This window comes from Trichosurus vulpecula, chromosome 5, assembly GCF_011100635.1.
Source record: "Trichosurus vulpecula isolate mTriVul1 chromosome 5, mTriVul1.pri, whole genome shotgun sequence".
NCBI lineage: Eukaryota > Metazoa > Chordata > Mammalia > Diprotodontia > Phalangeridae > Trichosurus > Trichosurus vulpecula.
Window position 1 is genome coordinate 26,647,672 of NC_050577.1, and position 144,179 is coordinate 26,791,850.

General features: G+C 40.4%; 1 protein-coding gene across 1 annotated transcript; it reads right to left on the minus strand.

Moving 5' to 3' along the window:
• Positions 1-16,886: 16,886 nt before the first annotated feature.
• On the minus strand, positions 16,887-110,674 carry LOC118849977 (protein enabled homolog). The gene is made up of 3 exons (XM_036759114.1): positions 110,612-110,674; positions 109,608-109,825; positions 16,887-16,944 (listed from the first exon to the last, which is right to left on the minus strand). The coding sequence occupies exons 2-3, from the start codon at positions 109,812-109,814 to the stop codon at positions 16,903-16,905; spliced, it is 249 nt and encodes an 82-aa protein (XP_036615009.1). The 5' UTR covers positions 109,815-109,825; positions 110,612-110,674; the 3' UTR covers positions 16,887-16,902.
• Between the last annotated feature and the right edge of the window lie 33,505 nt (positions 110,675-144,179).

The following is a 144,179-nucleotide window of genomic DNA, read 5'->3' on the forward strand; positions in this document are numbered from 1 at the left end:
CACAGTACTATGAAAAGAAATGATAGGCACAGACAGGGGATGTGGAAGGGGAACACTCTACTCTACACCTCATTTTGTCAACCGCAGGTTTGGCTGTGGAGAACCACCTGGAATGGACCCACCAAGGGTCCTTATGGCCCTCCTAGTCATCAAACACGAATGTATACCCTACTTCATTCTTACAGTGTTTGATGTATTTTGCCAAACAGACATATTTGGGAAGCAGCTAAGTGGAGTAGTGGGATGGAGCCTGGGACTTGGAATCAAGAAGACCCAAGTTCAAATCCTGCCTCAGACACTTACTAGCTGTGTGACCACAGGCAAATCTCTTAACCTCTCTCAGTCTCAGTTTCCTCATCTGTAAAATGTGCCCCTATCTCCCCAGGTTGTTCTGAGAATCAAATGAGATAACATGTGAAGAACTTTCCAGTCATCTTTTCACATCCAACTCTTCATGACCCCATTTGGAGTTTTCTTAGCAAAGATACCAGAATAGGTTGCCATTTCCTTCTCCAGCTCATTTTCTAGATGAGGAAACTGAGTCAAACACGGCTAAGTGACTTGCCCAGGGTCACACAGCTAGTAAGTGTCTGAGGCTGGATTTGAACTCAGGTCCTCTTGACTCCAGGCCCAGTGTTCTATCCACTGAGCCACCTACTGTATTATTATATATTTGTGTATCAAATAGCCAGCATCACTAAGTGATTCTATTAAGTTAATTTTTGTAGAAAACCATGACATATCTCTTTAAAACCAATAGAACGTTTTTATTCTAATCACTTTTCACAAAAAGATTTTAAGATTATTATATTTTCTATTAAAACACTAATGTCTCATCACTGTATCCTAAGAGCATAGTTTTAGAGCTGGAAAGGATCTCAGAGGTTTTAGCCTAATCCTGTCATTTTACAGATAAAGAAACTGAGACCCAGGGAAACTAAATAACTTGCCCACATTCATACAGGAAGTGGGCATCAGAGGCAGGATTTTAATCCAGGGCCTCTGTCCCCAGAGTCATCAATCATTCCAGGATACAGAGGAAACCCTGGGTTCTCAAACCTAGGCCAACACAGCCCAGGCTCTGGAAGGTTCAACTAAGTGGGGGAAGTTTAGAGACGAGGCCCCTTTGAGCCAGTGACCAGCTGGTGGCCCAGGGATGATTTCCGTGTATCCTTTGATTATATCCATTCATCTCCTCGCAGTATCAAAGTCTTGTAACTCAAAAGTAGATGGAATACAAGTTAACATTTTCTTAATTACTCAAGGTCTTCAAAGGCGCACAGCCTTGACTTTGCCCTAAAGGCTAATTAAGGTGCCGAGGGTTCCTGCCTCCTTCACTATAATTTGTGTGTGTGCACATGTGTGTGTGTGTGTATGCTTTAATAGTTTCTCAGTCTTCTCTTTCACTATTTATCAATAGTTACCTCTTGCTGTATCCGTGTAACCTCCTTCTGGCATTAATGTTCTAGATATGGTAGAATGTAAACTTCTCAAGGACAAAAGCTCTTTTATTTTTGTCTTGGTACAAATGACTATGGAATGGAATGGAATTCCTACCACCCTTGTCTCAGACCCTTGTAAGTTACCACTTTTCATCTCTTGTGGCCTGCAAAACTAGATGACCAAACACATTGGAAACTGGTCTGGATAAAAGAAAGAAACTATATAAGACCTTTTGTAATCTCCCATGAGTGAAACACATGCATCTTTGTTGTACCATTCAACTCTATGTGCATTTATTAGACGCCTACTATGTGCCAGAGTTAGGTGTTAGGGACACAAAAATAAAAACTTAAAAACTGTCCCTGGCCTCAAGGAGTTTGTTTTCTACTAGGAAGTTAGAGATCAGCAAATTCAAGACAATTTGAGGAGGAAAAGGGCTCTAACCACTCAGGAACCAGGGATAGTTTCCCTAGGATGCATAACTTAATTTGAAGCTTGAAAGGGGACAACATTTTTGGGGGCTGTTGGAGGGCTTGTTTTTGATTCCTTCCTAGTTTTCTGCTGTACTCTAGATGATTGAGATTAAATAAATTAACCCCTGATAAACAAGGTGCCTGGGTACCATAAACTCATTCATTAATCTTAAAAAACTATGATTGGTATTATTTATTCTTAGCCCCTGTATGCAATAAGTTAATTGGTCCCCATCCCTGTGAATGCAAAGGGTTTAGGACATAAAAGGACAGGAACAGATGTCTAGAAAGACAAGGAGAGATAGAGAACATACAGGGAGACAATCAACAGGAAGAGCATAAATAAATATTTCTGTGTGGATGCATGGTCAAGTCTTCATGAGGTTTTACGTTGGATAAATGTCTTGCTTGCTACAATTTGGACAGAAGAAAATGCCACAAAAATCTGTCTGAAAAAAAAATTAATGTGTGACCTTACATAACAGGTACCTCCCAGGAGGTGTCTGATTTAATGCACTTAAAATTTTTTCCTTAATATAAACATGTGAATGTCATTGAACTTTATGAATACCTAATAAAATGGGTTAGGAGAAGTACTGTATTATTATAGGCTCAACTGCCCCCTCTGAATTCTTATCTTTCTTCAAGGCTTACCTCACATGTCACTTTTTCCATGAAGCCTTTCCCAAATTTCTTCACTTGTTAACTCTCTCTCTCTCTCTCTCTCTCTCTCTCTCCTCTCTCTCTGTCTCTGTCTCTCTCCTACCCTCCCTTCCCCTGTCTCTCCCCCCTTTTCTCCCCTCAAGTTTCACCCCCTCCAATTTCTTTGTGTGATTATTATAAACCTCCCCTTTTCATCCCCCTGACTGAATTTCCAAGAGTATGGGATATTTCACTTTTTGGTCTTTATATTCTCTGGCACCTAACACTAAGCCTTGCAAATGGTACTTAATAAATCAAGTAGGAGCTTAATTAATGTTTATGGAGTTGAATTAGATATTGTGGAAAGGGTCATTTCTAGTTCTTCAATATATCCTGTGCTCAAGACCTCAGGCAGCTCACAGTACAGTCTGATGCATGAGACTCCTCCCCAAGGATGTACACAACAGATAGAAATACAAATGCAGATTCACAGGTAATCACATTCCCTCTAGCCACACTGCTTCACAGCAAAGAAGTCTGACTGGTCCTCTTACTCTCCTTCTTGGTAATGAGGGCCAGCTCAGGAAACAGCCTCATGTGGTGAAAGAGGCTAATGCTCTTGTTAGAGAGAGTGGCCATAATTGCTACCTTGTTGCACTTTCTTCCTTGTTCTGGAGTTTGAAGTTAAATAATTAAAACTCACCTTTATGTATCACATTACTGTCTACACAGTTTTTTATACAGAGCCCTGGGAAGAAAGAAGGCAAACACGAATGTGCCCACTTCATGGATGAGAAAATTGAGGTTCAAATACTTGAAGTGACTTGCACTTACCCAAGGCGACACAACTATTTTGGCTTGAACTCACGACTTTTGATTCCAAGTCTAGTGGTCCTTCCAGGAATCCCTGCTGAATAGCAGAGTCCTAAATATTTGTTTCTTCTAAAGAACTCAGAACACAATCATATGATAAAGGGAAAGAAAGTATTCTAAGTGCTCTAGAAACATACCTGATTTACAGAAACATTTAAATCATCAATTTAGATGATTTAGGAAAGAACCTCAGACATTATTTAGTCTAATATTCATTTTATAGAGTGGAAGAAACTGAAGCCCACAAACTTGCCCAAAAAAGGATTCGAATCCAGTCCCCCTGACTCCATATTCAGACTTCTCTCCACTGAGCCAAGCTCTCTACTCATAACCCTGCTCTGACCATCATTTGCTCCAGATAATTCAAAAAGAAAGCACAATGAAGCATTTTTAAATGCACAGCACAAGCAGACAGCACGCTGGGTCCCAGCACTATTAAGAGATCATAAAAACTAGGCGAGACAACAACTCTTACGTACTGCATATTCTCTTGACCAAAATGCAAAGCGTCAGGGACTGCTGCTTCCTTCCCAGCTGGATCAAGACAAAAACTATTAAAGATCTTAAAATGGGGAGACAAAAGCACGCTTAACCACCCTAATAAACCTGCCTCCTTGCTGAGAAAAGATGAAGAGTTCAACAGAAAATGTTGGCCCTTCAGATGCCTCAGTGCTCCCTGTCTGTTAGGGATGCTCAACAACACACAGCCACAGGCAGAGCCTGGGGGCAAACCTCTTGTGTTCGTCATTGAAGCAGGTCATCGAGATCAAGCCCCTTTGCTGAGGAGGTTGGGGGACAGGGAGGGGAGGGACACGTCCATGGAGACAGCCAGAGTGACTGATACGTATCTAGGCATGCAGCCTCTGACTCCAAAAGACTTTTACCAATCCCTGCGTTTGTACGTAGCCACCCCTGCTCATGATTATTGTATTCCAAAGTATTTGGCCTCTGCTAACCTTAGACTGGAACATCCAGCCTTCTTGGTCTAAAACTACTGAGCGCCTAACACATGTAGGCAGTACCACAGGGAAGGTATGACCTGGAGAGAGATGATTTCCTGGAAGGAGTAATAGACAAAGCTTTATTTTCCCAGGTTAGATGAAGAGAGAAGCCCAGAACTTGAAAGTGAATCAGATGATTATACAGCTTCTTGTATGGGTGAGTATGTCAACATGCTTTGCATGCTATTCATTATATCCTAAAGTTAGATTCTCGCAGCAAAAAAATTTGTCTCTCTACTCCTCAAAATCCCAAACTACCATAAACATCTTTCTTATACGTGGCCAAATTCCATGACAAGGGACACTGGATTTTCCCCAGTGGAATTATAAAATGTTAAGAGCTGGAAGGGACCTTGGAGACTGTCTAATCCAAACTTCTTTGTTTGATATTAAAAAATAAATAAATAAGAATGTCCAGGGAAACTAAATGACATCTGCCAGGTCACACAGCTAGAGGTTGGTAGAGTCAAGAGCAGGACCCTATCCTTTGGCTTCTAGTCCAGAGTACATGATGGAAGCTTTCTCTATTGTCTCCCTGCAGGATCCTCAGAAAACTTCCAAATTACTCACTTTTTTATGCTCTACAGGGACTTATCGCACTATCTTTAGAATCATAGCATTTCATCATGACATCATAGCTTTAGAGCTGCAAGGGCCCTTAGATGGGACTAAGCATAACCCCTTCAATTTACAGATGAGAAAACTGAAACCTAAAGAAGTCACGCAGCTTATGGAAAATCACAGAGCTCATAAGAGAGTCCAGATTTGGACCGGGCTTTTTCTAATCATAAGGCTGCATTGTGAGTGTCTTCTGTTGGGAAGGGCAGGAATAACTCATAATTAAGACTTGGGGGGAAAGAGGGAGAGGGAATCAAGGGGTATTACTTTCAAGGGTATCCCCCCAGCCAGTTGGATGCTTGCCCCACCTATATAAAAACCAATCGATTGCTGGATACTTCCCTTCATCCTTCAAGGATCAACTGACCAATCGTCCCTCTCTCTTCCCACCCATCTACTACCACATCCTACCATCCTTTTAGCTCTCTCATTGTTCATCTTATGATAGAGTGGTTTTGCCTTTGGCCTGATTGCAAAGTAAATAATTGTGACTTCCAAGCCTTTCCATTAGTCTTTAGTCAGGAAACATCTGGTTTGGGAAGAGGAGGGAGGAAAGAGAATGAACTTTGGGACATTTTTTCCTCTTTCTAAGTGATCTAAGCTGTGATCTTGCAGGTCCCTGATGGGACTGATGCCCTGGGATTCTACTCTGACTCCGAGTCAGAACTTCTTTTCCAGAAACCTGCAAATAAAAGAAATGTGTTCATTGTCCTACCTTTCTCTTGCTTTTCATCCAACAGGATGAGGACTTCTATTGAAAGTGATCTCTTTTGGAGAAGAGATCAGACATTTCTTTTGAAAGTTTCTATTCTTCCAATTATATTGTTTAAAACTGCATTGTTTCTAAAAAGCCTTTGTTTCCCTTGTGATCTCCATACTTTTCAGCTAACTTCTTTCAACCTTCCTGGGATGAAAGGAGTGTAGGAGAATATGGATTTTTTCCACTGCAAATTTATGAAGAATAAGAAGCAAAGCTCAACAGAAAGTTTGATCCTACAACTAAAACTTAACTCTCGGGTGATGATCCCTCCAGAAATCAAACAAGCCATTTCGATGGCTCTTCTTTTGCCTCAATAGGATTGATTTCCCCTGCCCAGAACCAGTCATAACCACACTGCAACATCAGTAGAATACTGCCCCATTTGAGAGTATCTAGGCACCTATCCCACACACATGGGTACACATGCATATACACATGTGCACGCACACACAGGCATATGCTAGATACCACCAGAGTCATGATCAAGGTCAGAAGGTCAAAGCAGCCTTCTGAATGTATAGCAGGGTTTGCAGCTGGTGCCACCCTGCCCTAGGTCCCTCTATATCCTACCCTTTTCCCTGCTGCCTGGGATAGACTGGGGACAGTGAGAGGAGATAAACACCAGAGGGTTGGCTGGGTTTCCAAGCAGGATCCAGGCATCCAATAACAATGAGCAATTGAAGCAGATACAAATAGATCAATGGTAACTCATTGTCAGACAGTTAAGAATGTCAGCGTACCCCACAAATACTTCTGGGGCTCCATTAATAAAAAGTCTACATATGCTTCTGCCCAGGATCGCTTAGAAATACATATTTGATAAGAGGAACCCAAGTTCTTACTAAAATGAGACTTTCATAATATTTTACACATATATGTAAATACATATATGGAGGGAGACAGAGCGGGAAGGAGGGAAAGAAGAAGAAGGAAGGGAGGAAGGGAGGGAGAGGGAGAGGAGAGAAAGAGAGAGAAATGAAACCTACAAATTTCCAGTTCCCAATGAGAAAACTACCTTAATGCAGAATTGAAAATATTCTGTAAGTTAGAGCCTTAAAAATTTGCCTGGGGCAGCTGAACTGACTGAGTTGCTCTTTATTTCTTTTATATACGTACGTGTGTGTGCGTGTGTGTGTGTGTGTGTGTGTGTGTATTCTTATAGTTTCACTATATATAACAGACCAAAGAACAAAATCTATTTTAAAGTGGACATAATCTTCTGCTTGATTTTGCCTGGGTCACTGTGCCAGTATGTGTTAGGGGCTGACTGGAGCCCATGTTATCACAATCAATCACCACCATCATCATCATCACATTTATATGGAACTTAAAGGTTTGCAAAATGCTTTACAAATATTCATTTGATCCTCACATCAATCCTTGGGGGTAGTTGCGATTATTATCCCCATTTTACAGTTGAGAAAACTGAGGCAAACATTCAGAGGGGTGACTGCTCAAGGTCACACTGTCAGTAAATGTCTGCGGCTGGATTTGAACTCAGGTCTTTCTGACTCCAGGTCCTATCCTCTAGCCATAGCCCACTGTGGGACTATAAATCTTCTCTCTATCCACTACTAATCCAAGAAACATATCTGATATATTGCATGTTTACGTAAGGGCTTTCCAGTTGGCCAAGCAGTTTATCAACATTATCTTTTTTTAATCTTCTCAACAACTCTCTAAAAATGCTCTTTGCCTGAGGCAAAATGTGGTCAGCTCTCTGTGATTCCCAGTCCGGTCCTACCGCCCTAAATATTAAGGTGAGATACATCCCCTCCATATTTTCTTTTCCCTTTGTGTCTCTTGATATTCCCAATTCCTAGATTTCCTCCCCCTGTCCCACCCAGGAAAATTCTCACAAATATTTCAGGAAGCACAGAGGTAGGCCTAGTTGCCAATAGTTCTTGATCTTCTCCTTCTCTCTGTCCACTACTCCTATAATCCTTTGCTATGAGCATTATTCACTGCTTCTTCACCTCCTACGGGGTGTCTGCTCCCCTGAGTAGCAGGTGTTGGGGCCAATTAAAATTCCCAAAGGGAAAGAACCCTGGCAGTGGTGGGGATGAGTGGGGAGGGGGACAGGGAAGGCAGGAGGGAGGATGTGCTTCAAGTCATGGAAAAGAGTAATAAGCAAAATGGCACATTGGGTCAAGACAAAAGATTCATAAGGGAAAACTAATTCAGAGGGGTGACAATAAATCAATCAACAAGCATTTATTAAGTACCTACTGTGTACCAGATGCTGTGCTGGGTAATGAGAATTTAAAGATTAAAAATAAGACAATACCTGCCCTTAAGGAGTTTAGGTTCTATTGGAGGAGATGACAAACACTTATGTAGGTATACATAAAAACATAATAATACGTAGGGATATTTTGTCGGTAAGTCATTATCATGGAGGGGGCTGGGATGGAGTAAGGAAAGGCTCCATGTAAAACATATTGCTTGAGCTAAGGAATGAGGGATTTCAGGTACAAAGGTGAAGAGGGAGTACATTCAAGGTATGGGGGCAGACAGTTGGAAAGGTACCAAGGTGGGAGATAAAGTGTCATGCTGGTAGGAGTTCAATCAATCCACAAGCATTTATTAAGTGCCTACTATGTTCCAGGCATTGCACTAGGCACAGAGGATACATGCACCAAGAATGAAATGTTTCCTTTTCTCTAAACCTTCCATTCTAATAAGGGTTGTGAAGATCGGCCAAGAGCGGGTCAGGAAACACTACGGAAGACAAAGGACAAGACATCAGATACCATATTGTGATTCCCAAAGTCCAAAGGAAAAAGTGTATTTTTATGTAATGGCAGCAGGCTAGCCACGGTCTCATGAAGCCCTTCTGTCAGTCATCTAGCATTTATTGAGTGCCTACTGTGTGCCAGGCACTGTGCTAAGCTCTAGAGAGTCAAAGAAAGATAAAAATAAGCAGTCCCTATTCTCAAGGAGCTCACAGTCCAATGGATTGCTACTACTTTGTTTGCTATGGAGTCAGGCACCTTGAAATCATTCCTTGAAAGTGAAAAAGGATACTTGGTAATAAAACCCTCTACTGATTAAATCTTATTAGGAAAGCTGGATCAGGGAGATAATTATTGGGGAGGGCTGTGTGACAGATGCCTCACCTTAAAGAAAGTCAGAAATGGATTCTTGTTTTGCTTCTCACCTCAAGTGACCCAAACTGCCCTTAGTTCTTGCCCCACATCATTCAACCTCATAGAAAATAATGAATAAATTCAGCAGTTTCTGACTTGCAAAGGCTTGACCCTTTCCAGCCTGGAGAGCTACCCACAACCTCCAGGAGGGAAGTGTTACCACTGTCTACAAAGCTAGAATCTGCATATTGTAATCTTGGGCTGAGTCCCCAGAGCTTCCCAGCCTTTAGAAGTCCCACATACTCTGTGCCTCAACACCACAAAATTAACTGCTTTTCTTGCTCCATGGGTCTTACATAGCAGGGCGAAGGCACCTTGAGTTTTTCCTTATTCGCCACTCTCAGATCAGCTTCACATGGGATTGGGTCAGGAAGTGGACTTGTCTATGTTCACCAGAACTAGGGCAAGGAAAGTAGGACAATTGTCCCGGGAACCAAACCTGGTGAGCTTGCCTTGCCCCAGGAGCAGCCATGTCTGCCAGCATTGCAGAGTTGACTCCCCTCCCTCCCAAGCAGCTAGCCATCTAATCTCCTTGGCTAACTCAGAGATGCTCAGAATGCCAGAATCTTGGAGGCAGAAGGGATCTCAGGGAATATCTACTATAGCCCCTGTCAAGAATCCCCTTCTACAATGAAGTGATGTAGTGAGGAGAGCAATGGCCATGGAATCATGAAAACCTGGGTTCAAAACCTGCCTTTGCTCTTCACTGATCTGGGCAAAACTCTTCAAGTCATGTCACCTATAAAAAAAATGGACATGATGACCAGCTCTAAATCTACTAGTAGTTATGCAGTCTCCTTGAAGATTCCCCCTGAAGGGGAAGCCACTACGGCCCAAAGCAGCCTTTCCTACTTTGAGACAGTTCTAACTTTCGGATGTTTTTCCTCTCCTTATCCAGTCTCCCTCCAGACTCCTTGGGGTTTCTAACCATTGCTCCTAATCCATCTTCCATAACAGAGCCTTTCAGGTACTTTAAGACATCTAGCATCCACACCTTCCACCTCCACCCAAATCTTGTCCTGAGCACCCTCACTGTTCCACCAAGCCTCTTTGAAACACTACACCATTCCAGACTCATCCATTTAATTGGCATCTGGACCTTGAACAAGTCAGATCATTTCTGTGTGACTTATTGTCCTTATCTATCCAAACAAGTGGGCTGAACTTTCAGCTCTGAGACTACAATCCTCAGAGAGGTAACGGGCAACTAGGTAGCACAGTAGATAAAGTGCTAGACTTGGCATCGGGAAGATGAGTTCAAATCTAGCCTCACTTACTGAGCAAGTCACTTAAATCTGACTACCTCCATTGCTTCATCGATAAAATGGGAATAATATTGTCATCTCCCAAAGTTGTTTTGAAGATAAAATTAATCCATATTTATAAAGCACTTTGCGGACCTATATAAATGCTAGCTATTATTATCTAGACATTATCCCGTTCAAACCTCTCATTGGAGATGTGAGGAAAAAGTGGCCAAGAAAGAAGGGAAATGACTTGGCCCATGTCACAGAGCCAGTGAATGCAGCAGGACCTGAGCCCACACCGGGTGCACTACCTACTGTACCACACAGCCTCTCTCTGGCCCCCATGATGCTTCAGAAAAGGATGACGTCTTCAAAGCAAAGACAGCTTTGGGGTTCTCTCCAATGTTACTTTTCCTTTCTTTCCCTCCCTGCACCCCAAGATGAACCATGGGCCCCGAAGTTACCACTGAGACTACATTTGTGTGACAGTGAACTGCACAGTCTCCAAGTACACACATTCAGCAGGTTCCTTGGATTTTCACATTCCCATGAGATGTGGTAGGTTTCGCTTTCCACAGAAGGAAATTCTGCCTCTACCAAGGACATGAGACCCCAAAACAGAAGATAAATAAACAGTTCTTATGTTGTGTTTGGTTTGGTTTGGTTTGGATCTAAGAAGAGTAAATACATGCTAAGTAGAGGCTTATCTGACCTTTCTTCTTTCAATCACCATTAAGACCCCTGATAAAACTGATGCTTTTGTACTCTTTGCAAGCATTTTCATGTCTCGTCTCGTGAAGAAATACTTGTTGAAGGAATGCAGTGAGCTAGATACTCCCAGCAATACTGGGAACTAGGTGGAGCAGGTATGATTAGGACCATTTTACAGATGACCATATAGAGCCTCAGAGAGGCTTAGCTATTACCTCAGGACATCACGACACCATGAGTAGAAGAACCAGGGCTCTGACTTTACCCCACCTCTATAATGGGGAGATTTCAAAAATCAGCTCTATCACTGTTCTAGAACCTTCTTGCTCTTTGTTACAGCTGGTCACTCCCTTTACTGCCTCCATGCTTTTGTCCTAGCTGTAACCTCTTCCTGAGATGCTCTCCCACCTTATCGTTACTTCTTAGAAGCCCCTGTTTCCTTTGAAAATCTGCTTCTAAAGCATTACCTCCTACATGGAGACTTCCTTGATCACTCATATTGGTGCTCTTTCTGCCTAAAGTTTTTTTTCTTAGATTTATTTTGAAGACATTTTGCATATAATGAATTTAAGTTTACAATCTCTCCTTAGAGAGAATGTAATCTCCTTGAGAGCAGGGATAGATTCACTTTTATCTTTGGATTCCCATCACTGAGCACAGAACTTGGTACACAGCAGGCATTTAATAAATGCATACTGGCTTATTTATTGGTGCAAGATAAACTGTTGTAGTGATCACAGCATCCCAGGATCACTGTTTTGTAATGGATAGACCTGAAACAGCTTGCTGAAGAAAACATGGGAGGAGGGAGGTAGAAATCACCCAGACTCCTTCTTGCTCTCCATGGCTCAGTTCTACCATGAATCATAACCATGGCTGGGGCCAGAGAAAACCAAGAACCAGTAAGTATTTTTAGCCTCCCCCTGGTGGGTAATTTACATTCTGAACATGGACCCTTTTGCCTCTATATACCCATAGAAAGAAGAGAAATAACATGGATGAATAAGCCTCATTTACTATAAATAAATGGAGGAACCAGGGTATGAAATGGTCTGCTTGAAGAAAGACAGGGCATAGACTCACAGCCCATGAGCTTCCAATCTGTCCCTTAAATCTCTTCTGCCTGTATCTCACACTGCATATGGAGATGTGCCAAGGATGTTGGCTTGTCTCACTGGACCCCATGGACCAATGATAGAGAGGAGTACGGGGAGGCAGCAGAAGCAGGGAAAGAAAGACAATAAAATCTTAAGGGAAATAAAGGGACATCAGGGACAGATCCAGTCTCTAGGACTCAGTCCTAGAAGCAGTGAGGGCATCAGGAAATAAATCCTTCATATGATGAGAGTACCTGGAGATCAAACCTAACAATAATAATAATAATAACAATAATAATAATAACATTATTACTATAACAATAACTCTTTAAAATTTGCAAAGTGATTGGCAATATTCTTATCAGATCTACACCCTATGAGGTAGGTACTATTTTTATCCTCCTTTCAGAAACGAGGAAACTGAGACAGACAGAAGTTAAGGGACTAGCCCAGGGTCATACAGCTAGTAATTGTCTCAGGCAGGACTTGAACTCAGGTCTTCCTAACTCCAGGCCCAGTACTCTGTGTATTATGGTGCCCCCTGGCAGTGTTAAAAGAACTGGATATGTTTAACCTGAAGAATAGAAGACTTGGGAAGAGATATAAGTGTCTCCAATTATATGATATACCACAGGACCTTGCCTTGTTCCATTTGGCCGAACTAGGAGCAATGGATGAGGGTTGCAGAGAGGCAGATTCTGCATAATTGGAACAAGAAATTCCTAAGAACTAGAATTGCCCAAAAGTGCAATGGGCTGCCTCAGGAGGTAATGAACGGGTTCACCTACACATGAAATCTTCAAGTGAAAAATGGGTGGCAATTAGTTAGGAATGCTCTAGAGGCACTTTTCACTAAAAATAATGGGCCGGATTAGATGATCACTGAAAGCCTGTATAAATCTCAGATTTTGTGATTCTCTGGTAAGCTTATTCTGTTATGACCTGTGGCTGATAAAGTCATGCTCACTTTTAGTGATCACTGCTTCCTTTTCTAAATGTTTGCTGTTTGTCCCTTTAATAATGCATTCTAGAATTTTGCCAGAAATTGACCTATATCTTGGAGGCTCCATCTCTTCTTTTGTCTTGCAAAATTTGGCCTTTTACTCTTTTCCAATCTTACAGTAGCTTTTCTCTCTCAAATAATCTGTTAAAGATAACCAAGACCTTATTTTGGTACAGTGTAAGATATTGGTCTATGCCCAGTCAAAAATGGGTTGATGATTTAGGAATAAAGGCTGATACTATAAGCAATTTGGGAGAGCAAGGAATAGTTTACCCGTCAGATTTATGGGAAAGGGGAGAATCCATCACCCAACAAGAGATAGAGCATTACAAAATGGAAAATGGATAATTTTGATTATGTTAAATTGAGAAGGTTTTGTATAAACAAGACCAACGCAACAAAGATTAGGAGGAAAGCAGAGAATTGGGAGAAAATCTTTACAACCAGTATCTCTGATAAAGTCCTCATATCTAAAATATACAGGGAACTGAGCCAAATTTATAGGAATACAAGTCATTCCCCAATTGAGAAATGGTCAAAGGACATGAATAGGCAGTTTTCAGAGGAAGAAATCAAAGATATCTATAGGCATATGAAAAATGCTCTAAATCACTACTGATTAGAGAAATGCAAATCAAAACCACTGTTAGGTACCACATCTCCCCTTTCAGACTGGCCAACATGACAAAACAGGAAAATGATAAATGCTGGAGAGGACGTGGGAAAATTGAAACATTGTTACATTGTTAGTGGAGTTGTTAACGGACCCAGCCATTGTAGAGAGCAATTTGGAGCTATGCCCAAAGGGCTATAAAAATGCGCATACCTGGCAATACCACTTCTAGGGCTATATGCCAAAGACATCATACAAGTGGGAAAGGGATCCATGCGAATAAAAATATTTATAGCCGCTCTTTTTGTCACGACAAAGAACTGGAAATCAAGGGGATGTCCATCAATTAGAAAATGGCTAAACAAATTGTCATATATGGATATAATGGAATACTATTGTGCTTTAAGAAATAAGGAGCAGATGGACTTCATTACAACCTGGAATGACTTATATGAACTGAGGCTGAGTGAGGGGAGCAGAACCAGGAGATCATTATACACGATTACAGACACACAGTATCTGTAAGGACTAACTTTGATAGACTTGACTCCTATCATCAATGCAAGGTTCAAAGACAGCTCCAAAAGACTCGTAAGGGAAAAAGCTATGAACATCCAGAGAAAAAAACTATGGAGTCTGAATGCAGATTGAGGGAAACTTTTTGTTCTCTCTCTCTCTTTTTTTTTCTTTTTCCTTTTTTGGTTTCGTTTCTCCTTTCTTATGAGTCATTCCATTGGGTAAAATTCTTCCTTACAACTGGTCTATTATGTAAATCAGTTCAGTGTAGAACCTAGATTGTATTATATGCCATCTTGGGGGGAAAGGGGAGGAGAGGGAGGGAGAGAAAATTTAGAACCCCAAAACTTGTGGAACTTAGTGTTAGAAAGTAAAAATAAAAAATAAACGTATTACTGAAAAAAAAAAGATAACCAAGACTGTCCTAGCAATGACATGAGCCACTACTTTTGTGCCCTTGGGTTTAGTTAATGTGATGATAATGACTAAAACACACCAAGAGAAGGTAGGTGATCTCTTACCATCTCTTTCCTTATCTGGGGACTTAACTCCTATTTTTGCTTTGCCCTTTCCAATACAAAGATCAGCCTCCTGGGTGGGAAAAAAGACTCAAAATAACAGTTAAGCATGTCTACTGTTTTCTGTCATCTGGAATCATTAGCCATCCACTCAAAACAGCATTTCAATTCTTGTTTTGATCCTTCTCTTTTCCTCAACATAGATAACAGAGGCCCTTTTTGTTAGCCTTAGATTTCCTCATCCACCTCAGCTCATTCAGAGCTTTAGCTCTCATTCTCTACTCTTAAAGACCATACTATATTTTTTTTCATTCTGTTACATGCCCTTGCTTCCACTTTTCATCTAAGATGACACATGAGCTCCTTGTGTATTTATTTACTTTGGTCTCTCAGCCTTAAGGAGGAAGAGTACAGATCTCTCCCTGGTGGGTTATGACTTTCCCAAGGAAAAGATGCTCTTTGAAAGTCTGAACTTGTTTATACAAGAAGAATATAGGATCACAAGTCTAAAGCGGATTTTAAACTCCATTTAATCCAAACAGTTCATTTTACAGATGAGGAAATCAAGTTCCAGAACAGCTAAATGATTTGTCCAAGGTCACATATGAAGTAAGCATCAGAGCCAGGATTTGAACCCAAGTCTTTTCTCTTGACTCTAAAGTCAGAGTTCTTTCTACTGTACCATGAAGAACTAAGATTACTTAACTTCAAAAGCAGGATGAATGGGAAAGATATTTTCAGAAAACATTCTATTGGAATTGGTCTGATCCAGCAGAGTAAGGATGTATTTTCTGGCTGGTCTAAGGACATATGCCTTGAAATTCTAGGCCCCCCATGCAAAAACTTGAGAAATAGGGATCATTGTGCTATCCTAATAGAAACATCAAGGGATCTTGAACCTGCATCCTGCGTGGGACTATTTGACCATTATTCATATCTTCAGGGAGAAGGAGAGAACATCTAAACTGATCTCCTTGGGCCCTCCTGCCCCTTTCACTTAGTTCATGCAGATTAGCCTCACATGAATACTTAAACCACAGGACAAACCAGATGAGTAAGCTTCAATAAACAGAACGTTTGATGAAAGGCGCATAGGCAGTCTTAATGTGAGTACTTAGTCCAAAAGGGAGCCCATTTGTGCCTTCTCATCCTGTGTAAGGCCTGTCCATATCCTTCTGTAGATCATCAATGGAGGATGCATTCAGCTTCCAAGGAACCTTTCTTTAGGTCGTATAAGATTTGATGGGTACCAGTGCAGTACCCAATAGCAATACCGGATACATTCACTTTCCATAGCTCTCACTGCAGGACCAACTGCCTCCTATTCCAAATACACATTTCCTTGATAACATTTTAGACCATTTCTTACATGCAAGTCAACACTATGCTACCATTTGCTTCCACCCATGAGGTATCTCTGTATTGACTTCTGGATAACCCATATTTTTTATTCATTAGAGATTATAACAAGTTATTTTGAAGAAGGATTTTGGCAGATCACTGAGAGCATTACAAAATTTGGCAAATGCAATCTGATCTTCTGCCTGACTCCCTATTCACTGCTTGATTACTTGCAGTGCAAAACCTGAACAAGATATATGCATACTGGTCACCTAGCATTCTGGGCTAGCTGTTATCAGCACAGACCACTTACAAACAGATCCACTGGGAGAATCAGTTACATGGAATCCCTCTTCTATTTGGCGTCTAAGTGGGTCACCCTCCAAAGAGTGATGCAACATATCCCCCTCTTCTATTCCTTGTTTAATATCGATAATGAGAGAAACATTATCTTTTTTTCATTGCATCTATAAAGAAATTTTGAATGCTTCTAACCTCATTGAAGGAGAACCTGTGAAGTGGTTTCTAACTTTGCTGATACAAGTATGGTTGTTTTGTTGTTGGTGATGGTTTGGGTTTGGTTTGTTTGGCTTGGGAGTTTTTGTTTTTATTTTTTGCAACTAACAAGTGACTGGCCCAGAAAGACGTTGATTCTGTATACCTCTCATTTGGAAGATATTATGAAGGGAAGCAGCATGAACAACATGGCCCTCACAAGACAGTGAAAGGAGATAGAAGGAAGATCAGGCTATGAGAAGCTTCACTGGTGCTCAAGGGACCCAGGACTAAGTAAGGAAGAATACTTGCTAAATAAAGTCAGAAGAACAACAAAAAGATGGGAAATGGGAGACTTGCCAACATTTTTATTCTGGCCTCTACTTATCAGTAACAATGGAGTCACCACATCTGGATGGAAGCACTTTGGGATCTGATGAGGACCTAGAAGAGACATTAAAAAAGATGAAGAATAGAAGAGTGAATGGATCTGGCCAAACAGTCAACAGGAGAACTCTGTGCTGGAGATGATAATTTTTAAAATACTGGAGGTGGGGGATTGATTTTCAATATCTTCAAAGAGATTAAGTGTTTAAAACAACAACAACAATCATCATCATCATCATCATCGTCACCATTATCATCATCATCATCACTACCATTTGTAAAGCCCATCAAGGTTTGCAAAGCTATGCTATCTCATTTGATCCTCACAATAACACTGTGTTGTTATTATTTGGTTGTTCTAAGTTGTATCCAACTCTTTGTGACCCCATTTGGGGTTTCCTTAGCAAAGATCCTGAAGTGGTTTGACATTTCTTTCTCCGGCTCATTTTACAGACAAGGAGACTGAGTCAAAAAGGTTTAAGTGACTTGCCCAGGGTCACACAGCGAGTAAGTGTCTGAGGCTGGAATTGAACTCAGGTTTTCCTGGACTCCAGTCCCAACCCTCTATTCATTGTGCCACCCAGCTGCCCACAATAACCCTGAGAGGTAGGTGCTAAAAGAAGGAAAGCTCCCAGATAGCATTATCATCCCCAAAACGCAACAAAGAAGACATCAGTATATGCTATATTACGGATTCTCCTTTATATAAATTTTACCTTGCCATAAAATAAAAGGGTTGAACCATCAAATTATCTTGAAGGTCTCTCCCAGCCCCAAAGTATCTGATCTTTAGAAAAGCTTCCCACTTGATAAAAAATATCAAAGGAGAAGGTTGGCTTTCGCAGCTGACTTTCGAATACAGACCACATTTTCAGTTACTCACCTCACTGAGAGACAGACAAAGTAGAGGTCTTGCATGTAAATGTATTCCTTCAAGGAGCTTTTGATCCCTGATAGCTTCTGTGAGCAAGCGTTAGTTAACTCAGCAGACAGAAATAGACATCGTGGCTACGGTCCTCTTAAACCTGAGTTCAAATCCTGCCTCTTTGGTCTCTTTGGCCATATAAAAAAATAACTCATGTTTATATGGCACTTTAAACTTTCTGGGATTCAGTTTTCCTACCAGGAAAGTGAGAGATGTTCTAGATAAACTTGGGTATCCTTTCTAGCTCTTTGAGGAAGCTAGAAGCTGTACTTAGAATTGGAACAAACTGGGTTCAAATCCTATTTCATCATGCTTACAAGGTAACATTACCTTTGATAAGTCACTTACCCTCTAAATGTCAGTTTCTTCACCAATAAAATGGGGGTAATAATAGCACCTATATCCCAGAGTTGTGGTGAAGATCAAATAAAAGCTGTCAAGCCCTTGCAAACCTTAACGCATCATGAACATGCTAGCTATTATAATTATATCCTACACTCTTCTCTGAGGCTGTAATTAAAAAAAAAAAAAAACACTGTGTCTACAGCACCAGTCCTCTGACTTTCCATTTGGTTCCTTGGCTAAAGTGACTTGGCCAAAGTCACCAAGACAGTTGTTGACCAGCCTCAGACTAGAACCCAGGGCTTCTCATTTCAAGACCAGGCTACTGCTACACCTGTTCTATGGAGACGGTGCCAGACAGTCATCACTAACGCCCACACTCACACCTTTGAAGCACTATGAAAAATGTAATTGTGTTCTGCATGTTGTATTAGAAAACTAGTGAGTCACGCTGGATAAAGAGCTAGCCTCTGAGTCAAGGAGATTGGGTCTGCTCTTCCTCTGACACATCCTGGCTCTGTGACACTAGCCAAGGCACAGGATCTCTCTGCTGCCCCCTGGGAACTCTCCAAGACTCTGAGTTACAGAATGGTTGTTCATTTGCAACCATGGAGGGACTATCCTCACCAGGAGTTACCAATACCACAGAATCAAAAATTTGGGACACCCTCTCCCCAGCAAAATATTTTTTTTAAAATGCACATATTTGTGTAGATAGATATTTGTCTATATAATATAAATACACATATACTATGTACATATATGTGTATACATATATATTTACTATGACATGGGAGTAGACTAAGACATCATGAACAAAATTTAGCTATACCTGATTAATTAATGTTTTGCTGCAGGTCCTTAACAATATGTTATCTACCTCATAGAAGATTTCCATACAGTTCAGGAATAGGAATGGTAGAGGAAGAAAGGGTCAACTTGAAATAAGCAACGGTCAGCCTCTAACAGAGCCGGGGCCTTCTCCTTGGCAACACCAATTAGCAGCGGACAAAGCTGCCACGCATCCTTTCAAACTGACCTAAGCTGAAAAATGTAACGAAGAGCCAGGAAAACAAAAGCTATGATAATACCACCCCTGCCACCTGGATAAAAAAAAAAGAACATTACCAAGTCTGCCAGTGTTCCTTTCCTCCCTGTGCTTCACAAAAACTGATTTTGCTAGAGAAAAATGGTCTCAGTGAGTCATTCCCAGAAAGCTTCTTTGTTCTAATCATTTTTTCATTTGCTCTTAATGCATCAGTCTCTTCCTTCATATCCTCCCAAGCAACTGACCAATGAGAAAAGGAATGAGTGTTTACAGGATGAATCTACCGCATTCACTATCATGGAAAATACATAACTAAATCAAGCCTGAAGAGCCAATAAATACTGATAGAGACTTCTCTTAAGTTACTATGACAGGTACTTAAATCATGGCCTGGCATTCTCTGTTTATACAGGTAAATATCTAGTGATGTTTTTTCAGGCTGAATAATTTTTTGTTCATGTTTTCCCATAAATTGTTTGTAAAAGATTTCTCTTATGCACCTAAGAATTTCTTCCTTTTTTAACCAAACACAACTAATATGTTATTTCAATAATTAATAACCCTTCTATAATCCTAGCAAGGTTACCCAAAGCCTAGAGAGGTTAGCTGGTCCCACACTTAGTGCGATCTCATCAGAAAGGAGATGTGAAGCCAGGTCCTCTTGACTCCAACTCTAGCCCTCTGTCTACTGCATGAATAGATTTATAATATGGCAGTGAGGCACGGGAGAGAAATTGAATGCTGATCTCAGAATCAGGATTCAAATGCTGTCGCTTCCTCTTAGTGGCTAGATGACCCTGAGTCAGTCACTCAGGTTCTCAGAACTGTTTCATCCAGATAGTCAAAGGCTCTCCTTCTTACTACAAAACTAGCCTGCCTCCCTTTCTGATCATGTATACTCACTAACATCCTTTTTGAATGAAAACCATCATCAGTAACACATTACAGCCTGAATACATATGTGTCTCTACATTTCCCTTTGGATTGCCAATTCATTCTCCTGGTGTATATTACACATTATGTGTCCACATGAGCACATGGTATAATGGATAGAGAGCCAGCATTAGAATCAGGAGGCTCCAAGTTCAGTCCTGCCTTTCACTACTAGTGGTTATGTGACCCTGGGCAAGGCACAACCTCTCAAAGCACCAGGCAATTATCTAAGACCATCAGTTACAGAAAGAATGCTGTCATGTGCATTTCCTCCCTGGGAGTTCCCTATGCTAATGAAATCACAGGATCATAACAACAACAAAGTCACAATACAAAGCCTGCTCCTCCTATGCCTAATCATGATGTGAAGGGACCTGGATTCTTGAAAAACAGTGAAGAGAGATTTGAATGAACCTCAGGATTGTAAGAGATTGAGCTGAATCTTGTCTGAAACCCACTGAACGAGGTTTAGGAAGTAGTTTTTGGATGATAAATGTTTTGTCTGGAACTCCTCTCGAAGACCATCATGGAAAGCCAAGAAGGGTCATGACTTTTATCAGTGGACAGAGCGCTCATGCTGATGAACCCATAAGCCCTCAAGAAGCATATTCATATCCATATTATACAGGAAACACAGGCAACAGTTTTCAATAAGCTGGCAAAGGAAAATGTACTTGGGGGCAAAGTAGATAGGAGTTTATATAAATTTAGTTCTTTTCATAGAAGAAATAAAATAGCACCATAAGCCTACACAAAACATGTAACCGGCTAACAGACTCATTGATCCTTGGCTCCTGTTAAGATATCTCATAATTCTATTGCCAAACATGAAGAAAATAGTGATGGCTGATGCAGTTACTTGGATCAACATACTCTATGAAACTAAAGTGCTAACCTTAAAAACTTTGCAGCTGGGGACAGGGGATGAGGGGGGATAGAAAAGGATAGGAGAAGCCCAAGAAGAAAACAAATGCCTAAATGCTTATCTTTAGCAATCCACGACCTTCCCAGCATATACAACCCTGGGATTACAAATGAATCTTTAGACCATAAACAAATTAGTCTAGTGACTAGAAGTCTTCTCATAAAAGGAGAGATTTTCTCCTTCAGTAATTCTTCAAACATTACTGTCTGAACTCAGGCTGACCTAATACATACCCAGTCCCTAATTACCACAAACTTGGCCAGTGAAAATGGATAACTATGTCACGCACATAGTTTCCTGTCAACATGGTTACAGCATCTTCTATCTGTTTACAAGGAATGATGAGGCTGTCTTAAGAGGTCTCCCACCTTCCGAAAACAGAAATTCACCACTTACTACTATGATTCTGTTTTCCTTCCTCCAGTTTGTTCACAGACCCATTCTAGCTGGATATCATCTTAAACAGAAAAGGAAGATAAATAATCAGTAGTTTCACTATGTCACCCACACCAGATGGGCTCATGTAGGAACACAAGGAAAGAACCTTTGCTTTTGACCAGAACCATCAACAGCTATGCTCTCTCCAATCAATCCCATTCCCAACCCTCAGTAAGCAATGGCCCTTTTCTGGGCTGAAAGGTGTCCATCATGGCTACTATGCCAACAATCAATCAGCAAGCAAATTTTTTGTAGAGAGATAAACCAAGGCTTATGCTGCCAGCTATGGGATCTTGGGTAAGTCACCTGCTTGGGCCTAAGGAAAATAAAGACAAACTAGAAGCTCTCTTGGGCCCTTCTCAAGCACTTATTCATTTCTACCAACATTTATTATGTGCCAAATCTGTGCAAGGCTTTGCACTAGGCCCAGGGGAGACAAAGCCTTGATAAGATACAGTCGCTGCCCTCTTGAGTCTACGCTAGGCAGGATAAGAAACAAGGACAATTATAATATATCATTTTACGTGGTAAGTAAATTAGTGAGACACCAAATTCTGTGACTGATCCATCTCCTAAGTATGGGCTGAATATAGCTTACAGGTACACGACATTTCTGAGTTTTCTCACCCAATTAAGTGGCACAGGTCAGTTTACATACTAAGAACCTGAAGGCAATGAGTTCCCCACTCTAGCACATGTTTTCTCCCCCTATTGAATGAGACAGCCTTGAAGCAGGGACTACTTCCTTTGGGGTCCTTGTATTCCCCGTGCCTGGCACATACAAAGTGTGGAATAAATGCCTGCAGGTTGATGTCTTTAGTGGCTTCCATCCCCCAACCCAGGTGAACAATTCAACAAACAGGGATGTGCAGAGACAAACAATAAAGTCCATCCACCAATGCCCCATTCCCAGTCCCTCACTAGCCCATATCATAAGCTGCAAATGGATAGCTGGGAATCATCATGTCTTGAAGCATCATGAAAGAAAATGTCGATAGGGCAAGATGCAAAAGGAAGGGACAGGATAAATGTTGAATTACATTTCATTCATTCTCACTATTTTTTAGCTTTCTTCGGGATCTAGTTGAAGAAAATTCTCTAAGCTATGCATACTGGACACTTTGTACATCAGCATAAAAAAAGAAGACAAAATAAAGAGCTGGACAGCAAATTGGCCAAGAGTAACTCCTCTCCCCAGCCAGCCTGCAACAAAGCAAACATAATGCATTAACAAGTCTCTCCAATTCATTCATCTTCTCTGACTGCACTTGCTTCCCAGACTGTAAAGATGCCCAGTAATGAACATCCATCTTTTAAATGTCATTGAAACAACAACAAGGCTGCTACTTGAGTGACTAAACAAGTTATTTTTTTTTCCACACTTAACCAAAAAAATAAATCCTCCAAAAGGCTACATACCACTCCTAGAAAATGAAATTAAGATTAATCCAACTAGAAAAACAGGCACATGCCCACATGGTAAGGGGGTATGAAGAAATCAGGCAGCCCCACTAAAATCAGACCTAACACAATCCAAGTGGTCTTAAGAAGCTGGCATTCAAATAACACTTTAAATATATTGTCTCATCTGATTCTCAAAACCACCCTGGGAAGTAGGTTCTCTTCATAGGCCCCTTTTACAGAGAAGGATATTGAGACTGAATGAGGCTATGTGACTTACCCAGGGTTACAGAGGAGTCTGAGGAAGGATTTGAACTCAGGTCTTCCTGACACCAGGCCAGAGAGAGTCACAAAAGGAGTAGAATATGCTCAGATTTATTTTCTGTTTTCTTCTTTTTAGACTTTGATGGTAATCTGGATCAGTGGAGGAGCTCAGGCTGGTTTTTCCTTCTGATTGAGGGATATGAGGGTGGTGGAAAGTGGCACTCCGTATGCGGAGTTGGAGTGCCTGGATTAAAATCCTGGATCTTCTACTTATTACCCATGTGACTTTGGACACTATTTATTTTTCTGATCTTCAGTTTATAGTAGACCTCTCTGTCAAGGGTTAAATCCAAGGATCACAAAGGATAAGCAGTGAGGGAATACAAGGAGGCATGGGTGTACCCAAGACCAATTAAAAATTAAAAAGAATTAGGTTTCCGAGTTTTTTAATCCCATTTATTAGATTTGATGACCAATAAGTGCTAGTAGCAGAGGGACAAGAAGGTGGTGGAATAGATGCTGTCTCTAGCTCTTACTAACTCTCAAAATCTCACAAGATGTAGAATGATCACAGTTGAATCCCAAAAACAAAACCAAAAAAAAAGTGAGAGTTCAAACAGAGTAAAATGCATATGAATGGCCACACCTGACAATGTTAATCTTTAAAGTACTCAGGCTATTCATCATCTATCCCCCACCAATCTCCCTCACCCAGCAAACACATAAATTTAGCCCCTGGCTTGTGTCTACAATCCATATTGGAATCAATCTCCTCTTGTTGTAAATACTTTAACTGAACATCTCATTCTCTGCCTGCCCCCACTAACAGTAATACAGCAGACATTGACTGTGCCCAACCACATATAAAAAGTAAGGTAGGATGGAATTATGTTTGCCTTCTGCCCGGGATAAAATGGGATCCAATTCTGCCTCCCTATTCTCCCCACTCCCACCCCACTTCCACCTGCTACTCAAGGGAGGGACTCGGTCAAATACTAAATCCAACATAAAAGGAGGCTGAGGCAGCTCAGCAGCCCTACTCCGGAGGCGTCCCTATGAGCAAAGAATGGAGGGAAAGAAAGTAAGTGACTGGGAATATTAGAGGAAAGAATGAAACAACAAAGATTTTCTTAAAGAAATAAAGACCAGCTTAAATAGCTAAAGGGATATTCAGTGCTCATGGCTGGGCCGTGCCAAGATAATAGGAATGATAATACTATCAAAGTTAATTTTCGAATTTAGCACGACATCAATCAAACTAGCGAAGGAATGCTTTACAGAGCTAGACAAAATAATAAAAATCATTACAAGAAGACAAGATCTAGAACGTCAAGGGAAATAATGAAAAAAGGGAGGTTAGCAGGATTTGAACGGCATTTTCAGATCTCCAACTATAGCTTAGAACAGCACGCATCAAAACCATTTGTCACTGGTTAAAAAACAGAAAAGTAGATCAATGGAACAGACTAGACAAGAAAGAACCAGAAATAATTGAATTCAAAAACTCAGGGCTCAATTAACCTGAAAACCTAAATTACCTAGGAAACAACTCCCTACATGACAATTGCTGGAAGAGCTGGAAAGCGGTCAAAGAGAAATTAGGATCTGACCAACATTATGCACTATAGTCCACAATAAATTCAAATAGATACACGAGCTGAATGTTAAAGCTCATACCATTAAAAATTAGAAGCAAAACAGATAATGTACCTTTGCTTGATAGGAAATGGATGGATTCCAAACCAAACAAGGGAGAGAGGTCACTTACAAAAGATAAAAGAGATCATTTCGATTATAGAAAATTGAAAAATTCTCTCACGAACAAAATGAATAAATTTCTCCATCATCGCTATAAGATGCCGCCTGGACCCTGGCCACCATCCTCATCTATTTTTTGCTAGAAGTCTCAGCTCTTTATCACCTGGGGGATGACTAAATGAATTGTGGTACATCGATGGGATGTTCTATAAGGAATGAATATGATGAATACCAAGAAACACAGAAAGACCTTATGTGGACTGATATTAAATAAAATAAGCAAAACCAAGGAAACAATATATGTAACTCCAACAAAGTAAATAGAATGTTCAGCAACAAGGGAAATCATCTTATTAGATTATAATGAACAAGGCCCAAAGTAAAGTTAGGAATAGACCCCTTCTCTTGCTTCTTTGCAGAGCTGGGTGACCATGGCTTTGGAATACTGACCTCAAACTTTTTCATTCCGATAATTAGTTTTGCTGATTTTTTTTTCCTTTTTTAACAAAATCTTTATTGAAAGGGCTGATCATTTGGAATGGGGTGAAAAAGGGATACAGTAAGAAATGAAGTGATGTAAAAATAAAATACATCAATGAAATTTATTTTAAAAATAATAGTAATACTAACGCTTTCAAATGCCACATTTTCAATATTTTTTAAGATGGCAAAATGTGGTTTGCATGAGTAGTCTGAATAGAAAAAATCACTTACTAAGTCACCTTCTGGTGATGAGGCTTGCATTAAGGATTGTCTCACAGGTCAAAGATTTTTAGCTGAAAGAGCATTAGGGAAATCAGTCCCATCTTTGCTGTTACAGATGAGGAGGCTGAGGCCCAGAGAGCTAAAAAATGACTTGCCCAAAGTCACAGCTAATAAGTGGCAGTGCCGAGACAGGAAATCTATCAGGTCCTCTGACTCAACAGGCAGAAAGAGCTCTTTTCACACTGCTTCTCTCCATGTGGCTAGGCTGGTCCTTGGCAACTGGCCCAAGCTTGCCCCCTGCTGGTACAACCTCCAAAGCCCCAGGATTGCCTCCATGCCACAATGATTCCATTATAACACAGACAAATACATGATAAACCTCTTTCAAAATTCCAGGACACCACTGGACTCAGTTATGTTTATGACTGTTATTATAAAAACTTTCATCCGTCAGTTAATAGCTAATAACTTGAAGTCCTTCTCCACAAGGAAATGATACAGAGAACAATCCATGATGATCCAAATCACAATACAAGGAAGGAGAGAAAATCCTGTATTGCTCTCATTGACCCCTTGGGACTCCACCTAGCCTCAGGTGGCAATTATGCTGGCTGGCTCCCAGAGGCTCCTCCAAAGATCCCCTGGCTCTGCAGCCACAAGATTAGCAGTCCTCTCTCTCTGGCCTGCAAGGGGGAAAAGGGCAGGCTAACTGCTATATTAGGCAAGAAGTGGGTGAGAAAGTGTCAGGTGGCCAGCTTATCACAGACAGCCTGGGCTTCTCCATTATGTGACAGTGACATCAAACAAGGAAGAAAAGTTAAAGGTCCACTCCCCCCAAACACACACAGACACACTGCCAACACATCATATGAAGGAAACTACCAGCACCATCTCTTCAGACCCTAGACCAAAAGGAAAAGCAGCAGGCAAGCTTTGCCCAGCACAGCAGCTATGACCAGAATAGCTTTCCATATGCTCTGACTACACCCCATGAGATGGAGCCAATGTTCAATGGCCAAACTGAGGGACCCTGGTCTTGGTATTGGATTTTAGAGGATGATGGAGTAGAAAGAACGCTAGTTACAAACCAGAAAACCTAGGTCAGATCCTATCTCTTCTTACTACCTGTGCGGCCTCTGGCAATTCACTTTAGGCCTCAGTTTCCACATTTGTATTTTGAGGGGTTGGACTAAAGGAAGGGAACCTAGGTGGCACAGTGGATAGAGTACCAAGCCTGGAGTCAGGAAGACCTGAGTGCAAATCAGGCTTCAGATACTAGCTATATGACCCATAGCAAGTCACTTAACCCTCTATGCCTCAGTTTCCTTATCTGTAAAATGAGCCAGAGAGGGAAATGACAAACTACTCCAATATCTTTGCCAAGAAAATCTCAAATGGGATTAGGAAGAGTTAGACATGACTGAAATGATCAAAAAACAACAGAGACCAAATGATCTCTAAAATCCCTTCTAGCTTCAGCGCCAATGACTGCCCTTTCTGGGAAAGAAAAGACAAGTCATTCATGATCTACCTGGACCCAAATCACAAGAGGAAGTCCTGTCAATTGCATTATTGATCATGAAGGACTCTGGATAGCCTCCAGATGCAATTATGTTGGCTGGTTCCCAAAGGATCTAGCAGGCATAAGCAAGCACGCACACACACACACACACACACACACACACACACACACACACACAATACATTACTTTTTACACTTTCAAGGATGAAACAACTTTCATAACTCCAGTAGAAAGAAAAGCCTAACCCTAATAGGGAAGAACACAACCTTTAAGAGAATGAGACAAGTCTACTTTATCTCTCTGTACTTTCCCCTTCTTTCTTCCATATACACAAAGAACCAAGAGGCTAATAGCTCCCATTTCTAAAGCACTTGAAGGTGGACAAAGCACCATGCATATATTAATTCATTGGATCCTCACAACAAGCCTGTGAGGCAGTTGCTGAAGTTATCACTATCCTCATATGACAGGTGAGGACACTGAGGCTGACGAATGATAAATGATCTGTTCAGGTCACACAGGGAGCGAAGCAGCAGAAGTTGGATTTGAACCCATCTTTATGAAGCCTGGTCCAGCACTCCAGCACATAATCCACACTGTCTCTCAGCTATTATTAATTAATGCTGACTACAGCCTCACAATTCCCCACCACAGGGCTGACTTCCCCTTCTGGTTTCCCCCTGCTAGCTCAGACCACCATACAGCCAGAAGAACATAGAGGCATAAAGAACCCAACATACTGAAATATTACCAGGATGCTTAACACCTACATATGTGAAAAAACTGTAAGCCTACTATTGAAAATAAATTTGTAGCTGTTTAAAAGGTCCGTCCTTCTCAGGGCTGGGCAGGGGGGCATTTTGAACCCTCTCCTTTTTTCTGAACACGTTTCTTTTTGCTTGGTGTCAGTTTTTCTGATTTAGCACAAACACATTAACTGGCTGGGTTATTACTATTACTACCGTAACATGCCCAATATTTTTGCAAGCATGATAAAGGGTAATAGAAAACCCTTTCTTGTTTATTTTAACAGTGGAGTGTTACTTGTGCTTAAATGAAGCCTGAAATTAGTGCTCAGCAATGGATTTTTTTTTCCCTCAACAGCAGACGATTACACTGGCTCTAACTCTGAGCAGAGTTAAGCTAGCCACATGCCCAAGACCCTGTCAAGAAGTTGTCATGGTCTGGTGGTCAGCATGTAATCATGTTTTCTCAGCACGGTGGCTTGCTATCACACACTACCAAGACATATAATAATAACCAGAGCTGACAGTTATTGGCCGCTCTAAGGTTTGAAAAGCCCTTTAAATACATTATCTCATTTGATTCTCACAACTGGGCAAGGTGGATGCTATTATTACTTCCATTTACATGAGAAAGCCGAGGCTTGGCAAGGTTTAGAGACTATAGGGTCACAGATGTAGGGCTTGGAGAGACAAGAGAGGTGATCAAACCCACCCGCCTCACTTTGCAGATGAGGAATCTGAGAACCAGAGAAGAGCTAAGTGAATTGTCAGGCCCAGACTTCCTGACTTTTGGTAGACACGCTTTTCTACCACATTCCACTGATTCCCACAAACCATATAATTCTCTGGAGTTCAAATACAAGAATAAACACGGAAAAGCAGAACGTCACAAAGATTTTCATGGCACTACTTGAGACACTGGGAGCTAACGACTAGAAGCCCAAATCTCTTCCCTGTTGCCATAAGAAGATACTTGAAAGCAAAGTTGCCAACAGCCAGAGTTTAAACTGGAGGAGTCACAGTTTGCTTTGCTAAGGGCTGGTTTGCTCCATGCTCTCGAGACACATGTCTGGCTCCATCCCCCTAAAGCACAGTCCTGAGCACATGGGAGATCACAGGTATAACCGGGGCCACATGGAGTGAGGGCACATGGTCTAAGAGCAGGGGGAGAGGCATTCTGTCATTTTCATTCTAAGTCTTCATTTCAAGGGTTTATGGGACTTAGAAAGAATTAAAAAGTCTGATGGAAATCCTAGCTTTTCAATGATCGCATTACTTTATTCTAAACATCTGAATAAACAAATGTGCTTGAATGTTTATAGCTTGAGAGAGCCAAATTTGGAGACTGAGCACCTGGGTTCAAACCCTGGCTTGGTCACTTATTACAAAGCTGCATGGTAGAGCCAAAAGAGCACTGGTTCTAGAGACAGAGGGCATCTGGGTTCAATCCCCAACACCCTTCCCCTTCCATGTACAAGTCACTAAGCCTTTTGGGTCTCAGTTGTTTCATCTATAAAATGAGGGGGTTGGACTTCTCAGGCTCCATCTAGTGCCAAGTGTGTGACCCTCTTTTAGCTCCAGATTGATGAGTTTATGAACCTGTATGGCTCTGGATAATATCAACAATAATAATGAGGTAGCATTTATATATAGTACTTTAAGGTTTGCAAAGTGTTTTACAAATATCATCTCACTTTATCCTCATGACAACTCTAGAAGGTAGGTGTTATATAGATGAGAAAACTGAGGCAGACAGAAATTATGTGACTTGCCCACGGTCACATAACCAGTGTCTGACACCATATTTGAACTTGTCTTCCTGAGTCCAGGTCAAGTGCTCTAACCATTGTGCCACCTAACTGCTTCAGTAGGCACTTGACCACTCCAGGCCTCAGTTTCCACATCTGCCAAACCAGGTGGTTACTCCAGATGACCTCTAAAGTTCCTTCCAGCTCTAAATTCATGATCCTGTGAAGGCTCTTAGAAGATGTCCATCAAAAGCATACTTTCTTACAGATATACTGCTTAAAAATTTTAAAAATCTCTACCTCTAACATCTGTAGTGTTCCTAATACTTCTCATAGGAAAAATATAGTTTCTAGTGAATGGTGGTTTGTCCTGAGGCAGTGAAGTGCAGTGGAGAAAGCGACAGCTTTGGTGTCAGGGACTTTGGAATCAAATCCTGACTCTGCCACTCACTACCTGGGTGACCCTGGACAAGCCACCTCAATTCTCTTGGCCTCATTCCCCTCATCTGTATGGTGAGTGCATCAGACAGTGATATCAGAGCTAGGTCCCCTCCAGCTCCAAAGCTATGATCAAACTAGATCACGGATGTAAAAGCCCTTGGCCAATCTTAAAGCACTGTACGGACGCGAGGGTGGAGGATGACTTAATCCACCAGCAGGAATCTATCATGCTCCTTCTATGTCCCAGGCACTGTGCTTGGACCTGGAGAAACAAGGGTAGGAATGAAACAGCATCTGCCTTCCTGCAGCTGGGATTCTATGATGATGCTGGTCACAGGTGAGGGCTGCGTGTTCAGACAATAAAATGTCCACTGACTTTGTGCATTTCAAAAGATTCTAAGACATCAGCATGCACATAGCCCCATCTCTTTCATTTCCCACATGAGTTTTCTTGAGGTTTGTTGTTAACAGTACAAAATAGAGGAAACCAGGCTCCTGGAGAAAAAAAAAATCTCTCCTTCCCAGAATTGGTGGGCCTCAAAGGCAAGTTTACTCATTCCTATGATTTCAATGCACAGGAATGCAGAGGAAGAAAAAGATTCAGATGACGCTGGAAATGCTAGACTGGGTGTGTAGATGTGATCCACTGCCCCCATAACAACACTGAGGCCTCTCCATCCTGCTTGGCCTGTGAGTTCATTTCTTGGACTGTTCTGATACCAATTTGCCAGCTCCTTGACTTTCTCCCATTCTCAATATCTTCTTAACCAGGCAGATCCTCTCGCCTGCCGTGTAAATTACTCCTCCCAAGACACTTTGGGAGATGAATAAACTCTGTTCAACATTAGGCTATCAGTGAGCTCACACACAGCAGCAGGGCCTTCAGACAGAGTTTCACATATTCATAAATAACTCACATCTATTCAGCCCCTTTGGGGTTTACAGAGAAGCTTTCTTGACAACAACCCTGTACAGGAGGTAGTCCAAGAATACTAGCACCTTTTGACAGGAAGGGAAGGAACTCTCAGAGATGTTAAATGACTTGCTGGTGGTCACACAGTCAGAAAGTATCATGGCCAGCGATTCAAGAATCCTATGCCTCTGGTCTCCAGATCCAATGTTCTTTCCACTATTCAAAGATTTTGATGATATATACAAATTTGGGTGAGGGCAGAATGCAAGGTGTCATTGTTGTTTAAGGATGATAGAAAGGAGATGATAAGCAAGCTTGGAATAAATTCCAATCATAAGTTACAACACCCTTCTGAGTCTGTTTCCCTTTATGTAAAACGGGTATAAGAATAGCACCTACCTATTGATATGTGGATCAGAAGAGATAGCATATGTAAAGTGCTAGATAAATGTTAGCTGCGGTTATTATTGTAAGAACTCACTTCTTTAAGGTCTACAGAATGCGTCATTTATGGAAACCCTGGGAGGGAGGGAGGGAAAAGTGATGATTTTATCCTCATTTACCATATGAGGAAGCTGAGCACCAGCAAGGTTAAGATGCCGTGTCCCAGCTCGGGCTGGACCACAAATCCAGGGCTTTCTCCACTACATAAAATCTGTGACAATACACACAAATTGGTTTGGGAGGAAAACAGTTGAACTGAACCAAAAAAGGCACCTGAGGACACTCACCATTCTCTAGATCCTAGACCTTTTTGTGTTCATACTCATTTAACCAGTCACAGCCTCCTGCTGTGTCAATTACTCACTGGACCTATGAGGCCCATTTGGACGTGGAGGAGGAAGACAAAGAGGAAGAAGGGAGAACGAGTGGGAAGAGAAAGAAGAGGAAGAACAGAAAGGAAAGAAAGAGGAGGGAAGAAATGAGGTCAGGAAGAAGGACAGGAAATAGGAAAAGGAAGGAAAAGGAATAAGAGGAACAAAATTGAAGGAATGATAGAGAGGAGATGTGGAGAAGGTAAAAGGATCAGGGACATAGGAAGAATGGAAAGAAGAGGAAGAGGAAGAAGAGAGAAAGGAAGGTGAAGAGAATAAGCCTTTACAGAGCACTTATTATGTGCCAGAGACTATGTTTAGTGCTTTACAAATATCTCATTTGATCATTAAACAACCCTGGGAGGCAGAGGCTACTATTATCCCCATTTTTACAATTGAGGAAACTGAGGCAAATAGATGTTAAGTGATTTACCAGGGGTCACATAGCTAGTAAGTGTCTGAGGGCAGATCTGAACAAATGTGAAGAATCTTGACTCCAGACCCAGTACTCTTTATACAGTGCTACCTAACTGTCTCTAGAGGAAAAAAAGAAAAAGAGAGGAAGAAAAATATGAGGAAGAGTTTGGGGAAGAGGCCAAAGAGAATTAAAAAACAAAATCATCACTTTGGAAGAGGGTGCACCAAGAAATAAAGTTGGACTAGTCCAAGGGTGGGGAACCTGCAGCCTTGAGGCCACATGTGGCCCTCTAAGTCTAGGTGTAGCCCTTTGACTGAATCCAAACTTCACAGAACAAATCCCCTTAATAAAAGAATTTGTTCTGTAAAACTTGGACTTAGTCAAAAGGCCATATCCAAGGCCCCAAGACCACAGGTTCCCCACCCCTGGGCTAGTTCTTCAAAGGACAAGGCACTGTCTTATTGACTGGGAGGGGTAGCACACTTTCAAACCACTGACCACTGATGATCCCTGGAAACTACCCAATTAACTGATCTTATGCATCTCAAGGCTCAGTCCACACTGTGAAGGAAATCTGACTGACCCTTCTTTTCTTGAACATAAAGGAGGGATTCTGGTAAGTAGCTTTCCTGAAGGCAATAGTGCCTAAAAATTCAATACACTAAGTGGTCACCCTAAAGACCTGGGAGACTCAATGTATCTATGAATTGATCTAATTTACACATTCATTAATTCAGAAAATATTGACTGAACTCATACTGTGCTTAAAGCACTGTGCTAGGCACTAAAAAGACAAACTTAAAAGAGCCTTTCCAACAAGGAGGTTATATTCTTCTACAGGAAAAAAGACAACATTGAAGCAGATATTATATATATATATATATATATATATGTATATGTATATATATATATATGTATATATATATGTATATATATATGTATATACACATACATATATTCATATGTATACACACAAATATATTCTTATGTTTTTAAGTTTGTGTACATATATGTATACACAGATACATATTGTATGCATGTGTGTATATGTATATGTGTGTATATAATTTATATAGGTATATATGTGTGTGTATATTAACCTGAAGAAGAACAGGATTCAAATTCCAGCTCTGCACTCTAACTATCTGTATGGCCTTAGACAAATAATGTATCTTCTCCACACCTCAGTTTCTTTTCTGTGAAATGAAGGCACTGGGTCACATGATCTCTAAAATCCTATGATTTTATGGCATCAGTAGCTCAATGGGAGTGTGATTTCACTGATGTGAGTACTCTCTCCAGTGAGTAGATCATAACCTCTCTGTGCCTTCTTATCCTTTTCAATTCTTGTCCGTATCTTCCCATAAAACCTCACAGAGGGGGTCAACCACTATGCTGGGTCTCTTCTTGAAGATCTCTTAAACCAAGCATGGGGGCACATACCTACAATCCCTTCTTCTAGGGAAGCTGAGGCTAGTAGAGATCTTGGGCTCAAGGCTTCTGAGGTACAATTAGACTAGGGTCAATTGGGTATCTGCACTAAATTCAGGTGTCAATGTGGGGAGCACATTGGAGTGGGAGGCCACTGGGATAAGAAGAGACAAACTGACTCAAGTTAGAAACAGAGATGGTCAAAGCTCCCATGCCAGTTAGCAGTGAGATCAGATCTGTGAGAAGCTGGCACACTTCCAGTCTAGGCAAGGTGAGGAGACATAGTCTTAAAAAAAGATCTTTTGATATTTCAGAATTACAAATGGAGCTCATGAGCTGTCTGTCAGTTATCTCTTGCTCTATGTGGCCAGCCCATCTCACCTGTCGGATGTGCACATCCTCAAAGATATTCTTTACCCTACTTTTGGTGCATAATATTAGGTTAGTAAGAGTCCTTTCCCTACCTACTGTGAATCTCTCAACTATCTTTCACGTAAACAAAACTTTAATTATTCTAAGACTGTATTTTATGACTTATGTCCATCTGGCATCATCGAATGAATATCAGTGTTTCCATGAAAAACTCTGAGTCAGTAACAGCATTAAGAAATTTCCCAAATGCCATTCAACTGACTCTTCTTCCTTTCCAAGTATAGATCCAGTTCACTGTCCATTTTCAAGGACTGACCGAGATATGTGTAGTTATGAACTAACTCAAAGGGTTTTCCATCCAACTTCATGTCATCTTCTGGACAGTAGGCATCCTTCACCCACTTGTCTTTTCCTGTGGGGATATTTAAGACGAATTCTTAATAGTACTATAGCTTTCACTTAGGAGCCTCTGTGATGTTTTGGAGTTTGATATATATATATTGTCATCCACAAATAGGCATATCTAGATAACATCATCACCATCTATTTAGAGAGAATACTTCTTCTTTTGGATTCTCTCTTGGACATTTTCTAAGACAATGGCAAGCATGTCAGGCAAACAGAGATCCCCTTGTATTGTGTCCCCTCTTGGTGATAATCAGAAGTTTGAACAAATTTTATCTCTGTTGCTGCATTCTTCAAGGAATCTTATATAATTTTAACATATTCATGGCAGACATCTTGTTGAGAAAGCACATTTAAGGTATCATTTTGCTCTACCAAATCCATTTGTTTAATCAATGAACAATATACAAAATGCAACTTGGTATTCTCTGCATCATTCAGTCAATTGTGTAACTATCAGGATATGGTCTGATCTAGAATAGCATTTGTAACAGCCTGCCTTTTCCATTCTCATTCCTCCATCAAGAGCATCCCCAATATGTGTATATGTACAAAAATCACCAAGATTGTTATAGAGGCAGGAAAGTAAGTGAATGGATAAGTAGTTACTGCTACTTTTCCCATCATCTTTTTATTTGGTGGCAATAACAACAGAGATTGTTTTTCCCAGATATTTATTTGGCATTCTCCTCTGCATCAGATATTTTGCAAAAAAATCCCCCAGTACCAGCAAAATCATGGTATCACCAACCTGAACTGCTTCTCTTACACTTGGACTGGTGTAGCTGTTCTTCCTGTCTTTTGCATCATTTCTATTTCTCAAAGAACACTCGATGTGAAAACCCTAATGTGGTGGCCAACACCATAACTAACTGATTTTGCTCCTGAAACAAGAATAGAAATCTGTGCCTCCCTATCCTGATGCCATGGTTTGCTTGAGCTAGGAGATGAATATTTTATATGTTTTCTTCACACCTCAGGCAAGATTCTCACTTGCCTTATGATGGCTCTGGCGGTGGCTCCCCTCCCTTCAATAAACAAAATAGTTGTCATAAAAGCCTCAGCAGATATTTTTCATTTTTCATCTTTCTTTTGTCTTCCATACAGCTTCATCTTAAAATACTCTGGTTTAACTGGATCTCTTGCCCACCTTTCTATAAATGTGTTTATCTCTCCTACCTGCTATTTTATAAGGTGATACTTCTAATACTATGTCATCTTCCTCTGTTAGATTTTACAAGCAAGTTTATATTCTAAACCAGTATTGCCCTTAGCTGTGATCTCTCTTTTTGACAAAGGAATGAAGCATTTGCTGGGTAATGCAGTTTCTAGAATCGTTTGGCCTCCTCATTGTGGTAACTGAGTCACATCAGTTCAGTTTCCCTAGAAAACATAATAGTCTATTTCCAGTTCCTATCATTTAGCATCAATGATTTGTTTAAATAGGTCAGGTTGTACCTGTTTTTTTATTGCATGAAATATCTTCTTTATTCTTTTTTCTCTTTGGCACTGATTTTAATACTTGTTCTAATAAGCCCATGATTTGATTATACAGTGAAAAATGATTCAGAAATTATTTTCACAATGTTGGCCTTTTTTTCTATATACTAAAATATAGTCAATTTCAATTTCTGTGTCATTATTCTATAGTCCCATATCAAGTACCCCTCAACTCTCTTCTTTAAAAAGTATGCAAAATACATGCATATTATTTCTTAGTATTAAGCTATATTTTCCAATATATTTTTTATCATACTCCTCTATGCTCACTGTTCCATTGAAGTCACTGAGTATTCATGGGTTTCCATGGACAGAGAATTCATCATGCAATGACCAGCTTACTAAATCTTCCTAGCTATGTCACCCTGAGTAAATCACTTTACCTCTGTTTGCCTCAATTTCCTCATCTTTAAAAATGAGGAAAATAATAGCACCTAACTCACAGGGTTGTCGTGAGGAACAAATGAGAGAAAATATATAAAGAGCTTTGCAAATCTTACTATATATATGCATATATATACACTAATTATTATTCTTGTGGTTAGTAGGATTAGCAGTAGTAGTAGTAGAAGGAGGAGGAGGACGAGTACATGATGAGTTACCAAAAAAAACAGTGAAGACTGAGAATTGGAAATTGAGGGGATGCCCATCAGTTGGGGAATGACTGAACAAGCTGTGGTATATGATTTTAATGGAATATTATTGTGCTGTAAGAAATGACAAGCAGAAAAACCTGGAAAGACTTACATTACCTGATACAGAGTGAAGAAAGAAGAATCAGAAAAACATTGTACACAGTAACAGCAATATTGTACAATGGACAACTGTGAATGGCTTATCTATTTTCAGCAATACAATAATCCAAGACAAGCCCAGAAGACTCATGATAAAAGATGTTTTCTGCCTCCAGAGAAAGAACTAATGACATCTGAACACAGACCAAAGCATACTATTTTTCACTTTTTTCTTTCTTTTTTGATTCAAGTTTTCTTCCACAAAATGGTTAATATAAAAATGTTTTACATGATTGCACATATATAACTTTATCAGATTGCTTACCATCTCAAGGAGGGGGGAGGGGAGGGAAAGAGAGATAGAATTTGGAACTCAAAACTTTAAAAAATGAATGTTAAAATTGTTTTACATGTAATTGGAAAAAATAAAATATTATTGAAAAATATATGAATATAGATTCACCCAAGTTGAGGAATGTTATCACAAAATTGAGAATCTGCCAAACGTGTTCATGCTAATATCAGTAGCAAACTGGAAATCGATGAAATCTCCATCTATTGAAAAATCTAAGAAAGGAAATAATTTTCACTCAAGTCCTCAGCACTGTTATGTGGCAACTGTCAGAAATTGGCATAATCCTATTTGTGTAAATAGCATTAAAGAAGGGACCTGACCGTCTGCTTTGTAGCTGCACCCTAAGGTTCATGGAATCTTCCTCTCTGACCTACACTGAAACCTTCCCTATGGGTTGTCTCCCCTATTAGAATGGAAGCTACTAGAGAACAGAGACTAACTTTTCATTTTGTATCCTCAGCACTTGGCACAGGGCTTTACACATGGTAAGTGTTTAATAAATGCTTAATTCATTCATGCACCATATCCCATGCCTATCATTAGTAACCAGTCATCCAACTACGTCTTTTACCAATACAATTAAAGAATGATTTTTTTAGTGGCAGCTATGTAGTGCAGTGGCCCTGGAGTCAGGAGTCAGTTCATATCTGGGCTCTGACACTTGACACTTACTAGCTGTGTGACCCTGTGCAAATCATTTAACCCCAATTGCCTCGCCTCCCCCCCCAAAACAATGATTATTTCTAAGTTCATTTGGATTTTTAGTCTACTATAATAATTTGAAAAGTTCTCTAAAAGAACACGATAAAACTACATCTTCCCCCAAATGGGGGTGGAAAACTACATCACCCCCCAAATGGGGGTGGCCTCTCCATGACAGATGTTAGAAGATCCCAAACCAAAGTAAGAACAGTGGCAAATATTTCCGGTGTGACAATAGTTCCCATTGTCACACAAGATTTGGGTGGGTGGAAGATGATCGTTATCAGGTTAAATATAAGCCTTTAATGTGTGGGTGCACAAAGGTATGGGTCAGAGGCACTTAGCAGAAACTCCCCAGAGAATCATATGGCTTGACAATACCTTGATGCCACATCAATGTTCCCAAGCAAGATAATACAAAGTGAATGGTGAAGAAGCAAATTATGCTGTGCATCTCCTTCAAAAGAACATTCAGTGTGAAGTACTACTACTAGAAAATACCATGAAGTGGAAAGACTAAGACCATAATATCTTGGAGCTAGAGGCTGAAGGGCCCATGGAGGTCATCGAATCCAGGGCTTCTTAAACTTTGCCATTCATGATACTTTTTCATGTTTTGACATTGGCATTGTGTGGCCTGGGGGCATGAGCAGTGCAGAGTGCACATGCTTTGTGTTCAGAACCAAGGCTGCAGTGAAGTTGCATGATACAACATGGGCAAACACTGCCAGAAACACCTTGGATTCATCACACGTTTGATTGTTAATTAATGTTTGATCACTGCACATTCAGAAACCTTTTACTGTTGCCAATTTTTTTGCAACCCCACATGGGGTAGCAACCCACGGTTTAAGAAGCACTGATCCTAGTCCAACCACTTATTTTGTAGGTAAGGGAGCTAAGGCCAAGAAGAATTAAGTCACTTGCCCAACATTACACAGGAAGTGACAGAAGAAAGGGTTGAATTTATATCACACAAATCCAAATCCAACCCTCTGAGCTCGCCACTGAAGGCAGTCATAAGAAATTTGAGTGAGATGAGGAAGAAAGGTTGACAATAACACTTAATAAAGTAAGAGAAGAACTAGTACAGCCTTCTACATTTCTTGAAAGGCAACACCTGTAGGAATACTTACTTAGGGCCAACATTATTACTTCTGGAGAACAAACCAGAGGCAGGCTTTTACACTAGTCAGTCAATTGGCTAATGCCATTTTATTAAAATGGAATATTTGAGCCAGTTTGAATGGAGAGGAACCTTAGGCAAAGGAAAGAATCCAACTGCAGGAAGGCTGTCAAGAAGAGATATAGAGCACTGTTCAATGGATATGTACTAATAGAGATTAGGTGGGCTGTAAAGAAAGCTGATTCAGGGGATAGCCACTGTGAGTTATCTAAGAGGGTCATCTTGTTTGTGAGAAAAAATAGTTTCAAATGAAAACATCAACCACAAAATCACAATATTTTAGCTCAAAACCCACTGGTCAAAGAGAGACAATATATCATTCTTCTTTTTTTAAGTGCAATTTTACCAGAAAGATAAATTATCCATTTCACCAAAGCTACAGCTTTATTTATTAGTAAGCCAACAAATCTCCATATAGTTAAATCAGACTCTGACCATGTGGTCTGTGTTAAGAGTAGCTGAATGACCTAATAGAGCAAGAAGAACTTTGCTGAAATAACAAATGATTTCTTAAACTTTGCCCCTAATCAGCAGCGTGGAAGGACCCACATCAAGGAATTGACTTCTCTACTTGACCCATAGTTGTACACAATTATAACTTCCCTTGTCTCCCACCTCCCTTCCATGAAACCTATTCCCTGTATGACGAAGGCCAAACACCAAGAGGAAGAGATTTTGTACCATTCCTCAACTCCAATCCTTATTGTGGAACATTAGTTGAATGTCTGAGAAGAAAGAAAATGGCATCATGAAAACAGAGGACCATGATCACATGCCTGCAGAATACTATTTACAATAAAAATAGAATTTTCATTTATCGACCACCAAACCCAACACAGAGCAGACTGACAAAGGTGCCATCGCAAGCACCCAAAAAAGAACCTTACATGTTGTCACTCTGAAACACTGACACCTGATACATTCCATTGTCCCCTTCATTTTTCATCCATGTGTAATATCCACTTAATTCTTGAGAAAGTGAAACTAGACAAGCTGGTAGTAACCCTAAAATGCTTTCAGCTGGCAGAACAAAATTAACACAGTGGACCCCATAGCAAAGATGCTCCCAACTATAATTTCACCCCCAAAGCTTAGCCTTAAAAACGGCCTGTCTTATTACCTGAGTGACCAAAGGAAGAGAAGATTAGGGAAAGCAGTGTTGCACCTAAGGCATTTTCTTTCCTTTCTAGCCCAGGAACCTCCCAATCAATCACTCTGGTTCTGATTGTTTCCCCTCCAATTCATCTGAAGTAGCACTTCAAGAAACTTCAAGGGCCAGACATGCCATTTCTCTGCCCAAAAACCTTTATGTTTTCGGACTGCCTACTGCATAAACTCTAAACTCTTTAGCCTGGCATTCAAGGTTTTCTACATTCTGGGTCCTTTCCAGCCCTAAAACTTCCTTCACCTCAGGAAAATGAGACTAACTCAGCATTCCCTAAAATTATTTTACTCTTTTTCATCTTGGTGCCTTTGGTTTCACTATATCTTATGTTGGGTATTCCCAGTAACCATTTTTTCCCCTGATTATTGATCCAAAGTGAAATTAGTAGAACCAGAAGAACCAATATAGACAACTATCAGAATGTAAACGCAAAGTCCAGGAAAAGTCCATTGAACTCTGATTAATTGAAATGGCCAACCTTGGCTCCAGAGAATTAATGATGAAACACCTCATATTCCTCTCATTAGAGAGCTGGGGAACTACCAATGCAAAATATGATTAGTATGTCTACTAGTTCTATTTAAATATTATTCTTGACCTCCAGAGAGAGTTAAATCATATAGGGGGTGAAAAAAAGTTACAACTGGACCATAAAAATTAAACAACAAAATTAAAAAGAAAAAGCCCTACCTGTCCTTCCAACCCCAGCTCAGCTACTAACTCTTCCATGAAGTCTTCACTGATCTCCCCTCTTCCTTAACTTTAAATGAAAATAATTTTCACTGCCACAAATTCTCAGAACCTCCTCAAATATTATTACTTTTCCCATGTGGTTATCATATTCTAGGTTGCATTATCATTATTTATGTAGCTAGCTGTCATCTCCCCAATTAGATGGCAAATGACAAGTTCCTTGAAGGCAGAAACAATACAACCCCTCCATACTTTCTCTGCTTTGATTTATTCCCTCCATCTCCACTCTTGACCTAAGAGTTAGTGAACTGCACATTACACTGTCATCTTACATCCCTTTCTCTCTCATTCTAGAGCTGTTCATCCCTTGGCAAACCTCAGCTCCTGATTATTTCCACCATCCACCTCTTCTACTCCTATTAATGTGCTTCTGAATGGGCTGGAGGAAATGGGATGAAAGCAGAGGAAACCCAACCACACTAATTTGGTACATTATAAATTTATGTTATCCTGTTTTAAATAGGCTCTCACTACAACAAGGCAATCATTTTATTCTTCCATAACTGGTTTCCTATTTCACTTCCCACAAAGACTTTTCCATGTCTTATCTTCTCAAGCCTCTCACACCTCCCTGTTCTCAACCCTACCACAACTAAGGACCTTACCTCTTATTTTAGTAGTAAGACTGAGGCCATTTGCTGTGATCTCCCTCTTCTCTCTCTTCATCTCCAAAACCCTTGAAGGTATCTTCATTTCTCCAAATCTCTGACAAATAGGGCAATTTTCCATGCAAAGGCCAACTCCTGGGCTACATGAGCAATTGAACACATTGCCTGCTGTTTACTCTGACTGCAACTTCAATCATCCAGACCACTTTCTAATTTTCAGTATTTTCCTATCTATTCCTGACTCCTTCCCTATTGCCTTCAAACATGCCCAATCACTCCTATCTTTAAAAAAAATACCCTTCACTAGACACTACCATCCCCTCAAGATATCATCTTCTCTCTCCTGCTCTTCTTAGCTAAATTTGGGGGGGGGGGGTTATCTATTCTCACTACTTCCATTTCTTTTCCTTTCACTCCTTGATTCTTTGCAATGTCTTCCAACTCCAACACTCAATGGAAATTCCTCCCTTCTACATTATTAATGATCTCTTAATTGTCCAATTTGGTCTTCTTTTTCAGCCTTCTCAACTTATCTGCTGCATTTGAGACTACTGAAAACATTCTCCTCATGGATACTCTCTGTTCTCTGGGCTTTCATGACACTATATAACACTTGGATGTTATTCAGTCTGTTGAATGACTTTTCAGTCTCCTTTGCTGGTTTTTCATCCAAATCACATGCTCTAATGTGCATGTTTCTCCAAGACTCAGTACTAGGCCCCCTACTCTTCTCTTTCTATACTCTCTCTCTCTCATGACTCTCTCTATACTCTGACCTCATCAGCTCCCATTGATTTAATTACCACCTCTGAAGGTAAAGCACAGACCTATACACCCTATATACCCAGCACCACCTCTACCCTAGGCTTCAATTCTACATTAAAATTATTGGGCATTTCAATCTGGATTCCTGAAGGGATCTTAAACTTAACATGTCCAAAACAAAATTCATTATCTTTACCCCCCTCCACAAATTGTCTCCTCTTCCAACCTTCCTGATATCTTTAGAAGGCACCACCATTCTTCCAGACTCCCAGATACATAACCGTACTGTTACCTTTAACTCCCACTCTCATCCCATATAAGCCAATCAATTGCCAAATTGTGCTACTTCCACCACCCTAACACCTCTCCCATACATCCCCTTCTCTTTACTCATAAAGCTACCATCATCTCTCATCATCTCTCACTTAAATTATTGCAATAGCCTCCTAACCAATCCTCCTGTCCAAAGTCTCTTCCCATTTCAGTACATCCTCCACTCTGCTACTAAAATAATTTTCCTTAATCATAGATCTGACCACATCACTCCCCTTCTTATTCCAGTGGCTTCTTTTTGTTTCTAGGATAAAAAATGTCTCTGTTTAGCTTTTAGTGCCCTTCATAACCTCCACCTGACTAGTCTTATCAGACTCACTGTACATTCCCACCCATGGCACCCCCTACTCTTTGTTCCATCCAAAATGCTGCCTCTCTTCCCCACATATGTTCCACACACCCCAAACTCCAACTCCCATTTCCATGCCTACCTATTGGGCATTTGATATGCCTTGAATATACTCCCTCACCGCCTGCACCTTAGAGGATAGCTCTCTTCTTTCAAGATACAGTTCAAACACTAACCTTCTACATGAAGCCTTTCTCCCCGTGATTCTCCCCAACTGCTAGTGCAGTTTCCCAAACTGTCTTGTACGCAGCTACTTTGTATTGATTTGTATTTGTGTTCTTTATATTTATTCTGTATATTTAACTTTTTCATGAGTGAGTTTTGCTTTGTTCATTCGATTTGTATCCTCAGCACCCAGTGGAGTACCTGGCAAATAGTAGGCGCAGAATACTTGTGAATTTTAATTATTAGTCTTGAAGTTTTCTATAATACCTTGCACATGGTATGTATGGCATGTAGCATATGGTCAATAAATGTCCACGGAATTGAACTGTAGAGTTCAAGGAGACATCTATCTCTTTAAAAATAAAGGATTTCATTCTTCATGGCTTCATTTCAAAATAATAAATATCTGTTAGCCATCTACTAAGGCCCTGGGCTAGATGAACTACTCTAGGAATTTAGAGTATGACATGGGGAACGGAAAAGTAAACAAATAGTGACAATGTGACGATAATAACAGCATTTACATAATGTTTAAGGTATGCAAAGAACTTTACAAATGTTATCTCATTTGATTCTCACGACCCTGGAAGTAGGCACCATTATCATCCCAACTTTACAGATGGGGAAACTGAAGAAGAGCTTAATAGTCTTGCCCAAGGTCACAAAGCTAGTAATTGTCCAAGATTGGATTGGAGCTCAGGCCTTCCTGGTTCCAGGCCCAGTGCTTAATCCACTGCAAGGTGGATCCAAGGTGGAGGTGCTACTTTTCACAGGTTCCTCTGCTTACTTATCCTTAGTTGACAGTTAGTAATCATTGGAAAGTAGTAATACCTCAGATAGCAGACCCCTTATCCACAGAGATTGCTATTCTAAGTGACTCATGCTGGTGCCTAGGAACAAAGGTGAAAGAGGTGGAAACAGAGGAGGTCTGCTCTTTCAAGGGCTTTCTCCACCAGATACTCCATAGAGGTGGTCGTGGTGATGGTGGTGGTTTGATCCCTCCAGCAGATGCCAATACATGTCTGCCCCTCAGGATACCTAGTTGATTCAACAGGGTGACAGTATGCTGACAGTTAGTGAATGAAGAAGCAAAGAATTCAAGGCAATCTGCTGCACTCACAATCTTGTGGATGCATGTTTGTTTTTGTGCCTGGGTATGTGGGACTGGACCCATTTTCTAGCTTTACCTAATTGAGCTTAAGCTGGACAGCTCCCTGTCATATTACCTTGGAGGAACAGCTGCCTCTTAGCATCAGCAAGTATAAATGTAGCCTATAACTTATTAAAGTTGATTTTTAAAAACTCTTTTGACCCTTTCTTTCATACATTACAGGTCAATACCCAGATATGTGAATCTAAAAGCAGAGTTTTTTTCTCTATCTAATTATATAGCACTGGTATGGTCCTTAGCTTCAAGAGTGTGCTGAGCTGTCCAGACAAATACTGTCATTTGAGAAGCAGCCAATCTTAGTGACTCAGTGAAAACAAAAGAAAAGAAATACATATAAAATGCATGTTTCCATCTTTTGTTTTTAGTTGATTTTGAGGGGGAAAAATTAAAATTTAGCAGAAGTTGAATCTATTGATAATAGAAATAAGAACATTCATGAATTTGATATAATTTAGCAGCCAATCCTTTTAGTGTCTGTGATGAGCAAGGAAGTAGGAAAATGTTGCAAGCTATCAGGGCACAGCACTGATGTCAACATAGGAATACCCATTACTCAAAGGCTTCATCATCCATCACAGTAACTTGGTAACAAACAAATATCATCTTCAGTTTAATATCACATACATGTTGATCTGTTCTACATTTAGGAAATAGCACTCATAGTTACTATATTGCAAATAAACAGGAATCCAGCAGCAATAGCTGAAGCTTGAAGATAAGCTATAGAAATAGCTATGTTTAGGTCTCTCTTCTTATCGCTGAAGAGTAAGTTACTAGCCTGAATGGAGCTCATAAAATCATAGAAACTCAGAATTGAGAGAGACCGTCAGAGGTCTTCTACTTGAACCCATAATGTGCTATGTTTTTAAGGACAGATATTATCTGACAAATGCTCGTCCATCCTCTGTTTCAAGACCTCCAGTAATGAGAAATTCACTATCTCTCAAAGCACCCCATTCTATTTATGCTGTTGTTCAGTCATTTCAGTCATGTATCTATGACCCCTTTGGGGGTTTTCTTGGCTAAGATCCTGGACTAGTTTGCCATTTCCTTCTCCAGCTCATTTTACAGATGAGGAACTGATACAAACAGGGTTAAGTGACCTGGCCAGGATCAGATTTGAACTCACAAAGATGAGTCTTCTTGACTTCACGCTTGGCACTATATATACTGCACAGCTGAGCTACCTTCTCCATTCTACTTTGGAAAAATGTGAAAAGCTGAGAATTTTTTCTTATATTGAGTCAAACCAAGTAATAATAACAGCATTAATAATCATGATGAAGATAATAATAATAATTGACATTTACATGGGCTTTAAAGTTTGCAAAGTTATCTATCTTTTACTTTTATTTAATTTGAACCTCACCAGAATGTTATAAGGGATGCAATATAATAGTTATTAACCCCATTTTCCAGATGAGGACATTGAGGTTCAAATGAGTGAATTGGTTTGGCTGTGATCACATAGCTAAGAAGAATGAGGCAGAATTTAAACCCAGATCTTTCTGCCTCATTGTTGACCATTTTTATATGGCATTGCCTCCAAAATCTGTATCTCTCTGACTTCCACTAATTGTTCTTAGTTCTGCTCTTGAGGACTAGTGGAAAAGATTTTATCCTTCTTCCCTATAACAGTACTTCAAATACTTGTAAACCACTAACACAGGCCCCCTAAATCTCTTCTCCAAAAGGGCATGCCCAACTTCCTTCACCATTCTTTGGGAACTCTCTGTCTTTCTTAAAATGAAGTGCCCAGAATAGAATACAATACTCTAGATGTAGTTTACTGAAGGCAGAGTACAGCCAGATTATAACTTCCTTCATTCTAGATACTAAGCTCTTCTGGACTACTCAAATCATGACTGGAGTACCTTTGTTTCTGGAAAGGGTACATCAATGTTCCTATGGTTCCCCCACCATCTCTGTGACTTTGTCCTTCCCCAGATAACACACTCTAATATGTGTTGCTTCCCTGTGAGAATATAAGCTCCTTACTCTTATCAACACAATGGCCAACCACGGTGCTAGAGAACTCATCATGAATCATGCTAGCTACTTCCAAATATAGAGGTCATGCACTTGTACAGATTGAAGTATTTTTTTTGGCACGACCAATATAGGAATGTGTTTTACTGAACTATACATGTTTATAATGGCTTTGGTTTTTCTTCTTTCTTAATGGGGAAAGAAAGGAGCAGGAGAGAAGGAATATGGAAAGTAAAATAAAATATAATAAAAATAATCTTTTTTAAAAAAAACGTAAGCACTTTGAGGTCAGGGACTGGCCCTTTTTGATCTTTGTGTCCCAAGTGCCTCAAAACATAGTACTTAATAAATGCATTTTCATTCATTACTCTCCACAACTTTATACCAACCTCTCATTACCTTGATGGAGGAAGAGAAGAAGGAGGAGGAAGAGGAGGAGGAAGGACAAGGAGAAGAAGGAGAAGGAGAAAAGGAAGAAGAGGAAGAAGAAGGAGCAGGAGACAGAGAAGGAGAAGAAGGAGGAGAAGGAGAAGAGAAGAAGGAGGAGAAGGAGGAGAAGAAGGAGAAGAATCATTAAGCGAATAGTCTATCCTGGAACTAAAGCATCATATTCACTGGCAAAGACATCCCTTGAGGGCATGGAATTGGGCCTAATATGTAGCATATAGTAGGTGCTTAATGAACACTTAGTGACTGAGTGATGTGCCTGGTCTTCCCAACTAGATTCCAAACTAAACATCTCTGAGAAGGCCTAGAATTGTGCTGATTACAAAGTTGACACTCAATAGGAAACTGATTCTACTGGCCTGTGCCTTTGGGTGGTTCACTAGTCATAGAAACCTAGTTTTAGAGCTGGAAGGGACCATCTTCTTCTGTTACAGATGAGGAAACTGAGGCCCAGAGAATAAGTGGCAGAGCTGGGACTCAAACTCAGGCCTTCAGACTATTTCCAGTATTCTTTCCACAGAACTATCTTGCTGGCACTAGCAGAGCCAAGAAGACATAAGCAGAGAAAGGAAGGGAAAGAGAAATCTCAAATGTTTTCCTAACTTAGGAGTTCTGATAAAAGATTCTTTAAAATAGAAAGTCAGCTGAAATAGTATTTGGGGATTATCTGTGAATTTAAATGATACCAACTTCCCAATAGCAAAGAAAATCTACTGGGCAAAATCAGCTCTGTCTGAAGATGATGCCTCTGATCCACCCTTGGGAGGGAATACTTTTGGAGATGTTATTTTTTTTCTCCAATAGTGGTTATTAGGTGGTATCAACACACCCAAACTCTCTCATTAGATTGTGAAACAATGGGAAACCACATCCGATCACTAGACAATGTAGGTTTAATTAAGGAGGCAGCTGGTAGAATTTGCATTTTCAAGTGTCTCCATTTTGCTTCTTTTAAAAGTAATGCACTTAATGAAAAACGGTACAACTTCTTCCTCCGTTCTGCTTACTTTTCATGGAAATGTACAGTAGAACCTAGAGTTCCTGCTATTGGGAAAACTTTTTCTTCTTTTATACCTAATAATATGGGCAGGGGCAATAGGCAGGTCCAATGAATAAATGAAAATAAAGGGATGGGGGCAGGGGAGGGGGGTGCATGGTACTTACATGATTGAGAAGTCAAAAAAGAATCTTTTACACTGAATGACCTCAGGAAAATGTTTGTAAAGCCATGTTATTAGAAAAGTTTGGGGACTAGGTTCTTAGGAGTTTTCATTTCCTTTGTGCTTACATTGGTCCAATCAGGTTCTCTTTAATGCTACTTGGAAAACATGAATTAAATTTGTGCTAGAGAATAGTGGGGACAGGCATCAACACATCCAATATCACAGTCAATGGCAGTGATAGTGATGATCATGGGGGGAAATGCCAAATTTTGTCAACATATAAAATCGATGAGCTTTTGCACAAGCAAAATCATTGCAATTAGAGTCAAAAGGGGAACAGTTAGCAAATTTTTCTGACATAGGTTTTGGTAGCTAATAGCATTCACATAGCAATTTAAGTTTTAGAAAGCACTTCGCATCCATTAACTCATATCTTCCCAACAATCCTATGAGGCAGGTGCTAGTATGATCTCCATTTTACAGATAAGGCACATGGAGGTTAAGTGTCTTGAACAGATTCACACAAGTTGTCAGTACCTGAGGCAAGATTTGGACTCAGGTTTTTCTGACTCCATGCCCAACACACTTCTCTATAATGTGCCACAATTTCCAATTGAAAAAAAATGGTCAAAGGATATGAACAGGCAGTTCTCAAAGGAAGATATTCAGCTATCAATATGGAAAAATGCTCCAAATCACCAATAGAGTTATTCAACTTAAAATAACTCTGAGGTCCCATTTCATACCAATGAGATTGGTAAAGATGACAAAAAATAAAAATGGCAGTTGTCAGAGATGATGCAGGATGTCAAGCACACTTATGTAACTCTGATGGAGCAATAATTTGTTCTATCCATTTTAGAAAGCAATTGGAAACTATACCCAAAGTCAATAAACTGTATATTTTAAACACTAAACAGTGCAATTGTCACTAAACTGTTATCTACCAATACTACTACCAGGCTTATACCCCCAAGGAAGTCTGTGATAGAGAAAAAAGATTGACAGGCACAAAGCTATTCAAAACAACACTTTCTTTGTTGTAGCAAAGAACCAGAAATAAAGTAAATGTCCATCAGTTGGGAAATGGTTGAACAAATTATAGTATGTGAACATAATAGAAACAACCATGTTGTTCCAAAAGAAATGATAAACAGGAAAGAGTGAGAAAAAACATGGGAAGAGCTCTTTGAACTGAAAACTGACTCAAGGTGAACTGAACAGAAGCAGGACAATTTGCAGTGACCTCCAAATTGCAAAGGAAAGCCCATGGGGTTAAGAGTTAAATACAATGACAAGTCAGCATTTGAGTCTAGGTTATATGGACTTTTGTTACAGTTGGTTTAAAAGGTATTCTTAGTAAGCAGAAATAAGCTACTTCTTTTTCTTATACAAAAGTCATCCAGGGAAAAGCTATATTTTAATTCTAAGGCATGAACATGAAGATAGATTTTAAATAGGTTTTAGGGTTTTGTTCCTTCTGTGCAATTGCCCCCAACCTGGAGACTAGAGACACTGAAGGGGCCATGAGGTTACTGCAACAGATCTGAAAATCCAGATTTAACATCACACAAGGAAATTTTGTACCTTGAATAATATATCTCATGCATTACTATTTGTAGTAGCAATTTAGATTTGAAGATCTTTCCCACCCATTAATAGGCCATGTGACCTGCTTAGTCACAGGAAGTCTAAGTCACATGTGGTAGAAGGAGCTTCCTGACAGGAAAAGGAAGTTATATCACAGAAAATGCAGAGAGAAAGAGAGAGAGACAGAGACAGGGGGTGGGGAGGTATGGCTGCTAATGGCTGCTAATGGCTGCTAATGGCCACCTCATGGGTGACTTAGCTGTACTGTGAGTTTACCTTTGGGAAGACCCCAGCAGGGGGTCAGAGAGGTTTTAGGACGATGAAGCTCTAGGCTGTGATATGCTGTTTTAAGTTCCTTGCTGTTATGATAAAATGGGCTGACTGGCTGTGGGAGCTGAACATTTGGTTATGGCATATGATTCTCTGGTGTCTGAATAAATGTTATACTTCTACCTTCTTTATGGAGAGTCTCTCATACTTTGCAATACAGAACTACATAGGCATATTCATGATTGTCGTGTTTATTGCCTTACTGTTACAAACATCACACAAGAAAATTTTGTACCTTGAATAATATATTTCATGCATTACTATTTTTCAAATATGTTTTAATTAATATAATACAAGTACATATAAAATGTTTGTGAATTCATAGTAGCTTTCTGCCATTAGGTATGTTCTTAATTAACAAATATTAATTGCAGCTATTAGCATGAGGCACGGAGGTCTGAAAATTTTTCAGATGTTAAAAAACTTCATACTTAAAAATAATGGGAACCAGAGCTTCAGTGCATGCATAACTCCCTGTTTTGGAAATTTAAACACCAAAATTCTGCTCCCAATGGCACTGGGAAAAGACAGGGCAAAAGAAATGCCCAAAGGAAGCACCCTGAGGGCAGAGACAGGTTTATTCTGCTCATTATACCTACAGTATCTAATCTTTAGTAGGCATTTAATATATGCTTTTTGAGACTAATTGAATTGATATGGGAAGAAATGATACTGACCCTGAAATATTTTCATCAAGGGTCTTCACTATTTGGCTGATTGTGACTAGTAAGGGTTCTGGTATTCTGAATTAAGCCAACCAAGGTTAAATGCTTCCACAGTAAGCAGGGGTCTATCAAGAAATGAGAAGAAAGGAGAAAAGTTGCAAAGATTACTAAACAAGGCCATAAATCCAACAGTATGACTCTCATAGCTACCTAGAGGGAGGAACTGCATGTAAATCAACACAGGCCAATAGCCCTGCTTCTGATCCTGGAGGGGTTGAAACTAATGGAACAATTCCTGTGCCCTGTTAAATATGGATTTGCATCTGCTTCTCTTCTCGCTTGAGGCACTCACCAATTATGTGTATATGTGTGTGTCTTTGCACACACAGACATGTATACATTCATGTACACACATATATTTTATATATGTGTATACATGTGTCTGTGTGTATATGTGTATATATGTGTATATGTATATGTATGTGTATATATATATATATATATATATATATATATGCATGTATGTATGTATATAATGTCAACTGACCTCCGCATTTGAGAGGACCATGAGAACTTTTTTTTCTCTGTATTCTGGATTTTTGGAGAAAATGAGTCCTTACTATCTGTATGATCATGGGCAAGTCATTTAACTTCTCAGATCTTCAATCTCCTCATCTGTAAAAGGGATATAATAGTACATATATTTAGCAACTTCACAGGGCTATTTGTGAGCAAGGTGGTTTGCTTGTAATTATAAGGCATAGCAATGGTGGGATCAGGAAAGTGGTTTGAACACATGACAGTACTATATGGATGTGAGTTCTTATGATTATCGGCATCCTCATTATCAGATAGGATGGAAGACTTAATATATATGAACCTAGCACAATGAAAAGAGCCTTCAATTTGGCATCATAGGGCCTGTGGGCCCTGGACAAGTTAGTCAACATTTCTTGGCCTCACGTCATCATCTGTAAAATGAGATGGTTGGATGAGATCACCTCTGTTTCATTCCAGCCCTTGAGGTTTAATCCAGAAATTAAGCCAGAATGAAAAAGATTCAAGGAAATGGAGGGAAATTGAAGTCAGTGTCAAGAGACTGGTAACTGGAAGGATATAATAGAAAAGAAAGGAAAGGAGGAGAAACTCTGACCCCATTTTGCTCGGCTAGAGGTCCCATCCTTTCAAAGCTCAATCTCCAGGAAATGGCAAGAGGCACAGCTTGGGGGAGGAGGGTAAGGGGTGGGACCATGTAGGAGGGAGGAAGGTTCACAAGCATCAGCAGATGTGAAGATGCCTGTTATTAGTCCCAGGAGAAAAATATGCATCATTGTATTTAGTAAATACATCCCTGCTAAAGGGTAACCAGGTGGCCCTAACACAGCTAACAGGAATAGGATCCAAAAAGGTCTCACCAGGCAGAAATGAGAGGCTGAGATGAGCCAGATGAAACCTAATGGGGTTAAAGTCCTGTACTGAAGTTGAAAAAAATAATAATCTGGCCCAGAGCAGGAGAGTGGAAACCTGGCTTCACAACAATTCATGTGAAAAGCATTTAAGGGTTTGAGTTTATTGCGAGCTTTATATCATGGCTTCCAAAAAAGCTATTAGAAACGTCAGCTGCATTAACAGAAAAAAAAAGTGTCCAAAATAAAGGAGGCCATTGTCTTGTACCATACATTGGTTGGGATTCATCTGGAAAACTGTGGTCACTGCAGGGCACCAAATTTTAAAAGGGACATTGATAAAGTGGGACAACCAGGGCAGTGAGGAAACTCAGAATCACATCATGCAAGTAACAGCTGAAGGAAACATGACTTCCAGAGAATTTATGCTAGAGAAGAGAAACTTAGGGCGGCTATGACAAATGTCTTCAAATATTTGAAGGGCTGTCATCTGGAAGAAAGATTAAACTTATTAGAGGCACTGCCAGAAGACGGAACTGGAATTAATGAGGGAAAGTTGTAGGGAGACAGATTTTGGCTGAATAGAAGGAAAATCTTTTAACAATTAGAGTAGTTTTGAACGGGAATGCTACTGTGCAAAGGAGTGATTTCCCCATCACATCAAGTGCTCAAGCAACAGGATAGGTGAACACTTGTCAGGATTTCTGCACAAGGGACACCAGTAGGTGGTAGGAGGTTAAAGCAGAGGATTTGTCATGTTCCTAACAACACTAAGATTTTCTGAATTTATATGGCCTTGAAAAATCTTGAAGGCAACAAAAATCCTTACAGTAATTCATATCTGATGACAGTTTAGGGAATTCATTCAAGTGATCATGTGGGCCAGTATAATGAGAACCAGATTTTGGAGTAAATAGACCTGAGCTTGAATCAGGGCTCTGCCACTTCATTACCTGTGAGAGGTAGGGCAAGTCATTTTATTTGTTTGGTCCTTGGTATCTGTAAAATGAGAGGGCAAGAGAAGACAACTCTGAGGTCCTTTCCAAGCCTGAATTAATGATCCTAGGATCCAAAAAACACAAAAGGTGGAGAATTGGTGATTCCATTTGGAAAGAAGCAGGGGCTTTAGAGAAGCACTAATGATCCCCAGGGATGCAGGGGAGTGAGCCCTGGGATGTATACTCCCCTACCTCCCACAGCAGGCTGAAGCTAGAAGCAGCAGGTGACCCTTCACAATAGTGGGCTCCATTTGCAAAAATATGCTGGAACAGTATGGGGAAAAACACAAGGGACCCTAATAACATAATGGTTAACATGTAAATAGAATTTTAAGTCTTACAAAATGCTAGACATACAATATTTCCTTTCACATTTTATAGATGGGAAAAATGAAGCTCAGTTACATGGTTTGCTTCTGGTCACATAACTAATAAGTGTGCTGGAGGTGAGATAGGATCACAGGTCTCTCCTGATTCCAAGTGTACCACTCTCTCTTAAGTGTGGGTACCTGGCAGGGGCCCATTTAGGACAACACCCTCTCTGCCCACACCACACTGCCACCCAGACTACAGGAGTTCCCTGTGCCCCAGCCATTCAAAACAAGTATAGGATCCAACCCGGCAGCTGGCTGGAGGAATGGAATTTTTAAAAGAAGGGGTTTCCACGCCAGCTCTTAGGGTGTGGGATGGAAATGAAAGGCTCACCCTAATCACACGCTGAAAATAGAAAGCCAAAGGTTAACCATGGCATCCCGACCAAGCAGTGTGCAAGAATGAAGCAGAAAGGTAAAGGCCCAGTTAGCACAATCAAAACCAGTTAGTGCAATCAAAACATAATCAGAACCTGCTTATGCTAATGCCAGTGTGTGTGTGTGTGTGTGTATGTACACGTGTACATGCATGCACACACATGGGCTCATGCAAATCACAGCCCATAGCAACAGGTCTCCTGCCTTTTGCCTTTGCAGCTTGTGGAAGTTTTCAAAAACCAAGTGCTTTTTTGAGCAAAGAAGGTAACTTTAATAAAAGATAAAAAATGGATACCAGGAAACTCATCCTTGAACCAAGGGTGTATAGAATAGGAGGAAGGGGAGAGGTGGATGGAATTGCTGCTTCAGGCTTGGTTTTTATTGTTAGTTCTCATTCTTATCGTTATTTCCAAGTACAACCAGGAGTTTGTCATATGCTGGGTAAATAATTGATGAGAATAAATTACAATTCTTTTTTTTTCTGCTGACACCTATTCCTCAGCCAGAACATGAGTGTTACAGATTCACCAAATGACAAAGAAGGGAGGGGCAAAGGTGGAACAGAAAAGAAGCAGAACACAAAAGACAGGCTATTCAATCAGAGGCAAAGAATGTCCTCAATGTCCCACTATGTTCTTCCCAGACTTCACTGCCCATGTCTGGCCTGCCCAGAGAGTTATGAAGGAAAATCAATGCTCCCCAAATAGCAACTGACACTTCAAGTTGACTTTGGAAATTCAAGACAACAGCCTCAAAAACTCTTGCATTCTTTATGGTTCCTGCACGCTTCTGAAAAAAAGACAAATGTGGAGTGGGTAATTCCTTAATGGTCCCTTCAGAGTCCCTCTTTTCCACCATTGCCATAAATCTTCAGTTTCTATCCACTGGTCAAACAACTTAGAATTATATGGAGATCTTGAATCTTTAGGAAATTACGTTCTCTGAAAACATTTTCTGTTTCAGCTTTTGCTGCATAACCAAAGCACCATCTTCTTGGAATCTCCAACACCATTAGCAGAATCTGTCAGTCATTCAAACTAGCATTTATTAAGTGCCTACTATGTGCCTGGCAATGTGCTAAACACTCGATCTGTACATAATTTTCATACTGCCCATCACCAAAGCCTGTAAACAAAAAAATGTGATTTCAACAAGGAATGTAACAAAGGAAGAGGATGAACGTTTTCCTTTGCCTATAGTCTCTCCTGGGATCAAGCCTGTGGGCATCTGTCTGCCCTGCTATCGATTAGCCTGCTAATCAAAATGGATACATACATCCACTTAGGCTGCTGCCAGTAAAAGGATGATGGATGCATAAAGCGCTTTCCTGTACAAAGGTGGGTCTTTCTATCCTCAGCTCCAGAGTAGTCATCAGCCAGGCTCCACATCCCTGGGACAATATGGATGGGATCTTGTGGAGGAGAGAAGTCTACGGCTTTTCGGTGGCACCTCTGAACCACGCAACGGCCAAGCCCAGAAGCATGAGTCTGCTTCCATCTCCCACAGCCCTTGTGTTACCTATACAGGAAACACCACTTAGGGAAATGAATAAAGAAATGCTACGTGAATAAAAAGGGGGATGAGAAAAAATGCTCACCCTGCACTAATGTGACACTAACTGCTTTACATTTTCATAAATCCACTAAGGGGCTATCCATAAATCAGCTGCATGGAGCTCTTGCCATACAGACACTTCAGCTCATGCAGTTTCTATTTTCAATGAGTTGGTGGTTAAGGTCCAGCAACACTGAACAGACAGACAACCACTGCCACAAAATACCCCAAGGGACGCCTACAGAGTTAGCTGCATGAAGAATGTGGTATGGCTCACTTCTGTTCAACAAACATTTATCAAACATCTATTATGTGAGTTACAAAACTAGTATGTGACATAATGCCTGCCCTCCATGACCTCGTGAGAGAGATATCATTCACATAGGTGGGTCAGAATATGGCAGCCCATCAAGAAAGATCGGTAAGATTTTAATGGGATGGGAAGGCACTCCACCAAAGCAAACACAGCCCAGCTAAAACTTAGCTAAATCACAGGAAGCGGCCTGAGGCTCAGGGAGGATTTTATACACACACATAGAAGATCATAAATCAAGAGCTGGAATGGACCATGCAGGCTATCCAGTCCAATCTCCTCAACTGTAAGATGAGGAAACTGAGGCCCATGGAGCAGGAGGTACATGCAAAATGCCCAAGGCTTGGTTATAAGCTTGGGTATATAAGGAAAAATGAAGATTTTATAGTAGAGGTAGAAACAGATGGATAGAGCACTGGTCCTAGACTCAGAAAGACTCATCTTCCTGAGTTCAAATCTGGCTTCAGATACTTCCTAGCTGTGTGACCCTAAGTAAGTCACTTAACCCTGTTTACCTCAGTTTCCTCAGATGTAAAATGAGCTGGAGAAGGAAATAGCAAACCACTCCAATGTCTCTGCCAAGAAATCCCCAAATGGGGTCATGAAGAGTCAGATATAACTGAGAACAACTGAACAACAGAAACAGATGAGGCTAAAGGTTTAAAACAAACATCACTTGAATCAGAGATAGAAACAACCACATCACACAAAGTCAGGAAGGAAAGGGAAGGACTTTCAATGGACCATAAAGAGGTATGGACTTCAAGGCAGCAGACTGTGTAGGAACTAAAGCCAGAATTCCGGTTAATGCACATAAAAAGGAATTGATTATTTCTTAATCATCCATCACCAATCATCAGACTAAGGAAAAAGGGAAACTGTGAAACTGTGAAATGTCATCCCATGAAAATACTAAGTAAGGATGGGATCTCAGCTACAACTCAATTCAATTTAATTTAACAAATATTTATCCACTTTTTGTTTCTCACTCGTGTCTGATTCTTCATGACCCTGTGGCCCACAGCATGCCAATATTTTCCATAGGGTTTTCTTGGCAAATACACTAGAGCCATCTCCTTCTCCAGCTCATTGTACAGGTGAGTAAACTCAGGCAAACAGAGGTTAAGTGACTTGCCCAGGATCACACAGCTAGTGAGTGTCTGAGGTCAGATTTGAGATCAGGTCTACCTGGTGCTCTATCCACTCAGCCACCTAGCTGCCTCATTTATTAAGTACTCATCACATACAGACTGCATTAGGTGTCCCTTGAAGATGCAAAGACAAAGAAATACTGCCCCTTCCTTCAAGAAGTTTACTTTCTGCTCAATAATACTACATGTAAATTAAAATTAATTTGAAGAAGGAGAGAGCACAACAAACTAAGGAGATAAAGAAGGGCTTTATGCAGGAGGTGGCCTCTGAACTGAGCCTTGACAGAAGCTTTGGAATCTTAAGAGGGGGCAGTGAGGAGAAAGTGTGTTCCAGGGATTGGGCATAGCTAGTGTATAGGTGTGAAGGTTGAATAAAGAATATTAAATTTGGGGAATAGCTATCACACCTCTAGAATATAGTACAGGAAGAGGATAACATAGAATAAATATGGAAGGATAGTCTAGAAGCAGATGGAAAAGGCCTTTGCATGCCAAGCTGAGAAGAGGTTTCTGTTTTATATGGGATCCAGTGAATATTCTTGAGCATAGAAGTGACATATTCAGACCTGACATATGACATCTGTAATTCACACACATTGGTAAAATGTAAGTATATCATCTTTTATTGACAGGAAAGTTTACTGTAACAGATTGTAAAAACTTCAGTTTAAATAGACACCTTTCTCTTCCAGCTATAACAAGGACCCTCAGATGAAAAAACATCTGAGTGCTGTATTTCAGACAATGTTCCAAGTCCTGGGGGTACAAATACAGAAGAGACATTCTGTGTATTCAAGGAAGTTATATTCAAATTGGGGGAGTCAACCCATGTAGGAGAATTAATAATAATAAGCCTCTGATAATATGAGCCTTGCTCCATAGTCATCCAGATTTCATGCATTGACCACTTTGAATGTGGATCTTAATTTTGGTTCTCTTACACTAACAGGATCATATGACTATACAGTATGAATTTAGAGTTGGAAGTAACCACAGAGGTTATCTAGGGCTATAGAGGTTATGCTGTCCTGACTGGTTAGAGCCCACAATACCTAGCCAGTCCCAAAACCCAAACTATCTTCTGTTATGCCACTGCCTACCCATTTCTCCCCACTATCTTTCCAACTCTTACAGCAGGAACCATAAGTAATATTATAATTGCTTCTGGAAAGGATGAGTTGGCTGCCCCATGGTTCCATTCACTATATACATATATATATACATATATATATACATATATATATACACACACATACACACACATACATATATATACACATACATGTATGTATATATATGTATAGATACATGTATGTGTATATATATATATATACATGAAATGATTTCATATAATAGTGCAATGCTTCCTATTTTTAATGGTGCCTTTCCTAAAAGGATTACCAACACGTTATAGACCCTGTGGTTCAGCTTTTATAAATGTCTACAACACTTAGAATGCTTCGCCAAGCTAAAATTGATAACAAGGGCCCCTCAGCCTAAAATAGTCCAAATTCTTTTTCCCTAAATGTGCAACCTTTCGCATGGCCAAATTCAGATGCCACTCTTCTACACAGCCTCAAAACCTTCCCTCAGTTTTTCCCTAAGACACTTGGAATGTCACAGGATAAGAATATTTGGGAGCTGAAGAAGACCTTGCAGATTAACCTACCCAGGGCCCTCATCATATGCATTCAGTTCAATTCAGTGAACATTAATTAAGTATCTACTATGTGTGGATTAAGAGTACTGTGCTAAGCCTGAGACACAAGGACAAAATGAGAGTCTCTGTCTCCTCTGAGTTAAACAGTGGCTCATCACTATTTGGAGCATGAATATTTGAGTTCAGAAGCTCAGCCTTGTGTCTTCCTTCCACCGGCTGAACTAGCCTTTCTCCCAACTATCTCAGATGACTGATTAGCTGTTAAAGTGATGTTTAAAGTACTTTTCAGCCCCAAGGAAAGGAGTAGAGCCAGATGGTTCTTGAGATCATAGGGAAGTCCCTATGATTAAGCTCTCCCCTAACCCAGGGAGAGTTCGGCATGCCTCCTAACCTGGAGATTGTAAATACACTTACTTGGTCATTGCCTCGATTATTAGCAAGCCAATTAACAAAGAAGAGGTCCAATGTAAGAGAGCCATGAAAGGAGGGGAAGAAATGAAGAGGGTATTGAATACAGCAAAGCTATACTAGAATCAAGTCATAATTATGACATTCTGTTTCTAGGTTGCTATGTACTAAGGACTAAATAATGAGTCATTAATAAAGTTTAATGATAAAACATTCACCTGATTTCCTGAATCTCAAACCCAAAAATAGAATTTTTAATGTCAGTATTCACCCAGTGATTCTGCATGACTGGGGGTCCTGAACCACCATAATCTCCAAGCAATCAGTCACTAGGGGGCCTCAGGCACAACAAAGAAGCTCCTGGTATGGTGTAAAAGCCATCCTCCAGGAAATTTTGTTCAGAAATGGAGGGGAGCTAGTCATGTGACACAAGTGAGGGATGTCAGATGAATGGTCCAAGTGCAACACAGGTGACCCAAAAATGCTCACAGAAATAGAAGAAAACTTATAGTATGTTGGGCAACCAGACCCTAGAGAATCAGTGGGAGGACATGCACAAAAACTGCACAAAAAGAGAAGGCAGGAATTGGCCACAATCGTCATCAATGGAGGGAGTGCCCATATCAGTGAGTTTACAAACCCATCCAACCAAACAGAAAGCAGAAATCAGAGATGTCTTAATTATCCACACCAACCATGTAGGAAGGGAAGAGGTGGGGAGTCTAGAGCACAGAGATAGACCTGAGGAAGTAGTGATGGAAACAACACAGAAAATGGATAGAACATGGATTTGTCTATGAAGTCACCTGCACAAGGATAACACTCTCAATTAATGGACGACCCCACACATGGACACCCCCATGGCTCCTTCCCCAAAGAGGGCTACTAGCTTAGCTTTGCTGTGGGTCTAGAAGTATGGGAACCCTAATGGAAGTATACAACAAAGGCCTAAAACCACATACAGCAACTCACTTGCAATGTGGAATTTATCTTCTGAAAAATATATATTGAGACAGAGTCCCAAAAGTAGTTTAGAAATGTTACTAATTAGAAGGCCTGAAACATTAGTGTGACAAATAATGTTTATGAACAAGGAAGTCAACTTTTCTGATCACTGGGACTCCATCCTGATTGTCAATTAAACACAGTTCTAAAAACATTGAAAACAGTCACTAACCACATCTACACAGATCGTATCATCCAGTCAACAGAAGTCTCCAGAGGGGAAAACTTGTGTCCATTCGTGGAAATGTCATTGGAGAGATAATGACAGAAAAGTGCCATATCGAATTGGGTTTTTGAGAAGAGAAAGACAAAGTAATCACTATGCCTAACTGATCAAACTATCAGAAGGTGTAATTTAGGCAGAGCAGGGTGGGATGATGGTATAATATCTTTATTAAAGGATAACTGTTTAAATGAATATTGGCCAGAGAATTTCACTGACTCAAATAGAACAAAGTTCACCCACACTCTACTTGGTTTCTGCAGGGAAGGACCAGCTAATGCATCATATTAAATGATGGCAACCTTTCCCCAGACAGATTCTGGCTGACCTCTGTGAATGTTCTAAAAGTAAAAGAAAGGCAAAAACATTTCCATGTAAGATTCGTACTCTAAGCATATGTGCTATTTAAAAATCTTTAAGCTTTTCCAAATTCTCCTTGATTCTATTCCTAACAGAATATTCATTGAAAAGGTATTTTTTAGTATTTGCAGAAGAGTTAGGTTGGCTGAATTCCTTTCTGGACTTTCACAAGGTTTCATCGTTGTACTGCAATAAAATCTCCATCTTTCTCTCCAAGACCACACACAAAAGCATCTGGGAGTCCAGTCAACTTGTCCCAATCAAAATCCCAAGCTGAGTGGGTTGTGCTTCCAAATAGACTCTTTGTTGTTTGAGTGAAACACAGGCTCTTTTCAAAGAAAAGAGCAATTAAAACATCCTCTTACCAATAAAGTTTTTACTACTAGGTTTAGGCTCAGAAACATAACAAGAAGGAGACTAGCCTGGACAGTAAGAAGCACTGTTCTCAGAGTGTTTGCCACCTGGGACAGGATATGAATTAACCACACCACCCCCACCCCAATTTTTTTAGCTATTTCAGTAATACTTACAAACTGTTAATACTCAGAATCTCAGGGGAAAGAAGGCAGCTGTGCAGGCAAGAGCCAGAATTCACACAGCTGTCCACAATAGTTAATTACCACTTGGATTGTAAAACACTTGGTCTTAATGTCCTCTTCACTGGTTATGGTGGTACTGAGCTCCAGTGAACTCTAGCCTATGGACTACATGGCGATTGTGATGGATGGAATGGAAGCTTTAGGGGAACAGAAAGTCTTTCTTTCTTTCTCTTTGTATCCCCTAGTGCTTAACCATGGTGCTTGTCACATAGCAGAGGCTTAATGTCTGACAATTGATTAATTGATCCAAAAGCAGTGGTTGCACAAATAGATCAGAGTATAGAAGAATGAACCTAATAGATTAAAGTAAGGGTGTGCAGGTTGAGTTCTGAATATTGAAGGTTGAGGAAGGAAGGACTTCTGAATGCATACAGACCATTGGAGCCAATGCTTTCTTTGAAATATGGGAATGACGGTTGTAAAGGCTGTCCCCCAAAACCGGAATGCAATGCTTCTTCACCTCTAAGCCTTACACTCCTAGTGTCTTTCAAAACTCAGATCAAGAGCACCATTTCAATTCAATAAACATTTATTACATGCCTACTATGCATCAGGCACTGTGCTATCACCTCCAAGATGAGTCCTTCCCTGCCAACTGCTACTAAAAGTTACTTTACAAATACTGTATGAGTACGTGTTGTCTCCACCTATAGAATGTTAGTCCCTTGAGGACAGGGGCTCTTTTACTTTTTTCTTTGTCTCTCCAGAACTTAGCACAGTACCTGACATCTAGTTGGTGCTTAAGAAATATGTTGCTTGATTGACTGATTGGAATGAATCCAATCCAGTTCAGTGCTAATCCAATCCAGTTGGGTGGAAAATCAGTTTTTGATAAAGCAAATAATTCCTGCTTATGAAGTTGACAGGGAAGTTGTGGACCCTGAGTCCTCCATCAATCCCCATAGAGATGTCAATATTTGGGAATGGTAAGGATAAAGTCCTAACAGATATTAAATATCTAGACTTCCATAGATTGCTAATGGGGTTCATGACACAAAAAGAACAAAAACCCCTGCCATATAGGGATCCCCTTCTCCCACTTGCTCTCCAAAACTGAGATCCTAAACTTTTTTGTGTGTCTTGGATCCCTTGGGCAGTCAGTCTGGTGAAGCCTCTGGACCCCTTCTCAGAATTATGCTTGTAAATGCATAAAACAAAATATACAGGATTACAAAGGAAACCAGTTAAACTGAAATAAAATTTTATATAATATATATGCATATATACATATATGTATGTATACATATATACACATATATATATGTGTGTGTATTTTAAACAGTTCATACACCCAGGGTCAGAAACCCTGTCCTAGCATCTTCCTGACTCTCCAACCTGGACCATCTTACTATTTCTTCAGTCTTGGGTTGACAAGTTCAGCAACAGTACAGTTTATTTTTATGTAAGTTTACCTGTTTGTTTCAACCTAAAGCTATATTTTATTTGAGACAATCGGGGTGGGGCGGATATTGAACTTTTGGTGAGGAGGGGGGGTCATTGAATCATGAAAAGGTGATCGTTTCTATTTCTTTCCTACATTTAATGATTCAAAAGTGCCCTCACTCTTAAGATACATCATTGTCTATAGCTAGAAGTCCATAAAATTCTTGATGTTGATTTGGTATTAAAGTTAACATGGGCGAAAATTCCATTTGGAAGAAACAGAAGAAAATTCAGTAGGCTCATTGGCAAAGTGTGCACACTGTATGATTACAACCCTTAAGCTGGCTTATAAATGTACAAATCTCTTTTCTTTAGATGCATTCAAAAGAGTCATATGCAGTATTTTTATATCCTTCCAGTCATGCAGACTTTGTTGGAATACAACAATTTTCCAGACTCCCTATTGAAAGTATGCACGCTTATGCTTCCTTTTCCACTTCTTTAAATTTCTTAAAAGGAAACATGCTTTGAGACCTACTTTAAACCCTACATGTAAATGACTAAAGTAATCAAACTAGGAAGGAAAATTAATCTTGCCATGGTTAAATGGCTAGGTTAAAAGATTGGTGGAGAAAATGTACACAATCATAAATCAGGCAGAGAAAAATGCAAAGGTACAGCCAACTTTATCTATAGCAGGGGACCAAAATAATGTGGCTATATTGAATCTACAGGGGAAAAAAAGCATTTTATTTTAGCCAATAGTTTTATCCTCCTACCCCAGAAAGCTTACTACATAGACTATGTTATCCTTCAGTATTTAAGATTCTGCAATTGGTGGCATTTTTAAGAAGCAATGGGGATGTGATAAAAAAGAAGGAAGAACAGGTTATAGTGCTTTCCACAGTGCCCACATGAAGGCTACGCCCTGGGTATATAGTGAAACCTGACCTTTGTATCACTTGATGGTACACTGATACCTAAATGAATCTGTGACCTGACATGGCTATTTGCTTCAACAGTAAAGATTTCTACCCACCCAAACATCTTTTCATCCTGAAGAAATCTTGTCTATAGCCTCTCAAGAATATTGAAAAGGGGTATACCCAATGTTTTTAAATGGATAGAATAAAATACATAGGTTTACAAAGGAAATGCTCTCTTGGCATTTCATGGGTGGCAACAGTATATAATCAGGCAATGCTGGCAGCTATCTTAGACTTTAAAAGTCATTTATGAGGAACGAAACAGACACTGAAGGGTTAGCCCTGCAAATCTGTAAACCTCTGAAGAAATGGCTTCCTGGGGATTTTCACAAAGATATTGAGAGTAGCGCTATTCGTGTCAGAGTTGATGACCTCCAGGCTAATTGATTCCTCATTACCTGCCTCATGAAGAAGTTTTCAAAAGAGAAGAAATAGATTGAATAAAATTGTCTGAAGCTATGCCAGAGAGTGGAGTCAGAAACATAGAAGCTGGGATGAAGCTGAGTATACCTCTGGTCCTTCTGAAAGCTGCTCTGACTCTTGAGAAGATAAGTTTCATTGAAGTTTCAATGGGCCTTCTTTAAGCTGATTTCAGAGGTTCTTCCATGTTGCTGACTTTGAAACTTCAATGGATCTAACTGGTATGCATACTTCCTCCCTTCATACCATCTTATTCTGAGTAATTCATGCCCAAATCTTCCACAAGACCTTCATAAATGATCTGTTCAATGTGCTAAAGGCCTTTCTCTGGTTCTCTCAATATTCTCTGGGGCCCAATACAACACTCAGGAGAACATACTTTGTTGCTGACTCTTGGCACATGACTGACCCAGTCCCCTTTTCTTTTCTTTTTGTTTTTTTTTGGGGGGGGGGGTGGGCAGGGCTAGTACATGTGTCAAGTGTCTGAGGCCTGATTTGAACTCAGCTCCTCCTGACCCCAGGGCCGGTGCTCTACTCACTGCACCACCTAGCTGCCCCCACCAGTCCCCTTTTCTAATCCCTCACATTCTTGTTGATACCTTTTATGCTCGTTCTCATGCATGAATCATCTCCAATCACATGGCACAGCCAATTTAACCTACCAACTAGTCATCTTTTCATTGTGCTTTGCAACTTTTATTCTTCTGATATCACAACAAATATAGAGCTGCAAGAAATATCAGAGGCTTTCTAGTACACCACTCTCATTTTATAATTGAGGAAACTATAGTTGAGGCCTACATAGGTAAAATCCTTTTGCTCACAGTGATCCAGGTCATAGAAACAGAGCCAGGATTGGAACGTAGATTGACTCCAAACCCAGCATACGTTCTACCGTATCACATTGCTTAGCCCATGTAGCATCTCTAAAAGATTTTTGTTAAAATGTTGGTTTTTTGTGGCAGTGAAGCAGCTTGGAAATCACTGAAAACATTGGGCAGCTGCCCAAATGTGACATAACCAAAGTCCTTTCCTGTTCAACTATAGTCCCAGATCACTCTCCACCAATTCACTCCATGCGCTGCCAATACAATTAATCTTTGTAATAACCTAGGCAATACACAATTTATATACACTTTGTTTTTCCAATACATCCCCAAACTCTTTAAATAGCTACATATTTCAAACTCTTAAAATAATTATATATTTCATTAAGGAGATGTTGTTGAGTTTCATAGCTTAATTCGATTACATATTATCATATGCAAGTAAGAACATTTGGAAAATGTTGGCATTAATAGGCAATTTTTCTTCAATTTGTCCGTAAAAGGCACTCTCTGTTACATTAGTGAATACCTGAGACAAGCACAACTTCCAATTTTGTTGTATCTTGCTTGATAATGAAACTCAATGGAGAGCTACATACTCTTTCATAGTTGATCATCTCTCTCATAGAATTTTATAACATATTAGCATGGGTATGTTAACAGATACCTTGTTAGAAAAGAGCCTTTGAGGCTATATTTTGTTCTAAATAAAAAGGCTTTTCATTCAATAAATAATAGACACACTCATTGAAGATACTCTTAACTATATAGACAATTCTCACAAAATTTCATAGAGATTAAGAAATAGACCCTTAGTTTATAGTTGCAAATGCTTTCTCAGTCCTTTTTCAGGACAAAAATACCATCTCTGAACTTTTCCTTCTTTTTTTAATTATCTTCCTGTCTTTGAAATGCCTTTGAATGCCTTTAAAATTGTGCCACCTACAGCATGAGCTGCTTTTGTGTGGACTTGGTAATCCCGGTGATCTTTCTGACTTCATCCTCTTAAGTATTATTACAACTTCCTGTCATATGCAAGGCATTCAGGTGGTAAAGTGCAAAAATGGTGGTACTTCTGTCAGCATTGGTTACATTAGATCATTAAAGAAACACTAGTTAACCTGTTCTTTTGTCACATCTGTTTATTGCATTCCTTCTAACTCCATACGTAACTGCTCTCAGGATGATCTATCTGGCTTAGTTATCTCATGCCAAGTTCTCTATAGGCTCAGTTATCACTTAATCAATTTTCACTATTTTGCCAGATAACATTGTCCATGACATTCCATCATTTTACCCTGCAATGTTTTACAAATTAGCACACATTGCCATTGGCTGCTATGATGCTACTTGGTGAAGAAAGTAAGTGTTTGCTGGATGAGGCTATTTCTGAGTTCTTTTGAACTCATTTTGGGAGTTGTAAATCAGTTAAACTTATTTAAGAAGAAGGTACTGTAAGAGTCAAGTGATTTTACTTTTATCTTTTTTTGGCATAAACAACTTGCTTAAACAGGTTGTGTTAGAGCTGCCATAATCAAACACAGTGTCTTCTTATCATTAGCCTTTCTTCTTTCTTCTCATTTGATATTGATTTTGATCTTTGTTCTGATCAATCTCACTATGCAAACAGCTGATCCTGAAATGACAAGTGGATTTTATTTGCTTTATTGGAAAATAACCACTTTAGTAAACAGTTGTTTCCTGTCTGTTACACTATAGTCAATTTCATTTTTTTTAATGTTGCTCAATGCTCAATGCTCCCCTCACCTACTATCTTCCAATTCTCTTCTTAAAGTATTTATGACACACAGGTGTGAAGCTTCTAAGCCATCAACAAGCCTTTGATCTCCTTCCTTTATTGAGCCATACCATTTCCCAACACATTTTTCTCTATCCTCCAATGTTCCCACTTTTTCATTGAAGTCAGAAAGTATCAAGGAGTATGCCTACCATAGACTAGTGATTGTTTTCAGTAGCAAAAATGTTCACTATACCATGAATGCCCACTCCTACAATGAGACACCTGAGATTTCTGGAAAGTTCAGTGACATCACCAAGGTGGCCAGACACCTTGAATGACATTTTCTAAGAGGAGAAGGAAGGTAGACCGGCTTAATCTGGAAGCACTAAGGAAAGAATAAGAATGAAGCAGCCTATTCCCCCTCCCCTCCCAAAAAAGACTACAAGGTCCTTGAGAGTAGGAACTGCTTCCCTTCTGTATGTGTCTCTAGTGCCTAGGACAGTGCCTACTACACAGTAGGAGCCTAACAAATGTCTTTTCATTGATACTAAATATGGATCTATATATTGTTTTAGGTATTGTGACTAATAACTAACCAATTAACTGACATTTATTAAGCTCCTACTATGTACCAGACACTGTGCTGAGAACTGGACACAAAGAAAGGAAAAGAAACAAAACAGTCCCTGTTCTCAAGGAGCTCATAGTCTAATGAAAGAAACAAGATGCAAACAACTACACGCAAACAAGATGTCTACAAGATAAATTGGAGGCAGTCTCAGAAGAAAAGCACTAAGATTTTTTTGTCACGTTCAGTTTTATTGGTGTGCTTTGTTTTTACATACATACATTTACAGATCGCTCCCACTTCCTGAGAGGTCTTTTGTAAGAAAAGGAAACAAGTAAACCTAATAATACAGTGATCTCATTTGAAAATGCACGCAACATTTCAAATCTGCATCATTCCCTACCTACTTTTTAGTGAACAGGAATCTATTTTCTCTCCCACCCCTATCTCATTTTAAAAAAAGGAAAGAAAAAATAATTTCTTATAACAAACATGCATAGCCAAGTAAAACAAATTCCCTCAATGATTGTACACAAAATACATATGTGTACATATCATCTGCACCATACGTATCATCCGTCACCTCCCTGCGCTCTGGAGAGCATGTTTCCATCATAAAATCCTTTGGAATCATAAATGGTCATTGTCTTGATCATGAGTTGTCAAAGTCGTCGTTACAGTTTTGTTATTATTATAAAAATGTTCTCCTAAATCTGATGATTTTATTCTCTATACAGACTTACAAAAGTCCTCAAAAATTGTTCATTTTGTAATATTGACATTACAGTATAAATTATTTCCCTAGTTCTGCTTGCTTCTACATCAGTTCATATTAGTCTTTTCATATTTTTTGAATTATTTTGGAATTACTAATTTCCTAATTTTTATAGCACAATGGAACTCCATCACATTCATATACTATAAGCTATTCAGCCATTCCTCCAATTTTAGACATCTTCTTAGTTTACCATTTTTTGCTACTAGAAAAAGAGCTGCTACAAATATCTTTGTACCTAAAGAATCTTTTTTTTCTTTAATCTCTTTTATATATAGGCCTAGAAGTGGTATAGCTAGTTTAAAGGATATAAACTGCTTAGTAACTTTTTGAGTATAATTGCAGATTCCTTTCCAGAGTGTTTGTACCCATTCACAGGCCCCACTAATAAATAGTGCATCAATCTGCCTGTTTTCTGCCAACCTCTCCAGTAGTTATCGTTCTCTTTTTTGTTACCTTCATTCTAATCGGTGTGAAGTGGAACCCTACTATTGTTTTAATCTGCATTTTGCTATTTAGTAATGATTTGATTATATACTATGATCAGATTGAATTTTTAACAAGAATGCAGGCTTAATATTGGGAAAAGTATAAACTTGATTAACCAGATTAATAACAAAATCAATGAAAACCAATTTGATTATATTAATAAATGCAAAAAAAATTTTGACAAAATACAACACTCATTTCTGTTCAAAAGAAAAACCTGCTGGAAAACAAGGGGAGGCACTAAAATTAAGGAAGACTGAGAAAGGCTTCTTACAGAAGATGAAACTGTAGTTGAGACATGAAGGAAGCCAAGAAAGTCATGATGTTCAGATGAAGAGGAAGAAAGATCTAGGTATGGGGTACAGCCAGTGAAAATGCTTAGAATTAGGAAATGGAATATCTGTCACGTGGGAGGAACAAGGCGACCATTGTCACGGGTTCAGTAGGAGTAAGGTGTAAGAAGACTAGAAAGGTAAGGAAGAGCCAGGTTATGAAGGACTTTAAAAGCTAAATGGAGGATTTTATATTTGATCCTATAGGTGACTGGGAGCCACTAGCAGATAATAATAGGTACTTAATAAAAATGTTGAAGATAAATAAGAAAAATAAGTTTGCACAAAAGAAAGCTCTTAAAAAATAAGGAAAATATCTAAGAGGAAAATCAACATATTACTGATCGTGTTCTTCCCCCAAACTAAGCACAAGTTAAGTCTAAAACATTTGCTTAAGATGGTACGTAAAAATTAGATGACCTTTAAAATAATGAGTTTAGTTGAAGAGACTATTAATCATCATTACAGTGTATGTCAACCATTACCTAAATGCGTGAAGGGCTTATATTGGGCACATGATTTCTAAGGAGGTAATATTTCAATTAAAAGTACAGGATAACAAAGGTCAAGCTAAATGAAGTCATGCGACCAAGATTCCAATGGCGACTCTTTTCACCGAAGTCCATTTGACCATCATTTGGAAATGAGTCTCAATATACAGACTTCATTAAGTTCTGAGCCCTATTATAGTCACATGGCATGAAACCTTCTGAAACCAGCTTAGTTCAGAAGTGAGAGGAGCCAAGCATTCCCCACAGAGGAACACTCATTTAGACAAGGTTTATAAATGGTTTTCATTGACTATCATTTACAATTAGAACAAATCAAAGCACTCAATGCCCACTTTGTGGGAGAGGGTGACCTTTCACCTGAATTCCTGATCTAACAGATGAGGGCTAAATTTATTGTGACAGCATCTAATCACATTTAGAGATGCCTGTGATTGGATGAGACTGGCCTCCCATCAAGCTCAGACAGTCCTGGCAAGTCCATTAGATGCAGCATTGACATTAGAGGTACCCCTCTCAGTATTTAGGGGGCCAAGAAATACATGCCTTTTTTCTAGTTATTGATAGTATTTTCCAATTGCTTTAAAAAAGAAAAGAACCACTCAATGTATACCACCACCGGCTTACAATGAGAACATATTTCTTATCTACTTTTCCACGTTTATGTGCTTAAAATGCACTAATGCTATCGTGCTGGAGATAAAAACCCACTCATCATCAGTCATAAAGTCAGAGCCAATCTTCTCCCAAATGCATACATGATATTTTGCAGTCCAGCTTTGGCTCATAAAAAGTTCATATAGTGGGATGATATTTAATACAGAGGCATTTGTGGCTGGTTTTGTTCTAATCCTAACACATTTCACAGAAATGTTAAAGGGGAAACTACCAGGAAGTCAAGTCTCATAACATGAAAATGATTTACTTTTAAACCCTAAATTCTCAATTTACATGAAAAGAAGGAAATGGATGCAGATAGGCTTCGACCTAATATAGCAAACATGAGACCGGAATAAAATTCTGGCACGGATACAAGAGCTTTTTTTCCTCCTCTGAAAGGGTTGATATAGGCCCAGAGGCCCATCATCCAATTCTGACCAGGCTATGTGGATACCTAACTCAAGTAAGCTGGTGGGACAGTCTATCAAGGGGTAAAACAGCATGGTTACACCAAGACTGTTTCTTAATTAAAGCCCAAAGACAAAAGGTAGCACACTCAAATGCTACACAGAGCAATAATTCTATAGCAATGCTTGATTACAGTACACTATGGTTTGGTGTTATAACCATGACTTTTCACTAGCCCATCTTTAAGTATATTATCTGAACTCAGAGTCAGAGGTCCTCAAATCCCACTTCAGCCACTTGCTAGTTGGGTGATCTCAAAGCCTTAGTAACCTCATCTGTAAAATGGGGCTAATTAATAAAACTTTCAGAGGGTTGTTGTGAAGAATATATTCCGCAAAGCTTAACATGCAATAGAAATGTGTTATTAATTTAAAAAGGAAATTAAAACAAATTAATGCTTTCTCTGCTCCTTGGCAAACAAACATTTGCAAAAAATAACTCTGGGAAATTTTACCTTGACAGTGAATTGTTGCCCCCAAACAAACAGAAAAGAAACCCATAAGCAAAAACAAAACAAAATAAAAGCCACTCTAGTGGCTAAAAAATTTAAGACTATGTTCACATAGAAACCGTAATTTTCTATAGAGTTTTACTAGAATATTGAGCTTCCTTAGAATAGAAAACATGTAAGCACCTTACAAAATTTTCTATGTAAAGATGTTATACTTCCCAGGTGAGCAAAATTACTAAGGTTTCTACGGTAAAATTCCATTAGAACTCTTATTAGCACCACTAATACACAAAAGCAACATGGCATCTAGTTGATAGTTAGGCTTCCTTCAGTTAGGAGTCAGGAAGAATCAGGTTCAAATACCATTCATAGACTGATTGTTGTCTGCAATGAACAAAGTCATAGAATCTTCAATTATTATATTGATTTAGACATGCTCTAATCTCAATACATGAAAACTTCTCTGAATAAAAACCAATTCTGAAGTGCTTCATTGACAATACAGGTGCCCACCCCAACCCAAACCCTAGACTTAGGATCAGATCTCATTGAAGAGGAACAATTTTACAAACTTTGCTGTGATGTTAAGGTAGTTTCATAGGCAAGAATCTAGATGACAGGCTATGGTTCCTTTAGTTAAAAAGAAAATTTCTCCTTCCTGACCTAAATTTGCACAATTAAGAATGATGTTTCAATGTCTTCTTAGAATTACCTAAATTGTAAATCAAGATTTCCTATTTGATAAGACCATTACAAACAAACAAATATGCTAAATAACCTCCCTTGGGATATGGGCTTTTAAGTTTTTTAAGTTAAGGCAATCCAGATATTAGGAAGGAATATTCAAGTGGCCTTTTTCAAATAGGTCACTGATCTAACCACCTTGGCAGTGTAGAGCAAATCATTCCTCTTTACTTACTAATTTATTTCCTTTACCTCAGCACAGGAGCAGTCAAATTTTTGTCTTGGCATGCCCAATACCTTGAATGTAGTGGATACATCATTAATGTTTGTGCAACAAGAGGGGATACAATTTCTAGTACCTAGGAGAGCGCCTACCACGGATATAGACTAGAAATTGAACAGGGCTTTCATTTGTATGAGCAACATCCAAATAAGGAAATTTCCTCTTCCCTGCAATTCATAGTCTTAGAGATTTGTCCAGAGCACTGACAATTTAAGCGATTTCTCCTGGGTCTGGAACTTGAAGTGAGCTCTTTCAGGCTTAAGGCTGACTCTGGATACTTCATGCCATACTACCTCTGTGTGGCACATAGCTGATCCTTGAGAAATACTTGTTGATTTATTGATTGGTTAATTGATGAGGTGGAGAAGAATGGAATGGACTTCCTAATATTTGGGAAGTGTAACAAGTTGCTAAGAGATCCTTGATGCTTTATGCTGGCTCTTAAGGAAGGAAAGAGCACACAACAATATTCGTCATAAAATGAAACTGTGATGTTGAGCGCTATAGAAGTCTAGATGCTGAGATGGGAGTGCAGGAGATGATTCAGGCAACTACTAGTCATTCACTCTGCTTCTTATTGAGCTCCTAGGGCTCTTGCTCACTCCTTACATGGGTAAAACTCCTGATAAAGAAAGTGAGCGCTTTATTTATGCAAGGAACAAAGGACTGGGACCTAATCAGACTCTTATGGACACCTGGCAAGCATCCATCAGAGAAAATACATACAGTCATAAGTGAGTTCAGAAACCTTGGAGAAAAATCCTATTTCTTTCCATAAAGTATTTTACTGGTGCAGTGGAAAATGTGGAAGACTGGAAAGTCAGAAGATCTGGTTCAAATTCTACCTCATATTCTTATTGGCTTTATGACCAAGAGTAAATCACTTACTTACCAGTTCAGAGCCTTTATTTCTCCATCTGCAAAATGGGAATAACATTTGTTCTACTTCCCTCATAGGACTATTACTGGGAAGGTACTTTGTAACTCCTAAAGCATTATATAAATGTGGGTCTATTATAATTTGTAGTACTTAAAAGTTCTTCCAGCTGTCTATTGGACACCTTGAACTGGATGTCCCATTGACATCTCATACTTGACATGTCCAAAACCAACTTATTATCTTTTCCTCCAAACCTTGCCTTCTTTCAGACTTCCCTATTACTCTTAATGGTAAACCTTTCTCCCATTCACCCAGGTTCACATCCTAAGTGATATCCTAGATTCTTTCCTTTCAATCACCCCATATATCCACTCTATTGCCAAGTTCTGCCATTTCTACCTTCACAACATCTTTTTATATATCCCTTTTTCTCCTCTGTCACAGCCATCACCCTGATGATACTGTCCCTCATCAACTTAGGCCTATACTATTTTAATAACCTTCTGACTGCATGTCCTACCTTAAGTCTCTCCCTCTTCCAGTATATCCTTCACTCAGCTGAATGTCTAATCATGTCTCTTCCCTACTCAAAAAACTCTAGTGGTTTCCTATTACCTGCAGGATTATCCTTCCTACCTTTCCTTTTACATTTACTTCCCTCCACATATTCTATGACCCAGTGACCATGGCAGTCTTGTTGATCCTAAAACATGACACACTCTTCCAACTCTGTGCCTTTCCAGAGGCTGTCCCCCATACCTGGAGTTCTCCCCCTCTATCTCTTTCGCCTGGCTTTCCTGGCTTCCTTCAAGGCTTAACTTAAATCTTACCTTGTGTAAAACTGCGATGTGACCTCAGGCAAGTTCCCTAATCTCCTGATCCTCCGTGATGGTAATACATTCCCTCTTAAATTATTTCTAATTCACATGTCCACATATTTGTTTACATTTTGCACCACCGTTAGAATTGGAGTTCTTGGAACACAGTGACCAGTTTGGTTTTTCCTCTTGCTGTATCTCCAGTTCCTGGCATAGGGTGGGAACTTAATAAATACTTGTTGACATGACTCTTCTGCAGTAAAATATGAGAAAGAGGTTCCTAAAAAATGTTTAGAGTAATACAATCTATGAAAACCCATTCTTACATCTCCACAGTACTGCCTTGTGAACATCTTGTCTTAATTCTGCCATATTCCCTTCTATACATCATAGTTTTGTAGCTGCAAACAAGTACAGCAAAAACAACCCCAAAACAACATCAACAAAAGACTATCCTCCTGTCTTCTCCACTTGCTTTGTTCCTGTGTTCCTTCCAGCTCCCTCTCAGTAAAGATTTTGCTCTTTCCCTAATGATCTCAATTCTAATGTGAGACCTCTTTGATCATTCTTTTATTACAGGTCTATTTCTAAAATATTCATGACTCAGCTGCCCTAGACCACTTTAACTCACAACACCTCCATTATACACATCCACTTTCACTCCTGGAAAAAGCAGATTATCTTCCCTTGAGTACAAGCCTTGAAGGTCTCTCCAACTCTTCCCAGAAGGCTTTCACTATTGTGTTAGCTCCTGAGATTATTTCCAATTTATCATATGTATATATACATGTATATATGATAAATTGGAGAGTTTATATATAAAATATGTAATATAAATAATATAATAAAATATAAAATAATCCAATATAAAATACATACACACACATATAATATATGCATAAATACACACATAGAGAGAGAATATATAATAGAAAAAAGAACATCCAAACATGCTATACATAGTATGTATACATGCTATATACATAGTATATTTGGATGTTCCTTCTTCCATTAGACTGTGAGCTCCCTGAGAACAGGGGCTGTTTGTTTTGGTTTGGTTTTGTCTCTTGCCTTTCTTTGTATACCTGGTTCTTGACATAGTACCTAGAACACAGTAGGTACTTAAGAAATGTTCATTGGCTTGACTTGTGTTCCTTTGTCCCTTCTTTTCTATACCCAGTTCTAGAATAAAATTTGGCCTCCATGAATCCCACTTGAAAATTCAGGTTTCCTTTAACTTGAAGTTCTATTCCATTATAATGTGAGTTTCTTGAGGGCATGGACTATTTTTTTTCTTTTTCTTTGTATTCACAGATGTCCCAGGGAACAAAAACCCATTTTTTAAAATGACAATATTCTAAAGCTATGTGGTTTTAATTATGGAACATTGGGATCTACAAAGAATCAGGACAAAAGAAAGAATCAGGTAGGTATATATAAACTGCAGCATGTTAACAACAAAGACTTGTTCACAAGAAGCTGTGAAAAAGGTCTCATTTAGGATCAAAAGGCATACAGAGTTTAGTAGCAGCAGGCATGGATACAAATGGCTTTTCAGAATGGCTGTACTAAATCACAGCTCCACCAACAGCGCATCAATATTCTTGTTTTCCAGCAGCCCCTCCAAAATTTGTCCTTATTTCATCTTTTTTGCCAGCTTTGCCAAATTGACACCTTGGAGAACCTTGGAGTTGCCTTAATTGGCATTTCTCCAGTTATTAGTGATTTGAATTATTTCTTCACATGGCTATATCCGGTTTCTTTCCTGGAGAATTATCTGTTCATATCCTTCAACCATTTATCAATTGGGGAATGGTTCTTATTCTTATAAATTTGTATCAGCTCCTTACATATCAGGAAATGTATTATCAGGATAGGAAAGGGAGAAAGGAATAAGATTCTACATACTCCCTACTGTGTGTCAGGCATTGTGCTAAGTATTTTACAAATACTTCATTTGACCCTCACAATAACCCTGAGAGGTAGGTGGTGTTTTGGGGTTGTTTTTGGTGTACTTGTTTACAGTTGAGCAAACTGAGGCAAAGAAATGTTAAAACAAAGACAACCAAGAAATGGAAAAGTAGTAAAAAAAAAAAAAAGAAAAAAAGGAAATACCCCCAAAGAAGAAATCTCAAAAAGGTTTAATTCCTTCATTCTGTAATGAAAGGTTGGAGAGGGCAGGGAGTGAAAAGGAGATACTATTTGGCTAGATAAACAGTTTATGCATCATTTGGATCCTTCTTAATAAAAAGCAGAAATAGTATTTTTAATCAAGAAAGAAGTAACTAGAGCAAAAATAAACAAGAAGTATCTCTTTTCCACTAGAAACAGAGTTCATGGACAAAGGGATTGCAGTACAGAATACAGCATCACACAGCCAGGAAGTGTCTGAGGCCAATTTGAACTCAGATCTTCCTGAATCTATCCACTATGACACCTAGTTACCTAAGAATAGGAAGTAGAGCGGTCATGCATTATGAGTGAGGAATTCAGGACTTAATCTAAACAACAAACATTTATTAACTGAACGTTAACTAAATGTCTCACTAGCACACAAAACATGTTTGAACAGGACAAATACCTAAAGGAAGAGTCACAGGTAGTTGAGTGGCAAGCCTTTAGTCTTTGTACTTGTATCCCTGGGGCCTGGCACAATTCCTGGGCAATACAGTATGTGCTTAATAAATGCATGGTGTTTGATTGATTGAGCCTCTGGGATAGTTTTATGGAATGACAAGGACAAGGGTGGAACAGGGTAAGAAATTGTCAGTAGCAATTTATACTCTTGAAGACAGGACCCACACAATGAAATCATGGACCTACAGGAGTATAAATGTTAATAAAATGAGAAAAATTATACATTTGCAGATTAGAATCTGGTTTGTATAATTCTGTTACCTCTCACTGAACTTTCACAGCCTAGCTCTGTATTTTTTTGGAGTGTGTGTCCCATATCATCCAACCTCCTAGGATATAAATGTCTGATTGTTAGCTAGCTAGCCTTTATCTAGAGTCAGGAGATTCTATCCTAGTTTGGTATCTAAATCACTTTGCAGGATGCTACAATGGCCCATAGCAAGCACCCTATAACTACCTGCAGAATGAATAAGTGAATAAGTGATAGCACAGAGAGTTTCGGTGCTCAAAATCACCTGCCATTAGAGAGATGTGCTCATTCAATTTCTCTGCCCTTTGACCTCCACCTACATTTATTGATTACATTATACTCCTGCCACAGTGATGGCACTAGTAACTAAATTTTTTCCTCACTGACAAAATACTTAGAGGAAGTAAAGAAGAGTGATACCGACAGATGCTGAAATTAAAAAACAAAAGTCCCCAAAGACTGAATTAAAATGTTCATTTTAGTTTTCCTGAGGTCTAAGCTTCCCTTGGAACCTTGGCTTGATCTTTTATTTAGAAGGGAAAAAAATAATGCAGCTGTCCTCCTTTACTTTATTCTATAGGCATTTAGCCCTAAAGGTAACCAAGAAAGAGAGAAATGTTTTTAAGAAGAAAAAGAAATTCCCAAAAGAAGAAATATCAAAAGGTTTGAATTTCCTCGATCTTCAATGAAAGGTTGGAGTAGAGAGTGAAATGGAAAGACTAACAATTTATGTATCATTTGGATCCTTCATTTAAAAAGTAGAATTAATTTTGTAATGCATACAGAAGTAACAAAAAGTATTTCTTTCCCATCAGAATCACAGTTCATGGACAAACAGACTACAGTAGAAAATGCATCCAAACTGCAGCCAATTTGACAAGGCATCTCACAAAAGTCTACTTAGAAAACTCATTTAAATGAGCTCAGCTGGATCCCAATAAAAACAGGGTAATGTGATAGCATATGAAACCTTAGAACCATTGATTTAGGAGGATCTAGGAGAGGTCACAGAGTAGACCAGCCCCTTAAAGGACAATGCCCCCAGGAGGAAGTCCAGTGGAGTTACATGCCACCATCCGATTGCATGAAGCCTATCCAATTTTTAAAAGTGCTCAATAGTTCTTGCTAACTGAAACTCAAAATTTAACAGCCTCTACACATTACCAGACAGAACCTCCATGTTTCTAAAAAGTGACTCAAGATACCACTTTAACCTGTTTCCTATTATTATGTTATCAGAAGAGATAGAGAGATAAGCTAATCATCACCTTCAACTTGAGAGTTCTCCAAATACTATCATTAAATTATCAAAAAAAATTACATTATCTTGGATCTATCTTGTATATACCTGTATATGTACATGTCGTCTTCCTCAGAGAGACTGTAAGTTCCTTGAAGGCAGAGACTCTTTTGATTTTCTCTTTGTACAGTGTGGTACAGTGAGAAAAAAGATCAATTACTCCGGAGTTGGGGGTCTTGTGTTCAAATCCCATATCTAACGTTTACTATCTATGTGACCTCTGGCAAGTCACTGAACATCCTAGTCTGTGAAATGTCCCTTCTATATCCAGAGCTAGTTTATAGACTCTATGAGCCTACCCAGGGTCAGGGACCTTGATTTCATTGCATGGAGAAGTTCCAAATGAAGAAACTCCCACTACCAATGCAGGTCAGAAACTTCTTTGCAACTTAAGGTCTTAAAGAACTGCCTGTAGCCCTGAAGGGTTAAGTGACTTGCCCAGGATCACATAGTCAGTATGTTTCAGAGGTAAGACTTGAGCCCAAGTCTACCTGGTTTTAAGGATAACCCTCTATGCGTTAAACAATGTTGCTTCTCTATGAGCCTACATAGCAGATGCATATATAATGGGGGGCTGGCCAATGAGCCCAATCCTTAGAAAGACTACATCATCTGAGCACCCTGAACATGCTTGGAAGGACTGCGCTCATTGGCTAATTCCCCATTATACTTAATATATGCTTGTTGCTCAATTGATGGCTCTTGACCCAAATTTCCTCATCTATAAAGTGAGGGGGTTTGACCACATGACCTCTAAGATTCCCTTCACTTCTACATCCATGATCTTATATGACTGGCTTATGGATTGAAATCCTTTTTTAAGTTAAATAATTCCAAGTCTTTTGAGCTTTCCTTGTATAACTTTTTATAACTTTGCCACCTTTTTGATGACTCACCAATGAACCTACCCTCCTTGCTTGGCTCCAGATGTGGCACTCAACCTTTGTGAGTATGAAAAGTTCAAGAATACCCATGAACCAATCCAAGAGCCATTTTCTAAGTGCCCACTGTGTGCCAGGTGCTTATCTGTACAGTTGTCTGCTTATTGATTCCCCCATTGGACTGTGAGCTCCTCAGGAGCAGGGACTGTCTTTTACCTTTCTTTGCATCTTCTGCATTTAGCACAGTGCCTGGCACATAGTAAGGGCTTAATAAATGTTTGCTAACTGACTGTCATAGAAGCTGGGGATACATAGACAACAAGAACAAAAAAGCAATCAATCTCTGTCCTCAAAAGGCTTACGTTCTTCTGGAGAGGGGAGGGGAGATAACCTTTAAAAAGATAAGTATATCCATAATGATTTGAGGAGGGAAAGGAAAGGAACAGTAACAACTTAAGGGAATCAGGAAATATTCACTGTTCCTCTGGGAAACTCCCACATAATAGTAATTGTACCATTAATATCTGCTCACTGAAAAGATGAGAAGACACATGATGCCAAAAAGGTACTACTAATTGAGTAAGCCTTTTAAGTGAACTTGTATTTTATTACAAAGTTAAGCACATACTATGAAATTAAGTGCAAGACACATGGCAGGTGCTTAATAAAAGGTTGCTGAATTGAATTATTCATCAGAACAACATCTACACATATTTGAAAAACAGTAACATGTATACGTGCAAAAAAACAATATTTATCCAGCCTACAGATGGTAGGCTTGCTTATTTATTACTAAGTCACACTACAGATTTTGTTGGCGGTATATAAAGATCAAAATGACAGTGTGTTCTTTGCATATGAACACTCAGTCCCTGTGCCATAATTCTGTGTCCTCACCCCCTGAAGCCACAGGCCAAAGGTTGAGTCACTGAACTAGCTGGAGCAGTCCACAGCAGAAGAAAACCATGGAGCTGTGATGAATGAACTACACGGATTGAGGCTACAGATAATCTGGATTCCTTTGAGAGAAAATGGCAAATCCTTGGTGACATGGTCAGTTATATCTGGGGACAAGGATACTCTCCATTCTTTGAAAAGCCAATGGGAAGGCTAGAGATATCAAGCTAGGACACCAATGAAATAATCCAAGGGCCAAGATTAGACTCAGATTGATAGTGGGCAGAAAAAGGACAAATCTGAAGGACACCACTAACCGAATTTTTCTGACAACTGCAAGCCTGGGAAAACCCAAGAAATTGTGTTGCTTGTGTCAAAGTCTACTTTGCTGGTGAGTGTGTGAGTGTGTGTGTGTATACATATTTACATATCTATGTATATATATATTACCATTTTCAACTTTTTTAAGATCATACATTTCTATCTAGAAGGCATTTCAGAGGCCAACTGACTCAACTCCCTCACATTGAGGCCCAGGGAAGTGACTCCCCCAAAGTCACAGAAGTAGGAAACTTGAGAGGTGGGATTTGAATTCACGTCCTCTCACTCTGGAGTCGAAGCTCTTCCCATTGAACTGCGGTGCCCCCAATGTGCTGGGACAAGATTCAAGGGCATTGTCAAGGCACAAGATATATGATAGCTTTGGCTTCCCCTTGATATATCAGTCCCATCATTCTGTCATCGAGGACAATAGATTAGGTTTTACAAAGCCAAGCTAGTAATTACTCAGTGCCCTATTTTCTTTAAGATGTTTATAAGTTAATTTATAAATGAGACCTATTGCAAAGGGGGAAGGAGGGAAGTTGCTACATATTTAATGAACATACAGAGACCTCATACCATAGCCTTGGAAAAGGAGACTCCTCCACTCAGGAGGGGCAAGGCTAGGACCAGGAACAGGGACAGCTTGAAATGAACTGAAGGAAGCAAACACCTCCATAAAGCAAGACAGGATGAAATATAGAAGCAAGTGAATTCAGAGCTCATGGTGGAGACTTGGAATTCAAGAGGAGAAAGCCAATCCTATTTCACTACCTAAAAGCTAGGATAAAAATGCATGAGGAATGGGGAGGGGGAGGTTCATCAAACACTGGTGCTAAGAGAAATGAGGGGTGTGTGAGCCAAGGGATTACTAGAAAATGGAGTGTGGAAGCAGGCCAAAAAACCTTGTGAATACCTGGAAAAGTTTTCCTGGAGAGATCTTTGGGACTCTATAGTGAACTGTTAAAAATATCATCCTTTTTGTCTTTAAGATTAGTTGGGAAAATGAGACCAATGATAATTTCCTAGAGAAAAATATAAAAGAAGGAATAGGGACAGCAGGAGAAGAATTTGCATTTATAGAAAGCTTTAAGGTTTTCAAAGCACTTTACATATATATTATCTCATCTGCTCTTCACAAAAGCTCTGAGAAATAAGTTCTGTTATCATCCCCAATTTACAGATGAGGACAGTAAAGCCAAGAGTTGAGTTCCTTTCCCAGCTACACTTATCCTCTGAGGCAGAATTCTAAGGTCCTCCTGATTGCATATTCTATCACCACCTAGTTGCCTGCTGCTAGATCTTTTAATAAGCCTTTTTGAAATTACAAGTCCCAACACCCACTCTGTCCTCTGTATCCCACCCTACTGTGCTCATGGGCCATTCTCATTAGGAAAGAAAAAATTTCTGAATTTATCAAGTACAGTGAATCCATGAAGGCATAAAGGCAGGGGCACAACTGGAATTTCTTTCTACCTGGAACAAGCACCACAAAATAAACCTGGGGCAAGAATCACAGGAAGTGCCCTTTAATTAACTGTAAAAGCAAATTCAGTGATGGTAAACAGGGGCAAGGAGACAGAGACCTTGGGTCACTCCCTCACAGAGAATGATGATGATAAGGAAGAGAATGTTTGCAAAATGTTCCACATATTTTATCTAAATAGATCCTCCCAACAATGCTATGAGTACCATTATACTCTGTGCTGTACAATTAAGAAAACTGAGACTAAGAAAGGATACATGACTTGCTCAGGGTCACACAGCCAATTAAATGTCTGAGGCAGGATTCAAACTCAGGTCTTCTGGACTCCAGGTCCAACTTTCTAGCCCCCATGCCACCTAGCAGCCACAGAATGGAAGGACAAATAAGCACCTGGAATGCAGGAGCAGAGGAAAATGGGGAGGAGGGCTTGGAGAAATTCTGGGCCATCTGGAAGCCTATTTTGGCTTCTTCTTCTTGCTAAGTTATTCTTTTTTTCTAGAATGCAGAAATCACGGGCTGCATTAAGCAAGGCCTTGCTTCCAGGAATAAAGTAGAACTAGTACTCTTCCTTTGACCAAATCTCATCTGAAGTAGACTATTCTGCTGTAATTTGACATACATATTCCCCAAAAGCACCTCAATATGCAAAAATGCACAACAAAAACCACAGGGCTAATGAGGAAAATGGGGTTAGAGGCACAACCTTCAAAAACTTCATCAGGGACACAGAAAAAATTTAAAAGCTAGGAATCTAATAAAAATAGTAGCACAGTTTTACACATATTAAATGGTTGAGAAATACATAAATACTGCAATTAACATTGGTTGAGGATTCAGCAAAACCTGGTCCAAAGCACACCCTGGTTCCATGGTCTCGAGCCTGAGGCCAGAAGTTATACCTTGCTCAATTTGCTCCTGCAGTCTAGGGCTGGACCTGATGGCCACCAAAGCGTCTCCTAACCCTAAAATGTTGTGATTTTGAGTAAAAGAGCTGCCAGCACCCTCTAATGTGGTATCCTGCTTTTGTGCCCTAGTCACTCTACCCAAGCAACAGTTCAGTGTAAAGCTAAAGTCAATCATGCCCTTTGAGGAAATGCATGAGAAGGGAGGTGGTCCTGTTAAAGTCTTTGCCTTCATGCTCACTGGAGTCCCAAACAAATGACTCTTCAAAGGAGAGTCCCAAAATTGTATTCGATTCTTCAAAAATAAAATGGTCTGAAAAGACTTTGTCTATTTCTAATTCTTCCAACTATCAGAGAAGGGAAAGAAAATGTACTACAAACCACCCTTAGGTAACTGTATTTTCCCCCCCATAAGTCACATGGTAGGAGCTGCTCTTCATGGATAAGGGTCTCTTTTCGACCAATGAATTGGCTTTGCTCACTGAGCCCATTACTGCATCATGCAAAAAGTAAATCTAAAGACATTTTCACTGAAGTATGGTTGAAATGAGAAAATATGTTTAATTGAACACAGCACAAACTTCATTCAAAAAATCAGAGGGCTTCTCAGGAACATCATATTTAAAATAGAAACTCCCAGACAATTTTGTGCTTATCTTGGTACAGAGCACAGCAGGCCTCCCTTAAGGCATGATGGACAGAACTTTCACAGACCTCACTTCCATTTTATCTTCTTGACTAAGGGTGATGAAGAAGTAGAAGAAAAAAAATGCCCATCATACCTTCTCTACTGAGTCTTACTTGCTTGCGGAAAGTGGTGTGGTGTTTCATCACACTGGCATGATGAGTCAGGCAAAGCAGGTGAAGAATGCCTTGGCTTCCATTTCTCTCTTTTCTTATTTCCAAAATCCATCGCTGGATCTTACATCATGTTAACCAACATATTGACAAGGCCTAATCATACCACTCCATATCAGAAAACTATATGATGAAGACACGGAATAGAGCCGGTGGGAAAACAAAAGGCATGCCAAAGTTCGTCACACACTGCCAAGGATGTATTCGAGAAATTCACAATGAATCATCTCAATTACCATCCACAGTTCTGACAGGCAGATCTTCCAGCACCCTCCCTGACTGCCTGACACTGATAAAGAACAGCTGTTGGAATATCTGGTGCTTACTTCCCTTCCAACTAGATCTAGAATTGAGGGCACGTCACAGATTGATGGCGAGGACGATGAGAGGAGCTTATTCTCACTGACTAAACGCTTTATTTTTAACTGTTCATTAACGCTGCCTTTTACTCATTAATTCATCCACAAATGAATGCCACATCAATCAGTATTAGGCCCTTCCCTTTTGTGACAGGTTCAGGACTGGATTACCCAGTAGGTATATTTGACGTGTACTTAGGTATTTCAGATATGAGCACATGTCTAGGGGCCCCGAGGTTAGGGGAATAACAACAACCACCATCACCACCACCACTGTCCCTACTATTACTACTACTACTACTGCTGCTGCTGCTACTACTACTACTACTACTACTACTATTACTACTGCTGCTGCTACTACTACTACCACTACTACTACTACTGCTGTTGCTGCTGCTGCTACTACTACTATTACTACTACTATTACTATGACTACTACTACTATTACTACTACTACTACTATTACTATTACTACTACTACCACTATTACTATTACTACTACTACTACTGCTGCTGCTGCTGCTGCTATTACTACTACTACCACTACTGCCACTACTACTACTACTACTACTACTACTACTACTACTACTATATTACTATTGATATTTGGTTATATTGTAGTTTAAAGTTTTCAGGCTGCTTTGACTATATGTCTTCATTTGAGCCTCAGACCTCATTTACTCATTCACTCAACAAAAATTTATACAGTACTCCCCTGTTTGTAAGTCATGGTGCTAAAAATGAAACAAATGTCCTATGAGATATGCACCAGAAATATTTTTACCTACATTTCACAGATGAGGGAAACTGAGGCTCAGAGATGTTAAGTGACTTGTCCATGGTCATTCAGCTAATAAGTGTAAGAGGCAATATTTGATCTTCAGTCTTACTGCCTTCACATTTAACACTATGTCATCCACTATGCCAGAAGAATATTACACATATCCTTTTTACTGATCACAATGTAATAAAAGTATATTAAACTAAAGGCCACTGGAAAAGAAGTACTAAAAATCAACTGGAAACTAAATAACTTAATCCTAAAGAATTGTGGGGTCAAAGAATGAATCAAAGAAGTGATGGATAATTTCATTAGCAATAATAACAACAATGAGACAACATTCCAAAATTTTTGTGATGCAGACAGGGCAGTCCTTAGGGGAAATTTTACATCTCTAAGTACTTTTATTAACAAGGAAGGGGAAGAATAGATCAACAAACTAGGAATGCAACTAAAAATACTGGAAAACTAACAAATTTAAAAACCCCAATTAAGCACCAAAAATAAAAGATGAAATTAAAATTAAAAATGATATTAAAATTGAAAACAAAAAATATCAACCCAGTTAATTAAATAAAACTAGGAGATGTTTTCTTAATGCAGTTAAATAAACCATTATTTAATTTGATTTAAAAGGAGAAAAAAGAAAACCAAATTACCAATATTAAAAGTAAAAAAGGAAAATTCACAACAAATGAAGAAAAATTACAGGTTAAACAATTTGTTTACCGTCTGGTCCTGCCCCAGTCCCTACCTTCTCCATTTGTCATTCTTCTTGTAGGACGCTGGAGTTTTTATCTATGAGTCCAACCCTATGCAGAAACTCTGGGCAAAGAAGATATAATGAGGTGATCCTTGGCGCCATTCACCAGTTATCTTCAAGGTCACCAACATGACTAAAATCAATGCTACTCTCCATGGGTTCCAGGTGCCAATGTAACACTGATTTATTTGCAAACAATTCTATTTTGGCATCCCATCCATTTGGAATTTTGATAATTAATGCATAAAACTATCACTATTATGTAATTTGATAGCTTGATATTTTATCAAGATAGTTTTGTTTCATTTTTAGATGTCACTTTTTCTAAAATTTACTTTTCTCTGGTTTCATATTTATCAGTTTATTCAATTTACAAACCACATAAATCTTATACCTTCTGAAACTAGCACTTTTCCTGCTTTATAACAAATTCTTGTTACTACGTTCTAAAAACAGAGCAAGCTTTGGTTCTAAAATAGGAAGGAAAATCTTTAAAAATCCTTTCAATTACAATAAAAGAAGCAACCAAATTTCCATTTTATAATATTTTAAACTTTTTTCTAAAACACTCTATAGTTTTGTTTTCAAACTAGAATAACTTTCTACTCCTCCCAGAAAAGAAAGGGGCTTGATGTCTCAGGGCTCTGGAGAGTTTTAATTGGACACTAGTTACTTGATAGCCCATAAATGAAAACTTCGATACACTTGAACAGGACATCTTAAACTAGTGTTCATGTTATTTTAAAAAAAAAACTGTTCTGGTAACTATTTCAATAGAATTGGTTTCCTTTGTAAACCTGTGTCTTCTATTTTAGACATTTAAAAACATTATTTTTAATGATCATATAACAATAGTTATTATTATGCTATAACAACAATCATTATTATAACAGTACCAGAGCTAGCTCAGGGTTTGGGAGGCTCTGAAGGAGAGTGTGGGAGAGAATAGGTATTAGACTGAATACCAAACCAAAGGTCTACAGAGCCTACTGACCTCATTGTTGTATGCCTATGAAACCTGGACAATCTACCAGTGCCATGCCAGGGAACTGAATCACTTCCATTTGAATTGTCTTAGGAAGATTCTAGGGATCACCTGACAAGATAAGATACGAGACACTGAGGTTGAACTAAACTCTCAAGCATTCAAACTCTACTGCAGAGAGCACAACTACATTGGCTGGCCACATTGTTTGAATGTCAAACATATGCTTGCCTAAAAGACTATTTTATGGAGAACTCACACAGGGCAAGCGCTCATGTGGTGGTAAGAAGAGCAATACAAGGACCCTCTCAAGGTCTCTCTGAAGAACTCTGGGATTGATTGTGTGATATGGGAGACACCAGCACAGGACCACCCAGCATGGCATGCCCTCATTAGAGAAAGTGTTGTATTCTACGAGCAAAGCAGAATTGAAGCAGCTCAAACGCAACACGAGATGTGCGAATTTAGAGAATCCACCCCAAATGTTCACATGGACTATTTGGGCCCGACTTGAGGTAGAGCATTCTGAGCTCATATTGATCTGGTCAGCCATAGCCGGATGCATTGTAACTTGACTCTAATATGGTAATGCCATTTTGGTCCTCTTCGAGAGCAAAGGACAACAACCAACCAACCAGCAAATTGTTCTTAAAATATTATCTTTTTTTATTCTAATGACAAACCAAGGGGTAGATGCTACTACTATCCCCATTTTGTAGATGAGGAAACTGAGGCAAACAGGTTAAAAGATTTGCCCATGGCCACACACCTAATAAGTATCTAAGGCCAGACTCCAACTCAAGTCTTCCTGATACAGATCCAGTGCTCCATCCACTACATCATAATGGAATGGGAGTAGGCAGTGGATTTAGAATCAGGAAGCCCCAAATCTAAATCCTGCTCCATACACCTACCAGCTGTATGACCCCCAACAAGTCATTCAACCTCTATGCACCTCACAGCTTTCTTGCCTATAAAATGAGGTTGGAGGCATTGACACTCAAGGTCCCTCACATCTCCAAATTTGTGATCCTAAAATCTAAATGAGCCCCTTGCGAAGTATATAAGGAGAGTCAAACAAATGTCCTGTATTGGTAAAAATATTAATTTAAAAAGGGTTCCACAGGTTTTACCAGGTCACCAAGGGGGTCTAAGCCACAGAGAAAGTTAAAATCAGAGGAGTTACACACATTTGAAACAATTTTTTTGCAAGATAAAGAATTCTTAGAGAATAATAACTTCCCTCCTCCACCACTTCAGCTTCACCCTCTGATGTTATCTATTTTAGAAGTGTAGGTTTTTCCCAATAAGATTTTCTTAATGTGGAGCAGGAATGACTATATTTCTCTATCACTTTAAATGTTCAGTTTTATTAGGATCATAGATTTAGAGTTGGATAGGATCTTAGAGGCCATTGAGTCCAAGCCCTTCATTTCACAGACGAGGAAGAGAGACCCAGTAGATGACTTGTTCAAGGTCACATAGGGAACAGGAACCCAGTCATTGATTCTAAATCCCTTTACTCTGTTCCACACAGCTTACTAACTTTATCTGTTCAACCATTTTTAATGCATTATTCCTCACAATTATATATTCTCCTTCCCTTTTTACAGATGAGGAAACAAAGGCAATAATAAATGAGCCAATCTAACTCATAAACTATTGACAAAGTTAAAGAGTTGGTTATGTTTCCTTAAGTTGGGAAAAGACCTTATAAAGAAAAAAGTTGTACAAAATATGAATCCTCTAAGTGATATTTATCTTTGGAAATGGTTACTAGCCAAATGATTAACTTGAGTGGAACTCTGTGGAGCCAACATGGCTTACCTTGTCAACTCAGCAGCTCCTTGAATAGGGTTAGCCAAGAGAGAAATTGACATCAATGGATATTCATTTGTCCTTTTTATACTTAGAGTATAAAAAACCCCAACAAATCAGTGCAAACTACACTTTGTGCCAAACATCCTAATTCCAATTGTTTCTAAGGAAACATGTAAACAATATGAGATTTGAGCTCCTTACTGAAGAAAATTTAAGCAAGCTAACAAGATGCCTCCTCTCCCTTCGTTCACCACTTGATCTATGATCTCGTTGATGTGGCTATTTATTCATTACAGTGATGTAGATTGCAATCCATCCATGACTCTCTATCCTGGAAAATTCTCATTCTTAGGCTATGCAGCATATTGGGGGCCTTCCTTGGGTTCTCTTGACAATATAGGTATATCAATAGAGCATTTGAGCTGTCTATTGATTATCCCTCAGACCAGTCTATATTTTTTAAACATACATACCTTTGATGGCCTGACCAAATACTTATTTTTTACAAGGTGCATCCTGCTAACACCCACCATGATTCCTTTCCATTGTCATTTGAGCAATCCATATCTTGAATGCTTTGAGCTAGGGGAGTCACATTCCCCAGCTGGGAGAGGAGAGAAAATATTCCTAACCTGTCACCTCAACTATCTTGGGGCTAAAGGGAAAACTATCATGTTTTAGGCTCTTGGCTATGGGCGTAAGTACCAGATAGATGTCTCCTGCTACCTCCGCCCTGCATCATCACCACCACTGTTTATACTAAGTACATGGCAGGACACTTCTATATAGGACTACAAACATCCACAGAGCATTCTCAAGAAAAGTTCTGGATTCTGCCATGAAAATGACTTCTTTACTTGGAGTATTGAATTAAATATTCATAGAACTGCTAGTGAGAACTACTAAACCCCCACCCCCTATAGGTTACACAAAATGCCTTCTCAGAATCAAGCCAATCTAGGAACCTAGGAAGAACCACAAAACTGAGGTCAGAGAAGTAATGCAAAGCTGGGAGGAAGACCAGCATGCAGTAAAGTAGATAGCACTGTGGGGGAAGCAGCACCAGGCAATGGCAAATGACAGTTCAGCTTTTCCGAGCTCTCCAGTTTTAACAGAATTCTTTCATGACGGAGCTATCCATGTCTTCTCCTCACTGAACAATATATGTGCCCTGTGGACCCAGATAACAGAGTCAGGTTCCAATAGAATCTTGACAGGCTAGAAGATTGGGCTAAAAATAATAAGTGAGATTTAATGGGGATAAATGTCAAGTCTTACACGTAGGTTAAAAAAAATCATTATCTCAAGTAGAATATAAGAAAAGTCTAAATAGACAGCAGTTCATTTGAAAAAGATCTGGGAGTTTCAGTGAACTACAAGCTCAGCATACACCTGCCATATGATGGAGCAACCTTGTCATCCATCCTGCTGCTGCATCCTAAAGGCTGCCGGCCTTTCTATCCACCCTGGAATGAAACTCCCATAGGTGCTCCTCCCATCCTCCCCCATTGAATGTGAGCTCCTTGAGAGCAGGGACTGTCTTTACTGTTCTATTTGTATCCCCATGGCACAGAGTGTTCAGGACCAGAGAGGCAAGTTTCACCGTACTCTGCCCTTGGTCAGATCCTATCTGAACTACTGTGTTGAATTCTGGGCACCAGAGTTGAGGAAGACGATGGATAAGCTGCAAGGAATCCAGAGGTGGGTAAAAAGGCTGGTGACAGACCTCAGATCCATGCCAATGGAGGGCTGACAGAAGGAGCTAGGGATGTTAGCCTGGAGAAGATAAGAATGAAGAGGACAGTTATCTGAAGGACTTTCACACAGAAGAGAGGATAGACGTTTCTAGAACCAAGAGTAATGGATGAAGTAGAAGAGAGTTGAATGCAGGCCTGACAGAAGTACAATTTTTACAAACTATCAGTTATCCAAAAGTACAATGGGCTGCCTTCTGAGGTAAAGACCTCCCTCACTGGAGGTCTTCAAGCAGACTGAACAATCACTTGTCAGGTATATTATAGGGGGATTCTTGTCAGGCACTGGTTTGGACTAGCTGGCCTCTGAGGTCCCTTCAAACTCGGAAATCCAGGGATAAGATCGATTTACTTCTAAGACAGAGCCGCCACCTGAGAGCACCACCACTGTGTCTAAGTCATGAATCTCATCATTCCACTAGAGGAAAAAGAAGGCCACCTTCTCTCTGAAAATGCTGATCCTTGGAGCCACGTAGGCACTCGTATTAGCATGGTGGCAGGACAGGCTTTCCACACAGAGTTCTGCTTCTTAATGCAGAAAACATCATTCTCTGCCTGGGGGTCTTTCAGCACTTGGTAGGACACCACAGGCAAGCACAAGTAGGACACCACAGACAAGCACAGGAAGATCAAGCCCATAGCTCCAGTGTCAAAGCCTACATCCTATTAAGAGGAATGCTAGGCCCTTACACTAGAGCAAAAAGAAAAGGTCCCGAATTGAAAGAGGTTTCTTTTATGAATGGCTTCCTTAGTCATCCAACACTATCAGAAGTACCTAGGGCAGTCCCAGCCATCAGAGTGTTTGTTTTCCTTGAGCGATTCCTTCCAGTTCCTTGATTAGGTCATTAGGTTGATCTGTCCTACATCATCACCAGGTATGGGAGGGGGGAGGAGGAGTGAGTTTAGAGAGGTCTCTGGTCCTCCCCTAGACCACAATTTGTGGCCAAAACTCCACTTCACCTTTCTCCAAGAAGAATGCTCAGTGTCACCCAAGATGATGGACTGTATCAGTTTCTCCCAATGAATGTCGAGGTACTCAAAGTAGGTGAGTAACAGTCAGATTTTTTTTACACAAAATGAATTTAAAGGAGAGAAATGTCACCTTATTATTGTTTTCCCTAGATTTTATAATGGCATCTCAGAGACACAGTTTCTAGCTCTGAGGACCAGTGGACTTAGTTCAGTCCAACAAACATTGGCTAAGCACCTGGGTAACAGTGAAAACAAAACAAAACAAAAAACAGACCCTGCTCCTTAAGGGGATGAGAAGGGCTACAACATTTATTTACATAGATGAGTACCAAAGTAATTTGAGGAAGAAGCTGTTAACCTCCAGGAGGATCATGTAAGGTTTCTCCTAGGAAGTGGTGCCTGAATTGAGACTTCAAGTCAAAGATCTTCAAAGCTGAGTCAAGGAAGAACTTCACGTATATGGTCCAGCCTGTCCAAAGGCACGGAGGTAGAAATGGAATGTCAAGTCCTGGGAACACCAAGTATGCAAGTTTGCGGAATTAAGGGTGGGTGAAAGGCAGTAATGTCATACAAGCCTGGAAAGGTATGCTGGAGTTAGACTATGAATGCTAAGGGCCATAGGATATCATCAAAATTACAATTCTTTGCAACCCTCTGCAGACTTTTTCAGTATCATCTGCAGCAAAGAAAGTAAAAACCTATTATTATCCCCATTTTGCAAATGGGGAAACTGAAACATACAAAAGAAAATGACTTGCCCAAAGTCACATAGATAACAAACATCTAGGGCTGGATTTGAACTTCTTGACACTAGGTCCACTGTTCTATCCACTAAGCCATCTAGCTATCTCTAATTCTTGTGACTCCTAGGTCAGTTAGCATGTCTCTCCCAGAGAAAAAATGTGTTCGTCTTTCAGGTCCAGACTACATAAACACTGTGTTTAAATCATGGAGGCTGTGAGTAAAAAAAAAAATAGAAGCATCTCTCGTGTGCCTGTCCCTCTCTTCTCTCAAGGACTGCCTTTGATTTACCTATCCCACCACATTCCAGACTTCTTTAGAGAAAACAATGTAGGGTGCTGCTTTCCCCCATGACATCCCTGAAGAGTAAACCAGGGATGAGCTCCACCTTCTCCTCCTTTGCTTAGTCAGGAGGAGAATGGCTGATGATGGGGTTGGTTGTCCTCTCTGATGCCCTGCCCTGCTCAGGAGCTCGGACTGAATCTTCCTCTCTCTTCTCCACCACTTTTTCTACTATGAAACTAATAACACGATCTGAATTCACTTTAAACAGTGGCATTTGGTTATTGTCAACAGCTCCGACATGGACTTGTCTTTCTTTCTGTTATATTTTACCACCAAATTTATTTTTCTTCCACTGGCTATGTGTCACTGGTGTAGGGAATTCTAAATAAGGAAACTTCCTCTATAGATAAGCCTTGGTCACTTGGGTACCCAACTTCTACACTGAGGAAAGAGCCAAGAAAGATGCCTTGAGTTTTTCTCCATCTCTCCTTTATGGTCCTTTCTGCAAAACAGGCTCCCAGGGGCTTCATATCAAGAATTTTGTGAGGGGAGAGGAGTTTATTTAGATCACTTCAAGACAACAATGGAATTCCCACCATATTTATAGGCATTTCAGGAAAGAGGCGACTACCCCAAAAGCCACCCCAAACCTTATGTTGACTGGCCATTCTAACATATCCTAGGCTGCTGAGCTAGCTGCGGCTATCAGAATTAACCCCCTTACCTCCCACCAGGGAAAGGAAAAGGAAAGAGAAGAGGAACAGTATGATGAATTAAACAGCAGCGTGTCAACTATAAACTGGAACAAACAAGGCTAAACTATGAAAATAGCCCCTGTGGCCCATGGAAAAGAGAATGATACCTCAATGGATCTGTGACCTTATAGATGAAGGTAACTCTTCTAATATGCCATATGCAACCTGTCTACCCAAAGAGAGAGTTAGATGGTCAGGTGAGACCTGGGTACAACCCCTGCCTCTGACACTTACAAATATCTTTCAGCCTCAGTTTCCTCATTTCTAAAATGAGATAATAATAGCACAAACTTCACTGGAATATTGTGAGAATGAAATGAGAATATACGAAAAGCACCTCGCAAATGTTAAAGTACTGAGTGCCTAAGGAAGGGACCTGTTCTGAGCTCTCCCTGGGGTGCCCAACCACTGCTGCTCTCCCAAATACCTGGTTCTGGGTGAGAACACAGGAAAAGTGGCCAGCCCTCTTTCCTCCACATCAGAACCTAGAAGACTCCCCATGCCTTTAGACAGTCTTATATATCATTTTTCTCTTCTCATTCAAGGGGGAAAGAAAAATAAATAAAACAGATTGAAGAAACCGCTTCCCTCTATTCACAGAATTTTCTCCAAGGCTCTCTTTTGTCCCTAACACCCACTGGGTACTCACTAATTTATTTTAATGCATGTAATGGGTAGGGGAAGGGGTAAGCTCGGGAAGTGACTTAGTTCTTTATCCATTTGATAATTTCAAAATGATTTCCCAGCGACATTGTGGCAGCAGTCAGGGACTCTGTAATTACATTAGATTTGGGCTCTTAGAAATATTTTTTCTGCCTGTGTGCTCTGACAATAAGCACCATCATAGTAATCCCTACAGTGGGAAGACAATCATTAGTAAACGGTGATGAGGACACATCAATGATGCTTCAGACAGTGGTTTAACCAGATTCTACTAAAGGCTGTGAACCTCCAGAGGAGAAGAGCCAGCTCTTTGGAATTATCTAGAAGGGGCAGGGACCATTTTCTATAATGGCTAAGAACAAACTCCAAGTGACTGCAAAATACCTGGGACAAAGTGGCTCCCTCAGCCACCACTGGTGGCCATGGCCTTGCTCTGAGCAGTCTCTATCAACAGCAATGTGGGCAATTCAAAACCAATCCACAGACGATTGACAAGCAACCCAAGACCTATGCAGAGAAGTATGGGAAGCTCCATCCCTCGAAAGTTCAAAAGCAAAGGAGCTAGCCATGTGAAGGAACCTAGTTGTGGGCCTGGAAAGGAAGCAACAACCTGATTTGGGTCCCTCTGATTCCTGGTTTGGGCTAATAAATCAATAAACCAAGGATCCTTCTTTCTATCCACAAGCATGTATTAAACATCTACTATATGCCTAGCACTGAGGATATACAACGAGAAACAAAAATAGCCTCTTCCCTTAGAGGAGGAGGCAAGGCTTCCTGTAGAAGGGCTGCTTTAGCTGAACCCTGAGCCTGAACAGAGGAGGGCATGCATTTCAGGCCCTTGGGATGGTCAGGGCAAGGACACGAAGGCGGGGCAAGGGATCATAAGCAAGAATGATGACACCTTGTTTTACTCAAGCCTTTTCTAAACTACCAATTATTATTCTGTATCTGTGCCACTGTTCTCCAAGAAGCTGGTTATATGTTCATAAAAAATCATTTGCAGCTTCTTAGCTGTATCCAGAATCCCCTAGGCACCAGCCTACACAGCATGCATAGTGAACACGGATTCAGGAACACCTAGGTTCAAATCCTTCCTCTGACACTTACTAGTTATGTTGCCAAGGGTCAGTCACTTGGGCCTCAACTTCCTCTTCTGTAAAATGGCCACAGTAATCCCTGTAACACCAGCCTTACAGTGTTGCTGGGAGGCACTAAAGGGGCTCTTTGAAAACTTGAAATCACTATTTTATTGTCAACTCTGATGTCTGTCTTTTAATTTTTATGGAGAGGTTTTGTTTTTACCTTGCCTTCATTTCCAAATGTCTGTGTCTCCCCAGATAGTCATCACTTACAACAACAAGTACAAAGGAGAAGAAAATCGATTTCAGCAGACCCCCTAAACAGAACCACAACACAGGTGGGCGGTACAGGCAGTTTTCCATACCTGATGTCAGTCTACTGAGGCACAGAACTGCTTTAGCTCTGTCAGTTATTATTATTGTCCTAGCACAGTGTGGTATAGTAAAGGCAGCACAGGGTTTGGAATTGTGGGATCTGAATTTAAATCCTGGCTTAGCCATGCTTGTTACATGGATGACCTTAGGTCAGTCACTGACCTTGGCTGCCACATCTGTAAGCATCCGCGCTGGACTAGATCATCTTAAAGGTCCCTAAGCCGATGCCCTTTTGCACAAGGTTTCACTGAATCACTTTTACGCTGGCCCAAAGATGTCCTAAAAAGAACATGTGAAATCATACTCCAACATAACATTTCAAAACGACTGGAATAATTTTCATCTGAATCATTTCTTACTGGTTGATTTCCTTTGCCAGGATATTCCCAATGGAGACGGCACCCTGGAAATAGTACCAGAGTCCTCGGGACCAAGCTAGCCTTTCTTAGAACACTCTACTCCCACAGTGACACCTAAAATTCAACTCAAGCTCCATTTTCTTTTTAATTGATTAGACACCAACTATGTGCTATGTGCTAAGGATACAGAGACAATGAAAACAGCCTCTGCCTTCAAGGAGTTTACAGTCTAGTGGAGGAACCGGTGAGGGCTGTTTTACTCATCGACGTTCACGCTCATTTTGCTGTCTAGATAATTGGGACAAGCATACAACTTCTAAGAACCCACAGTCTGGTAGGAATCTGGCATGTGGGAAAGAGAGGGTTGTGATTTTTCTGATTAGAATCAGACTATTCTAACTCATGACTCAGTCACTCCAGTTTCAACAATCCTCTTGTGTAGGAAAGTACTTGGAAAATACCTTCTATTTTAAAAATGGACCAAACGTGGGCTGCTGACTGCTACAGCACTGATTCAGTCCCAAGTATAATTGTCCCTCACTCACGTCAGGTTGTTGATCCACATTTTTTCTTCTGTCCCCTGAAGGTCAAGACAAAGGAAATATAGCCCTGCATTCCCCAGAAACCAGAACACAGTGTCCCAAGCTTCAGAGCCCCTGCTACAGACCCTCTTGTGGCAGATGCTTGGGAGAGCACCATATCTGAAAATAACACGTTTGGCCCAGCTACAGAAGCTAGAACAGAGGCAGGGGGGAGGTTTGGAAAGATGAGTTGAATTCAGAAGTCTGGAAACACCTTGAATATCTACTAGCTGCATGGACGTAGCCAAGGCACGTCAATGCTCTGTGCCTCAGTTTCCCTCATTTGCAAAACAATCCCGTGCCTCACAGAGTTGCCAAGAAAAGTCACATGAGATGATAGACACAAAATGCTTTAAAAGCCTCAAAGTAATGTATGTGTGTCAGCTCCCATTACTCCTAGCTCCACTGTGACATTTAACAGCTGTGTCTCAAGGTGGGACACAGAAAATCATGTGTCTCAGGAAGAAAGGGAGAGGAAAGGAAACAATCAGAGTCTTCTGCCACATAATACAAAACCCAGACATCATAAATAAACATAAAGATTAAACATATGCCAACACAGAGGCTTCCAGTCCATTACCTAATAAAGAAGCCTTGAAGAGTTGCCAGAAGTGAAGCCTCTTTCTTAAAGAGCTAATGAGTGTCCAAGGCAGTGTTTGAACCCTCATCTCCTGAATCCAAATCTGGCACTATCTTTCAATTGTGTATTTATTTTCTATTACATTGCCAGTCGTGTGCTGAGAGAGAAGGATGAGAGCACCTCATTGCTCCAATGGAACCCCTGAAATATCACCAGACTTCCAGTATATTGGGGGAAGTTACTACGGAGGGAAATGGGCAGGATGGGAAGATAAGGAGAAGTCATGGCCTGCAGTGATGAAAGCGATACCCACAGGAATAAATCCACAAGATTGTACTGAAGCCAGATGTCAATCTATTGGAGCACAGAGTCCAGCGCCCAAACATTTGCTTCTCCCAAGTCTCTTCTCTGGATTCACTGGTGTTGTCGCTACTGTTCTCATCTCTGACATCATTGGCATAAGGAACTCCCAGTGTGAAGCCTCCTTTTTCCAATGCAGATCTCTACCTGCTCTGCAGCTCATGGTCCCAGACAGTTGTCCAATGCTCTAAGAGTGCAGAGGCCCATCTCCTACCCAGGTCCCCCTGGATGTACCACACTGTGCTGACTCTTCTCTCTGGATTTGTTAAAAGGCAATTCACCATCTTGGGGGTACAGAGCTGATGGAACCTTTGTGCCTTTACCCAAAAGTAAGCTCAATGGCCTAGTGGACAGAAATACCAAGTTAGACTCACAGGAGACAAGAGCTCTGATCCTGACTCAGACACTTACTAGCTGCATGACCCCAGGCAAACACTCGGTGCTTCAGTTTCCTTATCTATAAAATTGAAGTACTAATAGCACCTACCTCATGGAGTTATTGTGAGGATTAAATGAAATAATATACATAAGGTGCTCTATAAAGCCTTAAAATGCTCTATAAATGTTAGTTATTATTAATTTATGTAAAGCGAATCAATGTTACTTATTAAATTCTTGAGCCTTGACTAGAAGTACGCCTTTCCAAAAAAATTAAAAGTCAGCATGAAGGATCTGGAACCTTTCAAAGGAGCCATCTTTTCTAAAGCTCTATGTGTGCCTTTCAATCCCAGGTACGTGGTACCCACTAGAATCTGCCCTTAAGCCACAAACTCAGAAGGCCCAGATCTTAGCTAGGAGGGGCACAGCCCTCTGGGGACTGATGTTCAGATGAATATTTGCTGAGTTCTACTCTGCTCAAGCAGCCTTACCTGCAGGTCACAGTTCTGTTCAGTCTTCTCTGGTGGGGAGGGTTTACTCAGGACCTAAATACAACTGTGAACAGCTTTTTTTGCCTTAAGCAGAGTGTCCTGATTTGTATGTCAATTCCCAGAATTCTTTTTCTACCTCAGGGCTGTTTTTAAAAACACCCCAAGCCTGTTAGCCTAGGAAGCAGACCAAAGGATTGTAGTCACAAAGTTTGTTTCTGTACATTTTGCAAAATAGAAGTATGGAAGACTCCCTCCCACCAACCCCTGGGATCTTCCAAATCTTCTGCATGTTTGTTCAAAAACATTTTAAAGTGGACCTAAGACAAGAGGACAGAGAACACAGCAGAGGCCAAGAACTATGTCCCTACCTCCCTCCCCTTCCCCCTCAATCAAGTGCTTTAACAAATAAGACACAACTGACAAGACATAAGTTCTAATCACCAGTGACTGTCTACACTGTCAAGTCCAGAAGGAATAAATGCTCTTCTTGTAATGAGTATGACACAGTGGTTAGAGCTGGTCTCAAAGCTGGGAAGGCCTACACTCAAGGCCCAACTCTGCCATGTACCTACTATGTGACCCTGCACAAATCACTTAATCTCTCAATGATCTGGGCAACTCTTGAAGATTCTGAAGATGCAGAGAAGGCACCAACCAGCATTGGTAGAGGGAGCTTCCTCAGCTGGGAGCCACCCTCTCTTCCAATGAAATCACAGGACTAAGCTCTATCCCGTCCCCTAGCAAATGAGTAAAAATATGGCCCAGCCACGGGGTAGGTTAGGAGTGATGGGAGAAGCAAATTCTACCCAATGTGCCAGCTAAACTGTGATACTCATGTTTTGGTGTAGATCCTTCCCTCAGCCCACCCTGCTCCCAGATGAGCTGTCACAGAATGAACCCCAAAAGAACTTAGCTTGTGACCTTCAGAAATGAAAGAAAGGGGGTTTAGGGATTTGAAAGGGGAATCAATTTAAATGTCCTTTCCTAAATTAGGGACTATGGTGACTTGGGGTACAGGAGGCCTCCTGAATCTCATGACATCACCATTTCCCAGTCTCCCATCAACAAACCCTCCCCTTGATTTTCTGGTGAATATTTCAGACTTCTGGTTGCTGCTGCTACCCCTCTATAGAAAAAGAATTCTGTAAGGTGGGGATTAGGAGGAATCCCAAAGAGTTTTTTACCTCTCCATTTCATGTTTCCCAATAATAACATGCCAGCTTCTTAAGGGATTTACCATAAAATATTCAATGGTGGAGATGGAGAAAGGCAAATACACCTACAGATAAAAAGGTCAACTGTTTCAAGTTACAATGGCTCTTACGCCTAATTCTGCTCCTCACTAACCGCTACAAAGACATCTGGTCCAGTCTTCAGAGATCATGGATTTAGAGATGGAAGGACATTCGAGGCCACCTAGTTCAAGCCTATCATTTTACAGATGACTAAAGTGAGGCCCAGACAGTGGCACAAAGAAGTGACAAATAAGAGATTTGAACCCAGGACTCTTTCTGTATGCCCTGTGGCTTCTCTGTAGCTTTATCTTTTGACTAATTCAACTAGACCCAGTCCCACAGTCAGTCTTGGCACCAGCATTCCCTGCTCCCTTGGACCTCTAAGAACCCCCTCACTATCTTCAAGATTCAATGCAAGCTTCACCTCTACAAGATGTCCTTCCTGATCTCTGTCCCCAAATACTAGTAGTCTCCATGTGGTATTTACTTTGTATTTATTCTGATACATACATTCTGTCTCCCTTAACAGAATGTAAGCTCTTTGAAGGCAAGAACTGTTTCATTATTGTCGTGATATTTAACACATATTTGTTGGTTCACTGACTTATTACCCTGCCTGTCTCTGTCTTTTTTCTTGATACTCCCTAATGTCTACATATTCCAACCACTTCTTCACCTCATCCCACTTTCAATTAGTTGTCTTTTTCACCCATATTATGTAGGTGTCAAAAGTTCACTATTGAATCTGGGCACCACAATCTAATATTTTATATTTCAACTGGATAAACTAATTCTTTTCCCTCACATTTCAACAGACTGATGAAGCAGTTTCTCCCAACTACTCTATGAGATATGTAGTTGAGATGTTAGTTCCATTTTACAGATGTGGAAAATGAAGGTCAAAGAGGTCAAAGGACTTGCTTGATCTTCTTTCCTCTCTAGGTTTTGGGGACATTGCTCTTCCTTGTTCTGCTCCTTCCTCTCTGACTGCTCCTTCTCTGTCTCCTTTGCTGGATCCTCCTTCATGCCATGCCTCCTACACATGGGCACACCCTACAGTTTGGTCTTTAGCACCCTCCTCTTTTTATCTTTTATCAGCTCCCATGGGAGCTCTCTATATAGAGAGGTGACAATACTCTATGCAGATGATTCCAAGGTCAGTTATCCTGCCCTAAACTCCCCGGAGCTCAGTCTGGCATCATCCTCATCTTCATCACAACAGCTGGCATTTAAACAGCACCTATGGCTTGGCAAAGTGCTTTACAGGGTGACCTCATTTGACCCTCATAACAACCCTGGGGTGAGGAATGGGGGGGTAGATGTATTATTATTCCCATATTACAGATAAGGAAACTGATCACCAAAGAGAGTTGAAGTGATTTGCCCAGGATCACACATTTAGGAAGTTCAAACTCAGGTCTTACTGCCTTATAAATCTTGTGCTCTTAACACACTGAGCTGCCTGATTATTGCCAATTAACTGCTTCTTGGATATCTAAAGCACAGTGTGCCTAGAGCAGAACTCATCATGTTTCCCCCAAACACTCCCCTCTACCACATTTTCCTATTATTGTCAAGGACATCACCATCCTCCCAGTCACCCAGGTTCTCAACCTCAATGTCATCCTTGGCCCTTCAGTTGCACTCACTCCATGTATCCAATCCATTGCCAAATCCTATCATTTCTCTCATTTCAACATCCCTCATATCTCATACCTCCACTCCCACCTCATTTGTACTGGCTGCCCCCCTTACTTGAAATGCCCCTTTTCCTCATCTCCACCTCCTGGCTTCCCCAAGACTCAGCTCAAATCTCTTTTTCTTCAGGAGGCCTTTCCCACAAGCCCTCAGCAGGGCTTTCCCCTCTGAGGTTACCTTTCATGACTCTCTATATATCGTGTATGTATCTAATTAGTTACACGTTGTCTCCACCATGTATATGTTAATTCCTTGGAGGCAGAGTATGTGTTTTTCACCTTCCCCTGAATTTTTAGCACTCAGTACATGCCTGGCACATACTAAGCACTTAAGACATGATTGTTGGCTTACTGCATATGATTCAACACTGGCCCGAAGTCTTCCTACCTAGAGTTCAGTGCTCTGCCAAGGGCTTTTCCAGCTCTGAATTCAACCCTCTAATGAACCTACAGCCTCATTCCACTGAGGAGATCGTAGGACCACAGGACTGAGAGCTAGAAAAGACCTTAGAAGTCATCCAGGAACTCTGAAGGTTAATATGTCCTAATGGTACAAATGGAGGAACTAATGATTTTGTATCTCAGACCTTCTTCTGCTCCTCCATATGGGAACTGGTGCCTTGGCAGATTAACATAATCACTTTTGTTTGTTTCCTCTTAAAAGTTTAGTGAAAGTCATACCACTAAGAAAGACCTACTTCACAGAACTGGGGACAGAAGTGTGCCAATTTCTTGTGAGAGGAAAGATCCCAATGCCTTCTCCTCTGGCCTTTTTCATGTTTAATTACTATACCCTCAAAAAACAAATGGGGTAAGTGAACAGCATGGGCTTCCCCTTAATCTGCCAGTTTCATCTCAAAACACTGAGGCTACGGTAGGAAAACTGAAATATATTATAGCATATGTGGATCCCCGGACAATTCTACCTCAGGTTCAATGTACTACGTGGGTCAGCGTTCACTCAAACTCATAGCCCTAGAACCCCTGCTGATGTGTTTATTTTTCCTGGTCAACCATAGAACATAATTAGTTCAGAGCAAAGGCATTTAATGAAAAGGTAAAATCAGAAAAATAACAATAAAATATTTACCCCACAACTCTAGGGCACACTCTCCCACAAGTACATATGGGCTCAGTGGGAAGAGGGAAAACACATAGGAAACATGTGGAGAGAAATAAACATAAGAAGCACCTGGTGAGGGCACATGCATAGAGAACATATGTAACCAAAGTTCATATAGAAAAGCAACTTACCCCTCTGACAGAGAAGGCCCACTGTAGTTTTCTGATGATGTAATCCCACTGAACTTGTTCTCTTCTGCACTTGCATCCCAAATAACCTCTGGTAGGCATGTAATTTCTTCTGGGCACTGATTCCTGCTGATCTTATTGGCTACTACTAGACAGTGTACACTAGTCCTGTGGTTGCTGTTGCTCACTGTCCAAAGCAGCTCCACTGGACAAAAGGTTTTCGACCTTTTCTCTTCTGTCAGCTTCTTGCTACAAATGTATTCTCAGCTGAGGTTCCCCCTCTTCTCTCCTGAAACCCACAACAATCTCAACCAGTTGGCACCTGCAAGCTTAAATCAATTTTGTAACTTCCAATTCCTACTCACTAGGGACAAGGTCTCTATTAGAAACCGTTCTCTGATTTAGGATTAGAAATCTCTTGCTGCTCCCTACTCAGGTTCCATTGTTAAACTGTATCAACTATATCAATAAACTGTATCAACCTTGGTTTACAGTCTGCCCTTCCAACAAATTATCTAGGGCTTTCTAGATCCGAGGCCAATCAACTTTTCAACTTCAAAATTCTCACATGCAAATCAGTGGTGGGAGAAAGGCACAAGAATAAATGCTAAGTCCAGAGGCAAGATCATTGTTTTGTTCCTACTTATCTTCAGAATATGTGGCCAAAAGCAAGATGCACAGCAACGTTATATATAATTACGACACTAGAATGGTCTTAGAGATCATCTGATCCAATGCTCCTCCTTCCATGTTACAGAAGAACTAACTGAGGCCTAAGGAGGAAGGGCAGCTTGGCCAAAATGACACAGTGAGTGGAAAGATCCAGGACTGTAAACCAAGCCTAGAAGCTAGGTGCACAGTAGAGCACAGGACTTGGAGTCAGGAAGACCTGAGTTCAGATCCTGATTCATGTACTTACTAGCTGTGTGACCCTGAGCAAGTCACAACCCCTCTGTGCCTCTTCCGTAAAAAGCGGATATTTATGGCACCCACTTTGAAGTTGTTGTGAGGATCATATGAGTTAATATATGAAAGAGTTTTACAAAAGAAAGTGTCACATAAATGCTATTTCCTACTATTACTGTTATTCTTACACTTTGTGATTTCCAGAAAAGGGCATTTCCCCCTATGGCATGCCTCCTGTTCTATCAAGTATTAGGCTTCCAGCTGGGAAATCATCACCTTAAGCTGCTGGCACAGATGACAACTCAATTAGGAATTCCTAGGCACAAGGAAAAGAACAGGGAGCATCTCTAGGCTTCAGAGGCCATAGGGTAAATACAAAGCCAACCTGGCTGAATTGTACAAGACATACATACATTAGATTTTCAAAACATCTGTATGTTAAGCTCAAAATTGCCGAATAGTTTCACACATACCAGTCACATGGCTCAGGAAACATGGCTGCCCCCTTTGCCAGAATCCAAACTCATCTCTTCTGTCAGAAATGCGAACCTAATCTTCAATAGGAAAAAGTTAGGACCAAGTATCTATTTCCCTTCTTCAATTCATTTATTAAAGACATAAAAAGCCCTTACCCTTAATGAGTTTATATTCAATACAATATGTGCACAAAGAAGTTGGGGTTGCGGGTGGGGGTATGAACCTGTTATTTCATCAATATGTGAAACTCCTAGAGAACAAACAACATTTCACCAATGCAGTCAGTGAGTTCACAAATATTTAATAAGCACCTACTGTGTGCCAGGTGCTGTGCCAGGTACTGCAAACACAAAGAAAGGCCAAAGATAGTCCCTGCCCTCAAGGAGCTCACAGTTTAGTGGGGAAGACAATAGGCAGACAATTAACGACAAATAAGATATATATGACAAAATGAAGATAATAAACAGAGGGAGACATTAACAGTAGTGAGGATCAACACTTGTTCTTCAACAACCTTAGAGGATCACCCAGGGTACTGAGACATCAAGTGACTTGGCCAGGCTAACAAAGCCCATAAAGATCAGAGATGGGGCTGACTCTGCTCCCAGTTCATGATGCCACTCCCTCCCTCTATAGATAGGTAAAGCACAAGGAAAAGGGAGTGATGAGTGATCACTAACCACTCATCTACCTCACCCCTCCCTCATGGATCCATAATTGTTCTGGATGCCAGGACAGCCCTGCCCATGAAGGAGTCTGAGAGAAAGCTGCCAGCAAGCAAGTGGCCAGTGCTCATGTCAGGCAGCCATGACCCTCACCCTTTCCCTTCCCTACGACACCCCATTTTTTCAGTTTGTCCTTTTCTTTAGTTTTTTCATAGTCAACAAGTCAACAAGCCCTTATTAAAAAGCATACACGGGATGTACAGGAAAACTGACAAGGCAGAAAAAAGGTCCTAAAATCTTGAAAGATGGAATGGAATAAGCTGAAGTTTAATCAATGTTCTGTGCCCATTAAGAAAAGCTAAATTCCCACATAATGCACACAATCCATGACACAGGTAGTCTTATCAGGGAAACTGTCATAATCACCATAAAAAGGACTACTCAAGAACATCTAGTTTTGGTGGGCTTCACCTTTTTGATGTCCTGGACCCTTTGGGCAGTCATTCTGGTGACATCTGCAGATCCCTTCTTAAAATAATGTTTTTAAACAAAATAAAATGCATAAGATTACAAAGAAGATTATATTTAAATACAAATCAATTTTTAAAAAAAGCAAATTCATGGTCCTGAGGTTAAGAACCCCTATCCTAATCTAACCAACCTCAGGAGACCAAGGCCCAAAGAGGCAGCTATTGGCCCAAGGTCACAGAGGTGGCAAATGGCAGAGCTTGGATTTGAACTTCAATCCTGTGACTTCAAATCCTATACCAGTTCCTCTGTGCCATGATGCCTAATTCCTTCCTCCCCACAAAAGAAGAAGAAGAAGAAGAAGAAGAAGAAAGGAGGAGGAGGAGGATAAAATTTGTGTTTGCTGTGTAATTCTACGAACTGCCCTTTCAGGACAAAAATGAGAAACAAAAAAATGAGAACAACAACCTTTCCCAAGGCTCTGATTCCTACCAGCTGCCAATACCCTTCAAACCTTTCAGAGTTCAGATTCTGCCCAGGTTTCCAGCAGGTGCATGCTGCAGTGATGGGACACAACCTCTGGGCTTGGCCACTGCTGAAGAATAAGAGAAAAATGTGGTCTTTGCCCAAATGTTAAATTTAGCCCTCAAATTACCTCTAAGGGGAAAACTCACCAGGGAGAGAAAAGGTCCTAAAACTTTGTAAGATGAAATAGGATAAGCTGAGGCCCTGGAAACTCTCTGCACTAATCAAGAGAGGCTGATTACATTAGAGAATGGCTCTCTCATCATACACAATCCACAGCATAGGAAGTGTGAACCAGGAAAACTGTCAGAACTGCCCAAGGCAGGAGCCCCAGTGGATTTTCTGTACCCTCAAGTCAACAAAACAATAAGCAGATCTGATAAAGTGAATCAGCAGTGTATTACTTTATACTGGGAAAAAAAAAACACAGAAAACTGTGTATGATCCTCAAACTGGTAAATTCCTTCCACAGTCTGAATCCTAGCTATATTTCGGTCTTAATTTCATACTACTTTCCTTTCACACACCCTCTATTTTAGAGAATCTGACCTACTAGTGCTTCTTATACATGATTTTTCATCTCCTACATGCGTCTTTGCACAAGCAGTAACCTCCCTAGCCCTGTCCCCATCCCAGTCCAGAATACACTCTCTCCTCACTTCTGTCTCTTAGAATCCCTATCTTCCAAGGACATATGGTTCACATGAACCCTTTCTTAATCTCTGGTTCTGAGCACTTTCTATGTCTTGGAGTGACTTTACATATGCTTTACTTCTACGTACATATGTAGTTAACTTCCCTATTAATGTAACTCCCCCCACCAAGAGAATGTGCGTGCCTTCAGAATAGGGCCTGTTTTGTTTTGTCTGTGGATCCCCAGCATTTAGGCCACCAGGTCTGTTAAATTCAATCACTCTATACCACTTGTTGGCCACGAAGCGCACCTGTTAACAAAGAACCATAGTGACAGAAAACCAAATTAACAGGCCAAACAAGAAAAGAGAAATCTTTTTTTCAAGGATCAAGGGATCTAGCTGGATCCTAATGCAAACAAGGAATTTGGCAACACACCCACAAGTATAGTAAGAGCTGGCATTTTGTTATTGCCTTAAATTACTTTACAAATGGTATCTCGTATCCCCACAACAACCCTGGAAGGCAGGTGCTCTCATTATTCCCATTTGGCAGATGAAGAAACTGAGGCAGACAGAGGTTGAGTGAGCTGGTAAGTATCTGAGGCTAGGTTTGCACTAGGTCTTCCTGATTCCAGGTCCAATGCTCTGTCTACTATATCCCCAGCTGGTATCTATATGTCTATTATGAGGCTTAAATGCATATAAAATGTGCACTGCAACCCTTAAAGTACAACACAAGTGATGACTCTCTAAGTTTTATTTTATGATTTAATTGGTTTGGGGAACTCCTAGTATGGAAATTCCCTCCATCATCTAAGTCTGCAACTTCAAGCTCTAGGCAGTCATGAGGAGCAAGAAGTTAACTGACTTGAGCAGGATCACATGGCCAGGAAGAGTCAGAGAACCTCAGTCTTCCCAACTCCAAGGCTGGTTCTATCTCTATTCTGCTTTTTTTTTTGTGATTCTCCATGATTATTATTAAAAATGAGTTGTAAAATTTTTTTAATTAAAAATGTAGGAGGCGTAAGGTTCAGAAATACTTCCTGAGCATAACTGAATGGTAGAAGACAATCAAAGAGTTAATGAAAGAGGGAAGAAGACAGTTAAAACATCTAAGATTATTAAACCTAGACAAAAGAACGCTGACTGGTGCTTCTGTAACCTTCTTCAGATACCTGTGGCCTCTAACCTGAAAGATGATGACCAGTCACTATTCTTTATCTAGAGTTTAGAGAGAACTGAGGGAAAACAACAGCATTCTGAAGTTTGCAAAGAGTTTCACATGGATAATCTCAGCTGAGGCCTCAGGAGTGTCCTCAAGGTAGTCACTGAAGAGATAAGACATTGAGGCTAAGAGAGGTCACCTGTCTGGCCCATGGACACTGTCAGTAAATGTCAGAGGCAGCATCCAAGTCTAGATGCGCTGTAATACTCTGCTGCCTCCTCAAAAGAAAAGGGCACTTTACTGGTGACACGTGCAGGGTGGGGAGAGGATGGCAACAGTTTGTGCCAAAGAAGGAATTTTGCCTATTCTTCCCGAGGGGTCTGGGATTAAAGACAGTGCTGCTTTAAATCACAGAGATCAACCAGGTGACCTGTCAAAGTTCCTTTTGGCTCTTGATCCAATGAATCTACAAATTGTGGGTGCTTTGATATTGTATTTAGGAGCCCTTTACTTAGTTGGACACAGATACTTGAGACCTTAGGAGGGAGCACGTGAGAGGTTAAAGTCAGTAAGACTTGGTACTATGTAAATTGTTCTGGGCCCAGACATCCCCAAATGGGGCACAGCCTCAACCGTCCCTGTGCAGCTATTATCCTGGTAGGGCATAAGCTGATTTTGGAAAGTTTTTAAAATATCCCACTTCAATCATTTGTTTTTCTACACCCTCCCAACCCCCAACAACACTGAAACAGTATAGGACAGTGGAAAAAAATGCTGAATTTTGAGTCACCAGATGACATAGCACCTGTGGGACCCTGAGAAAGTCACTTCGATTCTCAAAGACTTAGTTTCCTCATCTGTAAGATGAGGTTGAACTCGACAACATCTGGGGTTCCTTCCAGTTATGACCCTATGAGGAATTGCAATGGACCCTAAAAGTTTGCAGATTAGCACATCTCTGCCAGGCTAGATGCTGCTGCTATGGTTACCAAAGACTTGCTGAGAACTTGGGACAGCGTCCTGGCTATTTTTTGTCACTAGAGAAGCTCATAACTAAGTCCACCCTTCTCATTACAACTGGACAATTAAGGAAATCCATGAAAGAGAATAGGAGCAATGGCCTCAAAACTCATCCTGACAAAATGCTAGTGCTCTCTTAAGGCTTCTTTTCCCCCAAGGAGCATTAGGATCAAAGGCAGCTACAAGATAAAGATTCTTTTTAGAGGGCTTGTGCTTAGGGGTGTGGACTCTCATATTTCCAGTCTGAATTTCTCTAACTACTGAGAAAACACAAAGATTCAACCAAGAATATATTTTCCAATTTTCATATTTTAAAAAAACCCTCCCCATTGTGTGTGTGTGTGTGTGTGTGTGTGTGTATGTGTATGTGTTTCTTCACAGTTTGGCCAAGACATACAAGTCTATTACAGTTTGGATTTGGTTTTCATCACTGTGAAATAATCCAATTCAACCCCCTGAAGTCCTGATCACTAATGAAACCAGAATTCACTCAAAAAAAAATTAAATGCATAACTTGCCTTGGTAGTCACAAGACAAAACAGCTGTGAAAGTCCCATTGGCCCAGGCCCCATTTCTCCAACTCTTCTATAAGACAGGACAGAGAGTCTCTTGGAGGAATGGAGTGGCCACTAAAGAGTTAACCCAGCTGATTTCTGGGATAAGATGAGGATGAAGTCTGATTTTTTTTTTAAGGCAAACACCTGGAGGGGAAAAAAAGTAGTATTTTGTTTCTACCTCAAGAAATTGCCGACAAACATAAAGCAAATCACATCAGTGGAATACTCAATTATCTGCACATGCTAATTAACTAAATGTAATCAGCCCCCTTTCAGGCCTCTTTTCACCTGCAGTAATATAGGGACTGGATTTGCTTCCCTGATCCCCACCATGGGTAAAAAACATTAGACAGTCTGCATGGTGCATCCAAGAGTAACTAGTAAGCACAGATTTCTGCTGATGGCAGGAATTTTCTCTGCTCAAGGCACCAAGAGAACCCACAATATGGAGATGGTAGGACCGGCTGTAGACTCCAATTATTTCCCAAAGATATTTTAAGCATCGACTTAAAGTTCAGTTAGATAAAACTACACTCTGAGAGTGTTGTTTCATAAAATTGGACTCAGAGAGTCATCTGAAATCGTAAATATGCAGTCATGACCATTAAATATTCATGAAATCAAGAGTTACTGAAAAGCTGAGTATATTAGAATATTAAAATCCATTTCCTTTTTCCCTCTTCTTTCTTATTGGCTTTTTTTCTGTATCTGCAGAGCAACACAAACCCAATCTAAATGTCTTCCAATCTCAATCCTTTAGTGAGTTGCTTTTCACATGAAAACCATATCACTGATTCCCCCCTACCCCTCCATTGACACCCAGCCCTGATGCTCATCTTGATTCCTGCATGCAGCACACATTCTGACCACTGGTGATTTCAGGGAAGACACACATTTTTCCCCCGTAAGACTTGTCAAGTGAACCCAACTCTAAATTCAGTGTGGCTAGAGCATACTCAGTGTGATCCAGCCATAGTTTAAGTATTTATTCAATCCACCTGCATATTATAAGCATTCACAGAAAACAGGGCACTCTCCAACTCAAAGGTTTCAAGCCTTCCTGAGATACTATTGTCTCTTAAGACAGTGGAACTCATCATACTACCCACATCTTTCCCATTCAACTTACATTGATCAAACCAAGCGTGATACAGTAAATGGCCTGAGCGCAGTTCTACAGCTTCCAAACACAAATCATAACTTTTGAGGGGGGGGAGGGTAGGAATTCCCATTCAGTTTCCTCAAGTTTAATATCATCAATGCAGGTGCCCCCCCCCCCATGTTCCACAGAACACTTAGCCTTCAGTTTCACCAAAAACACTTGAAGATGCAGAAAATGCCCAGAGACAGATTCACTTTCTGATTAGTACACTGGGCTGGCGTTGTTATAATAGCAATTTTTAAAATTCCATTTCTTCCTCTTTGTGATTTATTTAAGAGGGATGGCAGGGACAGAATGAAATTGGAACCATCTTTCCTTGAACTCCATTACCTAAAAGGCTGTCTGTCCCTTCCTACAGTAAGAAGGAGCTGTCCCTTGGTCTGCAATGACACAGCAGGGCTGAACTAGATTTGAGGGGCTGATCTTCCGGGGGGGGGGGAAGTGACAGGTGAGGCCACAGGGCTCCCCGCAGCATTGAGAAGGCTCAATTCTGCCAAAGAGAGAAACTTTGCTCCCCACTGCTGGACATCTGTCAGCATTGGGGCTTCTCTCCTCCTGCTCCCCGCCCCGGGCCCCCAAGGCTTCCCCAGAGCCCCTTCAGAACTAGTGGTTCTGGAGGAAGGAGCCTGCAAAGCCTCCTCCCTTGAATTTGGGAGGGCAAGCAGAGGTCTGCCTGCCCGCCCTGTTGGGCTGCTGGACCCGGCCGCCCCCTGCCGTCCCTGCCTCACCCTCACCCCTCATCCCTGGGCACTGGAGAGCTAGGAGCAGACAGACTCGCCTTTGCACACCCAGACAGCTCCATCCACTCCGCAATCCAGGACAGGCTCCCCCACACCGGTGCTGCCTCCACTTCCTAAAGTCACTCCCCATCCCCATCCCCACCCCCGCCCCGCGACAGACCGACAGACATACATAAGAGAGACAGACAGCTGGACAGGCAGGCAGACAGGCCGGCCGGCCGGCTGGCAGCCCTTCTCGCCCTGTCCCAGGCCCCCGCCCCTCCGCCCGCAGACCCCACCCTCTGGCCGGGGCTCTCCAGCCAGGGCAGGGGGTGGAGGCGATCCGAGGGCTCCCGGCTCAGCGCGGAGATGCTGGGGAGGGGGCGGCCGGCAGACCTACCTTTTTGTCTTCTTTCTCACTGTTTGGTCTCTTCTCTGGGTGGCTGTCCCCGGCGGCCACACTTTCCCCAGGCTGCTCATCCTGCGGCGGCGGCGGTGGCGGCGGCGGTGGCGGTGGTGGTGGTGGCTGCTGACAGCCTCCGCCAGCCCCCTGAGAGTGGGGGATGGGCTCCGGGCACTGAGAAACTCCCTTAACATCCATCTCCATCTTCCGATTCACTGTAGGGCGAGACAAAAGCGGGGCAAGGACTTGGCAGCCAGCGGCGCACGGCGGCTCCCTTTACGGGCCCGCGGCACGCATGGCTAGGGGAGCCGGCACGGGCGCAGTCGCTCTGGCTCCAGCTCCGGCTCCGGCTCCGGCTCGGGCTTGGGCTCCGGCTGGGCTCGGGCTCTGGCTCTCCCCCGCCCGCCCCCCTTCCTCCTTCCCTCTCTTCCTCCTTTCCTCCCTTCCTCCCTCCCTCCCTCCCTCCTCGCCCCTAGAACGTCCAGACTTTTGTATCCATTGAGAGCGCGCCTGTGCCTGTGGGGCTGCGTGTGTGTGTGTGTGTGTGTGTGTGTCCTTGGTGCGGTGGCCTTCAAGCTCCCCGAAACAGCCAACGAGAACCAAGCAGCTGACGCCTGGCCGCCCAGACCCACTAAGCTTCAGCCGGGCGCGGTGGTTATTTACTTTCTCTCCTTATCTAGGTCCCAAATCCAGACCTTTGTTTTTTCCTCTCTTCCCCTCTCTGGCTCCCTTCTGCTTTTCCCGTTTCCCCAAACCCTCTCCCTGGGAGCCGTTGGAACAAAGTTAACTGGAAGAACAAACCACAGATCGTCGGGATTAGCCCGGGGAAACTGCCAATATGCTGGTCACGCCAAGGAAAAGTTCAATGTCCACCCCACCCCCACGCCGACCCCACCCCCAGCCCCCGGTGCTTACCCAGCTAGGCTTCCCTCCTCCCCTCCCCTTCCCCCGGCCTGAGCCTGTGCTACCCAAAAGCAAAGCAAAACAAGCGATTTCCCGACCTGTGCAAGGTGGTGGTGGCGAGGATGAGAGCCGAGCATGGGCACGATTGTGGCTGGCGTAGCCCCCCCCCTTACCCACGCCCGACCCCCCCACCTCCACCTCCCCCCCCTCCACTGGTGACTGCGATCTCCTGGATGGCAGTCGCCTGGCAGGCTGGGGTGAGTGTGTGCGCGCGCGTGTGTCTGAGTGTGAGTGTGTGTTTGGTGTGTGTGACTGGAGCTCCCTCTCTCCTTCTCCCTCTGTCTGCTCTGCCAGCGGCGTGGCACGCAGCATTGCACAAGGAGAACTGGAGTAAAGAGAGAAAACAAGAGACAATTTCGGGCAGGAAATCGACATCCCTCCCAGCAGCCTGCTCCTGGGTTTGAACCTGACTAGAAGGGAGAAAATATCGTCTGTCTCTTAGTCTGTCTCCTTTTACTTTGGAATAAATGTCGGGAGCCCAAGCTAGATGGGGGAGGAGAAGGGAGAGGAGAGAAGCTAGGGGCAGGCATTTACTGCAATATGCCTTGAATTTTTTTTTTCCTTTCCAAATGTTAGCTGCCTTTTTCAGATTGGAAGTTGTGCCGTTTACAAGAACATCCTCTCAGAAGGGCAAGTCTCGCCTTTGGTAAGGATCCAGCGGTCAGACAGCGGTTATTCTCTTGATGTGTATATATTTTAAAATGAATGGAAAGGTTAGACTCGGTAATTCTGAAATCAGGGCTCGCCGTCAGGTGACCAGGTTACACTTCTAAATATAACATCACATTGTCCTGGGGAACTGCCTGGCAACTTCATGGAAGCATCGAGGGGGAGGGACTTGCGAGAGTGGCCCTGAGACTTGTCTCAATAATAGCTCTCCTGACAATGAAATATCCGGTTATTAAGATGCAGGTCAATAGTAACTGATGCCCTTTGCTCCTTTGCTTGGGGTTCCATGATGCCCCCACTAAATTTGATTAGATGAGCTAGTAATTTTATTTCCCAGAAAATTTCATCAGGTGTGATGAATACATGAGGCTAACCTGGAGAAGCTGAGAAATCTTCTCTTATCCTTCCTTTCTGCATCACATTATCCTCAACATAACTTTAAGGCAGCAATCACACATTTCCCCCTTAAACAGGTAAACTAGTCCTGTGCTATGGTACTATCTCCTGTGGATCTAAGAGCTAGAACTCTAAAGGGCCTTTCAAAAGCCACCTCCTCCAATCCCTTCATTTTACAGGAAAAAAAACTGAGGTCCAAGGAAATCGAATCATTTGTCCAAGGGTCACACAAGTAGTGAGCTCTGGAGGCAGGAAGCAAACCCAGGTCCTCTAATTCTGGAGCCAGGTAGGGCTTCTGTGTCAGAGATTCCTTTGGCCATCTGTGTAGCCTATGCAATTCTTCAGAAAAAATGTTTTTAAATGCATAAAACATATACATTACATACAAATGTATGTAATAAATGCATTGTTGCAATTACAAAAAAGTAAATGCATAAAATACATAGGATTGCAAAGGAAAGCAAATACACTCAAATAGTTCTATATTTTTTAAATGTTCACAGACCAAATTTAATAATGATAAAAGACTTTTACCATCATTTCACTTTTATCCTCACAATAACATGAGGCTTATGTGCTCCCATTTTTATATTATAAAACTGGGGATCAGACCCATTAAGTAACTTGTCCAAGGCCAAGAAAATATATGAGGCAAGATCTAAACTCATGTTTCCATACTGCACATTCAGCATCCTCTAGAAGATCATAACATATCCCTGTGGAGACAGGTAAAACACAAACTATCTCTTTGCTAAAGATCACATAATTAGTAAATGACCAAGCCAAGATTTAAATCTATGTCTGACTTCCAATGTAGTGTTCTTTCTAGGATAATTCAACCAAAAACAATACTGTGAAATAGAAAGGCTTGGGGTCTGAATTAGTCAGCTTTCATCTTAACTGTTAATATTTTTAAAAAAAAATTGCTAAAAAATATCCAAACTGATTTTTTGGGTTGTTTTTGTTTTCAGTTAGGAATCTAAGTGGGAAAATTGTCTTCAAATGAAGGTATTGCTGTTGTTATATATTCCAAGGAATCAGATTTGATTTTGACATATCCATGGGAGACACTGTGCTAGAGCATATTCTTTAAGGTAGTGTTCTGCTCCAATGAATCAATTGTTTTTATAGTCAACAAACAATAAACCCAGTGGGATCTTGCATTCCCTAAACCTTTCAGTCAATTATGTGACTATAAAGATGGGAACCTCTATAGAATACAATTTGGAAAAGCTTGGCAACTCCTTTCTCCAATCTTTAACCAGGATGTTCCCAATACATGTGTCAATTTTTCACATAAAGGCCTTGTTAAGGTGACACAGGCCCACAGTGGGTGTGAGTAATCTGAAAAATTCTATTAACAAAACTTTGTTCAGGAAAAGTAGCAGAAGAGATGTCATCAGAAGATGTATGACTGCAAAAGGTAGTAGGTCTTAGGTATCCACTCAGTGCCAAGTGATGTGGAGGGTCCCCAGGTTCTCATAGAGGATTTCCAGGAAGATCAGATAAGAGACATACAAGATAAGGAGGTAGAGATGGGCAGCCACCAACATCTTTGGCAGCTGGGCCTATACTGGTGAGATTGAAGGTACATTTAAGGATCACCATATGAGTATGAGATTCACTATATTGTACAAGAGTAGCAGCTCTAATGATTAAAGGAAATTAGTGTTTGAATGAGAGTCCAAAGAAACTGGGATTCCAATCTTGTTTGTTACCAGTTGCAGAATCATTGGAAAGTCATTATGCCTCTCTGTGTTTCAGTGTCTTTATTAATAGAATGGATCTAATATTACATGTATGGCCTGCCTTGCAGAGATCTAAGAAAATAATGTATGTAAAATGTTTGCAAATCTTAACCCACTATTTAAATGTCAGCTATTAAAATGTCTTTAAAAGAGCATTATACTATAGTGAACAAAATATGTAGGTCAAAAAACAAAAATGTTGGAATGAATGAACACATCAAGAAATTCCAAGTTTCCTCATCATCTGAGAGGGCTTACATTGAAAGAAATAAAAATTACACATCTTGGTCATTTGTTTTATGCAAATAGATTCTTTTTTTAAAAACAGCTATCTTCAAATACTCATGCATCCGAGCCTTGACTGTAGGCAAACATGAAGACGCGTAATCTTTGGAGCGGTGAGGTTATGAATCTGACAGATTTTCACTCTTCAACATGGAAAAAAAAAAGAATCACATGGTGGGACAGAAGCTAGAGCAGCTGAATAGAATTTGATCCTTCTTCCATGCTTGCTTCCTCCAAAATGTGTTTGTGCATTTCTTTATGAAGATTATATTAAAAATAAAGATACCAACACATCAAGTTGGCTGTTCTATATTTAGAAATCAGCTCTAAAAAATTCCTATTGTTACATCCAAATATTTTCCCCATTCTTCTGCCCTTGTATTTTTGGAACTCCCAATTGTTCTGTATACATCTGCCTTAAGTAAATATGGATTCACCCAAAATATATTGCACATCAAAACTGTTGATTGCATACATTCGGGCACCTAATTATGCATGCAGATTGCTTCTTCAAGCGTGCAAGCAGCTTGCAATATTCCCAAAATCTAGACCTCCAAGTCATCAGAAGTATTTGTTACTATTTTCCTGTTGCCTTAATTGGCTTCATTTCTGAATAAAAGCAAAATAAACCTCATGGATAATTCTGACCTTTACATGCCCTCCACCTAGCCACCTCAGATGAATCATAACAGCCTGGTCAGCTTTATCCATGTTGTTTCTCTCTTCAGTGTGTGGATCAAACCATTTTGTTTCTTCAGTCTTTCCAGTGACAGTTACCAGAAGGGTTGAATCTTCAGAGTTCTCAATTTAAATGTTATATTGATATTTCATCCATTTCTTGACCTTTCAATTTGACTGACTGAGATCATCATTCTGTCATATCCTCTCCCTCACGTCCATCCCATCAGAAGCCCCCCTGGAGATTCCTGAATGATGGAAAAGTTTAATAAGCTAAACAACGTTTCCCTTCATCTCTCATAGTTGTGGATTTGGGTAGTACTGGCCAACAGTCTACAGTTGTCCATTCTTCAAGACAACAACATCACACATTCTATGATTTCTACATTAAGTCTGATTCCCTCTCATACCTTTTCTTATCACAGAGGTGACTCAAGCTTGGCAAAAGCTCTGTCAGATGTTTCCAAGCTCTGGCAAGTTGGTCCAAGCTACATAGGCTATGATGGGGCCTCATTTGGAGGGGCTCACCATCACAGCCTTAGCTTTCAATGTGATAACATGGTAGCTCATGAAGACCTTCTGCTAAGTCATGAGAGATTGCAATTTCAGCTGGTGAAGGAATTATTTGAACCAATGAAATAATGGGTTTGGGGGGGATATTTTATAAATCTCAGATAGATCTGAGGAACTTAATGATGTTCATAAAGGCAATTACTTTTTTCCCCATGACAACAAAATAATCAACTGTATTAGTCTGTTGTTTTTATGGATGCCCTCCTGGATCAGATATTTTAATGTACTTTTTAACATTCATTTTTTTTAAAATTTTGAGTTCCAATGTTTTATTTTTCTCTCACTACCCATCAGGAAGGCAAGTAATATGATACTCATGATACATGTGAAGGCATGCAAAAGGTATTTCCATATTATCCATGTTGCCAAAAAACAACAACAAGAAAAATAAAGTGAAAAAAATATACTTCGATCCACACTCAGTTCATCAGTTCTCTCTCTGGAGGTGGATAGCATTTTTCATCATAAATCATTTGGAGTTGTCACAGACCATTGTATTGAGTGTAGGTAAGTCTTTCATAATTGATCATCATTATAATATTATGTTTACTATGTACAATGTTCTGCTTCTGCTCATTTTACTTTGCATCAGTTCATATAAGTCTTTCCAGGTTTTTCTGAAATCATCTCTTTTGTCATTTCCTATAGCACAATAGTATTCTGCCACAATCATATACCACAACTTGTTTAGTCATTCCCCAATTAGTGGGCATCTTCTCAATTTCTCATTCTTTGCCACCACAAAAAAGAACTTCTATAAATATGCATTTTTAATTGAGGTCCTTTTCCTTTTTCTTTGATCTCTTTGGGATACAGACCCAATAGTGGCATTTCTGGGTCAAAGGGTATGCAATTTTATATCCTGTTGTGTATAGTCCAAAATTGTTCTCTAGAATGGTTGGACCAGTTCACAACTCCACCAATAATGCATTAGTGTACCTATTTTCCATATCCCTTTCAATATTTGTCATGTTCCTTTTCTATTATGTTAGCCATTCACTCCAGGACCACATATGTAGAAAATTTCAAGATTTTCTTTCAATGAACTATAGAATTTTGAACAGGAAGGGATTTTAGAGATCATTTAGTCCAAGGGTTCTAGAACTTAGATGGGGGAAATGCTATATTTTTATTTTGGCTAACATTTAATTGAAATTTAAAATGTCCTCCAATTATTTGAAATGACTATTCTGAGGAGATTCCCAAAGGTGTCCATTACATAAAAAAGTTTAAGAATCCTTGATCAAGTCCAATTCCTGCATTTGATAGAGGAGGAAACAGGCCAAGAGGGGATGAGTGACTTTCCCAAAGTCATCTAGTTCGGGATGATACAAATACAAAATAGTAAACTTGGCAAATATCTATTTGTCAGATGGTCTCCCGAATAGCACCTCCAGAGAATCTTTGCTTATTACAACGCCATTTAACATTTTTATCAGCAACTTAGGTAAAGGTGTCACCATATATGGTAGGCTTATGAAATATACAGATGATGCAAAGCTGGGAAGACAAGCTAAGACAGTGGATAACAAAGCCAAGAACTTGACAGCTAGAATATTGGGCCTAATCTAATAAAATGAAACTAAATAGTGACACATGTAAAATCTTACATGTAATTGGGTTTAAAAAAAATCAACTTCACATGTATAGGATTAGGGAGGGATGATTAGACAGCAGTTTGTTTGCAAAAGATTTGTGGGCTTCAGTGGACTGCTAGTTCCATGAGTCAGAAGTGTGATATGGCAGCCAAAAAGCCCATGGAATCTGGAATCTTAAACTCCCTAAAGAGAGGCCCAGCTCCCAGGATTAAAAGGCCAAGCCTTTGACGCTGCCAATCAACCTTGTCTCCTTGATACTCTCTTATCTCAAAGTTTTCAGAAAATCACTCCCTCAGTTCTCTTCCCACCTGACTGCTTCTTCTCATAACCTGTGCTGGATCTTCATCCAGGCTATATCCACTAATTGTAAGAGTCCCAGAAGGTCTTGTCTTGGGCTCTCTTCTTCTATACTATTTTACTGGATGATCTCATCAGTTCCTATAGATTCAATTGTCATCCTTATGCTAATGATTCACAAATCTACCTATCCAGCTCTAAATCTCTCTGTTAACCTCCAATCTTGCATCTCCAGTGTTATTGGATGCCTCTTAGAAATCTTAAACTCAATATGTTCAAAACTGAACTTGTAATCTTTCTCTAAAAACCCCCATCAATTTTAAATTTCCCTATTACTGCAGAGGACATCCTCTTAGTATCCAGGCTTAAAACCTAGTTGTTATCCTCAAATCTCTCTTCTTCTCCCTCTCCCTCTCCCTCTCCCTCCCTCCCTTCTTCCCTCTCTTCCTCCCCCCTCCTTTCTCTCTCTCTCCCTCTCCCCTCCCCTCTCTCTCTCTCTCTGTCTCTGTATCTCTCTCTCTCTCTCTCATACACACACACACACACACACTAAACCTATTGCCAAGGCCTGTTAATTTTAACTTCTTAACATCTCTCAGATCAGTCTCTTTCTTTACTCTGATACTGCCACCATCCTGGTACATAAGGACTACTGCAATAGTCTGCCGATGGGTCTGCCTGCCTCAAGTCTCTCCTTGCTCCAATCCAGCCACCACTCAGCTGTCAGTTAAGTAATCTTAAACTTTGGATCTGACCATATCACCTGGGTACTTAATGAACTTCAATGGCTCCCTATCAATCAAAATGTCAGGATCAAATATGAAATCCTCTGTTTGCCATTCACACCCCTATATAACCTGACCTCCCTTTCCAGTCTTCTTATATCTTTCATCCCATGTTCTTTTCAATCCAGTGACACTGGCCTCCTTGCAGTTCCTCAAACCAGCACTTCATTTCCTAACTCCAAGCATTTTCACTGTTTGTCCCCAATACCTGGAATTTTCTCCCTCCAAATCTCTACCACCTCCTACCTAGCTTCCTTAGAGTTTCAGCTAAAATGCCACTCTATAGGAAGCCTTCCCTGATGCCTCTTAATTCTAAAGCCCTCCTCTGTTGGTTTTTTCCAATTTATCCTGTAGATAGTTTGCCTGTACATAGTTGAATGATTCTTCCCCATTAGATGTGAGTTTCTTGAGAGCAGGACTGACTGTCTTATACCTTTCTTTGAAGCCATTTACTGTGAGTTCCCTCTTCTCCTTTGTTTTTTATTTTCTTGTGGGGGGGGCAACCAACCATTTATTGATGTAATATAATCATTTAAAAATTCATTTTTATTTTGAATTCCAAGTTCTTTCCCTTCCTCTAGCTACTCCCCTACCCATTGAGAAGACAAGCAATATGATACTCATTATACATGTGAAGGCATGCAAAACATATTTATGTATTAGCTGTGTTGCTAAAAAAGCAAGAAAAATAAATTAGAAGAAAATATGAGTTAGCCTTCACTGGAAGTTGATCATTTCTCTCTCTGGAAGTAGATTGCACTTTTTATCATGAATCCTTTGGAATTGTCATGGATCATTGTATTGATCAGTGTAGCTAAGTCTTTCATAGTTGATCACTGTTACAATATTAATGTTGCTGTGTACAATATTCTCCTGGTTCTCCTGTGTCAATTTATTTCCAGGTCTTTGTATGGTTTTCTGAAACCATCCCTTTTGTCATTTCCTATAGCTCAGTAGTATTCCATCACCATTATATGCCACAACTTTTCAGCTGTTCCCCAATTAATGGGCATCTCCTCAATTTCCAATTCTTTGAGCTACTACATTTTTTGTACATACAGGTCCATTTCCTTTTTCTTTGATCTCTTTGGGTATAAATCTAGTAGTGTCATTTCTGGGGCAAAGTATATACACAGTTTCATATCCCTTTGGGGACAGTTCCAAATTGTTCTCCAGAATGGTTGGATCAGTTCAAAACTTCACCAACAGTACATAAGTGTACCTATTTTTCCACATGCCCTCCAGCATTTATCATTTTCTTTTTCTGTCCTGTGAGCCAATCTGATAGGTGTGAGGTCATATCTCATAGTTGTTTTAATTTGCATTTCTCTATTTTTTTATTATTACTATCATTGTTATTCTTTTTTATAATTTATTTATTTAACATATTTAGTTTTCAGCATTGGTTTTCACAAGAGTTTGAATTACAAATTTTCTCCCCATTTCTACCCCCCCCCCACTCCAAGATGGCATATATTCTGGTTGCCCTGTTCCCAAAGTCAGCCCTCCCTTCTGTCACCCCACTCCCCTCCCATCCCCTTTTCCCTTCCTTTCTTGTAGGGCAAGCTAAATTTCTACTCCCCATTGCCTGTGTATCTTATTTTCTAGTTGCATGCAAAAAACTTTTTTTTGTTTGTTTTTAAATGTCTGTTTTTAAAAACTTTGAGTTCCAAATTCTGCCCCCTCCTCCCTTCCCACCCACCCTCCCCAAGAAGTCAAGCAATTCAACATAGGACACATGTGTATCCTTATGTATAACCCTTCCACAATACTCATGTTGTGAAAGACTAACTATATTTTGCTCCTTCCCAACCCATCCCCCTTTATTGAATTTTCTCCCTTGACCCTGTCCCCTTTTGAAAGTGTTTGTTTTTGATTACCTCCACCCCCATCTGCCCTTCCCTCCATCATCCCCCCCTTTTTTAACTTCTTCCCTCTTCTTTCCTGTGGGGTAAGATACCCAATTGGGTATGTATGGTATTCTCTCCTCAGGCAGAGCAAGATTCACTCATTCCCCCCTCACCTGCATTTCTCTAATTATTAGTGAATTTAGAGCATTTTTTCATATGACTATTGATAATTTTGATTTCTTCTAAAAACTGCCCAGTTATACCTTTTAACCATTTATCAAATAGGTAATGTTTCTTATTTTTATAAATTTGACTCAGTTCCATATATATTTGAGAAAGGAGTTTTTTATCAGAGAAACCTGTGGCAAAAATTTTCCCAATTCCTTGTCTTTCTTCTAATTTTGGCTGCATTAGTTTTTTTTTCCCTTTCCTCTTCATCTCATATCACTCAGAAGCCTTCTGCTACTATCAATTCATTCATCCCTATCTCACTCAAGAGGTGACCTTACTCCTTATCGCTCCTTACCTCTGCCTGAAATACTACCTTCTTTGTCTTTCTCTCATCTACTGGCTCCTCTGCTACTGCCTACAAACATGCCCATGTCTCTCCCATTCTCAAAAAACTCAGATTTGATCTTTCCATTCCTGTTACCATCCTATATTTCTTCTGCCCTTTGTGGCTAAACTCAAAAAGGCCATTTACAATAGATGTTTCTCTCTTATTCTCTTCTTAACCCTTTAAAATGTGGTTTTTGATCTTATCATTGCACTGAAACTGTTCTCTCCAAAGTTACTAAGGATCTTAGTTGCCAAATACAATGGTCTTATCTCAATCCTCATTCCTCTCTACCTCTTTTCTTCCTTTGACACTATTGATTACTTTCTCCTCCTTGATATTCTCTTCTCCCTAGGTTTTTGATACATCACTAAATCCTGGTTCTCCTATCAGATTACTCCTTCTCTGTCTTCTTTGCTGGATCCTCATCCAGGTCACACCCTCTAACCACAGGTACCCATAGGACTCTGTCCTAGGCCTACCTCTCTTCTCCCTCTATATACTTTGCTTGATGATCTCATCAACTCAATAGTAATTATGACCTCTATGCTGATGATTCTCAAATCTCCTTATCCATTCCTAACCTCTCTGTTGACCTCCAGTCTTGCATCTACAAATGCCTTTCAGTCATCTCAAACTGGATGTCATGTAGACATCCTAAACTCAACGTGTTAAAAATTTCATTCACTATCTCTCCGCCTAAACTCTCCTGTCTTTCAAATTTTCCTATAACTGTAGAGGACACCACCTTCCAATTCCCCAGGCTCACAATTTCAGCTTCATCTTGGACCCTTCACTATGTCTCTCCCACCATAGTCAATCTGTTGCCAAAGCCTGTCAATTTCACCTTAGCAATACTTCTCAAATCCCCACTGCCCACCATTGTCCAATACTGCTAACACTGTGGTATAAGGCCTTATCAGTTCACACCTGAATTATTATAATAGCCTGCTGCTGCCTCTCCCCATTCCAATTCATACTCCATTCAGCCATCATTAATATTCCTTAAGTGTAAGTCTGGTCACATCACGCTGGTACTCATAAACTCTAGAGCCTTCCAATACCTCCAGGATCAAAGGTAAACTCCTCTATTTTGGCATTTAAAGTCAGTTATCAACTAGCCTGACCACCAGCTTTCCAGTCCTCTTATACCTGATTCTATATCATACATTCTTTGGACCCAGTAACACTAGCCTCCATGATGTATTGTGAACAACACATTCCACCTCTTGGCTCCAGGCACTTTTTTTGGCTGTCCCCCATGACTGGAACACTCTCCCTCTTCTGTTTTGACTAGAGATCTCCTTGACTTCCTCCTTTGAGTCCCAACTAAAACTTTATCTTCTATAGGAAGTCTTTCTGAACATTTCTTAATTCTAGTGCCATCCCTCTTCTAATCATTTCCTATTTATGCTACATATAATTTGTATGTACGTATTTGTTTGCTTGTTATTTCCCTCTATTAGACTGTAAGGTCCCCGAGAGCAGGGACAGCTTTTTGCCTTTTTTTGTATCCCTAGCACTTAGTACTGTGCACCTGGTATATCATAGGTACTTGATAAATGTTTATTGACTACTGAGTATTGATATTCCCAGCCCTTAGCACAGTCCCTAGTACATAGTAAGTGCTTAGCAAATGTGTATTGATTGACTAACTGAAGGAGGTGATAGGACTGTTGTACTTGCCCTGGTGAGGCTACACTGGTACTGCAGCATTCACTTCTAGGCAACAGGTCATTTCCTGAACAATTCCAGATCATAGTGCTTCCACTGCAGCCATCTCACTCAGCTCCTACATCCTGGAACCACTTGGACTCTGCTTCTAGGTGTTTGGGCTATGATTGGAAAATTTCCATCTTACCTTACCCAGAGCCAGACTGCCACCTCACTTCCTCATCATTTCCAAATCAATCCCTAAGCTCCTGCTTTCTATCTCCTTTTATGGGTTGTCTTCTCCTTCCCCCATTAAAATAAGTCTGAGGATGATGAGGAGGAGGATGAGGATGAGGATGATGATGATGATGATGACAATAATGTTTAGGCAGGAAAGAAAACATCTGCAAGGGAATATGATAGGTGTCTTCAAGTATTCGAGGGGTTGTCAAGTGGAAAATGGATCAGATTCGATCTGTTTGGGCCCAGAGTACAGAATCATGAGCGACAGGTCTAAGTTGCAAAGAGGTCAATTTGGGCTTGATATCAGCAAGAACGTCCTGGAAATTAGAGGCTGTATGAAGGGAGAAGGGGCTCCTTAAAGAGATAATGATTTCCCTTCCTTGAAAGACTTCAGGCAGAAGCTGGATGATCTTTTTTCTGGCTGTCTAAGAATAATATTAATATTATACTCTGCATTTTAGGTAAGGGTCTGCTGGAAACAATTTTATTTAATTTACCATTATCCTGATATCCAATTATTTCTGGCTATGAAAAATATCCTAAAAGGCAAAACTTCTCCCCACTCCACTCCTCCATACTTTCTAACATGTTTCTACTCTGAGATATCTTGAGAAATGTTTACAGGAATTTTGAACAAGGAAAAGGTCATAATGATATGTTCCTGTGCAGTTTGGGGTTAACATTTTTGAACAAAAGTCATCTAATCTACTAAAAATTACTCAATTACTGAATTCCTTCTTCATCTGTTCCCCTTAAGGATTAAAAAGGCTTCCTCCTTATGAATGGAATCTTTGGATGAAAAGAAGTCACTCTTTTTAAGCAGGTTGTGGCACCAATCACTTCACAAGGGAGGGGAGACAATGATCTTAAGTAGACGGGAATTAAATTTGGTTTCTACCTTTGATCCATTTCCTGGATGTTGGCCTTTTTTCTTTGCCTTTTACACATTTCCAAATAGGGAAAAGTCTGTAAAGGGTTTTTAGACCAGAGATATATTATTTCTTAATGTTTTCAGTTGAACTACAAAAAAGGTTTTTAACATGCTTTCACATTGGGAATGTAATGGTAGATGATTCCTTTGATTCATGGGTTGTACCAGATGACTGCTGAGGACCCTTCCAATTCTGAAATTTTATGATTCTTTATTTTGGAATACATGGAGATTTTTCCAATCCAATTACTGAAATGATGAATGAATTATGTACTGAACTTTTTTGTCTAGAAATGGCTGAATTATGTGCTGAATTTTTCAAGAAATACAAATGTCTTTTGTTGGGAGAGAGGGGCTTTTTGTTTATTTTTCCCCCAAGAGAAGGCTTCCCTCTCCTTAGTGAAGTTTTGCACATGCTCCTCTCTATCAGTGACATTGTACTGAGTGCCTCAAGCCCAAGAATACTAGGAGGCCTCTTCATTGAGATTCATGGTTACTCAGAGAAGATTAGCCTCATAATCCACATGGGAGCAAATGAAACGATTAATAGATGCCCATTGTCCAGACTATAAGAGACAGTGGAATGATAAGTCTCATTAAGCACTGCAAATGGACAATTCATCAGGCCAGAACTGATAGAAGGAAGAAAGAGAACTGCCTCACATTAGAGAAGTTGGGCAATACTTTCAATGGTACCAGGCTACTCCACACATACAGACACATACAAATAAACATGCACACATGCACATATGCACATAGATACCTATACAAAAAAATGCACTTTTATCACATCTTTGAAAAAAAAATTTTTTAAATATTTTCTCAGTGGTGTCATATGTTTACAAACCTGGGAATACCACAATTCATTCATTTACTTAATAATAACTTATTACATACCTACTCTGTCACTGAGTGTACAAAGACAAAAATGAAAGACTCTCTCAAAGAACTTGTATTCTTTGGAGGTAGGGGAGAACAATATACACACAGGGAAGTACATAAAAAGTACATATAAAGGAAATACACAGTCATTTTCTAGGGGGGCATCAGGAAAGGTTTCATGTAGCAAGTGACACCTGAACTGAACTTTAAAGGAAGCTGGCACTCTGTAGGGCAGAGGTAAGGCTGGAATGCATTCCAGGCCTGGGGGGCACAGCCCATGCAAAGACAAAGAGAGTGGGCAGATGGGATGTTGGGCATGGAGAACATCGAATGGAACAGTTTGCCTAGAATAGAATAAGCCTGAGGCTGAGGTAAGATTGGGGAGGGTTGGGCAGAGCCAAGATGGTGGCTGGAAAGCAGGGACTTGCATGAGCTCCCCGCCAGGTCCCTCCAAAAGTCTATAAAAAATGGCTCTGAACTAATTCTAGAACTGCAGAACCCACAAAATAGCAGAAGGAAGCAGGGATCCAGCCCAGGACAGCCTGGATTGTCGCTGGGTGAGGTCTATCATGCACGGAGCTAGGAGTGGAGGGGAGCAGAGCCCAGCGTGCGCAGTGGCAGGACCAACCAGACCAGGAGCCAGGCAGTACAGGCTCTAGCACCCTGAATCAGTGAGCTGTGGCAGTTACCAGACTTCTTCTCAACCCACAAACACCAAAGACAACAGAGAAGGTTAGTGGGAAAAGCTGCGGGAGACAGAGTGAAAAGAGTCTGTGGTTCAGCCACCACCCCAGAGGAAGTAGGGGTGGTGCAGCTACAGAACTACAGCTGCAGTTGGTTCTGGCCCCAGGCCCACCTGGAGGGAGGAATTAAGTGGTGGATCAGAGCAGGAGTGCAGAGCCTGCTGAAGATCTGAGTCAGGCCCAGGTTGGTGGTTCTTGGGGAAGGAGGAGTGCTGGTGTGGCAGAGCTGGCTGTATAGAAATAGTTCCGAAAACAATGGCGCATCCCCTCAAGCTTGGAACAAAGTATTCTTTACAGTAAGTCATACCCCAACGAAAAACTCAAGGGTCAAGTAAATTGGCTGGGAACATGGCCAGGCAGCGAAAACTCACTCAGATTCAGTCTCAGACTTTGGAGCCTTTCTTTGGTGACAAAGAAGACCAAAACATACAGCCAGAAGACGTCAACAAAGTCACAGAGGCTACATCAAAAACCTCCAAGAAAAACATGAACTGGTCTCAGGCCATGGAAGAGCTCAAAAAGGATTTGGAAAAGCAAGTTAGAGAAGTAGAGGAAAAACTGGGAAGAGAAATGAGAATGATGCGAGAAAACCATGAAAAACAAGTCAATGACTTGCTAAAGGAGACCCCCCCCCAAAATGGAAAAAAATACTGAAGAAAACAATACCTTAAAAAAGACTAACTCAAATGGCAAAAGAGCTCCAAAAAGCCAATGAGGAGAAGAATGCCTTGAAAGGCAGAATTAGCCAAATGGAAAAGGAGGTCCAAAAGACCACTGAAGAAAATACTACCTTAAAAATGAGATTGGAGCAAGTGAAAGCTAGTGACTTGATGAAAAATCAAGATATTCTAAAACAGAACCAAAGGAATGAAAAAGTGGAAGACAAAGTGAAATATCTCATTGGAAAAACCACTGACCTGGAAAACAGATCCAGGAGAGATAATTTAAAAATTATTGGACTACCTGAAAGCCATGATCAAAAAAAGAGCCTAGATATCATCTTTCAAGAAATTATCAAGAAGAACTGCCCTGACATTATAGAGCCACAGGGCAAAATAGAAATGGAAAGAATCCACAGATCGCCTCCTCAAAAAGATCCCAAAAAGAAAACTCCTAGGAATATTGTCACCAAATTCCAGAGCTCCCAGGTCAAGGAGAAAATACTGCAAGCAGCCAGAATAAAACAATTTGAGTATTGTGGAAACACAATCAGAATAACACAAGATCTAGCAGTTTCTACATTAAGGGATCGAAGGGTTTGGAATATGATATTCTGGAGATCAGTGAAGCTAGGATTAAAAGCAAGAGTCACCTACCCGGAAAAACTGAGTATCATGCTCCAAGGCAAAATATGGATATTCAATAAAATAAAGGACTTTCAAGCTTTCTCAGTGAAAAGACCAGAGCTGAATAGAAAATCTGACTTTCAAATGTAAGAATCAAGAGAAGCATGAAAAGGTAAACAAGAAAGAGAAATCACAAGGGACTTACTAAAGTTGAACTGTTTTGTTTACATTCCTACATGGAAAGATGATGTGTTTGATTCATGAGACCTCAGTATTAGGGTAGCTGAAGGGAATATGCATATATGTGTGTGTGTGTGTGTGTGTGTGTGTATGTGTATATATATGTGTGTGTGTGTATGTATGTATGTATATATGTAGGTGCATATATATATATGTATATATGTATGCATATATATAGAGAGAGAGACAGAGGGCACAGGATGAGTTGAATATGAAGGGATGATATCTAAAAAAATAAAATCAAATTAAGGGATGAGAGAGGAATATATTGAGAGAGGGAGAAAGGGAGAGATAGAATGGGGTAAATTATCTCGCATAAAAGTGGCAAGAAAAAGCAGTTCTGTAGGAAGGGAAGAGGGGGCAGGTGAGGGGGAATGAGCAAATCTTGCTCTCATCGGATCTGACCCGAGGAGGGCATACCATACACACTCACATGGGTATCTTACCCCACTGGAAAGAAGGAGGAAGAAGAAGATAAAAAAGGGGGGACGATAGAAGGGAGGGCAGATAGGGGGAGGAAGTAATCAAAAACAAACACTTTCGAAAAGGGGCAGGGTCAAGGGAGAAAATTGGATAAAGGGGGATAGGTTAGGAAGGAGCAAAACATACTTAGTCTTTCACAACATGAGTATCATGGAAGGGTTTTATATAATGATATGCATGTGGCCTATGCTGAGTTGCTTGCCTTCTTAGGGAGGGTGGGGGCAGGAGGGAAGAGGGGAGAGAATTTGGAACTCAAAGTTATAAAAACAGACGTTCAAAAACAAAAAAATAGTTTTTGCATGCAACTAGGAAATAAGATACACAGGCAATGGGGTGTAGAAATTTATCTTGCCCTACAAAGGAAGGAAAAAGGGGATGGGAGGGGAGTGGGGTGACAGAAGTGAGGGCTGACTGGGGAACGAGGCAACCAGAATATATGCCATCTTGGAGTGGGCAGGAAGGGAGAAATGGGGGGAAATTTGTAATTCAAACTCTTGTGAAAATCGACGCTGAAAACTAAATATATTAAATAAATTAAATTTTAAAAAGAATGTAAAAAAAAGAAATAAATTCAGAGAAGAACAGGGGGAAAAAAGAAATTACAAATTTTTATATAAAAAAAAAAGATTGGGGAGGGTTCTACATGCCAAACAAGGAAGTTTGTATTTTATCCTAGACACCAGAGGAAGTCACTGAAGTTTCTTGAGTGAGGGAGTAATGTGGCCAGACCTGTACTTTTGGAATATCAGCTTGACAGTTGTGTAGACCATGGAAACTATACACAGGGAGTAAACTTAAAAGATTATTTAAATAGTTCAAGCCAAAGCTGCTGAAGTCCTGAATTCGAATGGTGGTTGTATGAGAAGAAAGGAGACACATGGAAACATGTTGTGCAGGCAGAATTGAAATGATGTAGCAATGGCTTGGGTATATTTTAGGGGATTGTGAAGGTTAGGCATGGCAGCTGAAGAGTTGAGGATGACCTCAAGGTTGTGAAGTCGGGTTACCAGAAGCATGGTGGGATCCTCCACAGAAATAGGGGAATTATTTCTTAGTATCTCTCATAGACATCTCCTTCTTTCTATTCATATAGCCCACAGGCCCTCATTGCTTCTCCTCTGGACTCTTCCAACAGCCTTCTGACTGATCTCCTTCCCTCACTCCTCCCCACTCTGATCTACTCTTCATTAAGCTGCCAAAGCACCCCGCCCCCCCGCCAAAAACACAAGTCTTATGTCTTGCAATAAGATTCAACAATTCTCTGTCATCTCCAGGATCAAACATACAATTCTCTGCTTGGCATTTAAGGCCCTTCACATTCTAGCCCAGTCTTTTACATTCTGATCCCCTCTACATAACCTACAATCCAGCTACAGTGGCCACCCTGTGTCTCTTCACGTAAGATACTCCGCCTCTCTCTGCCTTCTCAGTAGCTGCCCGTGGCCCAGGATGCTCTCTCCCCTCTGCTCACTCAGCCTCTTGTCTTCTTTGGCTTCTGTCAAGATTTAGCTTAAATCTCCCTTTTGCAAGATCACTGCCACTGCTAGTACTATGATTACCTTCCATTACATATGTGTGTATACATATACACACATATGTATATATACATAAAAATGCATACATAGATAGATATAGATATAGATAGCATTTATGTAGAGATTTGAAAGTTGTGTCCCCATTTAGAACGTGAGCTCCTCGCCTTCCTTTGTATCTGAGGCTCTCAGCACAATGCACGGCACACATTATTGCTGTATAGTCATTCCAGTTGTGTCTGACTCTTCGTGACCCCATTTGGGGTTTTCTTGGCAAAGATATCAGAGTGGTTTGCCATTTCCTTCTCCAGTGGATCCAGCAGATTCATTTTGTCAGGCAATTAGAGGTGAAGTGACCTGACCAGGATTAAAGAGCTAGGAAGTCTCTGAGGCTGGATTTGAACTCAGGTCTTTCTTACTCCAGGCCCAGTGCTCTGTTCACTGAGCCACCAGCCGCCTCCCTGGCAGACAGTGAGCACTTAATAAATTCTTGCTGACTGACTGAGGAAGAGAGGAGGGTTTGGAGAGAACAAAAAATGAGTGATGCCAAGATGCCTGTGGGACGTTGACAGTTTTTAAAGACTCAAACTCCTGTGTGACCCAAAAAGCAACAAAGATAGATGATAGGCACAAATACATGTTGAATTTTTTCAACAATGACCTATCACAAGTGATTTAAGGGATGTCGTTTAGGAAATGTATGGTTGGAAAAGGAGGTGGGCTGGTCATGGAGAGAGCATAAAGGAGACTAGCTGGGTATCCTGAATGCTGCACTGGAACCCTCTAGGAAACACTTATGTGAGATCAAAGGCAAGAACTCCACAAGTTGATAAGGCATGAGTGGGTTATGATCTATACCAATGAGGAAATACCCACCTGGACAAGATCACGGATTCATTGAAATATTAAAGATGCATAAATTCAGGGACACACGCTTACAAAGAGCTGTTTTATAGATGTCCTTAGGGAACCTATTTTAATAAATGGAAATGAATGATCTGTGTTCACAATAAAAAATGTTTGTACATAAATATTTTCAAAAATACATGCCTAAAAACAATTTGTTTTTAATAATTTAAATATTTCCCTGCATTTTATGCTATTAATTTGTTAGAAAATATTTTTATTGATAATGCACTTGCCCCCAAATATATACAATTAAATAAGTAAAATCCAAACCAATAAGGTTTTATTATCTATCTATTTTTCTCCCAAGTTATCACGTATGTCTATTAGATTAAGCATCCTGCCACAAGGAGAAGAAACAGGAGCGATCTTAGCTGGAACAACTCAGATAAGCAGCAATAGTCTGGCCCTGATGGCACAGCTTTACCATCTTGTATTTCTCATTACATACTTGGAGGATTTGCAGCTGGAATGTACCACTGAGATCAGCCAGTCAAGGGTGTTCGTGGATCTTCCAACACATTAAGCAAAAATGATAATAAATGACACGAGCACACATGATAGTGATACAAAGAGACACTGGAAAAAGCATTACAAAGGAGAATTGGGCTGGCGGTAGTCCAAGGACCCAAGTTCGAATCCTGGCTCTCCCACTTATCATCTGTGTAATTTGGGCAAGTCATCTAACCCCTTTCTTTGGGCTTTCATTTTTCTCAACTGTACAATAAAGGAGATGAAGAGAATAGCTTATATCACCGGCACAGTGAATATGCAGCTTGTTGGATTTGTAGTCCTGAAGACCCGAATTTGAATCCTACCCAGGACATTTACTAGCCATGTGACTCTGGACAAGTCACTTAACTTCTCTCTGGCTCAGGTTCTCCAACTACAAAATGGAAATAATAATAATAACAGTAGCACTTACTTCTCAGGGTGTGAGGATCAAATAAGATAAAGTAGGTAAAGCGCTCTGCAAACTGTGAAGCGCTAGCTGGGCAGCTGGGTGGTGCTCTCGTGCATAGAGCGCCAGGCCTGGAGTCAGGAAGAATCTTCCTCCTAAGTTCAAATCCAGCCTCAGACACTCACCAGCTGTATGACCTTGGACAAATCACTTAACTCTGTCTGCCTCAGTTTCCTTATCTGTAAAATGGTCTGGAGAAGGAAATGGTGAACCACTCCAGTATCTCTGCCCAGAAAACTCTAAATGGGGTCATGAAGAGTCAGACACAACTGAACAACAAACATGGAAGCTATTTAAAATAACTGTATGAATAACCACCAGCGGGCACAGCTGGGCCATGCCACACTTGCCATCCTTCCTCAGCATTTATCTCTCAATAACATATTTTCTACTGCTGCTCTACCACCAAATAACAACTAGTTTTTGCAGCCACTGAATCACTTATAGGTTCCCCCTCTTTATGTTACCCCAAACTCTCAGATACTCAGCTCCATCGGTCCCTCTCTTCATCAGCCATTTTCACAGTACTTAGGAATTCTCCTTCCGTGCCACAAATAGCCAGAATAGCCTTCAATAGCTACCTCCCAATCCTATTATATTCCATTCTTCTGATGGGAAAACAACTATCGTTTTCTTTATCAAAGACCAGGTAGGACTTGGCTGTGAAATAAGTAAGACAGGTGGCTTTGGTCTCTACTCATCCACCACCTCCTATAGACTGTTTTTCAAGTGAGTTTACTACTTTTATCTGTGGTATAAAACAGGGAGCTGATAGGAGAGGTGACTGCTACGTCAGCAGCTCATGGCTCACAGGTTTTCATGCGTCTCTGGATTGCCATTGCTTGGGAGACATGGCAAGTAAAGGAGGATTATGGAAGAGAAAAGTCCAATGTAAAAAGAGTTGTAAAACTTAGCCAGCCCTTGAACTTGACAACCAAGTTCTTAGACCTTTATCATAAGGAAAAACTTCCTAACAATTAGAACTATTAAAGAGTAGAAGGGGGTGTCTTTGAAGACAACGGGCTCTCATTTGGCAGTTCTTTGAGCAAAAACCAGACGACCACTTGTTATTTATGCTGTACATAGGAATCTTTTAGGGCTAGGGTTTGACTCAATGGCCACTACAATCCTTGAAAGCTGTGAAATTCTGCGATTGTGCAGCCTTCTCCCTTTGGATCCATCTATAATCAGCAAAGCTTCAGAAAATTGTCTGATGCCCTTCTGGAGAAGGCCCTTGTTAACTGACAGGATCTTGATAAGATTTCTTACTTCATCATGAGTTTTCATGGCAGCTGAAAAGCTACCATCCTGCACTGTCGCTAACCCGGGTTGCTTGCCCAGCTTCTCCTGCTCAGCATATGTACGTATTAATCCCCAGTGAATGCACCAGTATGAAAACATCTGCCTCACCACCTCATTTACATAATAAGTAACATTATGCTTATTATTCTGAATGAACAGAGTGTAACTAGAATTAAATGCAACAAAAAGTTGTCAAAACCTTTTTTCATCATATTCGTAATTACGTATTTCTAATTTTACCGCCTTTACAAACTTTGCACACACCAGGCACACGTTTAGATAGCTGCCTTGAGAAAGAGACAAAGGGTTGCAAATGGATTCAGAGTAGACGACACACACAGGTTCTCTTCCCCACCCCCCAGGATTTAAGTGGAGCATAACAGCAACCTGTGTGCATTGAGAGTTTACATACTGAAAATGAATCTCCAGATTTGCAGACTGCCCTCCAAGTGAAAGCCAATTATGAGGCACAATGCCACCCAAGACAAAGAAAGAAGGGATCATAACAGTAAAGGAGCCAGGAGATAGCAAATGCAATTCAAAATAGAAATGTAGCCAATAATTAAGCCTGAGTGTAAATATCTAATCTGTGGGACAAACAGAATGGAATGGAATGGAATGGAACAGTTACCAGAGGAAAAGAACCATGCCATGCACTGATCAGGAAAGGCTTAAGGGATTACAGGAGAGACATCACTGGAACCAGCATTCCAGTGTGTAACCAGTAAAGAAAGGCGAGCAAATGACTCAGAAAGGATATAAGCAAATCCAAACTTGAGAAACAAAGTACTTTTGTCATGATGAATGTTTTTGTACGTAAATGATCCGTATGTAATAAGAACTCAAAGTTATTGGGGCCATTGAGGTTTACACAGTGCTTTCCTCATGACAACTCATGTTGTAAGTATTGTATTGTAAGTAGTCTTAACTCCAAGTTACAGAAAAAGAAACTGAGGCTTAGAGAGGTTATGTAACTTGCCTATGGTTGCACAACTAGTCAGTAGCAAAACTGGGATCTGAATTCAGGCCCTCTGATCTCAAACCCTTTCCACCACAACCAGTTGAACCACTGCATTTTATTAAGCACCTTTATTAAGCACCCATTGTGTTCACAGCACAGCTAAGTACAAAGAAGGTCAAGGAGAATGTAAACTCCTTGCAAGCAAGAACTGTCTCATTTTTGAATTTTTGTCCACAGAACCTAGCTCAGTGTCTGGCATACAGTAGGCACACTCTAAAGGCTCTAAAGAGGGATATGAGACATACACAAATAACTGTACCACAAAAAGCTTGCATGAAAAGCACATGATGGAGATTCAAAAGATATGCAATATGAGATCTATACCAAGAGGTAAAGGTCCTTACCTACTAGTTGGAACTGATGTTTCCTGGAGGAGGTGGTATCTGAATTAAGCTTTAAAGGTTAGTAATTCAACAGACAGGGTTTGAGTATTCCAGGAGATGGCAACATCACAAGCAAAGAAATTGTGGATGGGCAAATGAAAGAGCTATGGGGGATGGGAAATAGCCTAGTCTGGCTGAACTACATAGTAGAAAGTGAATAGGCTGACAGTTCTGGGTAGATCTTGGAAAGTCTTGAGTTCCAAGGTAAATCATTCATACTTCACTTGATTGTCAACAAACAATCATTGAAGAATTCTGAGCAGACATGTGACCTGACCTGACATGTGACCTGACCTGACTCATGCATAAAAATTAGCCTGGCATCCATTGGGATGGATTGAGAAGTGCAGAGAGAAGACGACCTGTTAGGAGACTATTGCAATAGTCCAAAGGGTAGGTAGGGATGCAGGATCGGGGGAGCAAAAGTAATAATCTGTGGTAAAGTGTTATGCTAACCTTAAAGCACTCTGTAAACATGACCTATTAGTATTATTTCTTTTTCCGATAGTATTTATGATTTCACTAGGCTAGGGAGCTCCCCTTAAGGAACTTCATCTACTGATGGAGATCAGCACCTGCTCTGCAATTAATGTTCCTAGAGATCTGCAAGAAACAATGAGAAATCAAGAGACTTACCCAAGATCACTATATTGGTGGTCAAGATGGGCTCTTAGCACTTATTCAACCAAGTGCCCTTGAAAAGTGTGGCCTTTGTTTCCTTGATTAAATTAGGGGTCTTTGATGACGTCCTTGCCTCAAAGGAAAGCCTAGTTTACATGTTTGTGACATCAGAGGCTTTTAGACCATGTGTGCTTAAGTCGCATTTTATGACGATTTTAGGTCATGTGGGTGAGTCGCATGTGGGACTCATCTTTGACCCTGAACAAGATATATAAAACCAGAGGTTGGCTTTCTTTTTACGGAGCTCTGAGCCGCAGCAGGAGTGGTGCATGACTCTGAGCCAGTCTTGTCGAGCTCCCGGCTAAACTCAGATGTTGATGGTTCCTTGGTAACTATGAATTGTATTTGGTGTGTTCATAAATGTATGTTTGTAACTTGTTTGTATTCGCTCTGAAGTTCAGGGTGCTGGCTTTTCCCCTGAGCTGACTGAATGATATCTGTATGTAGGATTAAAGTAAGATTGTCAACACCTTAACGTTGCTTTCCTTAGTAAAGCAGATCAAAAGAACCTGGATTTGCAGCGTTCTGTGTGCTGGTTGTTGTTGGTTTTACACAGCCACAGTAGCTGCTAGCTGAATTTTTGAAACAATCACAGTTAGTATACCAGAAGAGGGATGTGAACCCATGTCATCTTGATGCCCGAGGCCAGCTTCAAGCCCCTTCACCATACTGCTTCTCATTATTATAAAGACTATTGTAATTTTGTCTTTTTATCCCCAGAGCCTAGTAGGTACCTTACACACAGTAGGTATAAATAACCATTGAGTTGAACTATTAAACTGGGATGGTTGTAGAGTGAGGTAAAGTTGGGAGGAGGGGAGATGAACAGGAGGAACAGGGTGGATGGAGAATTGAGATCACTTGTTAATCAATTAGATATGCAGTGTGAGAGAAGGGAAAAAAGTCAAGATAACACCCAGGGCCTGAGTATGTGTAGGTTGGGTGAAGGCTGGTACCATTGATAGAAATCGTATTGTGAAAAGGGAGAGCAAGGTTAGGGCCAAAGATCCTAAGCTTGAATTGAGATACACAGTGAAGGTGTTAGAGAGAGGTCCCCATGGGAATGTCCTGGAGACAGCTAAAAAGGTATGTAGAGAGCTGAAGAGGGAGGGCAAGTCCTATGGCTGACACTGAAAATGGGCAGCCATCTTTTTTTTAACTGAATGTGCAGATTTAATTTCTCAGCTTATTTAGCTATAACAGAATCTGGTGTGGTCTGAGTCATGCCCTAATTTATAGGCAAAGGAGAAGACTAAAGAAACATGCCAACTACAGAAACCGGCCCTGCTTCACTGCTGATTTGGTAGAAAGATTAATGTCAGATTTTGTTCAATAAGAAAACTACAGCTAAGAGTGAGAGTCCTGCCTCAGCATGATGGCAAATAAAACCCACCAGAAGATGACAGGCCTCCGAGGGAAGAGGAAGAAGAAGAAAGCCCAGAGGATGAAAGGCAAGGTAGACGCAGTTGACTAAAAGGGAGAAAGAGGGGCAAATGGGACGTTAATAATCTACAGGGAGCCCAGAGAAAGACAACCAAGATGGTGAAGGCCTTTGAGGTCACACCAGTGAGGACCAATTGAAAAACTTGGATGTGTTGGGGAAGCATGGCTGAGTGGAAAATACAGTGGTTTGAGCCTAGTAAAAACTCAATGTTGTTGTTGTACAGTTATTTTTTTTTCAGTCATGTCCAACCTTTCACAACCCTATTTGGGGTTTTCTTGGCAAAGATATTGGAATGGTTTTGCCATTTCCTTCTCCAGCTCATTTTACAAGTGAGGAAACTGAGGCAAACAATGTTAAGTGACTTGCCTAGGTCACACAGATAGAAAGTGTCCAAGGCCAGATTTGAACTAAGGAAGATGAGACATCCTGACTCTAGGCCCAGGGCTCTATCCACAGCAACACCTAACTGCCCCAAATCCTTAATAAGCACGTTGAATTGATTTGCTTTCATAGGATTATAGAGTCAGAGAACATTAGAACCTATCTGATCCAACATGATCCCTTTGCAGAAGTAGGCACTAAGTCTCAGAGAGGTGAAGTGACTTCCCTGAGACACAGATAGTGAGCCAGTCAGGACTGGATTCCCAGTACATTTCTATTTCAAATGTGATTCTCAATGCACTCTTGCTATTTGTCCGTTATCACATTCCCAAAGGACCCTGCTCCTTAGCTGCAAATACATCTGAGAAACTAATTCAAGTTAAACCACTAATGACTAATACTGGCTGACTGTGTTACCCTCCTAGGAGATTCGCATTTTAACAGGAGATTCCACAGGACCCAGTGCCTGAGCATAAATGACTTGAATCTCTCCTGGAGTTTTAGGCTCTGCCATAGGCTGGGTAGAGGTCAGAGAGGGAAAGAGACATTTTGGCACAGAAGGAATTTACCCAGCCCCTCAAAGCACATCTTATATGTGGCTACCTGTCTTGTCTATCCTCAATACCAGAGCTACCACTGTAATTTTTAATGAAGGTAACATGCCTGTAATAGAACATAAAACCAGGGTAGAGGCTCTCATAACATCTTTTGTCTTTGTCCAGATCAGGATGCAGGATGAGTCAAATCATGTCCGTACCAATATCATAATCACATAAGGTTTGAGCCTGAGCGCACATAGTAAGCCCTACTAAGCAGCTGAATCTTTAATTCTGCTCTCCAACAGACCCATTATAAAAGAATTTTAAACCACACATTTCAAATCTCTATAGGTTTTTTATTCTGGGTCCAGTAATCTATCCACTGTTCTACCTAGTTGGGACACAGCCTCTGCTCTCATGGAATTTATAGACTGACTAGTAGAGGGATTTGACATATACACAAATAAGCAAAATACAATATGATACATAAATATACTGGAAAGGTGTAAGCAAACTGTTCTTTGAGGTCCAAAGGAAGAAACCTACGTATGGCAGGAAATGAGGGAAAGCTTCATGGAGTAGATACTCTTTGAGCCAGAATTTAAGGATATTTAAAAATTAGACAAAGATAAAAATAGGTCTTTAAGAAGGTATAAGGAAAAGGGAACAGTAAGAGCATGAGTAAAGGCATGGACAGGAGGGAAATCTTGGTGCAGACCATGGATAATCTAGTTTGTTTATGGCATAGAGTACATGGAAGGCGACATATGTGTGTATATATATGTATATATGTGTATATTATATGTGTATATGTGTATGTGTGTAGGTGGTACCAGATTGTAGAGGGCCTTGATAGCAAGTCCTTGCATATTTTGAACCTTACACAGTAAGCAACTGGGAACCAAGGAAGAGTTTTGAATAGATAAGTAATATGAGCAAAGATGAATAAGGAATATAGGTATCTTGTACAAATAATGGCTAAGCTATCCTTTGGCATGTTAGGGATTTTATGAGTATTTAATAATCCTTGGTCTAAAGCACATCCCCAAAATGAGGCTTCCAAAATGTGTCCTCATTGCTTCATTCTTCCCATTTATATTTCCTGGCAGAGCAGTCATGCATCTATAGCATTGCTGTTCTGTTCCTCACTCCCTTCCCCACCCCACCTCCACATCCTGAATTTTATGTCATCTTTCTTTAAGAGTGGTACTATTACTATTGTTCTTTTTTCCCATAAAAGGGGGAGGACGGTGTAATTAAATCAACACTTCTTACACACTTCTATGTGATAAACATTGGATTTTTTTCTATTTCAAATGTTTCCCACTTAATTTTCTTTTTCAGATTCTCTTGGACTGCTCACTAATACAACACATTCCCTTAAGTGACTGTTTAAGCACCACCCTCTTCACTATATATAGCAAACCATTTTCACCCCCCTTGACCTTGATTTCTGTAGAGCAATAATAACCATTTATACAGTACTTTGCTACAATAACAGTCTGTGACTTCTTTGGTATAAGTATTCCCTCCATTCATGCATATGGCAATCCTTTTACAACTTGGGAGAAAGCCTTTGAGAAGAGCCCATGGTTCAAAAAATTCACACTACTGTGGTCAATCTGGTGACAAGCCTATCTGAACTCAGCTCCACTGTCCCCCAATGACAGGTAATAATTATAATAATAATGACCAGAAATCGCTTTCAGAACTTACCCCAAAGAAGCATGTAGTGTTTTTTTAATCAATTTTTTTAATCAAATTAATTCTTACATCCACTTTGGTGAGGTAGAAGAGAAGTGCTCTTATTCCTATGACACAATGAGAGGTCAAGTGACTCAACAATGTTCACTCCATAAATTAGGAGTGAATCCAGAAACCAAAATCTCAAACATCCCTGGGTGGTCTCTGGCAAAACTTGAGTCAGCAGCCTCCGGCCTAGGGCCATCTAGAGCGGATGGCGACTATGCTCTCACACTAGTCATGATTTGGACCCCTTTCTTACTTTCTCTTCGGATGGAAATGAGAAACATCTTTTTAAACTAACAAATCCACATGAGACCCTAAGAGTGTCTTTAAAAGGACCTTGTTAATCTCTTTTTGTAGAAACCCTTTACCTGAGACATTCCTAAATTTGAAAAGTTTTTCCTCACAGTTGTACTCTGAGATGGTAGTGTACCGTATTTGAGAATCTGAGAAGAGCTTGATCTCCTCTCTTTTAGAGGCCAGGATATGTATCTGGTCCACAGACACCCAGAGCTCTGGTCCTCTTGTGGCTTTTGCCCCTCCAATCACAATCATGTAACTGAAAACATTAATAGTTAGTAGAAGATGTCTTGGTACCGGAAAACTGATGATGAGACAAGAGAGGGGGACGAGGTAAATAGGATATGGTAGATGTTCTCTACAATGGAACTGGGTCTTTGGGTTTTGCCTAAGTGGTTTTCTGTTTCTTGGGAAGAGCTGTTAGGAGGAAATGATTTAGGTATTAAAAACAAAGAACATTAATAAAACTGAAATAAAACCTACATTTCTACAACTGAGTGAAGGATCTTTGAGAGTTGTCATAGCCACACAATTTATCACTGCATTCAGACTTGTGATGAGTCTTTATGAACCAAGCTAGGCTGGTCCTTAGTCAAGAAAGGACCCACGATTGAAGCCATTTTAGCTTGCAAGAATCTTATGGAAAAATCCTCCCGTGCTAATATGGAACCGAGGGTCGCCTCCACCTCTGAGGCATCAGAGGACTTCAGTGACAGATTCTCATCAATAACATTAATAGCCAGAAACTCGTTAAGTTCCTTGAGATCAGGGTCTGTTTTATTATTGTCTTTGTATCCCTAGCACCTAGAAGCGTCTGGCACATAGCAGGGGTTTAATAAGTGCTTGTTAATTAATTAGTTCCAAATAAAATATATTCATTATTTTTGGTGCCTTTTCTGAAGAATGTAAGACAAAAAGAGAATATGTTCAAATTCTTATTGTATTCCAACAGGTAACAAATCTTCCCTTTATTTTTTAATAAGGAAAACAGATGTTCAAAAACCAAAAAAAAAGTTTTTGCATACAACTAGAAAATAAGATACACAGGCAATGGGGCGTAGAAACTTATCTTGCCCTACAAGAAAGGAAGGGAAAAGGGGATGGGAGGGGAGGGGGGTGACAGAGGGGAGGGCTGACTGGGGAACGGGGCAACCAGAATATACGCCATCTTGGAGCGGGGGGGAGGGTAGAAATGGGGAGAAAATTTGTAATTCAAACTCTCGTGAAAATCAATGCTGAAAACTAAATATGTTAAATAAATTAAATAAAAAAATAAGGAAAACATCCCTAAAATGATTTAGACAGAAGCAGATGACAGATTCATTTATCTGAACAGGTTCATTTTAAAAATAGTTCATAGCAATAATAACACTTAAGCCTCCTCACAGCCGGCCCGGGACACAAGCCTTCAGGTGTCAGATGAGGAAACTGAGGCTCAGAGAACGAACTGCCCAAAGTCACACAACGACTAAGCGTCGGAGGTAGGATCCAAACGCAGGTGTCTCCTGAATCAAAGTCTAAAATATTCTCTTCCTCCAAAGTACCAAGGAGAAACAGAACACCTAACCCCGACAGTGATACAGTTGCTACGGAGTATTAGTTTCTAAGTACAGATTCCTGGGGAGTTAGCACTATAAATGATCATTTAAATAAATATATATGAATACATATATTTTTCCAGATCCTCTCACAATTTGACCCCCTAGGAAAAAAATCTCATATATCCTGACGTAAAAATAGCACGTACTTTGTAAATGACCATCGTCCAAGGCATGACGTGGAAGCATTGAGATGAAAATTAAATTTAAATATGAAGTAGCTCCTGGTAAAATGTGACTATGCCCCTACGATTGGCTCACAAGTCTTAAAGGGCACAGCATATTACATGAAAGGCACATGGGCATGGCTGGGCTGGCCAAAACACTAGCATTTACCAGCCAAAGTTCACATTAAGGTGGCGGCTCCTAGGAACCAGAGGGGGCAGCTGGTATCTGGAATGGAAAATAAATATATGGATGAGGATCCAGAAAGCCATTTTGGTCAGGTGGACGCTCAGGTCTCAAATCATCCATTCTCACATGCTTTTGACCAGCCATGTAAGAAAAGCAGAGTATATGAAAAACACTTATTGTCCAGACTATGATCTGCCACCGGGCAGTCCATCATATTAATAACAATAACAATATCCTTTCTTTTGGTCCAGATTTCTGATTTAATTGGTATAGGAGACTTCCACTATGGAAATTCCCTTCACTCATACAGATTAGCAATTTGTCCGCAATTTATAGTTTTAGAGAGTTGCTTATGGCATTTTGAGGATGAGTGACTTGCCCAGGATGACAAGCCAATATTCATCAGAAGCAGAACTTGAACCCAGGCCTTGCTAACTCTAAGGCCAACTCTTTATCCTCTAGACTTCAGTGCCCCTAAAACAGGGACACCAATAGACAACTATATAAGACTTTAAGATTTGCAGAATGCTTACCTTTACCATTATACATTAGGCCCTGGAGCTGGACAATGAATTTGGGCCAAAACTTAGAAGGAAGAGACTGAGCTATATTAAACTGGGGAAATTGACAGCTCTTTCAACGATTCCATACTGCTCGATTTTTTTTTTAAAAAAAAGTCTACCTCTTCAACAATTTTTGTTGTTGCTGTTTGGTCATTTCAGTTGTGTCCAACACTTTGTGACCCCACTTAGAGTTTTCTTGGCAAAGATCCAGGAGTAGTTTGCCTTTTCCTTCTCCAGCTCATTTTAAAAAAAAGAATTGAGGCAAACAGAGTCAAGTGACTTGCCTAGGGCAACACAGCTAGTAAGTGTCTGCAGCCTGATTTGAACTCAGAAAGTTGAGTTTTCCTGAATCCAGGCTCGGCACTCTATCCACTGTGCCACCTAACAACAAGTGAATCATGGAATATTAATTTTATATTAGAGGTAGGCTGACCATATAATAAGAATCAATGGACAGGGCAAGTGCTACATCAGCATCTTTAATATATTAAAAAAGCAAAATGAACTCTAGGGCATGGAGTCCATATTCTATTCTACATTTTAAACTGGATGTCCCAGAAACATCCCAAACATTATATTCAAAATGGAACTCCTTATCTTTTCCCTCAAACACAGCCCTCTCTCAACTTTCCTCTGACTGTTAATGGCACCACAGTGCTGCCAGTCTAGTTTTGTAACCTCAGAATCATCCTCAACTTTTCCCCCACTCCTGTCACCCATTTCCAATCCTCCAGGCACCAAGTCTTGATTCTGCTTTCACGACCTCTCTGATATCTATCCCCTTTTCTCAACTCCTGCAGTCACTGCCCCAGGTTAGGCCCCCATCACCTCTGCAATCATCTCCTTTGGCTCCCTTCCTAAGCTTCTGTTCTCCCTAGAGCTGCCAAAGTGATTTTGTGTGCACATATCTCACTATATCATCCCCTTGCTCAATGAACTTTAGGGGCTCCTTGTACCAATTCCCCTGCTGGGCATTTGAAGCCCTTCAGAACTAGACTCCAACCTACCTGTCCAGCCTTATTCTACGTTTTATCACTTCACACATTCTGGTTCATCCAAAGTTCTCTTTCTGCTGTTTCTCACAAATGACATTCCGCCTCCCATTAACTTATCATCATCCTATGTACCCAAAGAGGAGATGCTAACCCTGCCTTTGTTCTTCCTTTACCCCAATGTAATTTTTATAAGATTTTTGTTGTCTTTATCTTTCCCTGCCATCGGATTATTTGTGTTTGCAACCAGTAGAATAGAAACTCTTTGACAACACAGATTATTTAAATTTTTTTTATGTCTTTGGCACCATGCACACTGCTAGGCCCATGGTAAGTATTTAACAAAGACATGTTAATTTACTGCATTCCTGCCACTATTTTTAAAGGACTTTGTGCACTTTCATATTTTTCCTCTGTTACCTGTTCTTACTTCCACTTTCTGCCCATGACTTTGAAATCCAAGTTGGTCAATGAGTTTCCCTGTTTGTGCACATAGACAGTTCCCCCTTTTCCCTTCTCATTGGGATTGTTTGCCTTGTGGCTTTAGAATTTTATACTTTAGAATTTCCCGTCTGTCCTAAACTATGACTACCTCCTGTAGAATATTAGTCCCTGGGAGTTAATCTATTCTCTCTCTTAACTCTTTGAAATCAACTCTCACAAAATATAGTGGGTATATAAAGTTGTTCCTATCTTTCCTCTCCTTCTAGATAATGTGGGCATAGATCTCTGGACCTGAAGTCAGGAAGACCTGAGTTCAAATCCACTCTCCAACATTTACTAGCTGTGTGATCCTGAGCAGGTAAGATAAACCAACTATCTCAGTTTCCTCATCTGTAAAATGGGGATAAGAATAGCACCAATATGAGATTTATGAAGCAATTTCTAAACTTTAAAAGACTCATATAAGTGCTAACAATAAGTGCTACAGCTTTTTGGTGCCACAGGTCAGAGATGGGTGAAAGGTTGGACACCAAAGGTGAATGAGCAGCCTTGAAAAACTCTTAGCAAGCCCTCACACCAGAGGTGCTAGTCCTCCCTGAACACCCCATATCCCCCATCATGGCAGATGGGCTAAACCAGTTAGAGGGTGATCAACAGGTGAATTATGGGGATGTCTACCCCAAGCATGTGAAGACTTCCCCTAGCAGAGTGGGCAGATGAAAACAATTCGTTTCAACGGCCATGAAGGCAGCTGAAGCAGGTAATGTGCAGCATTTAGTGCTTGATCAGACATCAAAAATGCCAAAGCATCCACTGCATTTTAGGCCATTGTCAGTCATCCTCACTTTTATCTTGCCAGTGAACTTTTATGATTCAGGAAGAGAGAGTGAGGCTGACAGCGACTTTGCGCAACTCTGCCTCACTTAAATCCAATTCACACATAAGTCAAGATGTCACCCCGTGATGTCAATGGTCCCCTTCAAAAATGACGGACAACTACCAATTGTTTATCACAAAATTCCAAGACCTTGTCATTTCCATACCAATATTGCCATCTCTTCTGTACCATCAACAAGTTCTCCTTTTTTAGTGAGACTCAGAATCACAATAGAAACTTCTCCTATTGGTTGGTTCTTCCACCTTTCTAAAGAAAAAAACTATCATTAGGGCAAGCTATGACATGATTAGTTACTTTGCTTCTGACAGACAGAAAACTCTAAGAGATGTCTGGAAAACTGGGGTCCCCAATCGCTACCATACTATATCTTCCTTTTCAATATCTTTTTCATCTATTTTTCAAATTCTTTGTGTATTTCCTCTTTGTCTTGGGGTCTGCAGTATACTCTGATGATAATGATGTTTTTTTTCTACCTCCATTATTCTCCACACAAATGCCCTCTACCATGCTGCCCCTTCTCCTGGATTTACTCATATGATCATATCTTCTTAAGTTAGACCACTAGTCTTATTGCTTTCCTCAGATATCATTCAGGGGGAAATATGGTCCACCATCCCCACTAACATAAACATTAACTACTAACAAAACCACTGTCAAACTGTCAGGCCAATAGCCCCGGGAATTGTAGCCTCCTCATACCTGCCAGCTGCTTCCAACTGAGCCCCCACCACCATCCAGGGCAACAACACTCATGAAGATGCAACATAGCAATTGCCTCTGCAGGTAGGTCCTATAGACCCTGACTCCTCAGTTGCCACAGCTTCTGAAAAACTGAGAAAAGAAAGTTCTTGCCAACAAAATTCTTGGCACTCTCAAAAGGTTCCATATCAGAAATGGATCTACTCCTATCAATGTCAATGGCACTAAAGAAGATAGATTACCACCCACCTTTCTGTAATCCTCTTATATAACCCAGCCCTGCCATGTGCATTGCAGTTGATCTCTCCTTTATGTGTTTGTTCCCATTAGCATGAGAACTCCTTGATGACAAGCACTGTCTTACTTTTTCATTTGTATTCCTGGTGCTTAGATGATTGCATTGCACATACTAAGTACTTATAAATAAATGCTTTTTTCATTCATTCATTCCTACAATGCTGCACCTGCCCCACCATACCCCATCCTTTATTCTTTTGAATATTTACCACTTCATACAAATTTTCTTTCACAAGTGTACTCTCTTAAGTAGTTCCCATGGCTCCCTGGAGTCCTATAGTATGAATCAGAACAATACTTTTTCCACAATTTTTATAGAATGATAGCCCTGGAAAAGCCCTTGAGAAGTCAAATGCTCCATTCTTCTGCCTTCAGGTGAAACTTCTCTTGAACTATGGCAGGCTGAAAAGGAGCTAATCAATTAGAAATCATATACAAGAAGTTACTAAAAAGAGCATGCCCTTTGACCAAGCTATATACCACTTGCCAAGTCTCTCCAAAATCAGAGAAATAGGAAAGGGTCATATTTGTACCAAAAAAAAATATAGTAGCTCTTTTGGGGTAACAAAAAACTGGAAACTGAAGGGATATCCATTAATTGAGGAATGGCTGAACAAGTATCTGCATACGAATGTGATGAAATACTACTGCATTGTAAGAAGTGAAGAA

What these genes read in the sequence shown, in the direction of transcription:
- LOC118849977 (XM_036759114.1), bottom strand. Translation starts at nt 109,814, where the DNA reads ATGGAGATGGATGTTAAGGGAGTTTCTCAGTGCCCGGAGCCCATCCCC. An exon ending in GTGAGAAAGAAGACAAAAAG is followed by an intron (nt 16,945 to 109,607) that starts GTAGGTCTGCCG and finishes TGTCTCTTCTAG; the next exon opens with GTCCTCATCAGATCCCAAAG.